General features: G+C 48.1%; 3 protein-coding genes across 7 annotated transcripts; 2 read left to right on the top strand and 1 right to left on the bottom strand.

Annotated features, from left to right (window-relative positions):
• The first annotated feature begins 10275 nt into the window (after positions 1-10275).
• Positions 10276-15616, top strand: LOC137158457 (non-structural maintenance of chromosomes element 3 homolog). The gene is made up of 11 exons (XM_067556218.1): positions 10276-10370; positions 10478-10541; positions 10673-10780; positions 11245-11308; positions 11936-12015; positions 12348-12442; positions 13360-13439; positions 13525-13567; positions 13748-13810; positions 14671-14785; positions 15130-15616. Exons 2-11 carry the CDS (start codon positions 10500-10502, stop codon positions 15268-15270), a joined length of 831 nt encoding a protein of 276 aa, XP_067412319.1. The 5' UTR covers positions 10276-10370; positions 10478-10499; the 3' UTR covers positions 15271-15616.
• Positions 15617-29300: 13684 nt separating this feature from the next.
• On the bottom strand, positions 29301-91426 carry LOC137158508 (zinc finger protein 3-like). Its single transcript, XM_067556295.1, has 6 exons — positions 91335-91426; positions 86305-88830; positions 74487-74575; positions 73781-73907; positions 30698-30805; positions 29301-30346 (listed from the first exon to the last, which is right to left on the bottom strand). Exons 2-6 carry the CDS (start codon positions 86378-86380, stop codon positions 29301-29303), a joined length of 1446 nt encoding a protein of 481 aa, XP_067412396.1. The 5' UTR covers positions 86381-88830; positions 91335-91426.
• A 95-nt stretch (positions 91427-91521) lies between these two features.
• On the top strand, positions 91522-116586 carry LOC137158454 (zinc finger protein 154-like). Of its 5 annotated transcripts, none has more exons than XM_067556215.1 (7): positions 91522-91665; positions 94277-94363; positions 94853-95074; positions 95705-95727; positions 97265-97377; positions 97918-97950; positions 111352-116586. In XM_067556215.1, exons 1-7 carry the CDS (start codon positions 91603-91605, stop codon positions 112188-112190), a joined length of 1380 nt encoding a protein of 459 aa, XP_067412316.1. In that variant the 5' UTR covers positions 91522-91602; the 3' UTR covers positions 112191-116586. The 5 variants fall into 5 exon arrangements, with proteins under 5 accessions (XP_067412316.1, XP_067412312.1, XP_067412314.1 ...); XM_067556211.1 differs by having other exon boundaries at positions 91546-91665; positions 111355-116586; XM_067556213.1 differs by lacking the exon at positions 91522-91665 and adding an exon at positions 92704-92870 and having other exon boundaries at positions 94277-94349.
• The last annotated feature ends 25802 nt before the right edge of the window (positions 116587-142388 follow it).

Raw genomic sequence — 142388 nt, 5'->3', positions numbered from 1 at the left:
TTGCTTACAACACTCCCGCTAATACATCCCAGAATGACGTTTGCTTTATTTTTGCAACAGTGTTACACTGTTGACTCATATTTAGCTTGTGATCAATGATGACCCCCTACATCCCTTTCCACAGTACTCCTTCATAGGCAGTCATTGCCCATTTTGTATGTGTGCAACTGACTGTTCCGTCCTAAGTAGAGTTCTTTGCATTTGTCTTTATTGAATTTCATCCTATTTACTTCAGACCATTTCTCCAGTTTGTTCAGATCATTTTGAGTTTTAATTCTATCCTCCAAAGCACTTGCAATCCATCCCAGATTAGTTTTGTCTACAAACTTTATAAGTGTACTCTCTATGCCATTATCTAAATAATTGATGAAGATATTGAACAGAACCAGACCCAGAACTGATCCCTGTGGAACCCCACTCAATATGCCCTTCCAACTTAACTGTGAACCACTGGTAACTACTCTCTGGGAACAGTTTTCCAGCCAGGTATGCACCCATCTTATAGTAGCTCCATCTAGGTTGTATTTCCCTAGTTTGTTTATATGAGGGTCATGCAAGACAGTATCAAAAGCCTTACTGAAGTCAAGATATACCATATCTACCCCTGCTCCCCTCACCCCCCCACAAGGCTTGTTATCCTGTAAGCTATCAGATTGGTTTAACATGATTTGTTCTTGACAAATCCAGGCTGACTCTTACTTATCACCTTATTATCTTCTAGGTGTTTGCAAATTGCTTGCTTAATTATTTGCTCCATTATCTTTCTGGGTACTGAAGTTAAACTGATTGGTCTGTAATTCCCTGGGTTGTCCTTATTCCCCTTTTTATATATTTGCCCTTTTCCAGCCAGCTGGCATCTCACCCATCTTCCTTTTTGAAGATAATCACTCAGATATCTCCTCAGTCAGCTCCTTGAGTATTCTAGGATGTATTTCATCAGGTTCTGGTGACTTGAAGAAATCTCACTCGTCTAAGTAATTTTAACTTGTTCTTTCCCTATTTTAGCCTCATAGCCTACCTCACTATCACTGGCATTTACTATGTTAGACATCCAATCACTACTAACCTTTTTGGTGAATACTGAAACAAAAAAGTCATTTAGCACTGTCATGCTGGGTAGATGGGGAGAGCATTTGTCATATTGGTTAACATCAGTGTGTCAAAATCATAATAATTCATGTGAGATATGCCATGTCAGGTATTGTTAGAAAGATTATAATATGCTAAGTCAGATGATAATACTTATGTTCATGTGTAATATGTGAAATGGAAGTTATAGATATATTTGAGATATCTGTATTTCAAATTGTGCTGCCTGGGCAACACCCCAGATAGGATGGCGGCAGGACAATAGCCTGCTTAATGGCCCATTAAGACACTCGCGGATGCAAGGGGCCCAGGAAGAGACTAAAGGCCTACCTGAAGAGTTACCAGGATTGGCCCATGTGACTCTGGACTCCATTTTAGTTCTTGTAACATTCCACAAGACAGCATGGCCAAGGCCAGAGGGTATATAAGGTTAAGCCACATAAACCATTTTGTCTTTGTTCCTGTTCAGCTACAGACGCACACCTACCTCTGGATCAATTCATTTTGCAAATGAACTGAAGGACTAAGACCCATCCAGGTACTGGATGTATACCAGAGGAACTGTACAATCCTCCCAGAAACTTGATGTAAAATGGACTTTCAATCATTTGTATGTATCTGATTTGCTTTGACCCTTTAACATTTCTCTCATAGTTTGTTTCTTTCTTCTGCAATAAACCTTTAGTTTTAGTTACTAAAGGATTGGCTGGCAGCATGGTATTTTAGGTAAGATCCAAACTTATACTGATCTGGTGCTGTGGCTGACCCTTTGGGGTCAGAGGGAACCTATGTAGTAAAGAGCATAGAGTTTAAATAACTGGTCTCTTTACTGGACCTAGTACTGATTTGGGAGCCAGAAGTGCAGTTTTGGCTGGCTGGGGAGCCTGACTTCAATGTCACCCACCAGTATTGGGAGAATCTGCTCTCCTTTTACAGCCTGCCCTGACCTTGGCATTATCAGGTGGCTGCCCTGGGCACGGGACGAGTCACAAGCACTTCTGCCATTTCCACATTTTCTGTTATTGTTTCCCCCTCTACCTGTAATGATGTCAACAACTGGCTCTGCAACCTTGACCAGTCTCCCTGTACATGAGAAAGCCTGTTAGTGTAGGGTGCAGGGTCAGCTACCCCATTGCTGTTTTCTCAACTACAGCTCCTCCATGGAAGTCCAAAGATTGAGAGAGCTGCAAAGTTCAAATCACTTGTCATTTTAAATATCTTATTGTTCCTTTTTCTTATTTTTGGTCTTTGTTTTTATAAACTGGGAGACATCCCAGCCTCTCTCTTATATTAGGGTGTGACAGTCTGGCTCAGCACATACATGTGTGTATGAGCACCTATACAATCCATGCAGGGAAGGAGCTAGAAAGAATAATTCCTCAAATCTAAATAGCCCTAAAACTCTGCCTTATGAAATCACTGAATGCGTGCTCCTTGTTCTGTGAAAGCATTCAAAGAAACTATGCTATCAGATATAAACTATTCAGGGAGAGCTGTTATACTGCTGCTTATTTTTAGCAACAGTGTGATATATATCCATGTCGAGAGCCAGAGGGAGAAGTTTAGCCACACACTACTGAAGATGAAGGAGGATGCTTTAATTGACCTTGCGGCTGTTGCTTCAGTGCAGGCTATAGTTTGGTTTCGTTACTGAAATACAAAGCAAGCTCGGTGAGGATTGTATTGTTTAGTGAAGTTCTCTGAGGCCAGGTCTCCGCTTACAGCAGCACAGCTGTACTGATACAGCTGTGCCACTGTAAAATCTCTTGTGTAGCTGTGTTATGCTGATGGGACAAAGCTCTCCCATCAACATAATAAAATCAGCTCAACAAGTGGAAGTAGCTATGTAGGCGGGAGAGGATCTCCTGCCGACAGAGCACTGTGCACACGAGTGCTTATACCAGCAAAATGTATGTCGCTGAATGACAAAAGTTTTGCCAATATAAGTGCTAGTGTAGACATGACCTAATTGGAGTTTTATAACTAAATGGACAGCTGCCTCCTTGGATTCCTGTTTTAGGATTTATAAGGGCTGATTTTTCTGCTGTATTAATCTGGTGATTTGACTAAATTGATTTTGATTCCAATCCAATATCATTGTTAACTCATTGATTTACTGATCTGACCTTAATTTGTTTAAACCTAAGTTATGTTTAGTAGTGTTTATAACAGTTTAGCCTTAGTGAGGTGTAGCCTTGAGTTCTGTTTGTTAGTTCATTTTAATAACATACGGAACATATGAAAAAGAGATATCAATTTAATTTTTTCAGTAAACCACATGGGTCAGAACCATAAAGAATCTGACTGGAGATCAGTTGGCCCAACTCAGCCAAATCGGCTCTCTTTAAATTAACCCTTTGGTTGTCACAGGGGAGCAGCTGGGTGGGGAGGACCCATCTCCCCTCTAGCTGCACCCTGGGTGGTTCACAGCATTACATGTGAGAATCAGCTCCCTCACCCAGGCTTTTGGGAGTAGGGCTGAGTGAGGAGAGGTTGGTGAAGTGGGGTGTTTGTCTCTGAATAGGGACAAGGGGTGGTGTGTGAATGGGAATTGCTCTGCAGTCACTGGCATGGCCAGACCCAGCCTGTGCCCCCTTCTGGGGTTGGGCCTGGTCAGGTCCAACTGAGGTTGGGTGTGTGGTTCAAAGAGAACCAAATGGAAGTGAAGAGCTTATACATTTCAGCAAATGCAGTGTTGGCAAAATAAATGTGTGCATATTAACAGGTTATATTGGAGCATTGTTGAAAGAGGACAGAGTTAAGGTTGTGTGGGGCATTTCCTGGTTTTCAGAAGCTTGAGTTTTGCTGAAGTGAAGCTTTTGCAATGGGATCCAAAAGAATTATAGAAAGGTTGGAAGGGACCTTGAGAGGTCATTAAGTCCAGTGCGCTACACTCAGGACCAAGTAAGCCTAGACTATCCCTGATAGGGGTTTGTCCAACTTTTTTTTTTAAAAACCTCCACTAAGGAAGATTCCACAATCTCCCTTGGAAGCTTATTCTTGCACTGAACTACCCTTAGAGTTCAAAATATTTTCTTAATATCTAACCTACATCTCCCTAGTTGCAGATTAAGCCCATTATGTCTTGTTTACCTCCAGTGGACATGGAAAACAATTGATCACTATCCTCTTTATAACAACCCTTAACATATTTGTTATGAAGTCCCCTCCTCAGCCTTCTTTTCTAAAACATGCCCAGTTTAACCTTTTCTCATAGGTCAGGTTTTCTAAGCCCTCAATCATTTTTATTGCTCTCCTCTAGACTCTCCCCAATTTATCCACATCTTTTCCAAAGTGTGGCACCCAAAACTGGACTCAGTACTCCAGCTGAGGCCTCACCACTGCTGAGTAGAGCGGGACAATTCTCTCTCATGTCTTACATTCAATGCTCCTGTTAACACACATCAGAATATTAGCCTTTTATGCAACTGCATCACAATGTTGACTCATATTCAATTTGTGACCCAGTAGAACTGCTAAATCCTTTTCAGCAGTGAAAAGCCAGCCAGTTATTCCCTATTTTGTAGTTGTGCATTTGATTTTTCTTTCCTACATGAAGTACTTTAATAGATTTCAAGGCCAAAAGGGACCATTGTGATCATCTAGTCCAGGGGTTCTCCAATTTTTTTGCTGGGACCCCCTTTGAAAATATTTCAGGCTGTGATGCCCCACTCCCGCAATGCCATGCCACCCTTACCGGCATGCGTGGGGGCTGACAGCTCGTGACCCCCTCATAATAACATCATGACCCCCCCCTGAGGCGTTACAACCCCCAGGTTGAGAACCCCTGAGCTAGTCTGATCTCCTGTGCCACAGAGGCCAGAGCAGGTTTTTTAGAAAGACATCCGATCTTGAGTTAAAAATTGGCAGTGATGGAAAATCCATCACACCCTTGGTACATTGTTCCAATGGTTAATTACCCCGCACTGTCAAAAACTCATGCCTTATTTCCAGTCTGAATTTGTCTTGCTTCAACTTCCAGCCATTCCATCATGTTATAGCCTGCTCTGCTCGATTGGAGAGCCCATTATTAAATATTTGTTCCCGTGTAGATACTTATAGACTGTGATCAAGTCACCTTTTAACCTTTAACCAGGACTTGGGCAGTCTGACCTAGTTTTCAAAGCAGGAGTCTGAGGACTGAGAGTCAAGCACCAGGAGGCAGGCAGGGTTAAGTTACCAAGAGATCAGAGGCAGGAGACAAACTTGAGAGCAGAACCACAGATCAGTAACCAGAGTCAGGATACCAGGAAGTCAATCCAGAGGGCCAGGATCACATAGTCTAGAGTAGGGTGGATCCCAGTTGTATGAAAAACTTCCTCTTCCCATGCTGGGTTTAAATAGGGACTGTGGCTCAATCAGGGCCCCCGGTGTTCTGCCAATCAGCTCCCAGGACTGGAGCCCTCTATCTGAGTTCAGTTTCTATTCTGACACTAATTAGCAGGTCCTGGGATGGCCAGTTAGATCCTTCTAGTACGGATGAGCTTTAGGGACTAGGGTTCAAGACCTACGGTCCCAGACAATTGAGCGCCTTAAGTCTACCACTATGAGGCATGTTTTCTAATCCTTTAATCATTCTTGTGCTCTTCTCTGAACCCTCCCCAATTTATCAACATTCTTCTTGACTTGTGGGCACCAGAATTGGACACGGTATTCTAGCAGAAGTCACATCAGTGCCTAATAAAGAGGTAAACTAATCTCTCTACTCCTACTCAAGATTCCCCTGTTTATACGGCCTAGGATCACATTAGCTCTTTTGGCCATAGCATCACACTGGGAGCTCGTGTTCAGCTGATTATCTACCACAACTACCAAGTTTTTAGAGTCACTGCTTCCCAGGGTAGAGTCCCCCTGCATTTGAGTATGGCCTATATTCTTTGCTCCTAGATGCAAACATTCACATTTAGCCATATTAAAACACACAGCTAGCCCACTATCCTGTCTTTGGCCAGTGGCCAGTGCTACTATCTTTAGAGTATCTGTTTAAAAACCTACAGAGATACTAGTGGAATGAAAAAAGTGTTATCATCACCATATGGTGAGACTATAACAACGGTTTTTCCCCCAGTACAGAAGAGAAATATTTGTTGAACACTTCTGCCTTTTCTACATTGTTACAGACAATTCTACCATTTCCATCCAGTAATGGATCAATATCATTGTCAGGATTCTTTTTGTTCCTAATATATTTCAAAATTCCTTGTCCTTGTATTTATTGAATTTCATCTTCTTGATTCAAGGTCATTTTGTAGAGTAGAACTGGGATCTGAGGAAGGGGGCAGTCCAGGGATGTGTCCAAGGTGGTGCTGTCCCCCAGCAAAGCCCTGTAGGAGCCACTGAAGCACTGCCTATTGACTTAATTAATTAATAGTTCTCCCATTGGCTTAATTACTACAATCCCCGTGAGTGGCAATAGCTAGGTTGGCGGGCCTTCTCCTACTGACATAGCACCGTCCACACTGGCACTTAAGTCGGCATAAGTTATGTCGCTCAGGGAGGTGGCTAATTCACACCCCTAAGCGACCTAACTTATGTCGACTTAAGCTGCAGTGTAGCTACAGCCTCAGTCACATCCCTCCTGTGAAGATCCTGGCCTTCCTGGAGTTGCATCTGCCAGAGACTATATTAGAAAAGCACTCCTAAAACTGACATACATGAGGAAACTATGGGGATTACACAGTGAAAACATCTTCACCATGTAGGCCTGGCTTGCCATAAGTTACTAGCCTCATTTCTCAGGCTATCACTCCCATAAGCAGGCATAGCTTCATTGGAGTCAATTGGGTCAGATCCCTTCTCTTTCCATTGACAGAATGCAGTGGCTTCCATTTTTATTGGCTCTTTTCTCCGCTCTGCCCATCCTCACTATTTCACACCAGTATTACGGTAGCACCAGAAGGTCTCAATCAGGATCGGTTTTATGTTGCACGAGGTGCTGGATAAACAGACTGAAAGATCCAACATCTGCCTTACAATCTAGAGACAAGTGACCCACAAGGGGTGTGGGTGGGGGGATCCAGCCCAATTGATGCAGACTTTAACTACAGTTGTTGAAACAAGAATAGTTTTGAGTGGGGGAGGAGATGGGATACAAGTGGCTAAGTCAGTGATTCTCAACCTTTCCAGACTACTGTACCCCTTTCAGAAGTCTGATTGTCTTGTGTACCCCAAGTTTCGCCTCACTTAAAAACTACTTGCTTACAAAATCAGACATAAAAATACAAATGTGTCACAACACATTATTACTGAAAATTACTTACTTTCTCATTTTTACCATAGAATTATAAAATACATTGATTGGAATATAAATATTGTCCTTACATTTAGGTGCAGTGGTGTACGTGAGTCTCTGGCAACCAAGGGCCAATGCTTGTATTTGTGCCCCCTACCCCAGGCCTTACACCCCCCCCGCAAAGGGCAGGAGGAGTCCCCAGCTCCCACCAGATGGCACCACCCCCCAGCTGCCCCGGGGGTGTGGATTTGTACCTGCGCTGAGGGCACGCCGCTTTCGTCCTCCTGCACCCAGAGACTTTCTGGCGCTCATGGCGGCAGCTCCCCAACTCTGACCGAGCTCCACCACCGTCCCCTCACACTTACCTGCCATGCAGCACCCACCTCTCCAATTCCAGCCCTGCAGCCCAATCAGATTCGGTGCCAGCTCCCCCTTCTGAGTGGGGCGGCCTCACCCCGCAGCCAGGAGGTAGGAGGGTGGAGGGAGTTCCTTCTCCTGGTCACCCACAGCTCCCCACCCTGGGCTCAAACCTGTCCCTGGGCTCTTTCCAGCCACCCATCAGAGAGCCTCCTGTGCATCTCTCATCTGAAAGGCCTGGCCAGTGGCACTGCCCCTCAGGTTGGCACCCGGGGGCCATGGTCCCCTCCCACCCGTCAGTCCACCACTCTTTAGGTGTATAGCAGCGGTTCTCAACCGGTGGTACGCGGAAGACGGCTGGGTGGTACGCGATCCGAACCTTGCCGCTGAATCCGCCGCCGAAATCCCCCCCGCTGCTGCCGTGAAACCTTTTTTTGCCGCCGATTTCCCCCCCGCCGCCGCGAAACATTTTTGCCGCCGAAATCCCACCCTCCCCGCCACAAGTCCCACCCACCCCCGCGAAACCCTGCCGCCGAAATGGGGGCAAACGGCGGCAGAGTTTCGGCGGAGGGCATTGTTCCCCCATTGCCGCCGAAATTGTTCCCCCCCTTTTATTCCCAGTACTAGTTGGGTCAGGTACAGTTAGGTCAAGTGGTACCTGACCTGACTGTACCTGACCTGACTGGTACTCGGGAAAAAAAGGTTGAGAACCGCTGGTGTATAGTATATAGAGCAGTATAAAAGCCATTGACTTCGCTAATGCTTTTTATGTAGCCTGCTGTAAAACTAGGCAAATATCTAGATGAGTTGATGTGCCCCCTAGAAGACTCTGTGTACCCCTGGGGTAGGACTACCCCTAATTGAGAATCACTGTGCTAGATGACTAAATTGGAATCAGGACTGGTGGGTTCTATCCCCATGTCTAGAAGGGCAGTGGGGTCTAGTGGGTTAGACCAGTGGGGAAGGGTGTCAGGACTCATGGGTTCTAACCTTGGCTTTGAGAGGGAAGTGGGTTCTAGTGGTTAGAGCAGAGAACATGAGGCTCAATTGCGGTTTGGAGCTGAGAAACAAGATTAGGGATCCCGAGTTTCACATCTTCTGCCGTAGTCACAAGACCCCAAAACTTAGCAAGGGGAATAAAAAACATCAGACTCACCTCTCAAAAAAGCAGGTGCCTGCTGCTGGATGGAGATTCCAGGCACAGTAACAGAGAGAAGGAAAACAGCAGCAGCTGTTGTAGCATTGGCATGATGTGTTCCCACAGCTCCACTGAAAAAAATCAATCTCTGAGATCTATTTTTGGATGCACTTTTTAAAGCTTCATGGATTTTGCCCCCCACTCCCACATATCCATGTAGCATTCATGCTGACATAAGCCATGACTGTCCACCTCCTTGAGGCTGGTGGGAGGCCAGGTCTTCACTCTCTGCTCCATAAGATGAAATCAAAACAAAATGTTCAGGAGAGTCCGTGGAAAGAAAATGAGAGGGAGCCTGCAAATAGGCCAACAGAAGCCAGATCCTGGAATCTGAAGAATGGAATAATGTGAGTAGAAAATTAGCTGCCCTTGTGTACCTGGATGGGCTAAGCTTGACAGTCAGAAATCAGTCTGACTCAAGGTTTGCCGATGCGAATAAACTGACTGAGAACCTTTGGTGATTTTATCGAGCTTGATGTCACCCCAGTTAGATCTCGGTGATACATGAGGGTATCTCTTCCCACCATGGGGCTGGAAAGTCATAGACTCCAAGTCCGGATGGGACCGCTGTGATCATCAACCAGTGTTTCTTAATGACCAGTCCATGAACCGGGGCCGGAGCCCTGAGATCGCCCTGACAGTTTAGGAAGGCAGCAAACTTGGCATCAGATAGGTCGAGAAACAATGGAAGTCTGTCCTCCCAGACAGCGCAGGCCAGTGAACGGCCCCCAAACTGAGGAGGGAGGGGGAACCGCACAGGTTGGGTGGCTGGAGGAACGGATTACGGGGCCATGCCTCCCTTGGTGGTGCCAGCTCCCAAGACTGGCTGGCTCGGGGGGGGCAGGGACCGGGACAGGGTAGCTTAGAGCAGAGGGGCGAGGATCCAGGACTCCTGGGTTCTCCCTGGCTCTGGGAGGGCAGTGGGATCCTAGTGCTTAAAGCAGCAGGACGGGGAGCCAGGATTCCTGGGCCGTGCCCTGGGGCATCTCCCGCCCCCCCGTGCTGGGTGCAGGGCTGGGGGCCATGTTGATGGCAGGGGGAGGGGGCGTGTCAGTGGCACGGAAGAGGGGCGCACCCCAGTGGGTACCTGGGACCAACGGCCCCTTTCGCCTCGGGGCGGGGCTTGGACGGGAGGGGCGCAAAAGGGGCTAGGAGGCGACCGCCGTTAGGCGCGCGAGAGCAGTGACGGTAAAGGGGCGGGGTTAGTGGGGGGAGAGGCGCGGGAAGGCGGGTGTGGTGGCGCGTTGTCCTGGCGCATGAGCAGAGGGTGGCTGGTGTGGAGAGGAGCTCGGGGCAGCCGGGTCAGTCTGCGCGGCCGGGAGGCGCGAGCGAGGGGACAGAGAAGCCGCTGCTCGAGCCATCGGCGGGGCGGGGCGTGGGGGGAGCGCCAGCCGGGGGAGTGGGCGGGGCCGGCCGGGACCCTCTGTGCGCTGGGGCCGTGCGGCGGCGCGTGGGGAGAAGGAGGAGCGCGGCCGGCGCGGGCCCTGCCCAGAGGTAGGAGCGCGGGCCCGGCTGGGATCCGCTCCCGCAGGGCCGGGCTGGAGGCAGAGGCGGCGCCAGGTGCCGGCGACCCGCTTGCTCCTGTTCCCTTCTCCGCACAGGCCCAGGCGGCGCGGGGCGGCGATGGCGCAGAAGAGGCGCAGCAGAGGGCCCGGGCCCTCCCAGGTAACTATGGCCCGTGCCTTGGGGATACCCCAGCCTGGGGCCGGCGCCCCCTGGAGGGGAACGGCCACGGCCCCCAGCCCGCTCCCGTAGCCGGCTCTTCGCCCGTTGCGCGCTGACCCCGCTCTCCGCAGGGCGGAGCCGCGGAGGAGGAGGAGGAGGAGGAGTCCGCGCCGAGCCAGCCCGCCAGCCAGGTGCAGCGCAGCTTGCAGAGACTCTCCCCGGCTCAGGTGGAGCAGAAGGTAGGCATGGCGCCGCTGTGGCTCCTGGGGTCCGTTACTCCCCTGGGGTGATGCTGAGTCGCAGCCGTTCCCGGCTGCTGCCCCCCTTCCAGGAGTCTGCTTTGTCTGGAAATCTTTATCCTGTCCGGAAACCCCACTATTCACCTTCCGTGCTAGGAAGGTGTCCCAGGACACACACCGCTGCTGAACACTGGCGACTGTCTCATTGGTACCAGGGAGTTAGACTCAGCCGGTTGGGGTATAATATTGTACAATGTGCTGCTTGCCATCTCCGAGTACGTAGAGCACGAAACACGTCAGTGTCTGTATGACGTGTTCGTTTGTCCTGACTTGGCTAGTGCGCTTCATGTAGCCTGTTGTAAAACTAGGCAAATATCTCGATGAGTTGATGGACCTCCGGGAAGAGCCGTGGCATACCCCTAGTTGAGAACACCTGGGTGATGCACCATGTTCTCTCCTTGCAGGTGAGCGAATTGGTGCAATTCCTCCTGGTCAAGGATCAGAAGAAAATCCCCATCAAACGGGCAGGTGAGAGGCCTGCTATATAGTCATGGAGCTTAGGGTGGGGTCCTGCAGCCCCCTCAAGTTAGCAGAGTGGCTCCCTGAGGCCACTTCTATTCCCCTCTCATTCTGAATCCAGATCTTTGAGGTGGCAGAGCCAGGACTCAGCCATTCAGCAACAGTGCCTTTCACACTGGATGTGCCGCATGCTTTGATTAACCTTTCTGTAGCCACTGTGCTGCGCTCCCCTCTCAGAGCTGGGGATAGAACTCAGGAGTCCTGACTCTCAGCCCTCTCTGCTCTGACCCGCTAGACCCCATTCCCCTCCCAGAGCCAGGAATGGAACCCAGGAGTCCCGACTTCCTAGTCCCCTCAATGTGGGTCACCAGTAAGGTTTGAAACCTTCAGAGACCCAACTTAGATCCCCATGATGCAGACTATGGGATCACTGGAAGGAGGAATCTGATGAAGAGGGGAATATAGCTGGAACAGTCACTAAGAAGTTACAACTCCAGACCCCTGGGTTCTGTTTCTAGTTCTGCCACTGGTCCTGCTGGGTTAAAGGGTTACCTCGGCAGGGGCTGCCCTGCCAGCAGGGGACACAAGGAGCCATGAGAGTGGCTGTAACACGTCTCTTCCTCTTCCCCCTTGTAGATATCCTGAAGAACGTCATCAAGGACTACAAAAGTGTCTACTCTGAGATCATTAACCGAGCCGGCAGGACCCTCAAGCAGGTGGTGCTCCCCTGTGGCAGTTGCAAGGGGGTGCTGTGCTGCAGGGGGCACTTGCCCTTGGCAGTCAGTGCCAGGTGCTAGTGGGCACTGTGCTGCATGAGGGACCATCTTTCACTGAGCGATCTTTAAACATCCTCTAAAGCTGTTGTTTCCTGCGTGCCCTGGGTCGGTATTATCTTGGCTACCTTATGTTGCAGCTCTTTCCTCTTGCCACTCCCCTCCCAGTGTTAGGGACAGAACCCAGGAGTCCTGGCTCCCCGCATGCCCTGCTTTAACCAAAAGACCCCACTTCCCATCTCATGCCTCTCTGAAGTTAAGCTTTCCCCCTACAGGTTTTTGGGCTGCAGTTGGTGGAGATAGACAGCAAGCATCACATCTACATCCTGATCAGCAACCTGCCGCGCCTGGAAGGGGAGAACTTGAAACGGTGAGGGAGGGAGGGAGTGGGCCCGTTGGCTGGCTAGGTTGGAGGGCATGTGACAGATCCCACCCTTCTCCTCCCAATGGGAAGCTTCTAAGCCCTTAAGGCCTAATCTTTGTCATTAGGCTTCACCCACCCACCAAACCCCACTCCCAAAACTGCCATGGCTGATCCATGCATGCCCCTATCCTTGAATTGTGTTCCCCTGCCCCCTAGTGGCTAGAAAGCTGCCTTGTAGCATCCATTGATTGGAGGTCTATCGGCTGTCTCTTACTCCTGGGGGAATTCTGCACCACTGTGCAATGCAGAATTTGCACAGAATTAATGTTCTGTGCAGAATTTCTGTTTTCCCCACAGAAATGGGCTGAAGAGTTGCTGGCCACCAGTGGTGGCCATGGGACCTGGCAGAACCCAGCTCCCTAGCTCACAAATAGAAGACATGGGGGGAGGGGGGAAGCTGGAGGGTTCTCGGCAGCTGCAGTCCTGGCCCAGCATGCAGGAAACCACACAAGTCTGGGACCCAGTATCAGGCTTTCTCTCCCTCTGGATCCCTGGGCTCTGGAGGGGTAGGGAGTGTGAGTGTCTAGGCTGGGGGGAGGGTCCCACGGCTGGGCTCGGAGGGAGGAGGGGGCAGAGAAACAGGAACTGCACTGTAGTAGGGGTTTCTTTAATTCTGTACTCCTGGGGGAATTGTTTTTGTCTGGATTGTTAGAGACATAGTTGCTGACTGGAATTTTGGAAATTTATTTCCAAAACAATTCAAACTGGTGTGATTATATAGTGTTGTTTTGACAAATAAAATATGGAGAATTTTAAAATAGTGTGCAAAATTTTTAGGCACACAATTCCCCCAGGAGTAGTCCCTGGCTCAGGGGCTGGGTGCCAAGTTCCCCGGGTGAGTGATATCCCCTTGTGTGTTGCAGGGATGATAGCATGGCAAAGCTGGGCCTCCTCACCGTCATCCTCAGCTTCATCTTCATGAAGGGCAATGCTGTTAAGGAATGTAAGTCCCACCCCTTCCCTGCAAGGCCCCACCCATTTGCTGCGGGCCCCGCCTCCTGACTGACAATCTCCCTCTGCCCTTTCAGCTGCTGTGTGGGAGATGTTGAGGAGGCTGCGAGTTGACCCTGGGTACGTGTGGCTCTGGGATACCAGGTGTTAACACCCCAGCATCCCTGAGTTGTAGGCTCCTCCCCTGCTGGACACTAGCTAGCCAATGAAGGAGCTTGCAGAGTAGCAGTGGAGCAGCGAGAGGGCTGTGCCCCTTGAGGCCCCCCCCCCTTAACACATTTATATCCACAACCCCTCCAGAGAGAAACACGATGTCTTTGGGGATGTCAAGAAGTTGGTGATTGAGGAGTTTGTCCGGCAAAAGTAAGTTTGGGCTTGCCTGGGAGGGGAGTGGTGTCTAGTGGTTAGAGCAGGGGAGGGCTGGGAGCCAGGACTCCTGGGTTCTATGCATGGCTATGGAAGGGGAGTGGGCCTAATGGGATAGGAGAGATGAAGGGCTGGTGGTGAGTCCTGGCTCCCAGCCCCTTCTCTGACCAGTGGGCCGCGTTCCCCTCCCAGTACCAGGCACAGAACCCAGGAGTCCTGCTCTCACTCAGCTTCCATGCACATCAGTAGATTTGGGCCCTGTCCGAGGGGCCGCAGTGGCTTGGCACCTCGGGTGACTGCTCTGTGAGTCTGGGGGTGGCCAATTTGAATCCTGTGTGGCCGGTGTGTACAGAGCAGCCATGTTGGAGCCCATAGCCTGGCTGTTTATACCACGCCGCAGATGATCTCGTTGCCCCTTCACACAGGTGACCTGGAGGCTGGTGTCCTGTGCTAGTGGGCATCGGACACGCATGAAGCCTAGGCTGGCCCTTTGCCCTTCTCCATGGGCTGGGGCGATCCAGTGATCCATTTTCCCTCTGGGAAGGAGGGCTGGTCCCAGAGGCTCTGGAGAGTGGATAGACTCAAGGGCCATGGGTTTGCAGTGGGGGGTGGAGCCTGGACCCACCAGGGGGCTGAGGGGAAACAGGCACAGGGGAGGACAGGAGTAGCAGGCCAGCTGGAACCCAGCTGTAGTGAGCCCCGTTACTTGGCCATGCTGGGAGCAGGTTATTGGGGTTATATGGCTGCTGTTCAGGAGGAAGTGTGGGGGAGGGCGGGACAAGGGGCAATCCCAGAGGGAGGGTGTGGGTTCAGTGACAGTGGACGGGGGTATGATTTGCAATGTCCCACTCCCCCAGGTACCTGGAGTACAACCGCATGCCCCACACGGACCCACCCGAGTTTGAGTTCCAGTGGGGGGCGCGGGCTGCCAAGGAAACCTCCAAGATGCAGATCTTGCACTTCATCGCCAAGGTACCCGCCTGCTGGGGAAGTGGGGCTCTGGGATGTAGGGAGAGCAGAGCCTGGGCCCCCAAGGGGGCTGAGGCTTGGGTGCTTGGGAGTGGGGGGTCACTAAGAGGAGGCTGTGGGGAAATGAGGGCTAAAACCCTAGGGAGTAGGGCTTGAGGAAATGAGGGGACAGTCCCTGGGCAACCAGGAGGGCTGAGCCTTGGGGGGAGGGGTACCCCAGGATGCCTGGGGATCCCCCACGGGGCAGTAGGCCTGTGCTCCCTGAGGGCTGCTGGTGCCCATGCAGGTCCCAGGGGTTATTGCAGCTCAGTTGTCCCAACTCCCTCCTTTCTGTTTCTCCCCATCAGATCCAGAGCAAGGACCCCAAGGCCTGGATCACCCAGTACAACGAGGCAGCAGCTGAGGTGGTGGCTGTGGGGGGCCCTGTCCCAGGCACTAGTGGAGACGCTGGTGGGGCCAGCCAAGGGGCGCGGAGGAGGAACCAGTGAACCTTCACCTTATGAACCAGCAGCCTGTGATAGCAGGGGGGCAGAGGCTTTGGCACATGCTGAGCCCAGAGTTCAGCACCCAAGGAGCCACTGGGGCAGTTACTGCTGCCCTCCTGGTCCCAGTCCCTTTCTCCACTTTCCCTATTTAGGCACCTCCTCTGGCAGGGAGCATCTCAGGTGCATAGACCCCCCCTCCTCACCTTTCCAGAGGGGAGCACGGGCAGCTTGTGCAACCCCCGTCCTCCTCAGTCACCATGGCATGGGTTTCCAGGTGACCGCTGACCAGTGTGATCCGCCCACATTGTTTTCAAATAAAGTCCCCTTAGCGGAGGGGGCAATTCTGCTACTTGTGGAGTTCTGGACGGAGAGTTTCTGGAGGGCGAGAGCACACTAAGCTCTTGCCTGCTGCCTGTGTGAAAGGGGATGTTTGTAGGAGGGGGCCTAGATTCAGATCTTAGCATCCCTGGGAAGAAGCTCCAGGTCCAAGGCTAGGCTGTTGAGCAGCTTGTTCTGAGAGGACTGCGATACAGCCAGTGGGGTGCCGTAGTAGCTCCCCGAGCAGTGCCGGTGCTAGCGGGGCTGTGGGAGAGAGATGATGAATGGGTATGTTACCTGACAGCTAGGGCCTGCCTGCTACACTGCCCCCAGTAGTAATAACAGCGCCTTGCTGCATGGTGTTGAGCAGTCAGTTCAGGCTCTCTGCAGGCTTAGAGCGTTTCGTTCAGGGTAGCTCTCCGTGCCGAGTGATCAGCTCAGGCTTGCTGTGGGCTAGAAACAAATCGAAAGGCGAACTTGTGCGGCAATCCGTGACTTCAGGAGCTGGGGCCCTAGGCTGCAATCTGACCCCACAAGCTCCCTGAAGAGAATAGCACTGACCCCACAGCTGTGATGAAGGAGAAAACTGCTCATACACATTAAAGCAGGCCAATGGGGGTGGGCACCCTACCTGGGGCCTCCTTGGGCTCCTGCGTCACATTGACATTCTGCAGCAAGACCTTGGAGGCATGGGGTTACATGTGCCTTGCTGGCTGGATTCGAGCCCAATCCCATGTGAATGTTTGGGGGGGGGTCTTGGCCTCAGTTTCCCCCCCCCCCCCCCATTTCGACCATGTTCTCTGGGGCAGGGACTGTCTTTCATTAAGGCTGGGTGATGTCCAGCATGCCAGGAGCCCTGATCTTCAGCAAGGTGTCTGTGATGGACCCTTGATTTCAGATGAGGTGTCAGTTGCACCCCCCCTCCCCTGTTTGTAATCTAGGCCCCCCATGGGATGTTAATGGGGTCAGCACGGGTACAACATGGGTTTTAGTGGCAATGTAGTGGGATGGGAAGTGGGGGGGCAGTGAGGGGGTTTAGGAGCTGGCAGGAAGAGGGCATGGCCTGGATAAGGACAGGGGGGCAAAACTGCTTTACCTGCATCCCAAGCTCTGAGGAAATTGCCAGGCCAGGATCTTTCAAGGGCGGTGATTTGGTGGGCTGTGGCTGGCAGGAGGGCAGTTCTGCCAGTGTCACTAGAGGAGGTGGGAGATCAGTCTAGCCTTGTAGGACAGGTCTGGGGATGAGAAGAGGGGGAGGGGGAGGGGAAGGGGAAGGGAGAGAGGGGCTTCCTCCTGGGGTGGTTGGGGGTTGAAGGGGATGGATCCAGGCCTGGAAGGTGTCAATTTCATATGGTCTTTGTCAGTTTCATGGGAGGGGGCCCTCAGTGAGATCAGGGCTGGGAGACTGCACTGGCAGGGCCCCCAGCTTGGGGGTGGGGGGAGATGCCACTCAGCTCAGGTTACTTCTGGTGTGTGATCATGGCCTCCACATTGTGGAAAAGGGACTCTACTTGGCAACCTGCCAGTACCCCAGAAAGGAGAAGACCCTCTGTTAGAGCAGAGAGATCCCTGTCCCCCCTCTCTCTCCCTCCCCAGCATGGGGGTATAACAGGCTGGTCCCCAAGGGGAGGGGGGTGAATGGATGTGCCACTGGGATGCAAATGGGCAAAGCGGGCCTAGGCCACAGGGAGTGGAGGTGCACTCATCGTCTGCCAGGGGGGTACGTTTGAGCACCGTGCAGTGGGCATTTCAGATAGAGCAGCTCCTCTGGGAGGAGAGAAGAGGGCAGTTAGATGGGGGGGGGAGTGTAGTGGTTAGAGCGGGGAGAGGGCTGGGATGCTTGTGTTCTCACCACATCAATCTCGTTCAGCACCTTCCACTGCACGTCAGGCACATGCAGGGCCTCAGCTGTCCACTTCATATGGCTGGTCCACACTTGACCTCACAGATGTACTGGCTCTCAATAAAGATCCACACAAATTAGTATTTTCTAGTTTTCTTTGCAATCAGTACCACTGGGGCACACCATGCTGTTGGCTCAGAGGTGTTATTGATTATGCCCATCATGGCTGCCACGCTGTAGCTAAGAAGGTTCTAGGTTTTGATCCTTTGATCACATACCCTTTGAATGCAAAGATTGTCTTTGTAAGTGGTTTCTGCAGCTAACTGGCCCATGCAGTTCAGAGTACCTCCAGGGCTAGTCAAGAATATGGCAGGCGATTTCACCTCTGGGAGGGGGTTGAAGGTGGGTGTAAGTCCCTTCTGAGTTGATGTCACATAGATTCTAGGTATGATGGCTCTTGATTGTAATATCAGTCAACTCCCTAACTGCCTTGGTATGGAAAACAGCTGCAAAAATGGCCTTGTTTTGTGCATTGGGTTCAACGTTGGATGCTGTCTGGACATACGTCTGTTGGGCTGTGACTTTTTTCCCCCACATATACATTTAGGCAGAAAGGCTTTGCAGTTTGCTTGGAATTTGTCTCTCTGTCTTTTTTTTAGCACTCATGCTCTGTGAGCAGATGTATCTTCACTGCTAAATTGATCAGTACCCTCCCCCAACACACCTTTCCAGATCTATGGGTCCCACACCTGCCTATCAATGTGGTGTACCTCATCCACTGCACTAAATGCCCCAATAACAATTAAGTGGGTAAATCAGATGCTGTCACAGAAAAATGATAAAAGACAAAAATACACCATATTACCTGCGGGCAAACACTTCTCACAAAATGATCACTCCATATCTGCCCGAACCGTGAACACCACCTTCAACAGATGAGCCTGGGAGCTTAAATTCCTAACTTTGCTGGACACTAAAGATCATGGTCTTAATAAAGACACTGGATTTCTGACTTACTGCATTACTTATAACAAGCTGAACTCACTAACCCCCCTTTGCTAACCTATGACTGCAGAGGTGTTCGTGAACCACTTCACCTGGAATGGACACCTAGAATGTGTGCCAGCTATTTGCACTAAACAATGTGTTACACCTTGTAATTAGCTGTGCCATGCTGTGGGCTTGTCTACACTTACAGCACCACAGCCACTTTAGCACTTAAGCTATGTCTACACCAGTATTTCTCAACCTTTTAAGTAGCAAGTACCCCTTAACGTATGAAAATTCTAATAAGAACCCCAACAATCAATTTTCCACAGGATTTTATATTTACAGACTAATGTGAGCCATATGTTGGAAGAAGGCCTGAGTATATAAGGCTGTGATAGGACAGATGTCAGATCTAGTGTGGGTAAGGTTACCACCTTTACACCTGGGTGCGCAACTCAAGTATGTACCTGGGCTAGAGGTGATGTTGGCCAAAGCTTGGAGGCTTTGAGTGGCATGCCAATGCTGGGGAATATAAAGCACTGCGTCAAATTTTCTGCCATAGATTTGGGAGGAGGAAGGGGTGAGAGAGAGACAGGAAAAGAGGGTAAGTGGTGAAATCGGGGGCTGTCATGGTTGTCAATTTCACTGATGAGCTAGAGCTGTGAAATTGACAAGTTCTTTGAGTGCTTGCTCATGTCTGTTCCACTATAGGTGAGTGCAGGCCTCTGTGCACGGTTCCTGGAACTTTTTTCCCCTTAGCAGATCCCATAGGGCTGGCTCCGGCACCCCCTGGAGCCCCGCGCACGTGCGGTATATGAGGTACTGCTGGCCCTACGCCCCTCTGTTCCTTCTTTCCACCCATGATGGTTGCTGGAACTAGCCTTGCTCTCAGCAAGTTCTATTACCATTCTTTGAACTTGTTTGTTATTCTAAGTAGTTTAGTTAGTTAAAAGAGTAGTTAGAGAGAAGGCAAGTCCCTGCGAGGACTTAGAGTGGCTGGGCTATGCCCCAGTTGCTGGGATTCAAGCCGTGTGCCTCCTGTGGGAAGACTTTCCTGCTCAGCGACCCCCCACGACCGCTGCCTTAAGTGCTTGGTGGAGGCACACAGAAAAGAAAAGTGCAAGATCTACAGGGCTTTTAAACTGAGGACTCAGAAGGACCGAGAAATCCAGTTCAAAGCCCTGCTGATAGAGGCAGTGCTCCACCTCGCAGAGCACACCACTGGCACCGACCTCGACTTGGCACTGCACAACATCACCAGCACCGAGGGGGAAGAAGGCGCACGCGGATGCTCCCCTGCACCGTTGGTACAGGCAGGGTCAAGTGCAGAGATGTACTGGACCTGGCCAATTGAGTCTTCTCGGGTGCCTGCACATCTCGTCAGGGAACCTCCCCTGGGGGCTTTTCAGGTGGCAAGAGCCTTGTTGGCCTTGCCTATGCCACCTCCACCCACCCACCATTGAGGGAAAAGGGGCCCATGTCATGGGGGAAACCCAGGTTTGGTCCCCCTGAAGAGCGGTGGAGATCCCCGGTACAGAGAGGAAGATCTGCTGCTGGACTGCCACCGGGGTAGAGCAGAGACGCTCCCCCAGCAGTTGCTCCAGGTTGGCGGCGTCAAGCCAGCCTCTTTCGACTCAGGACAAGGAGTCTCCCTCTTGGCACCAACATCGATCCCCAGCACCGGAGGCAGCGCATGCCAGGAGGCGCCACCAGTCGAGGTCTGCCAGGTGGCGCTCAGACAGCTCCCATCCCAGTTCCCCGGCACCAAGGAGTTCGCCCGCACCAAGGGAGTGCAGAACCTGGTCGCCATCGGAGGACCTGGCACCGCACAGTCCATGACACGGAACCCGGTTGCCAGAGTCTGGCTTGGCACCAAGGAGCTCGGAGTGGCGCCTACCTTGATCACCGAAAAGGTCCACAGGGCCGCACGGCAAGCGGTACTGGAAGTCATTGGTACCGAGACGACACTCCGGTACCTCTAGCTCTTCGGCGCGCATCTCTGTTCATCGGCACCGTTCGCGGTGACAGAGGCAGTACTTGTTGTCCTCCAGGTCAGAGGCATTGAGAAGGCAGTCCCTGGCACGAAAGGACACCCGGGACCGAAGACATGCACAGTACTGCTGGTCCAGTCACTCGGGATCTCCCACAGGGACAGCCATCGGGAAAGCCAACACCACCACAAACCATCACAGCCTGTGGCGCAGTCAGCCCCGGGTTGGCCCCAGGGTCGATGGCCGCAGCAATGGCCTGATTGGCTCCATGGGGTATCCAGATGGGGCCGGGGCCCCAATCCATCCTATCAGCGGGGGTGCAGACCATACACACCACTCCTCGGACGGGGAGTCAGACCCCATGGAGGGACCCTCAATGGGTGCAACCCTTTTCCAGGAGGGGGGCACATCCTCAGGACACACCTCAGCAGTCCTCTTTCTCCTCACTGGACAAGGCAGTCTCCCGGGAACACTCAGCACCACTGGAGGATTTTAGGGCGCACCAGGTGCTGCTCAAGAGGGTGGAAGAGTTAGAAGAGGCCGAAGATAGCCTTGTTAATGTGCTGGCTGCGGCTGCCCCAGTGAGAGTGGCCCTCCCAGTCCACGAAAGGGTCCTCAGAATTGTGCAGGCCTGTGGCAAACCCCTTCCTCGGTCGCTCCTATGTCAAAGGTGGCCGAGAGAAAGTATTATGTCCCTGCCGAAGGGATTGGGTATCTGTTCACTCACCTGGCCCCGGGAACCCTGGTGGTAGATGCAGCCAACCAGTGGGACAGGCAAGGTCAGCCAGGGTCCACTCCCAAGAACAAAGATGACAACAAAGCTGGATTTGTTTGGGAGAAAGGTTTATTCCACGGCAGCCTGCAGTTCAGGATTGCCAACCATCAGGCCCTCCTGGGTAGATATAATTTTAACTTGTGGGACTCCCTCAGGCGGTTCGCTGAGGCCCTGCCCCAGGACCAGGCCGCAGACTTTAACACCATCCTGGAGGAAGGAACCACGGTTGCTAGGGTAGCGCTCCACATGTCCAGTGACGCTGCTGACTCGGCGGGCAGGGCCATAGCCTCCGCCATCTCCATGAGAAGGTGCTTGTGGCTGCAATCCTCGGGCCTGTCCCAGGAGTGCAGCAGTCCATTCAGGACCCCCCCGTTGATGGGTCGGCCCTATTCTCTGACCAGACTGATGCGAAGCTGCACGCGCTGAAGGACTCCAGGGCCACGCTTCGCTCCCTGGGCCTGTACATGCCCCAGGCTTCCAGGGGGCAGTCACGGATCCAGGCACAGCAGCAGCCGAAGCCTCTGCCTAGGCCTTTTCAATCATATAGGAATAGGGATAGGAATAGGGGGTTTAGAAGGAGAAATCAGCCCTTCAGCAGGGGCCCCCGCAGGGGATCAGGCAACCATAGGAGATAATTTTGATGGTGTGCCCGAGAGTGGGGCTCCGACTGTTCTCCTGGATCCGCCCCGCCCCTTCCTAAACAGGTTAAAGCCCTTCTATCCCGAATGGGCAAAGATCACGTCGGACCGTTGAGTCCTTGGGATAGTCTCAGGGGGGCTATGCCCTACAGTTTACATCCCCAACAACCCTCCCCCTCTGTCCCTCTTCAGGGACCCCTCTCACGAGCAGCTCCTCTTGCAGGAGATGGACACCCTCCTTAATCTGGGAGCGGTGGAAATGGTCCCTCAAAGCAGAAGGGGGCAGGGGTTCTATTCGAGGTACTTCCTCATCCCCTAGGCAAAGGGGGGTCTGAGACCCACATTAGACCTGCGTCGTCTAAACAAATATGTCAAACGACTCAGGTTTCGCATGGTCTCCCTAGCCTCCATAATCCCTTCCCTGGATCCAGGAGACTGGTATGCCACCCTCGACCTCAAGGACGCATACTTTCATGTGTCTATCCTCCCCAGACACAGGCCACAGGCATTTTCACGGTGGCTGGCTCCCACTACCAATTTACAGCCCGGCCCTTTGGTCTGTCTTCGGCTCCACGGGTGTTCACCAAGTGCATGGCGGTAGTGGCTGCTCACCTGAGATGAAAGAATGTGCAAATCTTCCCTTACCTGGACGATTGGCTGATCAGGGCAGGTCCAGGTCTCAAGTGCAGGAGAGCGTGACCCTCACTTGCTCCACGTGCAGCAGGCTGGGACTGCTCATAAACGAGCAGAAGTCCACACTAACCCCAGTGCAGCATATAGAATTCATTGGGGCCACCCTGGACACTTCCCAGGCCAGAGCCTTCCTGCTTCAGCCACGTTTTGAGGCGATGGTCTCCATCATCTCCCAGCTGCACTGATGTCCCATGACAACAGCCAGGCACTGCCTACAGCTGTCAGCCCACATGGCGGCCTGCATGTACATAGTGAGACTAGCTCGCCTGAGGCTCAGACCACTCCAGGCATTGTTGGCCTCAGTATATGTACTGAGCAGACACCCACTGGACCGGGTGGTCACAGTTCCCCTGCCCGTACTAGCCTCCCGAAACTGGTGGCGGATTCCCAGGGCAGTGATGAAGGGCGTCTGTTCAGGGAATTGGTTCCATTGGTCACCCTAATTTCTGACACTTCGGACGTAGGATGGGGAGCCCACATCAGCGCCAACTTAGGGGCTCAGGGCCTCTGGTCAGGGGAGGAGAGGCTCCTGCACATCAACATGAAGGAGCTGAGGGCCATTCACCTAGCGTGCCAGGTGTTCCTCCAATTCCTGACAGGCAGCGTGGTGCAGGTGCTGTTGGACAACACCGCAGCCATGTTTTACATAAACAGGCAGGGGGGGGGGGGGGGGGAGCATGCTCCTCGGGCCTCTGCGAGGAAACTACCCATCTGTGGGACTTTGCCGTGAAGCACGATTTCCATTTAACTGCCTCTCACCTCCCAGGAGTGAGGAATGATGAGGCGGATCACCTCAGCAGGTCGTTTCTACCCCGCCACGACTGGTCGTTGCACCCAGAGGTGGTGGCTATGAGCTTCCAGAACTGGGGTGTTCCCCAACTGGACCTATTCGTGTCAACCTGGAACACGAAGTGCCTGAGGTTCTGTTTGCTCTGCGGTCGCGAGACTGGGTCAATTTCTGACGCGTTCCTTATCAACTGGACGGGGACGCTCATGTACATGTTCCCACCTATTCCGCTCCTGCCGAAGATCTTGCTGAAAATAAAGAGGGACAGGGTGGACATTACACTCATTGCTCCGGCCTGGCCGACACAGCACTGGTTCAGCATGCTGCTGGACTTTTCGATCGCCCCACACCTGGAGTTCCAGAGGCAACACGACCTTCTCTCCCAGGACCATGGTCGCCTGTTGCACCCAGACCTGAACTCCCTGCACCTCATGGCCTGGAGGCTCTGTGGCTGATGGAGGGAGAGAGAGCCTGCTTGGTGCAGGTCCAACGAGGCCTGCTTGGCAGCAGGAAACATTCCACACAAGTCATGTACCGGGCTAAGTGGAAACGGTTTACCTTTTGGGCGGAGTCCTGGGGAATCCCATCCAGTCTTTTGCCTGTACAGGCGATCCTGGAGTACCTGCTTCAGCTAAAGCTCCAGGGTCTGATGCTGGCCTCACTGAAGGTTCACCTGGTGGCCATTTTGGCCTTCCATCACCCGCTAGAGTGGAGATCCCTGTTCTCCCATCCCATGTCGATCAGGTTCCTCAAGGGAGTGGAGAGGCTTTATCTGCAGGGCTGAGATCCAGTGCCTCCCTGGGATCTCAGCCTGGTCCTCTCGAGACTCACGAGGCCCCCCCTTTGAACCCATGGCTTCATGCCCTCTGCTCATGCTTTCATGGAAGATAGCCTTCCTGGTGGCCATTACCTCAGCTAGGAGGGTCTCTGAAATTAGGGCCTTGACTTCGGAGCCCCCTTATCCAATATTCTATAAGGATAAGGTACAACTGAGGCTGCATCCAGCCTTCCTACCCAAGGTGGTTTCTCAATTTCATTGTAATCAAGATATTTTTCTCCCTGTGTTTTTTCCCAAACTGCATGGTTCGGAGGAGGAGAGGAGATGGCATTCGCTGGATGTGAGACAAGCCCTGGCCTTCTACATTGAGTGTACAAAGCCGTTCCAGAAATCGACGCCGGTTTTCGTTGCAGTGGCAAATCAGATGAAAGGCTCACTTGTCTCCACCCAGCGCCTCTCCTCGTGGATCACATCTTGCATCAAGTTCTGCTACGAGCAGGCAAGGGTGCCGCTTCTGGGACCCATCACAGCGCACTCAACCAGAGCTCAAACCTCTTCTACTGCCTTCCTGGAGAGAGTGCCCCTGCAGGACATCTGCAAAGCTGCCACTTGGTCGTTGGTCCACACCTTCACATCCCACTACTTGTCCAGCAGGCAAGAGAGGATGCAGGATTCTGCAGAGCGGTGCTGCTCTGTGCTGCACTGGTAACTCCTACCCACCTCCAGGGTATTGCTTGTTAGTCACCTATAGTGGAATGGACATGAGCAATCACTCAAAGAGGAAAACAGAGTTATTTACCAGTAACTGATGTTCTTCGAGATGTGTTGCCATGTCCATTCCACAACCCACCCTCTGTCCCTGCTGCCGGAGTTGGCAGAAAGAAGGGACTGAGGGGGCATAGCGCTGGCAGTGCCTCATATACCGTGGCATGTGTGCGGGGCCTCCAGGGGGCACTGGAGCCGGCCCTACGGGATCAGCTAAGGGGAAAAAAGTTCCGGGCAATATATCCGAGTTAATATCAGCTCTGCACTAGCCAGGAATCAAACACAGGCCTCTTGAATGGCTGGTGGGACTCCTGCCACTGAAGCACTTCTTCATTGCATGGAATGCTGTAGAAGTTTGTCTTTGGACTCATATTTCCCCAGAGAGGTCTCACCTTGGAGCTGTTTCTTGCTCTACTTTCTGGAGGCAGTGAAATCCCCTGAAACACTCTTGGTCATTTTGCTGTGCCCAGAAGGGCGCTATTGTGTGCCTCTGGGGCAGGGGTGCCCCTCCTTTCATAGCCCTGCTCTACTACTGCTCCCACCCTACCATGGATCCACCCCTGGCCAAGCTTCTCTGGAGCAGGAGCCAGCCTCCTGTCTGCTGTGCAGAGCCGGGGCAAGAGGGCTGATGTCAAGGTGTCCCCCCTCCAACAGCCCATGTCAGTCAGTAACAGAGCCTGTCTGCTGCTGCTGGAAATGCTTCTTTAAAAAAAAAAAAGTGTTAATTTTTGAGTTGATCACATGCATTAACTGTAATTAACTGACAGCCCTAATTCAAAGATTGCAAAACCTTATATGTGTTCGTTTTCTTTTAAGCCCTATTTCCACCAAGTGAACCCTTGTGTAAAGTAGTTATTTACCCCAACATTGGGGCATTCCACTTCTATGAGTTCATTTAGCTCTGGCCCTTCTGCTGTAAGTGTTGGTGGAAAGGTTTGCATCATGAGAACAGGCACCTTTACTCTATTTTCTCCCATTTTAATCTTCCAAAGTAGCAGGAGGTGGATGAGAAGTGATGCGAATATATGAGACACGAGCAAAACTAAGAAATAATAAAAAACCCCTAGGATTCAACATTCATATAGCCTGCAGTCTGAACTCTGTAGGCCGGCACATCCATTCCCTCATTTGTTATCATAACTTGAATAGCATGAAAGTCCTTGTTCAACAAAGCAGACATTAGGATCCATAGGGAAGGAATGTCTTCTGAATGCACCATTTCTTTCTTTGCTTCTTGAAACTTTGGATCTGAATGGTGAAGGACAATTGTTCCCAATCTAACTCTGGCATCCTTTGGTACTGTAATCATGCCACTGCACTAGGAAAGGGTGTTCTAAAAAACAGTTTTACCTGGACCATAGTTTATCATAGCTTCCTTCTTTGGAGTGAAAACTGACACCTAGGTGCCTGCTATTTCTACCTGACTTCTTGCCAAAGCCTTGGCCCTGATCAGGGTAAATTTACACTTCTCTGGAGTGGAATCGTTACCAGAAAGAATTTAAGGAAGCCAATTTGTTATTACTAAGGGAACTTTAGAGTACAGGATTACCCCTAAAAACTACTGGTATGGTAGTTCATGCTATTGGAATTTCCAGGGAGACAATCTTCCCTTGAAAAGACGCAGATACAGCCCTCTGATCAAGATAGAATACACAAGCTGTGATACTTCGAAAGCAGATACCAAGTTTATTTAGAAGTGAAAGGTTATATTAAATAGAAAGAGAAATCAAGCATATATATATATATCTATATTGTTATATGGTTACAAGTTATCAGAAGACAACTAGTAGAAGATATGGTACAGAAAATAGTACTTAGACTACCACAACATATACAAAAAAGACTGTAACTTAACACTGTAATAACTTATCACTATAATACATTAATACATTTTATACATTAATACTTAACACTTTATACATATATTACTACTAAAAATCCTTAACAATCTATCATCCAGCAAGCATTGGACCAAGTGGTCGCTGGATGGGTAGAGAGGGAGAATCTCACTCAGACCACAAGCATCCAACTTTGACATGCAGACTCAGGTGGCCTTTACTTACACAACCTTTAAAACATCCCTCTGTTCGTCACGGAAGGTCCTTCTGTTCGGTCCAAAAATTACTAAGACTCAGACACAGAGCGGGGACTCAATTAGTTGGGTTGCCTGTAAGTCCAGCGGCACCTCTGTGATTTCCTAATGGAAGGATTACCATGGCTTGGACACAGAGCGGGGACTCAGTTAGCCCGGTTGTCCAAAGCCTAAGGCGCACCTTTGCTTCAATGATGCTCACTGCTGTTTAGGTCTTGCTACGAAGTTCCTTTCTTTCACTGCTGGTTCTTTTCGGCTCTTGATCTCTTCAGCTCAGTGAGTTCAGCTTTTCTTCTCCTCAGGTGATCTCAGCTCTCTACAAAGCTTAGAAAATGGCAAAAATGGATAGGGGAAGGGGTAAGAGTCAGAAGGGAGTTAGGAGTGAACAGAGAGGGGAGCTATTTTCTAATTGCCAAAACCAGATTCACTTGCTAATTTTTATCCTAAAGATACTTTTCCTAAAACTTTATATTTTAAATACCACAGAATGTCCAGACCCTGATACCACTCTTTATTTATGTAAATTAGTTATTTTTGTTGTACTTTTAAACCTCTTCTGAGGCTTTTCTGCAACCCCTTTTACCTGACTATTCTGCCTAGCAGATTCAAATAGCTCGAGACAAAAATCTCTGGTTACAGAATCCTTTATCCAACCACCCAAAATCTCAGCAATGTTAGTGACAAATGGCCCAGTTTGTTTCTTTAATGTGTTAGCACAGGTTTAAGTTAGGAACTAGACATTCTGATCCAGGCCTGAATCTAATCTACCAAGGTGAGAGTTTCTATTTGGAAATAGTTATTTTTCTGCAGCTGTATCACATTCAACAGTGAGTTCATTTTATATACATTTGCATTACAAAGGAAAGGGTGAATTCAACAAAAACATCACTTCTATTTCCTCCACGTGTATGTAGTTACAGACAACATTTCCCAAATCATAGGATTAGTTAGGAGATTTTGTAGGCACCAGGTCACAACTGTTTGGGAAAACATAGGTATTTTGCCTCCTTCTAAGTCATTTATTGTGGAATTCTCTCTATGGATATCTGAAACAATATTGACCTAAGCAACTGAACAGCGCTGATCACATGCAGTTACTTCAGTCAGTTACACCCTTTGGAGTGTGCTGCTGTTCACCATTTCATACTAGCGATTTATAAGAATACTACTGTTATCATGTCTAGTGATTTGATGTAGTCTCTCTTGTTGGCTGAACTTCACTTGAACTTTCTCCATGTCATCATGGAGTGGTGGGAAAAAAGCTAAAATGAGAAGTTAATATTTTAGCAGCTGGTCATTTGTCTCAAAGTTCCCAGTAAATCTGAGCTACATTCTGTCAAACAAAACTACTATTCAGTTGTGTGACCAAACGGCCTTCAGGAAAGAGAGAAAAATGCAACTCACATAAAGTGAAATTCCAGAGAAGGTTACATGTGATAACTCAGAATCAGGGTAACAGATTCTCTTGTCACATTCCCCTCTGAGCTGTTCAAACCCACTTCATTCAGTGCTGTTGTCATGAGATGCACCACTCACTGCCAGACTGGTGGCACCTCCTGGTACTCTGGGGATTAGCTCAAGGCTGTGGTTTGCACACCATCACTTTGTCCCTACTATCTGCCTGCAGCTCCTCTCGCAGCCTCAAGTCCTCTTCATGGCTCAGCCCTTTGGCTACGTTACTATCTGTGTTTCCCCTTTCGGGACTGATTTAGTTCCTCAATAGTCTTAGGCAGTCTTCCCACTCACTGCCTCCGTGCCACTTGCCCAGTGGCTGGTAGGGGAACCTAGGCCTGCCCTCTTCTCTGGATTCCAGCCCAGGGTCCCTCAGCTCAGCAGTCTGGGCTTTTTCTCTCTAGCCTCACTGCTCTATCCCTGTGCTTATTCCTATTACTGGTTCCCCTTCTCTTCCTGGGCCTACCAGTTCCCAAAACCTCCTCCCTCTTCCTGATTGCTACCTGCAATCACCACTCATGCCTCCCCTTCTCTTGGAAGTGTCTACCTTTTCCTAGCAACTTCTGCTTTCAGCTCATGGGCTTTATAGGCCCCATCTATTCTTGCCCAGCTGAACCTCCTTAATCAGATGCCTAATGGGTTAATTGGCCCATCTGACCTGCATTAAACCCTGCAGGGTGAGTGTGGGTTAGTCACCCCATCACAGCTGTCTTCTTATTATAGAGTTGTCATAGGACAAAGGAGTTGACAGAAAGGATCACAGGATTCACCTCAAAGAAGACAAGTTTTAAAAGGCAAAAGTGGGCCTCTCAGCTGGGGTGGACCTGAGAGACCACGATGACAAATAGGTTTAAAGGTCACTATGTGGGAATTAGCAAAAGTATTAAAGAAAAAAAGATCTTTTGTCAGACCTAGGCAAACTTTTTATGGTGTTTGTCTCCGTTGTGGATTCTCTGATGATAAATAAGAGCTGAGCTCTGATGAAAGCTTTTCTCACACTTGGAGCATCTATAGGGTCTCTCTCCTGTGTGGATCCTCTGATGTGTAATAAGGTGTGAGCTCCGAGCAAAGTTTTTCCTGCACTCACAGCATTCATAGGGTCTCTCGCCTGTGTGAATTCTCTGATGTCTAATGAGGTGTGCACGTCGCGTGAAGGTTTTCCTGCACTCACAGCATTCATAGGGTCTAGCTTCTGTATGGGTTCGCTGATGTGTGATAAGGTGTGAGCTCTGACTGAAGGTTTTCCCGCATTCACAGCATCCATAGGGTCGCTCTCCTGTGTGGATTCTCTGATGTGTAATAAGGCCTGAGCGGTAACTGAAGGTTTTCCCACACTCACAGCATCCATAGGGCCGCTCTCCTGTGTGGATCCTCTGGTGTCTAATAAGGTGTGAGATCACACTGAAGCTTTTTGTGCACACACAGCATTCATAGGGTCTGTCTTCTGTGTGGATTCTCTGATGTGTAATAAGATGTGATCGCTGACTGAATGTTTTCCCACACTCACAGCATCTATAGGGTCTCTCGCCTGTGTGGATTCTCTGATGTATAATAAGGGTTGAGCTCCGAGTGAAGTTTTTCCCACACGCACAGCATTCATAGGGTCGCTCGCCTGTGTGGATTCTCTGATGTGTAATAAGGCTTGAGTGGCTACTGAAGTTCTTCCCGCACTCAGTGCATGTGTTGTTTTTCTCTCCTGTGGGGATTCCCTGCTGGGCTGTGGCTTCCTTGAAGTTCTTATAAGTTTCCTGACAATGAATGGATTTATCTACTTTTTGTCCTGGTTGGTTGTCCTGCTGCCTCTCTGGTGTGTGCTGCCTCTCACAGGCTTTTCTCTGTTCACAACTCCTGGTCACATTCCCTTTGGATCTTTGCACTAATGCCCCATGTGGTTCCACTTGCTCAGCATTTTCCTGCTGAAGATTCTGCTCCTCATTCTCACTCACCATCCCATCACCTGCTAGGACAGAGAGAGAAACCTCAGAAACAGGAATGCTAAAGGGGAGAGCAAACCAAATAGGACCCGGAGAGACTGAAAACTAAAAATCAGGAACTGAATTCCTCTGCACTCTTTCCCATAGGAATTAGAGGAGTGGATCAATTCTTCCTCCACATCCCAACCAAACATTCAGGGGGAAGGGAGGTCAGGGAGGAAGCTACTGCCAGGAAGCCATGAGCAATATCTGCCCTGAGGATATGACAGCTGGGGACAATCCTGAAATCAGGGCGCTCATAAGGTCTTTGTAGGGAATCCCAGCTGTTTCCTTCAGACACTGAGAATTTCTGAGTTGGTTTAGTGATTCCTCACCTGTACAGGCATGTCTTAGGATTTCCTTTGAGCACTGAAGATCTGGAACCCACGGTTCTTTCCCTAGTTCCAGCTTGGAGATCACATCAGGTTTGGAAACTGGAAACCCTGCTCAGGGGACAGAAAACAAGTGAAATCAGGTGAACTCATAGGACATCTGTCTCCATGAACGTTCCATAAGTGAAATCCCAGCACTTGCTCCCCAGATGCTCAGCAGTGCAGGACACTCTGCTTATAGAAGGGTTTAACTGTCCCCGTCTTTGCTGGGAACACACACAGCCAGAAGTTCATCACCAAAGGGTTTCCTGAAACACAAAGAGGGTAACTCCATGTCTCAAAAGTGAAGACCAAGTCATCCTGGAACTGCCTCTCCCTGAGAGAGAGAGGCCCAGAAACAAAGGGAGATCCCTGGGGAAGCTGGGACCAGTGAGCATGGGCTGGCAGGGTTCAGCCTGGAAAGGAATCGAAAGGAGCGGGGATGTCACTGAATCCAGTATCTCAGGGGTAGTAAATGTCAGGAAAGCATGTTTTGAGGACTTAGGGAATCTAGTGAGTTGGATGTAATTGGTGGGAATACGAAAATCCCCCAGTGTGAGGTGAAGGCTTGGGAATTAGATTCTACATTTGAGGAGCAACAGACTCTAATTCTTCTGGAAAAGGACAATAAGAAAAATAAGACTCAGGTCACATGAACTCAGGAGGGATTAACCCTGAGATCCAAGGAGCCTGCAGGGAAGAGAGATTGTGGCTGCTGCAGATGGGGAGCAGGGAGCGAGACCCTCTATGTCCCCAGAAGTTTGACTACCAATGAATGACATCATCAAGAAAGCACACATTTGTGCCAGGGAAGGGGTTGTCTTGTGGCTGGGAGGAACATAAGGACTCAGACAGTGTGGCTGGTGGCACAATGGGCAGGGAAGTGTTGTGTGTATGGTGGGGAGGTAAGCACTGACCAGTGGAGAGAGAGGAGTGAAAATAATATTTGAAAAAAAGTAATGTAAAATAAAGTGAAACCAGGTTGTAATAAGAATGGAGTGAAGGCTCTAAATCAACATGACTGGGCAGGGATTCATAGCACCACAGGGTTAGAAGGGACCGCAAGGGTCATCTAGTCTATCCCCCTGCCAAGATGCATCCAAGCCAGATGGCTATCCAGCCTCCTTTTGAAAACCTGCAGTGAAGGAACTTCCACAGCCTCCACTGTCCTGCTTCCACAGTTCCACTGTCCTGCTGTTCTTACAGTTAGGAAGTTTTTCCTGAGCTTTAATCTAAATCTGCTCTGCTGTAGGCCAGGCCGAGAGCAATAGTTTGATAATTAAAATCTAAACCACTATCTGAGACCTCCACTATACAGATGGCCTAATACACTGAACTCTAACATGAAAGGGCAACAGTGATAGCTTAACATCCTGATGTTTATTCTGCTGTCACTTAGACATCCTAGCATCCTGGGCTTTTAGGGCTGTAACCGTGTTTACAAATGCATGGGAAACATCCTGCGTTAACATTCTGTAACACCTTGGAGCCTTGTTCCTCAGAACTTACGTATGTTAGTTTGGGAACATCCTGAGGACCATTTGCTATAACAGTGTCTGATGCCTATCAAGAATGCATTTGTTGTGTAAATCAAGGAACAGCCGTTGTAAATAGGTCTCTGATTATGAATGTCAGTGGAACCCATATTGATGGTTAATGCTACCCTGGTATCTGTTTTATTTCTAAGATTGTAGATTGTAGTATTTGGTGGGTGTGTGATCCCAGTTAGTGAATTTGAGAAAGTTAGTTTGTGTGACTGAGGAGCGAATGCAGTTTGTTTGTAGAAAATAAAGAGATGGAGAGGCGGCAACCCTAAATCTCCATGGCAGCAGGAAGGAGGGAAGATGCTTCGTTTAAAAAACCTTTTACAACCCAGATGGCCGAAGAACGTGAACCAAGATAACCCTGGAACACAGAGGGGTTAACACCTAAGAACAGGCACAAGACAAAGTGTGAAACAGGAATGGAAGGATAACAGAAAGCTGTCAAGCATAATTGATAATCACATCAAATACAGAGACAGTGTGACATGGTGAAATCCATAGACCCGAATGGGGAGGGATTACTATAAAAAAGGGGTGAAAAGATGAGGACTTTGGGTTCATTTTGCAACTCCAAGGAGCATCGTGTTGCGACCGACAGAGCCCGACTCCATCCTTGTGCCCAATCCACCTGGCCAGTGGCTCGGCTTGAGCAAGAAAGAGGCTGGTAATTATATTTCCCTTGCAGAACACTGTGTGTGTGTGTGTGTGTGTGTAGGCAATTGCTTTTTCGAATCTCTGTATTCACAATAAACGTGGCGTATTGCCTTACTGCCCCCACCATCAAATAAGATCCTGCTGTTTATATCATTTATAAGTGTAACAATGCTGGAGTTTGAACCCATTGCCTCGTGTCCTGCCCTCTGTGGCAAGAGAGAACAACTTTTCTCTAGCTTATTTATGGCAGCCTTTCAAGTATTTGAAGACTGCTACCATGTCCCCCTTAATCTCTTCTTTTCTAAACTAAGCACACCCAAATTCCTTCAGCCTTTGCGCACATGGCTTGTATTCCATCATCTCTGTCACTCATCTCTGGATCTTTTCCAGTTTCTCTACATCCATTCCACACATTGGTGTCCAAAATTGGACACAGTACTCCAGCTGAGACCTAGCCAGTGCTGACCTCCTGTGACTTGCATACTATGCCTCTGTTAATGCAACCTGCATTTGCTTTTTTTGCACCAGCGTCGCACTGCCGACTCACGTTGAATTTGTGATCCACCACAGCTCCCAGATCCTTCTCCGCAGTGCTGCTGCTGAGCCAGTTTCCCCTCCTCCCCCGCATTCTGTATTTGTGCATTTGTTTTGTCTTCCCTCAGTACAGCACCTTACATTTGTCTTTGTTGAATTTCATTTTTACAGTCTACAGTCTACAGTCCAGTTCTCCAATTTATCAAGATCCCTCTGAATTTTAGCTCTATCCTCCAAAGCATTGGCAACCCTTCCTAACTTTGTGTCATCTGCAGACTTGATCGGTATGCGCTATATTCCTACATCCAGGACGTTAATAAAGATTTTAAACAACATCAGACCCAGAACAGATCCATGTGGAACTCTCCAATCCGACATCATTTTATGAACAGTTATTCTTTGTTTGTGGTTGTTTAACCAATTATGTATCCACTTAATGGTAGCTCTGCCAAGCCTGCATTTCTCCAGCTTACTTATCAGAATGTCATGTAGGACTATGTCAAAAGCCTTGCTGAAATCCAATTATATTATGTCCACCTCATTTCCCCTATCCACCAAATCAGGATTCTGTGTTAACAAGCAGGGATATTGTGTTAACAGGCTGGGATTCCCCATAGCCCCAGATCTCCAAAAGCTCCTCTTCTCTACCTCCCACTATCCCTATTCTCTCCGTTTTGCAGGTGTGCCTTAGTTCTGTTTCTCCAAATTCCCTGGGATGGAGCTGCGCTGTAATACTGATGAATACTGTATGTTGACATGGTTATTGGTATGTTTACTGTATGCAAAATGTGGTTTAGTTTAATATGAGGGATGTAAGGAAAATAAGCAGGAAGAGAAGAAGAATGACTTAAGACAAGCCACCCTTAACAGTTAAGAATTGTTAAGAGACATTGCCCAAACTATTAGCTTTGAATATTCTACCTGCTGGCTTCAGCCAACTTATAGAAGTGGGTTAAATGAACAGGACCAAGGCCTGGAACCCAGATGATCAGAAGGACTACAACCGTTTAAAAAGGGACTTCCTCTCAGGTAGTTGTGATACAGGGACCTCATGAGGGTGTCTGAAGAAGCTGGGCTGACTAAGTGACCATCAAGGGATCATAAGTTCTAAAGTAAGACAGGTTTATGTCAAAACTGTTTGCTATTTTAAAATGTTTTTTCTCCAAGTCTTTTTTCCTACAAACGATAAACATTCCTTTGGCTTGAAGACAGCTGTTTGGCAGGGTACATCACTAACCCCAGGCTGCCGAGGGTGTCTGCACTCAGCCTGCACTGGTGACTAAGCATGGTTGACAGCCAGAGTATGGTAGCCTAGGAAAGGGAAAGGCACGAAGCCTGACACCTGAGGGGAGCGGGGACACTCAAAGTCCAGGAAGGGGACAGAGGTGCAGCTAGCCCTGTCACTCACTAGGATGCCTATGTCCCTGCTGACTGCTCTTAGCCCCCCTCACCTCCCACTGCTTGCAGCCCTCACTACCAGTTTTTCCAAATGTCTTGCGCCCCAACCACTTTCCTTCCCATCCTCCCACTGGTTAAATGTCCCTTGTTCCTAACTTCCAGGAGCTCCTGTCACAAAGCCGCCTCCCACCCAGACCCTCCCCAGCTCTCCACACCCTCCCTCCCACTGAGTGAGCCCTCCCCATTGTTAGTATTTCTATGACTGTAGTGCCAAGGGGGATCCAAGTGTGCTAGACATTTGCCAAACAAAAACTAAAAGACAGTCCTTGCCCCAAAGAGCTGACAGCGTTAGAACTAGCCAGAAGACATGGGTACAGCCAGATGGGAACATACAAGGAAACAATGAGACATGGGTCACCATGATAGGCAGTGGTGTCAGCACACCAGGGGCCTAACCATTTGTTCATGTTTTCCTGAAAAAGGAGAGTTTTAAGGCGGGGTGGGAAGGAGGGTAATGAGGTAGCTTGGTGGAGGGTTATCGTGCAGAAAGAATAGCAAATATGGTAGGCGTCCAGCTTGGCTTAACAAAGATGTCCTTGGCGAACTTAAACGCAAAAAAGAAGCTTACAAGAAGTGGAAGCTTGGCCAGATGACTAGGGAGGATTATAAAAACACTGCTCGAACGTGCAGGAATGAAATCAGGAAGTCCAAAGCGCAATTGGAGTTGCAGCTAGCAAGGGATGTGAAGGGGAACAAGAAGGGTTTCTACAGGCATGTTGCCAACAAGAGAAAGATTAGGGAAAGTGTGGGCCCCTTAGAGAATGAGGGAGGCGACCTAGTGATGGAGGATGTGGAGAAAGCTGAGGTACTCAATGCCTTTTTTGCCTCTGTCTTCACAGACAAGATCAGCTCCCAGACTACTGTACTGGGTGGCACAGAATGGGAAGGAGACGAAAATCCCGCAGTGCTGAAGAAACAGGTCCAAGACTATTCAGAAGGATTAGACATACACAAGTCCATGGGGCCAGATGCAGTGCACCCGAGGGTGCTGAGGGAGTTGGCTGAGGTGATTTCAGAGCCATTGGCTATTATCTTTGAAAGCTTGTGGCAACAGGGGCAGGTCCCTGAGGACTGGAAAAAAGCAAATATAGTGCCCATCTTCAAAAAAGGGAGGAAAGAGGATCCAGGGAACTACAGACCGGTCAGCCTCACTTCAATCCCTGGAAAAATCATGGAGCAGGTCCTTAAGGAATCCATTTTAAAGCACTTGGAAGAGAGGCAGGTGATCGGGAACAGTCAACACGGATTCACCAAGGGAAGTCATGCCTGACCAACCTGATTGCTTTCAATGATGAGGTGACTGGCTCTGTGGATGTAGGGAAGGCGGTGGATGTGATATACCTTGACTTTAGCAAAGCTTTTGATACTGTCTCTCACAGTATCTTATCAGCAAGTTAAAGAAGTATGGGTTGGATGAATGGACTATAAAATGGATAGAGAACTGGCAGATCATTGGGCTCAACGGGTAGTGATCAATGGCTCGATGTCTAGCTGGCAGCTGGTCACAAGTGGAGTGTCCCTGGGATCAGTTCTGGGGCCGGTTTTGTTCAACATCTTAATTAATGATCTGGAGGATGGGGTGGATTGCACGCTCAGCAAGTTTGCGGATGACACTAAGCTGGGGGGAGTGGTAGATACCCTGGAAAGTAGGGGTAGGATACAGAAGGACCTAAACAAACTGGAGGATTGGGCCAAAAGAAATCTAATGAGGTTCAACAAAGAAAAGTGCAGAGTCCTCCACTTAGGAAGGAAGAATCCCATGCACAGCTACAGACTGCGGACCGACGAGCTAGGCAGCAGTTCTGCAGAAAAGGACCTGGGGGTAACAGTGGATAAAAAGCTGGATATGAGTCAGCAGTGTGCCCTGGTTGTCAAGAAGGCTAATAGCATATTGGGTGCATTAGGAGGGGCATTGCCAGCAGGTCACGGGAAGTGATTATTCCCCTCTATTCGGCATTGGTGAGGCCGCATTTAGAATATTGTGTCCAGTTTTGGGCCCCCCACTACAAAAAGGATGTGGACAAGTTGGAGAGAGTACAGCGGAGGGCAACAAAAATGATTAGGGGGCTGGAGCACAGGACTTATGAAGAGAGGCTGAGGGAACTGGGCTTGTTTAGTCTGCAAAAGAGAAGAATGAGGGGGGATTTGATAGCGGCCTTTAACTACCTGAAAGGGGGTTTCAGGGAGGATGGGGCTAGGCTGTTCACGGTGGTGGCAGATGGCAGAACAAGGAGCAACGGTCTCAAGTTGCAGGGCGGGAGGTCTAGGTTGGACATTAGGAAAACGTTTTTCACGAGGAGGGCGGTGAAGCACTGGAATGGGTTACCTAGGGAGGTGGTGGAATCTCCATCCTTAGAGGTTTTTAAGCTGAGGCTTGACAAAACCCTGGATGGGATGATATAGCTGAGGTTAGTCCTGCTTTGAGCAGGGGGTTGGACTAGATGACCTCCTGAGGTCCCTTCCAACTCTAATATTCTATGATTCTATGATCGGGAGCTCCTCCCAAAGCACCAGGAGCAGCACAGGAGAAAGCACAAAAGGGATTGTTTGAAACTTGTAACAAGTGGGTGATAGAGGCTGGCATCGTAGGCTGATCAGCTGTGAAGCTGGCATCCGGATACTGAATGAGATGAGATGTAAGGTGGAGCCAGGGCTTGACAATGATGATAAGAAACTTATGTTTGATGCAGTAGAGATGAGGAGGCCAGTGGGGGCTTAAAGAGAAGGCCATGTCATGGATTGGCAGGGTCTCCGATGCCTTTATGCAATCTCTTGGGACTGCTCCTTTCAGGGTATGTTTACACCACATCAAGGAGCAAGTCCACAGCCTTGTGGTAGTGGGGTTCCTGCAGGCAGGCTAACCAGAGCTGTGCTGACATTGCTCTCAGGCAGGGGTTCAGGCTGTCAAGCTGGGACGGGAGCTCAGCCCATCCCTCAGCATTGGCACAGCTACATTTAGTCAGCTCAAGTCTGTGGAGTTGGGCCAGAAGTCTCACTCTAGAAGTACCATGGACATACCCTTAATGTGGTAGACCCTGGGCTTTTTCCAAGGGCAAGCCACCTGCCTCCACTGCTCTTAGTTAGACCAGGCCTTATGAGGCAGTAGTCTCTTTTCTCATTGTGGCTCTCCAACAAGTCCAAATGATTTCAGACTCCTGGTAGAGACTTTTTAGGCAGGAGGTATTTGCAGCAATGTAAGACAGACTTTTCCAAACAAGCCGGCATTTGTTAGGCAAGTGGAATACAGGATTTAAAGATCCTTAGGTTAGACTGGTAAAGCAACACTTAATTCAAAGTTCATGCTGGCACAGTCATGTGCCCAGCTTTTTCAAAGCCTCCTTGACTTCATTTCTGTCTCTGGTTCCCAGTCTCAGGCTCTCAGACCTAATCCCTTTGTCCCAAGTTGCAGCCCCATTGTGATCCTAGGTTCTGTTTCCCTTGGCTACCAGTCGTTACAAATGAATAAATTCCTTGTCTCTCCAGGGTGCTCCATTCATATATGGACACTTCTTAATAGTGTATCCATGCCAACCTAGACAGACCTGCACTACTTCAGTACTTTCCCTGACCCATAAGAGGAATTAACTCTCCTGCACCAAGTGGGCAGGCAACAAAGCAAAGTGAGAGAGGTTAAGAAATATTAAAACCCCTACAATACTTTCGTGTGTGTGTGTGAGTGTGAGACCAAATACTTTTAAATGTATAAACTAAAGTGTTTTGTAACTATAAAATCTCGTGCTCTGTATCTGTCAAAGTACCTACCTGAGGAGAATTGTGTCCACATGTCCAGAGACAGACCTCTAGAGCCTAACCAAGGATGCCTATTAGTGCAGCTGTGTGTGTTGTAATGAACAAGACGGTGTGATAGACAAGGGTAATTTATAAACCAAATATGTGCTGTGATTGATGAGGGATATTTGTTATTGCAGATGTTTTCTGTGATTGATAAAATAATGACCTATTGAAAGGTGGTTTTAAATGTGCTCCAGGGACCTCTTGGTGCCAACTGGCAGAGAGCACAGGGGGTGCATAGGTGTTTACAGGGATCCCCTGGGTCAGGTATATACACATTAGTTCATCAAAGGGTGGTATGTAAGGTCTCTACTGAGGACAAAGGATTCACTGATTCAGAATGAGCTGGATTGCCTAGTAAACTGCGCAAGCAAATATGCATTTTAATGTGGCTAACTGTACAATCAGGAACAAAGAATGTAGGCCATACTTACAGGATGGGGGACTCTGTCCTGGGAAGCAGACACTCTGCAAAAGATTTGGGGGTTGTGCTGGATAATTAACTGAGCATAAACTTCCAATATGATGCTATGGTCAAAAGAGCTAATGCGATCCTGAGATGCATAAGCAGGGGAATCTTGAGTGGGAGTAAAGCGGTTATTTTACCTTTATATTTGACACTGGGGCAACTGCTGCTGGAATACTGTGGCCTGTTCTGGTGCCCACAAGTCATGAAGGATGTTGATAAATTGGAGAGGATTCAGAGAAGAATCATGATAATAATTAAAGGATCAGAAAACCTGCCTCATAGTGAAAGATTCTCAAGAATCTCAATCTATTTTTGTTAACAAACAGTAGTTTAAGGGATGACTTGATTAGTCTGTAAGTACCTACATGGGGAACTAATATTTAATAATGAGCTCTTCAAGCTAGCAGACAAAGGTATAACATGACCCAGTGACTGGAAGTTGAAGCTAGACAAATACAGACTGGAAATAAGGTATACATTTTTAATGTTGAGAGTAATTAACCATTGGAACAATTTAGTGAGGGTGGTGGTGGATTCTCCATCCCTGACCAATTTTAAATCGAGATTGGATGTTTTTCTTGAGGATCTGCTCTAGGAATTCTTTTGGAAAAGTACTAGGGCCTGTGTTACACAGGAGGTCAGATTAGATGATCACAATGGTTCCTTCTAGCCTTGGAATCTATGAATCATACGTGTCCTTGGTCTGCTTCTCTACTACCTCAATTCTTCCAGCCTTTACCTCCCTCCTCTGACACATCCTCCTTCTTATGGATGGTTCCAGATTCTACAAAGATGGAAAATCATTCACTGCTTCTGGCCCCTACATCCTTCCTCCATCTGACTCGCTTCTTCATCTTTCTTCTTACACACCTCACTCAGCCCAGTCTGCTGAACTTGCTGCTGTGGCATGTGCAAAGGAACACTTCACTTTTTCTACTCTAGAACACTCTGATTCTGGGTGAGTCTGTAAAGTGCTTACAAAATTATTTCTCTTCAGGCACTCTCACCACTTTGTATCTTCTGATGGATCTTCCTTGGTTCATGCATTTCTTCTTTGCTACATCACTTCCCTTGCTTATCCCTTTCCCTCCTTTCCCTTTGCAGGGTTCGCCATAGAACAAAATGGCGCCCCAGGTGAGGTGCATCTTTGGTGCCCACCACACCCACTTGTTAAACTTTTGAATACCTCATTCTTTTATTGCATTTGTATTTATTGTATTTGTATTTATTGCATCAAATCTAACCACACATTAGGAAAAGTGTCCTTCAGCTCTGCATCATGAATGAACTGGAGAACTTGGAGTGGAGAGTGCTTCCTGTGTGGGAAAATGTGACAGATATTGTCCAATTCAACATAGAAGTCTTTAGCATTGATGTCCGAACATTCCCCATGTGTCAGCATCCAGTGAAGGTCTATACAACTGTTCAAGAGTGTTTTCCTCAAGCATTTTTTTGCAGTGTGACTTTGAGAAAAGTCACTTCTGCTCATTTATTGGAAAAGTCATATCCTAGATATTGCCTGGCCCATTCAAAATTGTACGATCAATATCTGCAGAGTTTAGGATCATCGGCCATAAAGCAATATCTGATGTATCAATTTGTGGTGTGCAATTTTTCTCACTGCTGTTTCTGTCATTCTTTATCATTCCTCTCCTTTTCATATGAGCCACATTCTTCTTTATCATCACTCTCTTTTACACTGCCAGGAAAACTGGATGATTCTCCATCACTTTCCTCACATTTCCAATCTTTATCTTCTGGTAAAACTGCTAATTCCTTATTACTAACTTCCTTATACTTATTGCTAATTCCTTATTGCTAACTTCCATCATTTACGCTTTGCTCCTCAATTTCTTCTGCCCTGGGACTATCACTACTGCCTAAAGCCCGGTCTAGGTTGTTCTGTTTCATAGAAAATCATAGAATCATAGAAGATTAGAGTTGGAAGGGAACTCAGGAGATCATTTAGGCCAAACTCCTGCTCAAAACAGGACTAACCTCAGCTAAATCATCCCAGCCAGGGCTTTCTCAAGCCACAGCTTAAAAACCTCTAAAGATGGAGATTCCACCATCTCTCTAGGTAACCCATTCCAGTGCTTCACCACCCTCCTAGGGAAAACGTTTGTTCTAATATCCAACCTAGACCTCCCCCACTGCAACTTGAGACCATTGCTCCTTGTTCTGTCATCTACTACCATTGAGAACAGCCTAGCTCCATCCTCCCTGGAATCCCCTTTCAGGTAGTTAAAGGCTGCTATCAAACTCCTCCTCATTCTTCTCTTCTGCAAACTAAACAAGCCTAGTTCCCTCAGCCTCTCCTCATAAGTCTTGTGCTCCAGCACCCTAATCATTTTTGGTGCCCTCTGCTGGACTCTCTCCAACTTGTCCACGTCCTTTTTGTAGTGGGGGGCCCAAAACTGGACACAATACTCCAAATGTGGCCTCACCAATGCCGAATAGAGGGGAATAATCACTCCGCTCGATCTGCTGGCAATGCTCCTACTAATGCAGCCCAATATGCTGTTAGCCTTCTTGGCAATCAGGGCACACTGCTGACTCATATCCAGTTTCTTATCCACTGTAACCCCAGGTCCTTTTCTGCAGAACTGCTGCCTAGCCCGTCAGTCCCCAGTCTGTAGCTGTGCATGGGATTTTTCTGTCGTAAGTGCAGGACTCTGTACTTCTCCTTGTTGAATCTCATTAGATTTCCTTTGGCCCAATCCTCCAATTTGTCTAGGTCACTCTGTGTCCTATCCCTACCTTCCAGGGTATCTACCACTCCCCCTAGCTTAATGTCATCCGCAAACTTGCTGAGGATGCAATCTACCCCATCCTCCAGATCATTAATTAAGATGTTGAACAAAACCGGCCCCAGAACTGATCCCAGGGACACGCCACTTGTGACCAGCTGCCAGCTAGACATCGAGCCATTGATCACTACCCGTTGAGCCCAATGATCTGCCAGTTCTCTATCCATTTTATAGTCCATTCATCCAACCCATACTTCCTTAACTTGCTGATAAGAATACTGTGGGAGACGGTATCAAAAGCTTTGCTAAAGTCAAGGTATATCACGTCCATCGCTTTCCCCACATCCACAGAGCCAGTCACCTCTTCATAGAAAGCAATCAGGTTTGTCAGGCATGACTTGCCCTTGGTGAATCCATATTGACTGTTCCTGATCACCTTCCTCTCTTCCAAGTGCCTTAAAATGGATTCCTTGAGGACCTGCTCCATTATTTTTCCAGGGATTGAGGTGAGGCTGACTGGTCTGTAGTTCCCTGAATCCTCTTTCTTCCCTTCCTTGAAAATGGGCACTATATTTGCCTTTTTCCTATCATCAGGGACCTCCCCCAATTGCCACGAGCTTTCAAAGATAATAGTCAATGGGTATGAAATCACATCAGCCAACTCCCTCAGCACCCTCAGATGCATTGCATCTGGCCCCATGGACTTGTGTAAGTCCAACCTTTCTAAATAGTCTTGGACCTGTTCCTTCAGCACTGAGGGATGTTCACCTCCTCTCCATTCTGTGCTGCCCAGTGCAGTAGTCTGGGAGCTGACCTTGTCTGTGAAGACAGAAGCAAAAAAGGCATTGAGTACCTCAGCTTTCTCCTCATCCTCTGTCACTACACTGCCTTCCCCATTAAGTAAGGGGCTCACACTTTCCCTAATATTCCTCTTGTTGGTAACATACTTCCTTCTTTTTCCCTTTCACGTTCCTTGCTAGCTGTAACTCCAATTGCACTTTGGCCTTCCGGATTTCATTCCTGCATCATTGAGCAGTATTTTTATAATCCTCCCTAGTCATCTGACGAAGCTTCCACTTCTTGAAAGCTTCTTTTTTGTGTTTAAGCTCACCAAAGATTTCTCTGTTAAGCCCAGCTGGGCACCTATCATATTTGCTATTCTTTCTGCACATCGGGATGGTTTGCTCTTGTGCCCTCAATAAGGTTTCTTTAAAACACAGCTAGCTCTCTTGGATTCCTTTCCCCCTCATATTAGCCTTCCAGGGGATTTTGCCCTGAGGGAGTCAAAGTCAGCTTTTCTGAAGTCCATGGTCCATATCCTGCTGTTCTCCTTTCTTCCTTTTGTCAGGATCCTGAACTCGACCATCTCATGGTCACTGCTGCCTAAGTTGCCACCCACTTCTACTTCCCCTACCAAATCTTCCCTGTTTGTGAGCAGCAGATCAAGAGGAGTTCCAGCACTTGCACCAGGAAATTGTCTGCGACACTCTCCAAAAACTTCCTGGATTGTCTGTGCTCTGCTGTATTGCTCCCCCAGCAGATGTCAGGGTGATCGAAGTCCCCCATAAGAACCAGGTCCTGTGAACTGGAAACTTTCCTCAGTTGTGCCAGGACTTCCAATTCCTCCTGTTTGTTTCCCAGGCTTCTTGCGTTTGTGTGCAGGCACTTGAGATAACTGGCCGATTGCCCTACTTTCTCAGTGCAATTCAGGAGGCCTCCCCTGTTGCACCCTCCTCCTTCTGCTTCCTCTTGGTGTCCCACTTCCCCACTTACCTCCAGGCTTAGTTCCCCATCCCCCATCACACTTAGTTTAAAGCCCTCCTCACTAGGTTAGCCAGCCTGTCTGCAAAGATGCTCTTCCCTCTCTTCATTAGGTGAATCCCGTCTCTTCCTAGTAATCCTTCTTCCTGGAACAACATCCCATGAGCGAAGAATCCAAAGCTCTCCCTCCAACATCACCCGTGTAACCAAGCATTTACTTCCGTAATGTGATGGTCCCTTTTCCTTCAACAAGGAGGATGAACACCACTTGCGCCTCAAACTCCTTTATCCTTCTTCTCAGAGCCATGTAGTTTGCAGTGATCCAATCAAGGTCGTTCTTGGCAGTGTCACTGTTGCCCACGTGGAGAAATAGGAAGAGTAGCGCACTGAGGGCTTGGTAAGTCTTGGCGTCTCTCCATCACAGCCTGAATCCTAGCTCCAGGCAAGCAGCACACTTCTCTAGTTTCCTGGTCCGGACAGCAGATGGATGACTCCATCCCCCTTAGGAGGAAGTCCTTGACTACCAACACCCATCTCTTCCCCTTGGGAGTGGTGGTCATGAAACCCCCATCCCTAGGACAATGCATCCCATGCCTTCTGATCAACAGGGTCTCCTTCTGATCCATTTCCTCAGATGAGTCTTCCAAATCATTCTCCGCCGTAGTACCTGTGCAGAGAGCCTGAAAACAATTTATTACCTCTATTTGCATGGTGGGCATATGGGTTCTCTTTCTTCGGGAGGTCACATGCTGACAATTTTCTTCCCCGTTCTTCAGTCTCCCCTGCACTGTCTTCTCTGATTCTTTCTCATGCTGCACCTGCAGTTTGTCTTTGATTGAGGAAGACTTTGTTTTCTTTAATGCAATGCAGAGTTGATATTTGGGTCTCTAGTCCTTTAACCTTCTCTTCCAGTATGGAAACCAGCCTGCACTTTGTACAGATGAAGTCGGCTCTATCCTGTGGGAGAAAGACACACATAGCACACCCAGTACAGGTGACAACAGATCGCTCACTTTCCATATCTTTCCTCTGAGAGCCTCTTCAGATGCTGTATTTACTGCTCAGCTAAGTCTGAAAGGCAAAAACTGGCTGTGGGCTCTCCCCCGGCGAACTCCTTCTGTTTGCCTCTCCTCTCTTCACAGCTCACTTGGTTCGCAACTGGCTGCTTCTTATACTTTGGGGTATGCACATTTATTAGGGTTACTCTCCGGAAGTGGAAGGTAGGGGAGAATGGTTGTAATTCTATTAATGTACTGCTTGTGTTACTTGTGTTTGTATATGGAGCTTTACTTCTCCCTTCTGCAAATCCCCTCCCAATGGAGCTACCCTGGAGAACTGAAGTTTCCCAGGGCTCCGTTCCTCCATCCCCAGACTCAAATAAACACCAATATAAGCACACACATTCACAGATTAACAGAGCGGACCGGGTTTATCAGCACTCCCAGCTGACCCCTTATATGTCCCTGAACTCTGCAGGTTGGGTTGAATAGCACTTTCCATCTGCCACCCTTATATGCTCCTGGACTCTACAGGCAGGGCAGAGCAGCACTGACAAACTGCCACCCTTATATGCCACAGGTTTAGCACGTCGCTATCCCCACTCTCACTCTACAACTGTGCCAGTCATAACCCCCTTGATGAGCAAACCCCACAGGATTTTTGGGTGCTACAGGGATCTTTAGCTTAGGTAAGAAAAGTGTTGCTGTAGAGCAGGATAGGGAACCCAAGAACACGGAGTAAATGAAGTTTGGAGAGAGTCTGGCAACCAGCTTGATTATAAAAGTTATTTTATTGCCAGGTATATCAAACTTATGATACTACTAGTACAAGGAGAGAAAAACAACCAAACAGTTACAATATTACACGATTTTAATAGGGGTATTGGGGAAATCTAGCCCAAGTTTGATTACAAAAGTCAGGTTTAGAAAGTTATACCTGGAGTAAGAGAGCAAGTGAGAGATCAAATTAGGTCTAAGGGAAACAGCGGGCTTCATCAGAGGAGAGAGAGAGAAAGAGAGAGAGAATTGGGGTCTCACCACTCAGCGCAGCTGGAACTGGAAGAAGGTTCCCAGGACACAGGCTGTTCCGCTTGGGATCCGGCGTGCTTGAGACAGGCACAGCCCCCAACACTATCAGTCAGGAAAAGGTGAAGTCCCAGTGGAGCTGATGCAGCTTTTGGATCCAGGCATCAGAACAGAGGTTTGAACTTGGGTAGGGATTTTGTAGGGTTTATGGGTAAACAATGACTCAAGGGAGTATACCAGAATTGTTTTGTTTATGCTGGACAAAAGGAACTGATTGTTCCTGGCTATGGGCAGTGTTCCTTCCAGGGAGCTCAGTGAAATCAGGCAGATTCAGTGTTTTGGATAGCAGTAAAGGATCTATGACTAGAATTGGTCTGATAACTGCTGAGCTGGGGGTGTGCAGGCATGAGTTCATTAACATCTGGAGCAGAGATCTCCCATCATGCCATGCTTCCCCGCTTTGCTGATCCCAGAGTTCAGTGCGGTCCCTGCCTTGAAGCTTGGTTCTCCATTCAGTGTGCTGATAGAAATGTTTCCTTGTTCCATCGATGTTTTCCATTTCGGTTTTCCATTCGGTGTGCTAATCGAGATGCAACCTTCTTACATCTTCGATTTAGATGAGGTTAGGGGAGTTGCCTTAATCCTGTCACACTTGTTCGGCAGGGTTTAGGTGTGTCTCCCACGGTCTTTTTATTGCTTTTAGTAAATCCGTCTCTGATCAGTTCTGGTTCAAGCAGAGGCTGAAGGGGGAGCGGAGGCAGGGGGTTTCAGGTGAGTCAAACAGTAGGGGTTTTGTGCCCTGGTTTCCCAAGAACACAGAGCTGACAGGTAACAAAACAAGGTTCACAATATCGTGGCTGGGCTCCTATTTCACTTAATTCTTATATCTCACTGACTGAGTGGCAATGCCCCACCCCTTACATACCCATGAGGGCAAGGCTGATAATATTCTAGGAGGTTTGAAGAAAGATCTTGAAGGTTCCACAAGATTCTACAAAGATCCAGAACATTCTAGGAGGTTAATGAAAAACGAATTCACATATAGAATACATGAAACATTTTATTTCAAACATTCGATTTTCCTTTTTGTCACTAAGAATAAAAACAGCAGTCTGAGCCCAGGGCCCCAACCTGCTCCTAATCTAGCTCTGTCCCTTTGTTCTAAAGGTTAAAAGCCATATTAAAAAGGTTCCATTTAATTTTGAAAATTATATAGCTGACTCTCTTGTGAAACCAGGTGCTCCAAGAGGGGAGAAGTGGGCCTTTACACATACAGTTGTGAATGCCTCTGTTTCTACAGTAAATACCTATGTCAGTAGTCAACACCACAGAAACAGTGTCTGATTTGTGAGCACTACAGAAGCAGGATGCAGTGTTATTAGAAGCAATTAAACAGCTGCAAGCATACCTCTTACAGAGTGATTTTATGGGGCTGCTATCCAAGACTAGAAAAGGAAATAAATATATGTTGGTGGTAGCAGACCCATATTCTAAATGGACAGAAGTTTTTCCCATGTAAACTAACATGGCCTCAACTACAGCACATGGACTGGCTGAACAGGTATTCGCCTGGTGGGCTTTACTGGCAAAGTTGGAGTCAGATCAAGAAACTCACTTTATGAGGTAATTCTGACATGACTGTTAACTGGATTTAGGGATAAAACAAAAGTTTCATATTCCTTAGCATCTCAGCGCTTTGGGCAGGTAGAAAGGATAAACAGAACCATTAAACTAATGTTTAAAAAAACCTGTCACTATGAATGGAAAAAACCAGGAGCGTTTCATCTCATTAGTCCTCATGGCAATTAGGGCTACCCCATTTGAAGAAATGAGACTGCCAGAACATCAGTTGTGGGATAAGTAATGCCCATATTGAAGGGATTAAAATGTATGTTTTCAGGAGAAGATTTCAGGAACACCTTACACAAATACACCTGTATGTAGCTAATGAATTAAAAAAGTCAACGCAAAAGGGAAAATGGTTGGAAAGGGGGAGAGCAGGTCCTGCTTTTGTTATACGATGTACTCAGGCATCATCTGTGCCACAGATGGCCTGGGTCCTATGACTTTATGGATAAATTAATCTGCGACTAAAATTCATGTTACTAGAACCAAGAAAAATGTAGATACAATTTATCTTGCCAATCAGCTTAAACTGTCTGAAGGTAAATTCCTTCCCCCTACAGAAACTGCAAACTATGGCTTGTGCTGACATGGGTGTATACCACTTCAGTTGAGGTTGAGGAAAAAGATGAGTTTCTGGTACCAGTAGAAGGAGTTGTGGGAGGCAGTGTTCTCTTACCTGCTACATACAGTGGGGAACGGGACTTCACTTATGTATATTGGAATCAAGAGGATGAACAAAGTAAATAATTGCATTGCTTCCCATGTTCACGCCGGACCAAGCAGTTAAATAATGGAACAAAGTCTCAATGCTTCTCAGGGATTTAAGACTGTAAGATGCAGGACTATATATTGTAACTATAGGCACGACATGGAAAATTAAATTAACAATCTCATGTGGTGATATAGTATCAGCAGATAAAGCAAAACCAGTGTATGGTAATATCACTTGTAGTGTCAAATACCCATCAACTATGTCAGCATCAGAGATTGCCCCCTTTCCTTTACAGTAACCACAGCTGGAACCTGGCCCACCAAGCAGCCTAACTGCTATCTCAATACCAGGGAATGTACTGAATAATGTAAAATGTCTGCATATACCTATTGTTTTAAATCTCTCTCACTGGAATATGGCAGAATGTGGAATGTGTGTACATGTTTCACTGTTTTATGTCTCTTTTTTTGTACATGAAATAGCATCATATCAAAGTTGTGCTAGGAACCTCACTGCAGATCAAAACCTGTCTCGCAATCTGTTCTTTTTTGAACCAGGTGACTCCAAAGCTTAGATGGGTTTGTTGGTTCTATTTCAGGGTTGTTTGGTTTAGAAGTGGAATTAGAAAAAGGGCAAATGTAGAAAATATAAAAATACATTTTAGCTGCTTTGAACACCAGCGAGCTGATACAGTGTTCCACCCTATGGCTTAGGGAATTGATGGGATAGGGTGCAGACATCATTAAGGATAAAGACCTGACTGAGGGTATGTCTACACTGCAGAGTGAAGTCAACTTACTGAAAATTAACTTTCACCTGCCAATTTTTAGAAGTTGCAGGAGTGTATCCACACCACACTCCTTGTGCTGGGCTCGTACGTCCACACTCGCCACGCTTGTGTTGACATTCAAAGAAGTGCACTGTGGGTGGCTATCCCACAGTGCAAATAGCCACAGCAGATGTTGGGAAGAGTTTCATCGTCCCATGATGCAATGCTCCTTCCCCCTCCCTTCTTGCCCCAAACAAACAGGAAACCGATTTTCATGCCGTTTCTTTATGCCACGCGCTTGCCATTGCTGCAGAGACATGGAGCCACCTCAACTCTGCACTATTATTGTGAGCATCACAAATACATCACGTCTTATCCTGGATTATTTTCAAAAGCAAGTGAGAACCTGAAGCACAGACAACAGCGATGTCACCAAGGCTCGCCTGCTACAAGCCATCAAGCAGAACAATTCCCGACTGTTGCAGGCTGTTAGACATCATCTGCAGTCGGTGGAGCACTGGGTCTGGTCCTGGGAAACAAGCACAGACTGGTGGTACCACATCGTTATGCAGCTGTGGGATGATGACCAGTGACTGCAGAACTTTCGTATGCGAAAGGCCACTTTCCTTGAACTTTGCTCAGAGCTGTCCCCATCCCTGAAGCGTGTGAATACTTGCTTGAGACAAGCTCTGATGGTGGAGAAGCGAGTGGCCATTGCTCTGTGGAAGCTGACAACCCCTGACTGTTACCGCTTGGTTGGGAGTCAGTTTGGAGTCGGTAAATCTACAGTGGGAGCTGCCGTGATTCAAGTGTGCAGGGCCATTAATAGACTTCTTCTATGAAGGATAGTGACTTTGGGAAATGTGCAGGACATAGTGGATGGGTTTGCCGCGATGGGGTTCCCAAACTGTGGGGGGGGCGGGGGTGCTATTGATGGCACGCACATCCCTATCTTAGCGCCTGACCACCTTCCAACAGAGTGCATAAACCGCAAGGGGTACTCTTCCTAGAATCATAGAATCATAGAATCATAGAATATTAGAGTTGGAAGGGACCTCAGGAGTTCATCTAGTCCAACCCCCTGCTCAAAGCAGGACTAACCTCAGCTATATCATCCCAACCAGGGCTTTGTCAAGCCTCAGCTTAAAAACCTCTAAGGATGGAGATTCCACCACCTCCCTAGGTAACCCATTCCAATGCTTCACCACCCTCCTAGTGAAAAACTTTTTCCTAATGTCCAACCTAGACCTCCCGCCCTGCAACTTGAGACCGTTGCTCCTTGTTCTGTCATCTGCCACCACCGAGAACAGCCTAGCCCCATCCTCCCTGGAACCCCCTTTCAGGTAGTTAAAAGCTGCTATCAAATCCCCCCTCACTCTTCTCTTTTGCAGACTAAACAAGCCCAGTTCCCTCAGCCTCTCCTCATAAGTCCTGTGCTCCAGCCCCCTAATCATTTTGGTTGCCCTCCGCTGCACTCTCTCCAAATTGTCCACATCTTTTTGTAGTGGGGGGCCCAAAACTGGACACAGTATTCTAAATGCGGCCTCACCAATGCCGAATAGAGGGGAATAATCACTTCCCGTGACCTGCTGGCAATGCTCCTACTAATGCAGCCCAATATGCTATTAGCCTTCTTGACAACCAGGGCACACTGCTGACTCATATCCAGCTTTTTATCCACCGTTACCCCCAGGTCCTTTTCTGCAGAGCTGCTGCCCAGCTCGTCGGTCCCCAGTCTATAGCTGTGCATGGGATTCTTCCTTCCTAAGTGGAGGACTCTGCACTTGTCCTTGTTGAACCTCATTAGATTTCTTTTGGCCCAATCCTCCAGTTTGTTTAGGTCACTCTGTATCCTATCCCTACCCTCCAGGGTATCTACCACTCCCCCCAGCTTAGTGTCGTCCGCAAACTTGCTGAGGGTGCAATCTACCCCATCCTCCAGATCATTAATAAAGATGTTGAACAAAACCGGCCCCAGGACCGACCCCTGGGGAACTCCACTTGTGACCGGTTGCCAGCTAGACATGGAGCCATTGATCACTACACGTTGAGCCCTATGCTCTAGCCAGTTCTCTATCCATTTTATAGTCCATTCATCCAACCCATACTTCTTTAACTTGCTGATAAGAATACTGTGAGAGACAGTATCAAAAGCTTTGCTAAAGTCAAGGTATATCACATCCACCGCCTTCCCTACATCCACAGAGCCAGTCACCTCATCATAGAAAGCAATCAGGTTGGTCAGGCATGACTTTCCCTTGGTGAATCCGTGTTGACTGTTCCTGATCACCTTCCTCTCCTCCAAGTGCCTTAAAATGGATTCCTTAAGGACCTGCTCCATGATTTTTCCAGGGATTGAGGTGAGGCTGACCGGTCTGTAGTTCCCTGGATCCTCTTTCCTCCCTTTTTTGAAGATGGGCACTAGATTTGCTTTTTTCCAGTCCTCAGGGACCTCCCCCTGTTGCCACGAGCTTTCAAAGATAATAGCCAACGGCTCTGAAATCACCTCAGCCAACTCCCTCAGCACCCTCGGGTGCATTGCATCCGGCCCCATGGACTTGTGTATGTCCAATCCTTCTAAATAGTCTTGGACCCGTTCCTTCAGCACTGTGGGATGTTCGTCTCCTTCCCATTCTGTGCCACCCAGTACAGCAGTCTGGGAGCTGATCTTGTCTGTGAAGACAGAGGCAAAAAAGGCATTGAGTACCTCAGCTTTCTCCACATCCTCCGTCACTAGGTCGCCCCCCTCATTCTATAAGGGGCCTACACCTTCCCGAATCTTCCTCTTGTTGGCAACATGCCTGTAGAAACCCTTCTTGTTCCCCTTCACGTCCCTCGCTAGCTGCAACTCCAGTTGCGCTTTGGCCTTCCTGATTTCATTCCTGCACGTTCGAGCAGTGTTTATATAATCCTCCCTAGTCATCTGACCAAGCTTCCACTTCTTGTAAGCTTCTTTTTTGCGTTTAAGTTCGCCAAGGACATCTTTGTTAAGCCAAGCTGGACGCCTACCATATTTGCTATTCTTTCCGCACATCGGGATGGTTTGCTCTTGTGCCCTCAATAAGGTCTCTTTAAAAAACAGCCAGCTCTCTTGGGTTCCTTTCCCCCTCATATTAGCCTCCCAGGGAATCCTGCCCATCAGTTCCCTGAGGGAGTCAAAGTCCGCTTTTCTGAAGTCCATGGTCCGTATCCTGCTGCTCTCCTTCCTTCCTTTCGTCAGGATCCTAAACTCGACCATCTCATGGTCACTGCTGCCTAGGTTGCCACCCACTTCCACTTCCCCTACCAAATCTTCCCTGTTTGTGAGCAGCAGGTCAAGAAAAGCACAGCCCCTAGTTGGTTGCTCCAGCACTTGCACCAGGAAATTGTCTGCAACACTCTCCAAAAACTTCCTGGATTGTTTGTGCTCTGCTGTATTGCTCTCCCAGCAGATGTCAGAGTGATTGAAGTCTCCCATGAGAATCAGGTCCTGTGAACTGGAAACTTTCCCTAGTTGAGCAAAGAAAGCCTCATCCACCTCATCCTCCTGGTCTGGTGGTCTGTAACAGACACCCACCAGGACATCACGCTTATTGTTCTTGCTTCTAAGCTTAACCCAGAGACACTCAACTGACTTATCTCCAGTTTCATACTGGAGCTCAGAGCAGTCATAGTGCTCTCTTACATACAGTGCAACTCCTCCCCCTTTTCGCCCCTGCCTGTCCTTCCTGAACAGTTTATACCCATCCATGACAGCGCTCCAATCGTGAGAGCTATTCCACCAAGTCTCAGTTATTCCAATCATGTCATAGTTTCTTGACTGTGCCAGGACTTCCAGTTCTTCCTGCTTGTTTCCCAGGCTTCTTGCATTTGTGTACAGGCACTTGAGATAAGTAGCCGAGTGGCCTACTTTCACAGTATGAATCGGGAGGCCTCCCCTGCTGCACCCTCCTCCTTCTGCTTTCTTGCGGTGTCCCTCTTCCCCACTAGCCTTCGGGCTTAGGTCCCCGTCCCCCGTCGAAACTAGTTTAAAGCCCTCCTCACTAGGTTAGCCAGCCTGTCTGCGAAGATACTCTTCCCTGTCTTCGTTAGATGAATCCCGTCCCTTCCTAGTAATCCTATTTCCTGGAACAGCATTCCATGATCGAAGAATCCAAAGCCCTCCCTTCGACACCACCTGCGTAACCACGCATTTACTTCCCCAATGCGACTGTCCCTACCTGGGCCTTTTGCCTGAACAGGGAGGATGGACGAGAACACCACTTGCGCTTCAAACTCCTTAATCTCTTTTCCCAGAGCCACGTAGTCTGCAGTGATCCACTCAAGATCGTACTTGGCAGTGTCATTGGTACCCACATGGAGGAGCAGGAAGGGGTAGCGGTCTGAGGACTTGATAAGTTTTGGCAGTCTCTCCGTCACATCCCTGATCCTAGCTCCAGGCAAGCAGCACACTTCTCTATTTTCCCGGTCCGGACGGCAGATGGATGACTCCGTCCCCTTAGGAGGGAGTCCCCGACCACCATCACCCTTCTCTTCCTCTTTGGAATGGTGGTCGTGGAACCCCCATCCCTAGGAGAATGCATCCCTTGCCTTCTGATCAAACGGGTCTCCTGATGATCCATTCCCTCCGAAGGGTCCTCCAAATCATTCTCTGCCGTAGTACTTGTGCAGAGGAGGATGAAATCGATTCCTTACTTCTATCTGCATGGTGGGCACATGGGTTCTCTTTCTTCGGGAGGTCACATGCTGCCAATTTTCTTCCCCGTTCTTGGTTTTCGCCTGCCCGGCCTTCTCTGAATCTTCCTTACGCTCTGCCTGTACCTGATGGAGCACGACATCGTTTCCTGTAATGCACCGCAGGGTTGACATTTGGGTCTCTAGTCCTTTAACTTTCTCTTCCAATAAGGAAACCAGCCTGCACTTGGTACAGATGAAGTCATCTCTGTCCTGTGGGAGGAAGACAAACATAGCACACCCAGTGCAGGTGACAACAACAGATCGCTCCCTCTCCATATCACTGCTCTGAGAGCCTCCTCAGATGTTCACTTTCCTGCTCAGCAACGTCTGTAAGGCAAAAACCTGCAGTGGGCTCTCTCTGCAGGCGAACTCCCAGGCAAACTCCCTCCTTCTCCTTCTGTTAGCCGCCCCTCTGTTCGCTGCTCAGCTGGTTTGCAGCGGCTGCCTTTTATAAGGCTGGGGCAGTTGCCCCGTCCCTGCACTTACCCCTCAAAGCCCCGCCCCCGCAATTAGCCCCACCTGGATCCAATCAAACAGACAAACCCCCAACTGCCAAAATGGTGCCTGTAACTGCACCAGTCACAAGCACCCACAGTCAGCTGTACTTGCACCAGTCACACATCGTGTTGCAGGCCCTTGTGGATCACAGGGGTCGTTTCACCGACATCTATATGGGGTGGTCTTGAAAGGTGCATGACGCGTGCATATTTAGGAACTCAGGGCTGTTCTTGAACATGCAGGTGAGCACTTTCTTCCCAGACTGAAAAATTAACATCAGGGATGTGGAAATGTCAATAGTGATCCTGGGGGATCCTGCTTATTCCTTGCTCCCTTGGCTAATGAAGCCATACACCAGGCACCTCGACAGTGACAAAGCGTGTTTTAATAACAGGCTAAACACTTGCAGAATGGTGGTGGAATGTGCGTTTGGGCACTTAAAGGCTAGATGGAGATGTCTCCTTACTAGGCTGGATATGAGTGAAAAAAACATCCCATCAGTTATATCTGCATGCTGTGTTCTTCATAATGTGTGTGAAACGAAGGGGGAAAGGTTCCCCCAGGGTTGGGCTGTGGATGCAGAAAGACTGGCAGCCAATTTTGAGCAGCCAGATGGCAGCAATACGCTCAGAGCCAACCGTAGAGCACTTCGCCTTCGGAAAGCATTGAAAAACAGGTTCTGCAATGACACGATGCACTAATGTTTTCTGTATGTTTTGTGCCTTTCCTTACCATCACCCCCACCATCGATATCAGTACCCTCCAAATCCCTTCCCAGACAAGCTATGAATTAACAAAGAGATGTATTGAAATGCTGCAAAGTTTTATTTATGAACATTCAGATCGGTGGGGGTGGAGGGCGAGTGTTCATTCACAGTTTCAAGGGGTAGTGTGGTTGCTTGCGTTAAAGTTTTCAGCGGGGCCGCCGTGTCTTTCTGCTTGCCTCCACCGGAGTGGAGTGCACCACGTACTGCAGCCTGGCCAGTCTCTTCCGAGATCACTTGGGGATGGTGGTGGGGAAGGGCAGCAAAGCGATAGGTGGAGGAGCGTTCTGGAGGGGCTGCAGTGAGACTCTGTCCAGCCGCCACTCCTCCTGTAGCTCCATAAGGCGCCTAAGCATGTCAGCCTGATCCCGCATGATTCACAGCATCTCCTGCGGCATACTGCGATCCTGCTCCTGCATTGACCTTCTATTCTCCATGTCCATGTCCATGTCCAGTTTCTGGGACAAGGACAACCTCTACACGCGGAGCTCTGTCTCAGCGGCCGCGGAGGCATTCATGAGCTCGCCAAACATGTCATCCCTCGATTTTTTTCCTCTTTCTGATCTGCGATAGTCTTTCCGCAGCATTTCTGGGGGGGCCCCAAGCCGAGGTGTCTACAGAAAGAAAAGAAATGCACAACGTTGCCATTGTTAGCAGACCCAAACAACTGAAGCAACTGCAACAATGTAAAAAATACTCCCCTTAGTGTGCACAAGACTAAGCCAGACCCGCATTCCATTCCAAGTATCTCAGAAGGGTCGGCTTGCTGTGCCGTTACAGAGATGGTAAGACAGGGGCACTTTATTCTGCTATAGAGAGGCTTAATTATCTTTAAAAAGCTCAGTTCAAAAGTCCTGTATGAGAGGCGTGACTGGGCGCCATGGTTTATTTAAGATGACCGTTTTGGGATGACATGGGCACACTTGATCTGAGGACACCGCGGGTTAATAGTATTGTCAGATACCTTTGGACAATTATTGAACTGACTCAGTATGACAATAGAAAGGGGACTAGAGAAGTACATGGTTGTATAGCTCAGGTACTTTAATCATGTGCCGTCTTCCCTAGGTGACCATGAGCGATATCAGTCTCCTGAGGGTTACGCAGGAGGAAAGTGAAGATTTGCTGCACGCAGCGGGATACCAGCCTGCCCCTTATGCTGCTATGCTGTGTTCCGCCATGATTCTGGCTCCCCTGATTGCAGCGTGGCGTGGTAAAGTATCCTACCGTGGTGGAAGAAACAAGGCTGCCTTCCCCCGAAACCTTGTGCAAAGGGTAACAGACTACCTACAGGAAAGTTTCCTTGAGCTATCAACGGATGATTCTTGGAGCATACCTCTGCACATGGATAACCTGTTCCAGGAGTAAACCTCCAGTGAAGTCCACTAAGACCCTGAAATCCCCTTCTCCCCCCTTAAAAAGGTCATTTCAGACATTGTATCAAGGACATAACTGCTAAGAAGAAAAAAAAAACTCACCAGATGTGCCTTCCCTGGGATCATTATTGCCGTCCTGTGCGTTGCTGGACTACTTTGGGGTTAGGAATAGGTCCTGGCTGCCTGGGAGAATGGACACCCTGCTTTCCTGCACCTTGCTCTCCTCATCCTCTTCCTCCTCCTCCTCATCCACGGAGTCCTCATCATTCTCCCTGGACTGGGATCCAGCGGAGGTATGGATGCTGCTTCTCGTAGAAGCAGCACATTTTGGTCAAAGAGCCAGAACGGCTGTTAGCTTCCCTGGCTTTTTGATATGCCTGCCGTAGCTCCTTGATCTTCACGCAGCACTGGTACGTGTCCCTGTTGTGTCCCTTCTCCAACATGCCCTGGGATATCTTCCCGTAAATGTCCAAATTTCTTTTGCTGGCTTGGAGCTGAGCCATAACAGACTCCTCACCCCACAGACTGCTGAGATCCAAGACCTCTGGTTGACTCCATGCTGGAGCTCATTTGGGCCTTGCAGTCGCCATGATGAATTCAGCTACAAAGCTCTGTCCACGCTGGCTGCACAGGAAATGAAAATTCAAATTTTCCCGGGGCATGAGGGGAGGGGCCATTTTCTGTTTGCATGGCCACGTAACAGCAGAGCGTGAATGTCCAGAGCAGTCACAACAGGACATTATGGGATAGCTCCCAGAGGCCATTAACATCGAATTATGTTACGCTCTGTCTACACTGATGCAAAATCAACCCATGAAATTTGAATTACGTGCTATGCCACTTGCGAAGGTGGTTTTATTAGGTCAACTTTTGCTGCACTTTAAGTCGACAGAACTAATGTGCCAGTGTAGATGCAGGCTTTAGGAGATCAACGTAAGTCGACCTCCGTCGCCAGTGTAGACCAGGCCTAAATGGTATTGCCCCAAGTGTGTAAAGGGAAGTTCTGTGAATTGGCATAATGTCAAAATGTGTATACAAATTCCCTTGATTTGGGAACACCACATTGTAGGAGAGTAAAAAGTTAAAACCTGGACAAATGGTCAGGCCTAAGTTACAGGGAACAAACCTTGTTTCTGTTAATTGGTGTGAATTCTAGTTAAAGTCAGTTATCTCTCTTCTTTTTCTCCCTTCCTGGACATCTGCGCCAGGGATGAGGCTAACAAAATAACTATCGCCACTCCTGCACAAGGCCTTTGGTGGGAAGAAAGCATTATCTTCCTTCTCCCCCGGCATGCCTTTACTTCAAACAATGTTAGTGTAAAATGAATAGGTTTTAAGGTGATGTGCCTGCCCTCTGTATGGCAGTGCTGTAAACAACAAATGGGCGGGTATAATTGTATTCATTATGTAGTTGTTAATATTCATTTTATAGGTGTCAATGTAACCAAATAAGGGTCTATGGGGAGTTGCTGGCAATGCAAACATTTACAGACTGTTATGGATAAAAGAATTGTAAAGTAACCCCCTCGTTGCTCACTCGTGGCGTGGAGGTGGAACGAGCAGGCAATAAAGGGTTCCATCTCCCCAATCCACCCCCGGGACAACCTGTTTGGTTATTTCTAACACACATCCTAATCAAGGCACATGCTACTCTAAATAATCTTGGTTTGTGTCTGATTTGATGTATATTTCATTTACAATACCCTCACCATTATTCAACCCAGACATGACAATATTTAATGAATTAGCTACTGCCCATTCAAAAGGCTACCTAGAAGAAGGAATCTACAAAGAGCGCCTGGATCATACCCATATTCTTCAGTTTAGCAGTGACATGCACAAAGCCAAAGATGTGTTAGAGAATTTAATACATGATGGTGATTTGGATCTTCTTATGTCCAATCAGGCCTTAATTGTTTTACAAGTAGTGTTCAGCTTATTTGTCTTAATCATATATTGTCACTTGTGCCCTTTGTTAAAATAACATAAATCTTGTATAAATTGAACTGTATTGTTGAATAAATGTCTAACCAAATAATTTAGTGCTGCCATAATTAGATAATTTAGGCAGCAAAAGGGGGATTTTTAGCAAATATTAAAACCCTACAATTCTTATATATTAACCAAAATGTTTTGTATCTATAAAATCTAGTGCTCTGTATCTACCAAAGTGAACAGACCTTTGTTCTTTGGCTGAACTATAGGCGGGGGATCAAATGAAGAAATTTATGTAGTCAGACTGGAATGTGTATAATCTTTTACTCTGACTCTCTTGAGGTGTGGAGAACTGTGTCCACGTATCCAGACAGGGCCCTTTGGTGACTAACAAAGGATGCCTGCAACTACAGCTGTGTTACAATGAATAGGATGGTATGATAGCTATGTGGTACTTATAATCCAAATATGTTCTGTGATTGATAAGGGGTATTTGTTCTTGCAGATGTTTGCTGTGATTTGTGAAATAACAACCACTGAAAGATGTTTTTAACTCCTTAGGAATTGCTCATTGCCACAGATGTTCTTAGTAATAGAAATCCCTTTAGTTTATGTGGACGCATGCCCTCACCCTGACAGAGAGGTCTGTTCAACACCAACAAGGTGCACCTGCCAGGCTTGTTCTGCCTGGAGCAGGGGAGCTTAAAAGGGAAAACCTGCCATGGAAAGGGATGGTGAACAGGGAGAAGGCTGCCCTGCCTCAGGCCGCCGAGAGAGGCTCCCTGAGATGGAGACAGCAATAAGCCTCACCACTCCCACAGCACACAACCCAGCCTTCGAGCAGCACGCCCCACAAGGAGGGCTGAAGGGAGACCTCATGTAGACTAAGCTCAAAGAGCTGAGCCAGGAAGACTGCCAGAGTTCCAGGCCACCCTTGTTTCTGTTCAGTTTCCCACAGACTCCCCTCTCCCCTCAGGGAAGAAAGAAGGGAAAGAACTTTTCTTTTTTGTTCGTTTGCTCCAAGAACCCCTTGGCCGTCTGCCAACAGGGGAGAGAAAGACAGTACAAGGATCTGAAGCGAGGTCTGGAGACGGTTTGGGAGGGACCCCGACCCCTCACATTTATCAATGAGATACCATAAAAGAAGTTCCATAAATAATTAGGTAAATAGAGATATTGAAAACAGAACAAACAGTAGGATCACTCATGGGAAAGTAGCTTCTCTTCTCCACAAATGAATTTTCTTTGTCACGTACCACCTAAAAGGGAAGAGTTTTGGGGACTGAAGGTGGAAGTGATCTTGGAGTCATTGTGGATAATTCTCTGAAAACATCCACTCAATGTGCAGCAGCAGTCAAAAGAAGCTAACAAAATGTTGGGAATCATTAGGAAAGGGACAGATAATAAGACAAAAATATCGTATTGCCTCTTTATAAATCCACAGTACACCCACATCTTGAATACTGCGTGCAGATCAGGTCGCCCCAGCTCAAAAAAAAAAAAAAAGAGATATATTCAAATTGGAAAAAGTACAGAAAAGGGCAACAAAAATGATTACGGGTATGGAACAGCTTCCATCTGAGGAGAGATTAATAAGACTGGGACTTTTCAGCTTGGAAAAGACACGACTACTGGGGGATATGATAGAGGTCTATAAAATCATGACTGTTGTGGAGAATGTAAATAAGGAAGTGTTATTTATTCCTTCTCATAACACAAGAACTAGGGGTCACCAAATGAAATTAATAGGCGGCAGGTTTTAAACAAACAAAAGGAAGTATTTCTTCAGACAACACACAGTCAACCTGTAGAACTTCTTGCCCGGGGATGTTGTGAAGGCCAAGACTATAACAGGGTTCAAAAAAGAACTAGATAAGTTAATGGAGGATAGGTCCATCAGTGGCTATTAGCCAGACAGAGAGGGATTGCTGTTTGCCAGAAGCTGGGTGTGATGCTGGCTAGATTAGGGGGACCATTTATGATATTATTTAACATCAATATTTCAAAATTACAATAATTCATATGAGTTATGCCATGTCAAGTACCCTTAGAAAGGTTATAATTTGCTAAATATGATGATATTTTTTGTGTGTTATATTTGTATTGGAAGTTATGGAGGTGTTTGATGTGTCTGTATTTCAACTTGTGCTGTATTTCTGGGCAACACCCCAGACAGGATGGCAGCAGCACTAGCCTGGTTAATGGCCCATCAAGGGAACGCTCAGGTACAATGGGCCCAGGGAGAGAAGCCAGGGATTCACCTGATGAGTCACCAGGACATGTAAGAACATGCCCTATGGACAAGAGATCTCCCTGAGGCCATATGCTGAGGCCTATTGTGTTTGAAACAAGCCCCATGGCAATCCACGATAAAAGGCAGCTGCACCACATCCATAATGTCTTCAGTCCTGCTTCCTACCATCTTGCAACTGAAGCTGTGAAACAAAGGACTGAGACTCATCCAGATACTGGATGTACACCAGAGAGGTTATACAAGCCTGCAAACTCCACAATTCTATTGAAACCTGATATATATGGACTTTCAAATTATTTGTATGTATCTGATTGCTTTAATCATATAACACCTCTCACCATGTTTGTTTCTCTCCTTTTATAATTAACATTTAGTTTAGGATTAGCTGGCAGCATGGTATTTTGGGTGAGATCTGGTAATGTTGCTGACCCTTTGGGGTCAGGAGAACGTTTTGGTAAAAAGCACAAAGTTTTAATAACTTCTCTCTTTACTGGCTCTGGTGACTGATTGGGAGCCAGAGACTGTAATGCAGCAAAGGGGCTGTGCATTTTTTGTTTTAGCTTTTTGATAACCAGTGTGGGGGATCAGAAGCACCGTTTGTGGCTGGTTAGGGAGTCTAACTTCAGTGTTACATACCAGTGCTGGGAGAATCTGCTCTCCTTTTGCAGCCTGCTCTGACCTTGGCATTTTCAGGTGGTCTACCCTAGGCATGGATGGGTCACACTGGGAATGGGTGATGGGATGGATCACTCGATGATTACCTGTTCTGTTCATTCCATCTGAAGTACAGGGCTAGATGGACCATTGGTCTAACCCAGTATGGCTGTTCTTATGTTCTTAAGTGGACACGCTGCTATTGCTTCATCAGTTACAGAAGGTTTGGTAAAGTGTGCTTTTATTTCTGTATACTGCTATATTAATCTTTGACTAATAATCTCTGATTAAACAATTCCAATTGGTCCAATTATCTGATATCTCATGTTATTAATATGATTATTAAAGTCAAACACACAACAGAGGGTAACTGGAGCCATCCATATTTTTCATTAAAAAACACTACAAAAAAGTCCTACATTGTCCTCAGGGAGACATGGTTAAAGTGAAGGGCTAGGATAATGAATCAAAAAAATCACAGAAATAGAGGGCTAGAAAGGACCTCAAGAGATCATCTAGTCCAGCCTCCCACTTATGCAGGACCACGTATGTGAAGACCATCCCCGAGAGGTGCTTCTCTAACCTGTTCTTAAAAACCTCCAATGACAGGGATTCTACCCCCTCTCTCAGTAACCTGTTCCCGTGCGTATCTGTCCTTAAAACTGGAAAGTTTTTCCTGATATTCAACCTAAAACTCCCTTGTTGCAGATCTAGCCAATTACTTCTTGTCCTACTCTGGTAGGGCAATTGATCACTATCCTCTTTATAACAGTCCTTAACATATTTGATGACTGTTAGCAGGTCCGCTCTCAGTCTTCTTTTCTCAAGACTAAACATTTCCAGTTCCTTCAACTTTTTCTCATAGGTTACGTTTGAGAACAATGAGAAAGCTTTGTGGAGAGTTACTCTTGAAAACATGGATGTTTAGTCTCCCCTAGCCAAATTTAAGCAGCTAGGGAAGAGATTAAACTCCAGAACCTCCATGGCAGCATTCTCTGCAATGCTTCCAGTTCCACATGCAGGACCAGTTAGACAGGCAGAACTGCAGGGTCTCAATGTGTGGATGAGACAATGGTGTTAGAAGGAAGAATATAGGTTTATTAGGAACTGGGGAACCTTTTGGGAAAGGCCTATACAGGAAGGATGGACTCTACCTAAACCAAAATAGAGTCACTTGCTGACATATGAAACTAAAGAGGTTACAGAGGAGTTTTTAAATTTAAGAACTTGGGGAAAGCCGAAGTGCAGAGGAGTAAAAAGATCAGACAGAGATATCCCTTTGGGACGGATTTTATTATAGGGAATATTCTATATCCTAGTCAAGAGGAGAGGATATAATTTGATAAAGTATAGGTAGGAACTGAAGAGAAACAGACCAAAACAAAAGAGTCCAATCACATGAAGGCAGACAATTGAATATTGGCAAATTTTATAAGTACTTGTATAAAAATGCTAGAAATACTAAGATTGATGAACTTGAGTGCCTGATATTAAATAAGGATATATTAGACACTGCAGAAACTTGGTGGAACGATGATAATCAATGGAACATGATAATACCAGGGTACAAAATATATAGGAAAGACAGTGCAGGTCCCACTGGTGGACGAGTGGCACCATGTGTGAAAGAAAGCATAGAGTCAAATATAGAAAAATCCTAAATGAATCAAATGGTACCACAGAATCTGTACGGAATTAGAAATTCCATGCTTGAGTAACAACAGTATAATAAATAGTAGGTATATACTACCAACTACCAGACCAGGATGGTGACAGTGATTGTGAAATGCTCATGGAGATTAGAGAGGCTACAAAAACTGAAAACCCTGTAATAATGAGGGATTTCAGCTATCCCCATGTTGACTGGGTACATGTCACCTCAGGTCAGGAGGCAGAGATATAATTTCTAGACACCTTTAATGAATGGTTTTTGGAGCAGCTAGTCCTGGAACACACAAGGGGAGAGGCAATTCTGATTCAAAGTCCTAAATGAAGTACAGGAACTGGTCTAAGAGGTGAATATAGTTGAAACACTCAGTAATAGTCACCATGATGTAATTAATAGGGCTGTCAAATGATTTAAAAAATAATCACAAGATTAAAAAATAATTGCAATTAATTGCAGTTTTAATTACACTGTTAAACAATAATATAATACCATTTATTTAAATATTTGAATGTTTTCTACACATTTTCAAGTATTTTGATTTCAATTACAACACAAAATACAAAGTGTACAGTGCTCACTTTATTATATTTGATGACAAATATTTGCACTGTTAAAAAGATGAACAAAAGAAATAGTCCTTTTCAAGTCACCTCACACACATACTGTAGTGCAATCTTTGTCATGAAAGTGCAACTTACCAATGTAGAATTATGTAATTAAAAATATAAAGTGAGCACTGCACACTTTGTATTCTCAGCTGTAACTGAAATCAATATTTTAAAATATAGAAAAAGATCCAAAATATTTATAATAAATGGGTATTCTATTATTGTTTAACAGTGCAATTAAACCTGTGATTCATTTTTAATAGGGTTAATTTGTTTTGAGTTAATCGCTTGAGTTAACTGCGATTAATTGACAGCCCTAGTAATTAAATTTAACATATTTGGAACATGGATAATTGGAAGTCAAACCCTACAGAGGAAATCAGAAAGGAACATAAAATCTGGCAAGTTAAATGTAAAAGTCGAATTAGGCAGGCCAAAAAAGAATGTGAAGAGCAACTAGCAAAAGGCACAAAAACTAACAGCCATTTTTTTTAAAAACACATTGGAAGCAGGAAGCCTGCCAACCAAACGATCAGTGGGCCCACTGGCCGATTGAGGTTCTAAAAAGCACTCAAGGAAGACACGGCTATTGAGAAGAAGCTAAATGAATTATTTGCATCAGTCTTCACTGCAAAGGGATGTGAGGCAGATTACCACACCTGAGCCATTCTTTTTAGCTGACAAATTTTAGGAACTGTCCTAGATTGAGATGTCAATAGGATGAGGTTTTTGGAACAAATTGAGAAATTAAACAGTAATAAATCACCAGGATCAGATTGTATTCACCAAGAGTTCTAAAGGAACTCAAATATAAAATTGAAGAAATACTAATTGGTATATAACCTATCATTTAAATCAGCTTTTGTACCAGGTGATTGGAGGATAGCTAGTGTGACACCAATTTTTAAAGAAGGCTCCAGAGGCGATCCTGGCAATTAGAGGCCAGTAAACTTAACTTCTGTACCAGGCAGATTGGTTGAAACTACAGTACAGGCAAAATTATCAGACACATAGATGAATACAATTTGTTGGGGGAAAAGTCAACATGGTTTTTGTATAGGGAAATCATGCCTCACCAATCTACTAGAATTCTTTGAAGGGGTCAACAAACTTGTGGACAAGGGTGATCCAGTGGATATAGTGTACTTAGATTTTCAGAAAGCCTTTGACAAAGTCCCTCACCAAAGGCTCTTATGCAAGTAAGCGGTCAAGGGATAAGAGGGACAGTCTTCTCCTGGATCAGTAATTGGTTAAAAGATAGGAAACAAAGGGTAGGAAGAAATGGTCAGTTTTCAGAAGGGAGAGAGATAAATAGTGGGGTCCCACAAAAATCCATAATGGGATCAGTGCTGTTTAACATATGCATAAATGATCTGGAAAAGGGGATACACAGTGATGTGGGAAAGTTTGCAGCAATACAAAATTATGCAAGATAGGTAAGTCCAAAGCTGACTGCACAGAGACCTCACAAAACTGGGTGATTGGGTGACAAAATGGCAGATGAATACAATGTTGATAAGTACGAACTACTGTTCAGCTTACAAAAGAGACAACTAAGGGGGGATATGGTAGAGGTCTATAAAATCATGAATAGTATGTAAAAAGTGACTAAGGAAGTGCGGTTTACCCCTTCACATAACACAAGAACCAGGGGTCACCCATGAAATTAATAGGCAGCAGATTTAAAACAAACAAAAGGAAGTACTTCTTCACACAACACACAGTTGACCTTTGGAACTCATTGCCATGGAACGGCGTGAAGGCCAGAAGTATAACTGAGTTCAGAAAATGATTAGAGAAATTCCTGGAGAATAGGTTCAATCAATGGCTATTAACCAAGATGGCCACGGTTGCAACCCCATGCTTCCTAAGCTTCTGACTGCTAGAAACTGGGAGTAGACGATGGTATGGATCATTTAATAATTGCTCTGTACTGTTAATTCCCTCTGAAGCATTTGGCACAGGCCACTGTCGGCAGACAGGATACTGGGTGTGACGCTAGGCCTGAAAAAGCCAGGCAACTTTAAACTTTGCATGGCCCAACTTTGACCTTTTGAGACACATTATAGGAAAATACAATGGAAGTGAGGGTCATTCCTCATAAGTAGACTAGAACTTTGATATGGAAGTGTTTTCTTGGTAGTTATTTGATGTTGTTTATGTAGGAGAGTAAAGAATCATAGATCATAGAATCATAGAGTTGGAAGGGACCTCAGGAGGTCATCTAGTCCAACCCCCTGCTCAAAGCAGGACTAACCTCAGCTAAATAATCCCAGCGAGGGTTTTGTCAAGCCGCAGCTTAAAAACCTCTAAAGATGGATATTCCACCACCTCCCTAGGTAACCCATTCCAGCGCTTCACCACCCTTCTAGTGTAAAACTTTTTCCTAATGTCCAACCTAAACCTCCCCCCCGGCAACTTGAGACCATTGCTCCTTGTTCTGTCATCTACTACCATTGAGAACAGCCTAGCTCCATCCTCCCTGGAACCCCCTTTCAGATAGTTAAAGGCTGCTATCAAATCCCCCCTCATTATTCTCTTCTGCAGGCTAAACAAGCCTAGTTCCCTCAGCCTCTCCTCATAAGTCTTGTGCTCCAGCCCTCTAATCATTTTTGTTGCCCTCTGCTGGACTCTCTCCAACTTCTCCACATCCTCTTTGTAGTGAGGGGCCCAAAACTGGACACAATACTCCAAATGCGTCCTCACCAATGCCCAATAGAGGGGAATAATCACTTCCCGCGATCTGCTGGCAATGCTCCTACTAATGCAGCCCAATATGCTATTAGCCGTCTTGGCAACCAGGGCACACTGCTGGCTCATATCCAGCTTTTTATCCACTGTTATCCCCAGGTCCTTTTCCGCAGAACTGCTGCCTAGCTCGTTGGTCCCCAGTCTGTAGCCGTGCATGGGATTCTTCCTTCCTAAGTGCAGGACTCTGCACTTGTCCTTGTTGAACCTCATCAGATTTCTTTTGGCGCAATCCTCCAGTTTGTTTAGGTCCTTCTGTATCCTATCCCTACCTTCCAGGGTATCTACCACTCCCCCCAGCTTAGTGTCATCTGAAAACTTGCTGAGGGTGCAATCTACCCCATCTTCCAGATCATTAATGAAGATGTTAAACAAAACCGGCCCCAGGACCGACCCCTGGGGCACTCCACTTGTGACCGGCTGCCAGCTAGACATGGAGCCATTGATCACTACTCGTTGAGCCCTATGCTCTAGCCAGTTCTCGATCCATTTTACAGTCCATTCGTCCAACCCATACTTTTTTAACTTGCTGATAAGAATACTGTGAGAGACCGTATCAAAAGCTTTGCTAAAGTCAAGGTATATCATGTCCACCACTTTCCCCATATCCACAGAGCCAGTCACCTCTTCATAGAAAGCAATCAGGTTGGTCAGGCATGACTTTCCCTTTGTGAATCCATGTTGACTGTTCCTGATCACCTCCCTCTCTTCCAAGTGCCTTAAAATGGATTTCTTGAGGACCTGTTCCATGATTTTTCCAGGGATTGAGGTAAGGCTGACTGGCTTCCCCGGCTCCTCTTTCCTCTCTTCTTAAAGATGGGCACTATATTTGCTTTTTTCCAGTCATCAGGGACCTCCCCCAATTGCCACGAGCTTTCAAAGATAATGGCCAATGGCTCTGAAATCACATCAGCCAACTCCCTCAGCACCCTCGGGTGCATTGCATCCAGCCCCATGGACTTGTGTATGTCCAATCCTTCTAAATAGTCTTGGACCTGTTCCTTCAGCACTGCGGGATGTTCACCTCCTTCCCATACTGTTCACGTACTCCCATACCCAGAGTTAAAAGCTGGACAAGTGGTCAGGCCTAAATTACAGGGAACAGGGTCAAGGCAAGGGCAAACTTTGTTTCTGTTAACTGGTGTGAATTTTAGTTAGAGTGTGTTATCGCTCTTCTTTTCCTCCCTTCTTGGCCATCTGCGCAGGGATAAGTTTATGGCTATTTCTGTGCAAGGCCTTTTGGTGGGAAAAAAGCATTATCTTCCTTCTTCCCCTGGCATGCCTTTACTTCAAAGAATGTCAGTGTAAAATGTACAGGTTTTAAGATGTGCCTGCCCTCTGTATGGTAATCCTGTAAACAGCAAACAGGGGTGGGTATAATTGTATTCATTATGTAGTTATTAATATTCATTGTATAGGTGTCAATGTAACCAAATAAGGGTCTATGGGGAGTTGCTGGCAATGCAAACATTTACATACTGGTATGGATAAAAGGATTGTAAAGTAACCCCCTCATTGCTCACTCGTGGGATCGAGGTGGAACGAGCAGGCAATAAAGGGTTCCATCTCCCCAATCCACCCCCGCGACAACCTGTTTGATTATTTCTAACAGTTTATATATATCTTGTTAGAGGTTAGCAATGTAGATAGAACAACAGTAATAGACAGGAAAGCAGTTTATTTGATTAAGAGGTCAAAAGGGAATAGTAACATCTAGATGGACCTTTGAGGTAACAACATCATTTGCCTGTATTACTCTTTGAGGTTTATGGGCTTGTCTACACTTACCTACGAGATTCGGCGGCAGTCGACTGGAGTTACACAAGCTACACAAAAAATTGCGTAACTCCCGTCGACTTCTCTGCTTCTCTTCTGCGCGCCGTCTTCACTGCACTGCGCCAATGGGAACCACGTTCCCGTCTACACAGTGCTATGCCACTTGAGAAGGTGGTCTTAATACGTCGATTTCTGGATTGACTGAGTGGGTCTGCACTGACCACTCAGTCGATCCAGAGAAATCGATCTGACGGTGGCGACTCTGCCGCTGTCAGTGTAGCCGTATCCTATGTAAATTGCCTGTTAATTGTGCTAATGCTGCGAATTACCTGTGTGTGTCTAGGAGGTGAAGGTTTTACTTCAAAGAACAATGTACATTACTATTCTCCACTCAAGGAAGTGCCTGTGGACTGTCTTGATAGTTTAAACAGCTATTGCCCAAAGCCCATATGAGGGAGTTAACTGCAAGTGCCCACCTTGCTTCAACTATAAAGGAAGCTTCAGGCCTGATCCTTTTTATCTCAGACCTGTCCAAGCTCATCAGGGAAAGTTTGGATCGCAAGACTGAGATCCCAGCACCAGCCTGGAATCACCCTGCTAATTCTCATGAGAGAATTTGAACAAACTCTGTACATAGACTATTCAGTCTTCATTTCTCTGGACTGGATTTCTAACAAAGAAGCTCTAAACAAGGACTGATGATCACCAAGCTGTTTGGGTAATTTCAGAGACTTAGCAATTTAATATCTTTGCAATTCAGTTATCAAATCTACTTTGAAACTGACCTAAGAACTTTATTTTCATCTGTGTATGTATACTGACCTTTTAACCATTACTCTCTCTCTCCTTTTTTTAAAGAAATGTTAGTTTAGTTAATAGGCATTGGCTTTAAGCATGTATTTGGGTAAGATCTGAACTATTCATTGACCTGTTTGGTAATGTGTCTGATCCTTTGGGATTGGTAGAACTTTTTTACATATGATGGATAAAGATGTTAATCAATTCCCATCTTATTTGACTTGGCTGTCTAGGTGCTAGCCAAAGGGCTGGATAGTTTTAAGGGAACTGTGTTTTGTCTACTGAATGACCAGTGAGGTCATCAGAACCTGTTTGTTGCTGGAGTGGTATATCTTGTGGAAGAAAAACCACCAGTATTTAGGGCTTTGCCTGTCCCATTCTTTGCACTTTGCTCTGTTTAAGCTATCTCAGCTCCCCTGGAGGCCAACATCACACTGGGCTAGATGGACCATTGGTTGGAGCCAACATGCCCATTCTTACGTTTTTAATAGATATGAGCAGAGCAAGCCCCCAATTGTCAAAGCCAGAAAAAAGGCTATTACAGTAACAGAGATAGGAGATGAGAGTCTGAACAAGAGTTTTAGCTGTGTGGCTGGATAGGAAGGACCATATCTTCGGGATGCTGTGCAGAAAGAAAATGCAAGATGGAGACAGAGGCTGGATGTAAGGACCTAGAGAGAGGTCTGTGTGGAAGATGATGCCAGCCTACGGGCCGAAATGATAGGCAGTTTGGTGGTGCTGACACAGTGACAGAGTAAGGAGGTGGGGAAATGGCTTGGGGGTTTAATAAAAGTCGCTTTAGCCATATTTAGCTCTAATCATAAGTTGAAGGCTAGATATCTACAAGGGACGAGCCACAGTCTAAGATTTTAGTTTGGATAAAGGGAGACAGGTGTTGAGTGGAGAGGTAGATCTGTGACTCATCAGCATGGAGATGGTAGCTGAATTCATGTTAGTGGAGGAGATTATCCAGAGACAAGGTGTAGAGGAAGAAGAGAAGGGGACCAAGGACAGAGCCCTGTGGAAGCCTCACAGACAGTGGGAGGGGGATGAGGAGGATCCTTCAAAGGACACGCTGAAGGAGTCATTAGAGTCTGACAAAAACAGTAACAGTGGAGTGCCCCAAATTTCTGCCTCCCTGAAACCTTACTTACCCACTCCCACCAGACCCTCCCCACCTCCTACAGCAACCATGCTCCAATCTTTTCCCTGCCCCCTCCCATTACTCCCAGTATTCCCCACTCCCAGGTAACCTACATCTCCTACCCAATTCCTCCCCCACCACCACCACCAATGCAGGCATCTTCACCCCCTTTTCCCATTCCCAGACCTCCCCACTACTAGTTCCCAGGAGCCCCTGTCCCTGACTCCCTCCCTTTTCCCTTCCACTGTACCCAACCCTTCCTGATTCCCTCTAGTCCTAACCCTCCACAGCCCTCCCCTTCCTCCACTGCTCTCAGCCCTCTGCTTTATGATCATATTCCCTTCTCCCCCCCCAACCCCCCCACTCTTCCTTCTCCTAAGGACTCCTGAATAGGAACCTCACACTGCCTCCTATCAACACTGTCACACCCTCCATGCATTTGGGAAGTTATTCGAGCAGAGTGCCAGCTCCATTGTAGTCAAGGTTCATCAGCATTACTCTTTGTTTAAAGATCAACTATTTTAATTGCTCTAAAATCCACATTTATTCACATTCTCTTGAAATTTTCCGCTCATCATAGGGGTGCAGGGCAGGGTTAGTTGTCCAAATATAGGGGGTTTTTTTATCAAGAGGTTCCTGAGATACAGCTCCCCCTAAAAGCAGCTTTTTACAAAATCACCTAGCTCTTTTAAACAGTTCTTTGCACGCACCTGGAGCTCAAACTATGATTCTGATTGTTCACCAACTGATCTCAGTCATTTGGCATTTATCTCAGCTTGTACATGGCACCCACTGACTCTTTGGGGAAGCAAAATTGAAAAAGTTAACTGCAGAATTTGGAATTTCAGATTGGCATAAGCCAAATTGACAAGCCAAAGAGACTGAAATGATTAACAGCTAGAGGGTTTCAAACAAGCTGCTGTCAAGAGTAATTGGCTGGCTTGAGGGGACATGCAGTGGCCATTGAACCTGAACAATATCCAGGCATTGGAATTTGAACTCTACCACGAATAGCTTTCAGGCAATATGTGTTGTGCATTTTACTTGCATTTTGCAGGAGTTCCTTTTGAAAGTTTTGTCCTGATACCAAACTTTCTGGGTTAAGAGCAATATTTTAAAATGCCCTAAAATCTATGTGCAGATTCTGGCCTGGTCTGCACTTAAAAGTTTTGCCAACATACCTCTGTCATTTAGGGAGTGAAAAATCTAGGTGTAGACACAAAAAAGTGACAAAAAAGTCTATTAAAAAAAAAACAAAGAAGGAAATGAAATGCCCATTAGCTACATTACTGCAGAGTTAAGATTGCCCAGTGCTATCTCATGCCGTTCCAGTATGTGCACGGTGGCTAAACTTAAACTTCTGAAAACAGGAAAAGAAGAGTTAAAGTGCATGCCACCCCCACAATGCAACCTTAACTCTGCTCTCATCCCTTACCTCTGGAGCTACCAATAGCACTGGAAATGGTTTAGGTAACAAACTACCAAGGGAAGTGGGGGATTCTCCATCTCTTGAAGTCTTCAAGTCATGAACTTTTCGGAAGATGATTTAATCAAACACCAGATATTCGGCTCCATACAACAGTGTATGGATGAAATTCTATGGCCTATATTATATAGATCAGACTAGATAACCTCATAGCTCCTTCTGGCCTTAAAAATCTATGGTCTACATACAGTAGGTACAAGGAAGGACTAAAAGAACATGCCTTTTTTGGAGTTGTGTTCTACAGAACTGAATTCTGGCATTTATCTGCATGTATTCCAACTGTGTTCACGTGTCAGCTGTCGTTGTAACTGAATAGCAGAGGGATTAGTGGGAGCAGTTTGGCAGAGCTGTGACTGTGAATGAATTTAGGTGAACCTCAAGGGATCCATATGAGAGACCTAGTGTGCCTCCTGTCAGTGCTGAATGTTGTAGGTTGTTTCGAGAAAGGTGCATAAGGGTGTGTTCTTGCCATGTGGATTGTCAGCAAGCTGGTGACACACATGCTAGTGGTCTCCAGGACTTAGTGAGGGGAAGTGAAGGCAATGACTCAGAAGGAATTCTCAGCGCAAGAGGAAAAGGGTGGTAACAGTTCACAGGCTTGCTGCAGGGAGCGGGCTTGGTGTTTGAGTGCAGGCCGGGTGCAGATCATTTCTGTTTGCTATGGACCAAAACCCAAGTTTTGTCCTGTGGAGACTGAATTGCATAGTGGCGTCTGCAGCACCACATGCACTGCCCCCCCCACGTGGATAAAGAGGCAGCCTAGGGAGGGTTGACTCAGCAGCACGAGCCGCATGTACCTGTCTCCTTATAAGGAAATGAAGTGACCCCACCCGCTGGTGCGTGGTCAGCAACTGCCCAGGATAATTGCAATCACCTGGTTGGCTGGTTCATACCTGCCCGGGAAATCAGGAGCACCTGGTTGGCTAAACGCTGAGCCCTGACCTTAGAAGGTCATGCAGCAAATAGCAACCAATGGGGCTTAGCCTCTGCTGACCAGGGGGAAACTATAAAAGTTCAAACCCAGGTGGCAGAAGGCAGAGAGGAATTGAATCCACCTGGCATCCTGCATATCCCCTGGTCTTGTCGGCTCGGCGGGCTGACGCATCTTCACTAGCCCGCTTCACTGTGAACTGATCACTCACAGTGGCTCTCTCCCGTCTGCAGTATCTTAAGCAAACGGCAACTGAATTTGGCCAGCATAGTATACCTGTACATAATGTTTGTGAGTATGGATTAACTGTTTTCTGTTGTGTTTGTCTTGTAACTTCTTTGGGGAACTCCAAAACTGGGCACCCTAGTGTCACATGCTGGCAGCCATGTGGTGATCCAGGAGAGATCACAAAACACTAAAGTTTTGGGTGGCACATTTTGTCTTTTCGTGCATGGAGGTCTCCTGCTCTTTGCTATCACTGTTTGCTGTGTAATTGCTTGCTGTGAAACTGTTTATTATAGAAATAGAACTGTTTTATTATAAGGATAGGATTGTTTATTGTAAAATAAAGGGTTTATTGATTAAGCAAACCCCCAGAATCATCACTGTCTTGCTTAACCCCCTGTATCCCAAACCGAACCTATCAGAGAGTTTTTCTCTCTGTTTCCACATGTCCCAGTAAAGAGATGTTAAGACCTTGTGCTATCCTGCACCTCTGCTCTGTTCCCAGCGTGTTCTGCAGCATGTGAGGGCAGAGTGCTCGTATGTGTGTCGTTGGCATTAGGGATGTAAAATATTGTTTAACAAAACAACCGTTTAAACAATTACAATTTATATCATTTAAATGGTTAACCAATATGATATTTTACATTCCTAGGGGGGCTGCAGGGGCCGCCTGGGAGCTGGATGGGGGCAGCCCAACACACCTCAGCCCCGCCACTGCATGGGGACCTAGCCCCTTCGATCACCCCAGAGTGGGCCCTCCAAAGCCGGGGTATCGCCGTCCCTGGAGCCAGCCACCTCCAGCCCGCAGGAGGGGGCAATGAGGCACCTCTGTGCTCTGCCCATCACCTGAGCCCATCCACCCCCCACAGCCACCCTGTGGAGCCCGACTATTTCCCTGGAATGGGGCTTCCTGGGCTGTCACACCACCACACCTGGCTTGCCCCAAAATGGGCCCTCCAGAGCTGGGGTGCTGTGCCCCCCAGCCCATAGGAGGGGGCAATTGGGCACTTCCACACCCTGCCCACAGCCTGAGCCCATTTGCGCCCCCTCCCCCCCTCGGGTCCTGCCATGCAAACACGTGTCCCAGCCCCCTCCATCATCCCTCCCTGCAACACCACATCCCCACTCACCCCCCAAGTGCACAGCCATCCCCCTCCCCCAATGCAGCGAATGGTTAAACAGTTAATGCAATTTGTAAACGGTAAGACAAATACTTACCAGTTAACTGTTTAACTGCTGGATACTTTACGTCCCTAGCTGGCATGCTGGGGTGATGGTGACACAGAGCAGAGTTGAGGTTGCATTATGGGGGTGATGTGAACCTTAACTCTTCACTTCCCTTTCTACCAGCTACGAGGACAGGAATCCTTACCCAGAGAAGTCACATTTTCATAGTTCTCCTGCATGACGTCTCTGTAGAGGGCTCTCTGAGCAGAGTTCAGCAGAGCCCACTCTTCCCTGGTGAAACACACAGCCACCTCCTTGAAGGTCACCGGTCCCTGAAAGTGCAAGAGTCTCCCGGTTAGCAGCACGGCTTGGAGCAGGGCCAATCAAATGGAAGGCAGAGAGTCAGCAGAGTCCTGTCCCACCCCACCCCGCTCAGAGCAGCCAGGAGACACCAGGGGGAGGGGAGAAAGAGAGAGCCCCTCATGGCTCCCAGCAGATAAGGGAGGGAGGCGGTCTTCATGTCCACCACACGCTTATCAGCCAGAGGCTGAGACAGGAAATGAAGCCCCAGCAGGGGCCAGGGAAAGCCCCCTGGCCGGAATCCCAAACACCCCTCCCATTGCCAGCAGCAGGTGCGAGGGGGCCCCCTTCATATTTCATAGCAGCCTCTAGCCAGTGGGTTCAGGTATCAGCACTGGGAGACTGGCCAGTTTCCCAGCCCTGTCCAGGGGGGTTGTTTCCTGTTCCACAAATTAGGAAACTTCCACCTCCAAAGCTCAGGGGTCTGTTCCTACAATCCAGGCCCCAGAATAAACAAGCCCCAGTAGGCTTGTCACATCGGCCCCTCCCATTCTCTACCCTGTAAACATCCCGCTCCCTCCCACCTCCAGCCACTGCCCGATAATCCCTACCTGAACTGGCTCTACTGAAGCCATTGCACCTCCCTGTCCCATGGGAGGCTGGGATGAGCTGGAGTGAAACATGGACGTTATTCTGCAGCCTGTCAGGGTGAGAAAGGCAATTGTGGGAATTTCAGAGCAGTCTTTAGTTTGTCACTTCACATCCTAGATGCTGCCAGGCTAGGAAAATGCTTGGTTGCTTTTTTACAGTGCACACCCAGCCCCTCTCACCAGAACTAAACCCACCGAGACATTTTTAAACCATCCCTTGAATAAAGTCTCTGAACCAAATGCTTGAAAAGAGCAGAAGCAAAGGAGTCACTCTGAGGGATTCACCCTGACACTGTCCCCGAGGGCAGCATGTGCCCACAGCAGGGAGAATAGGGAGGACCAGGAACTAGCTTTTCCTCTCTCTGCTTATCATCTTGTTAATAGGAAAGTGAATCTGCCCAGCAATGCTGCAGTATGTATGTCTGGGTAGGCTAGAGATCTGGGGACCTCTATCCCCACATACTTCTTCCTCTGCCTCTCTCTCCCTTTCTATCTCCTTTCTCCTCTCCCTCTGGCTGCAATTTCCCATGGCTGGATCAGCTCCCGCAATTGCTAATGAGAGGGGAGAGGACAGATGAAGAGATGCTGTTTGTGCAGAGTCATTTTCATGTCACCCCGGAGGTCTCTCTCCATTACCCGGCGTTCCTCTGGGCCCAGCCAAGTTAAGGACCTTCTCCATCCGGTACTAATCCCTAGGGCAGCCCTAGCCTCAGGAGTTGATGTCAACAGAGCCTAGGGGGCTCATGCCAGATGGAGAAAGCCCTGACCTTGGCTGGGACCCGAGGAGGCTTTAATTACGTTCACTCCCCACCATAGACCTGCTGGAGGAGCAGCAGCTGCTCAGCCCAGGCTTCCAGATCACAATGAAGGCAGCAGCTTAAGTTCTGACCCAGGAATCTCAACCCAAATATCCTGAGCAGAGAGAGAGAGAGAGAGAGAGAGCAGCACCCCTGCCCCATCTTCAGCAACAACTAGAGCTCCCTGGAAACAGCTGCTAATGAAACCAATTCCTCACAGGGACAGTGTTGCTGGTCTTGTTGCCCCCATGTGTTAATCTGCAGTTACTCCTTGTCCTTCCTTGAAGTGACTCTGGATTAACACCAGTCTCAGGGAGGCCAGAAACATGGCTCAGGAAGGATGAGGCCAGAATCCTTTTAAACAGATCATCCCCTCATTCCTCACATCTGGGACAAGGATTTAGAAAAACAGGTTTCCCGCCAGAACTGATGTTCCTGGAGGGAAAAGTGGGAGGGATTGATGGGGCTGTATACGAATGAACTAACAGAAAGTAATGGTAACACCCCCACCCCACACGACATACACTATTCATATGGGCAGCAGGGAGTTGTTTGCGAAGCTGCTTTAAGAGGGCAAGGCACTGGGGTTGGGAGCAGGAAGGATCCCTGGCAGCAGCACAGGAGGGCAGGTGACAAGGAGTTAGTGGCTGGGAGAGTTGCACTGGGCAGATGGGCAATACAGCAGTTGGGATTGGTGAGTCCATTGGGGACACTTGCTCCACCATTCCCCTCCTGTGCCCCTTCCATGCCCTGTGATTTGCAAAGAACGGCCACTCGTCCTCACCCACAAGGCAGTTCTATCTCCTCTCCCCATGGTCTGCCGACTAACCTTCCTCCCATTTGGGGAAACAAGTCAGGACAACAAATTCCCATCTAAAGAAGGACAATTTGTTTGAGATAAAATGGGTGGGAAAATGTGCCAAATCTGAGATTTAAAATTGACATTTGAGAATTAGAGAGAAAATGGGGCAAAATCTGAGGAGGATAATAGATAAAGGGTGGACAATTTATGAGAAAGGGGGGAAATCTACATGGATTTAATATCCAAATTTGATCATTAGGGAGAAAAGGGTAATTGTACGAATATATGATTGGAAAAAGGCAAATCTAGTACCTATCTTCAAAAAAGAAGGATCCAGGGAACTACAGACCGGTCAGCCTCACCTCAGTCCCTGGAAAAATCATGGAGCAGTTCCTCAAGGAATCCATTTTGAGGCTGTTGGAGAAGAGGAAGATGATCAGGCACAGTCAACATGGATTCACTAAGGGCAAGTCATGCCTGACCAACCTGATTGCCTTCTATGAAGAGGTGACTGGCTCTGTGGATGTAGGGAAGGCGGTGGATGTGATATACCTTGACTTTAGCAAAGCTTTTGATACTGTCTCCCACAGTATTCTTATCAGCAAGTTAAGGAAGTATGGGTTGGATGAATGGACTATAAGATGGATAGAGATCTGACTAGATCATCGGGCTCAACGGGTAGTGATCAATGGCTTGATGTCTAGCTGGCAGCCGGTAACAAACGGAATGCCCCAAGGGTCAGTGCTGGTGCCGGTTTTGTTTAACATCTTCATTAATGATCTGAAGGATAGGGTGGATCGCATGCTCAGCAAGTTTGCAGATGACACTAAGCTGGGGGGAGTGGTAGATATCCTGGCGAGTAGGTATAGGATACAGAGTGACCTAGACAAACAGGAGGATTGGGCCAAAAAAAAAAAAAAATCTGATGAGATTCAACCAGGACAAGTGCAGAGTCCTGCATTTAGGATGGAAGAATCCCATGCACTGCTACAGACTGGGGACTGATGGGCTAGGCAGCAGTTCTGCAGAAAAGGACCTGGGGTTACAGTGGACAAGACACTGGATATGAGTCAGCCGTGTGCCCTGGTTGCCAAGAAGGCTGATAGCATATTGGGCTGCATTAGTAAGAGCATTGCCAGCAGGTCGCGGGAAGTGATTATTCCCCTCTATTTGGCATTGGTGAGGCCACATTTGGAGTATTGTGTCCAGTTTCGGGCCCCCCCACTACAAAAAGGATGTCGACAAGTTGGAGAGAGTCCAGCGGAGGGCAACAAAAATGATTAGGGGGTTGGAGCACAAGACCTATGAGGAGAGGCTGAGGGAACTAGGCTTGTTTAGTCTGCAGAAGAGAAGAATGAGAGGGGATTTGATAGCAGCCTTTTAACTATCTGAAAGGGGGTTCCAGGGAGGATGGAGCTAGGCTGTTCTCAGTGGTAGTAGATGACAGAACTAGGAGCAATGGACTCACGTTGCAGTGGGGGAGATTTAGTTTGGATATTAAAAAAAAGTGGAATGGGTTACCTAGGTTTTTAAGGTGCGGCTTGACAAAGCCCTGGCTGGGATGGTTTAGTTGGGGTTGGTCCTGCTTTGAGCAGGGGGTTGGACTAGATACCTCCTGAGGTCCCTTCCAACCCTAATCTTCTTTGATTCTATGAGAGGGAAGTGACAAAATCAGAGAGGATGTTATCATCTCTTCCACACCCACTACCTGGTATTCTGCCTTGGAATTTCCTGATTGCCCAAAGATAGTTCAATCTACACATTTCACACTTTTTTCCCTTTCCTTCTATCTCTGGTTTATTCTTCATCCCTTCCATTCCTGACAATCCCACCTCCAAAAATAACCTATCACTTGTATGCAAACACTTCAGAAAGTGATCATTCTAGATCTGACCTATCACCCTCAAAGGAAACCTGCACTACATGTTCCAAAGCACAGCCTGGGAGCTTACATTCATACCTCTGCTAGACACTAAAAATCACAGACTGAACAGACACTGGATTTACAGTTTATCACAACAATAACCCACTACTCTTCCCCCTTTTTCTTGTCCTATGACTGTAGAGGTGTTAAGAAGCCACCCCTAGAATACGTGCTAACACCATATGCTAACCAACCTGGTCCATCTAGAGTTTAGCTGGGACAGTCTTAGTCTTGTCTCTTGTCTCAATAAAAGATGTTCTCGCCCCCACCTTGTCGCTCTAACCCCACCTCCAGCCAGACAAGGGGAAAGGGGCACCCCTGGGTAGTGGGCACCATTCTCTTTCTGCCCCCTGGAACAGACCCTGGGGCAGAACTGAGAGCAGCCCCTTCGGTCAGTGTAAGTCACTCAGCACCTTAATAACAAGGAAGCCGATTCCCAGGGGCTGCAATACCCGGTGCCCCTGTGCAGAGTCGCTTTCCTGCCCCAGCCCCAGCGCTCTCAATTACCTGGAGCCTCCAGCCCAGGAGTCGATGGCGGCAGAGCTCGGGGCTCCCCTAGAGGCTACTTCAAGCCACCGAAGAAAGACGCAGCGCGGCCGGGCACAGAGGGGCTTTAGTCAGCGTCTCTCCCCGCACAGACCCCGGGAAGCAGCAGCGGAGCGGGCGTGGCTCCCCCCGGCCTCCCAGCTCCCAAGGGAAGCAGCAGCGCGTTACAGGGTTCTCCCCACACCCGTCCCACGGCTGCCCGCCGGATCCGGACTCGGATCCGAATCATCATCTCCTCTCACTCGCTGTCGCTTCTTTGTTCTCCTCCCAGCAGCACGCACGGCTGCGCGGCCCCTTCCTGTACCTCTGTCCCCGGGTGCCCGCCAGATGCGGCCGCAGCGCTCATTGGCAGGGCCGTGCCGGGCAGGGGCTGCTCATCTCGGCCGCGCGCCCACTCGAGTCCTTGCAGCCGCTGCCCGGCGCTGCCCGCTCCTTCCCGCTCCTGCAGGCCCTGCCCGCGGCCCGGAGGCGGAGCTGCGCCTGGCTGGGAACAGGAAGGGACCAAGTCTCCGTCCAGAGGGGAGAGACGCGGGGAAGGGATTGAAAGAGGTAGCAGGAGAATTAACGGGATGACGGGTTCCCAGCTCCTTTCACTGCATCCCCCGGGCAGATTCCCGAGCGCTGGGTCAGTGTCCGCAGCCAGCGCCGAGCTGGTCACAGAGCCCCCGGCCCGGCCCGGCCCCCAAGTGTCTCCTTCACGCCGGGCACCAGCCTCGCGGAGTAACTGCAAAACCGCAGCTCTGCTGCCCCGCCCGAGGCCGCTGCACCTCTGTCCGCTCCTTGGGTCTCAGCCGCTGCCAGGGCAGGCACCGAGTCACTTAGCTGGGTGGGGAGGCGCCAGGACAGCACACGCTCATGGGCACTGTTCAGATAATAACTGAAGCCACCGTTACACTTGTACAGTCGTTGTTGTATCTTAGATTAGCCAGGGCCGGCCGTGGGGAAAACACTGCCCTGGATGAACTTGTATTTTGACACCCCTGGCCCCTGCTGCCTCCCAGCCCCTCCAGCTCCCCGGCACGGCTGCCTCCCTGGGCTCCCCACTCCCCCACCTTCCATGAGCCCCGCTGCCTCCCACCCCGCCTCCACTGCCCTGAGCTCCCTTTTGCGGCCATGCACGCCAGGCCCACCCGCTCCTCGCCTCTTGACCATTGCAGCCCTCTGACCAAGGTGCCCTGGGTGGTTGCCCACCTGCAAGGCCAGCTTTGATATTATCCAACTGATACGAGGGTTCTCCCTCTGGTGAACACAAGATGTTTTGGGCCTTGCAGGTCAGCTTCCCAGTGGCAGAGAAATCAGTGTACAGAGTCTGGATGAATTTTAAGAGTGATTTGATTTATTAACACAAATACAGGAGTCCTGGAACAGAGGCAAACAGCACACGGGCAATCCCCTCCTCAAGAAATCTCAGCATGCACCAGTGCCTGCTTCCCAAGAAGTTACTCTGTGCCAAGAATTGCCTCTGAAAACAGAGAATAAAGCCACAGCTTCTCTCCTAGGACAACTGCATCACTGAACTCAAAACAGGCTCATCTTCCAAAGAGACTGAACATTTGCTGGCATGCTAAGAAAAAGAACTCATCAGCTTGTGTAACTCGCCACTTGGTGCCTTTCACCATAACAATACTTTCAGAGGGAAGAACCAGTAGTTCTTGGAAATGAAGGGATGTTCAGCGTCCAGAGCCTGGTTCGCTTGGGGCTGCCCTACTCAGTCTGTGAAGCATATTGACAGGAAGCGGTGAGAAGGCCAGGCGGGGAATGGTTATTGTTGTTGCTGTTGTTGTTAAGTGCTGAGGAATGTTGTTGCTGCTGCAGCATTCTTACTGTTCTTGGAGCTCCTGTGTCAGCTGCACTAGTAGATGGTGAAGCATGTTAATTCAGCAGACCTCAGTGTTATTCATAAGAAAGACAACAAGCTCAGTTCAGTGGTGAAGGCACTCAGCCAGGTTGATTGCTGACAAAGCACGGTAGTAGCGCCCCGTAAGAATTCCTGGTACACTAACACATGTATGCGGGCGACCATGGTACGAGCTCAATCACAACAACAGGATGCTGTCCCCTCAGCTGGCCAAAGGTGCCCCTTCTAGGACTTCTCCTTGTATACATTGATACAAACAAGGTACGTATCACACTCCAGACGTTGCTAGTCACCACACTTCTCCTTGTACTTGCCAGTTCGAATGAAACATCCATTATCCTGCCATCCCACCCTTAGCTTATGAAGGGTTGGTGTGTTCCTCGACCATCTCTTAGGAATGCGGTTATGTAGTTACTTGAGAACTCTGGATGTTCTTGTATCATTCTCTCCAGTCAGGAATGAGCTTACTTGATTAGCCAATACCTAGTGTGTTGTTATTTTGCCAAGGCCAGGCCTATTCTGGTTCACAGCCTTTGGTTCACACTATTAGTTATGCCTAGGGCTCCAGCAAGGCCTACATTCATGATTTATCAGAGCCTTGTCACTGCACTTAGATTCTCCTCAGACCCCAGAAGAGGGGTACGTCCTAAATATGGTTCCTTCTTCCAAAGCCTCTCAATACTCAAGGACTCAGCTCTGATATTTGTAAGTGTCCTGCCCCCTCCTGTTACCCCAGAATTTGACATTCCTGCATATAACTGAGAACTTGACAATACTGTAGTCAGCCATTTTGTATGTTCAACCACTGCTAGCTGAAAACCAAATACCACATAGCAAGGAATAATCTTAGGCGTTTGTGAGGCAAGGTCAGACAGCTACATACTGGCTATTTGCTGATTAGAATGGGAGACTGGGACAGAAAGTATTGGAAGAGAGTGAGTGAATAGTGACCTTGGTTTTAAGTACCCCTGATATATTGTTGTTATGACTAGAAATACTAGAAATGTTTTGAGATAATGAGTAGTTTGTAGAAATTAGGAGATTTGGTGACCCAGTAGAGGTTATTATGCTGACCCACTAGGAGTCGTTATAGGTTATGTGCTTGTTAGAGTTAACTATAAAAGATTAGGTAAAAGTAAATACCTCGAAGCAATCTGAGGGAGCTTTTCTTCAGGCAAGGAGCTGACATCTAAAATCCCCATCAGCTGGATGGAAAGAGGGTCCCTGGAAGCCGGGCTGGTGATCACTTGAAACCATCTCAGATTGTGGGTAACTATAGCTGGGATGTCTTAAACCTATTGCATATGTGTGTACTTAAAATTTAACAAATAGTAGTTACAGATAAGAGCACGCTTGTTTGTATCAATCATTTATCAAATGGAAGTGCTGAGTTCCCATTGATTTATTCCTGACACCACCTGAAGTGAAACAGTTAAGTTACCACTACTTTGGGTTTTGAGAAACCTCACATAGCAGATCTGGCAAGCCAGTTACCAGGAAAGGAAGGGGACAATTGGTACAAATGGTTCGTTTGTTTGTTTGTTTGTCATACGGGAGGAGGACATGGAGCAAGGTTGCAAAACTGTAATTTTCTGTGTTGTAGTCCCAAACTGATTTACGGATACATTCCGTGACTGATTCAGGGCTCAGGCTAATAAGTCTGGTCGAGGGACAAAATATGTCAGAAGGAAAGAGAATGTCTGGAAAGTTAGAGAGAATGTTGGAAAATAGCTTGATTGATTTTATAGAGGAGCATCGTAATGATTTGTGGAAGCTTGGACTCTTTTCTGACCCCAGAGCGTTCCTGCAGCTCTGTAAGCAATGGGAAACCTGGGTTAGTGTGGGAATATGGATAACAGCAATGATTTTAGCTGAGTTGCCAAAGGAGTCCCCGGATGAGACCCAGGCAGGTCACAGGGAATGTAAGAGACAAAGTTGTGCTCTCAGAGCCATGTTGGGAGAACAAAAGGGAATAGTGGCTGTGATCAGAGGGAGTCATAGCCTAGGAAAGTGGGGCGGGGGGAGTCAGAGGATCTTGATTCATATCCTTTTCATTATGAGTATGAGAGGGATGATCCCCATGAGCTTCTGTTTCCCTTGGGCACTTCCAGCCAGTTCCTGTATCGTCCCTTGCTTGGAACAGTGGAAGACCTGCAGACGTCAATGCCCATCACACCCATGTTGAGGAAGATTGGTCCCCAAGGGAGTAACTAAAGAGGGGAAGAATGGGTAGGGGCTAGAGCAGGGGTGGGCAAACTTCTTGGCCTGCGGGCCACATCTGTGTATAGAAATTGTATGGCAGGCTATACAGAGGGGTGGGGCTATGTGGGGGGAGTGGCCATCACGCAGCACTGCTTGAGGCTGGGAGCAGTGCCAGTCAGGACACCACTGGGTCCACATGGTGGGAGAGGGGCGGAGGAAGATGTGGGGCTGGGAGGGGAAGCAGCCGATGCCACACCAAGCAGCTTGTTCCACAAGATTTCCGAGGACCACCGGTTGAGCTGGAGGCCTGATGAAAAGCTCATATGGGCCATATGTAGCCCGTGGGCTGCAGTTTGCCCACCCTGAGTTAGAGCTGCAAGGAAATTGGCTGGCCTGTTAAAATGGAGCACAGTCTTGGGATGGCTGGCAAGCATTACTGGCACCCCCAGACTCACTCTGGTGGACGTAGCAGCAACTCCTACACTCCTCTTGGAGCCAGGATAGGGGCTAGAGGTGCGGGTTCTCAGATTTTTGGCCCACAGGGCCCCACTTCTAAATTCGTTATTGCTGTCTGTACTTTTCTTGATTTTCCTTTCTTCCTAAGTCATTCTTCACACACTCTCCCCCCTTTCTCCCACCTTCCACTTCTTTTCTTCCCCTTCCCCTTTCTCTCTCTTCCCCCTTTCTCTCTCCCTTCCTTCTTTCCCCTCACTTCCCCCCCACCCCCTGTTTTTTTTCCTCTTGCCTGTTTATGTTTGGAAAATTAAGGGTTAATGCCACCCAATAGTATTTTATTGTCCTTGAAAATATGGTTGCGAAGCAATACGGAATGTTGCTATTGATTCCGCTTGGAAGCAGTTCTGAGGAAAGCAGTAAATTAACAATAGAAGGATCAGGCCCATTTCTGTTTATTTCATGGCCATAATGATCTGTGGCTCTGCATGAAGCAATCTCCTCCTAGATAAGACTTTAAAGGAAGGCAAGGAATAAAGGGGAGAAAAGAAAGAGAAGGGAGACAGACCCTACAAAAGTTGGGGCACGCAGAGCCCCTGATCCCTGGTGGGTGGAAATTTGGAGGTGGGCTCACTAGAACTTATCTCCAGGATACAGCTCAAGACCAAAGCAGCTAGAACTTTTTTAACCCCTGCATGACTAGACTGCGCAGAAACTGAATCCCCAAGTAACATGACCCTGACTGGCCATCAGGAGATGTCCATCTGTTCTATTGGGAGTGGAGAACATTAGATGCTTGGTGTGTGTAGTCTGTTGATTTGTTGAAGGATATTCACTGTGTGAAAGCTTTTTCACTGGGAAAAGGCCTCGCAGACCCGTAGAGCTGTGAGTTCACTGGGAATGGATGTGTGCTCTGAGCCCACAGAGAGGCAGAACCCTGAGTCAATGGAGGAGTAAAGTTGGGTCCCTTATGCCCTGAGTACCCATGAGGAAAGGTAGGGATGGGAGTCTTAAATTGTGCGAGTAACAGTTTTGGTGGAGTGAGGGCACCCTAAGGTCATTTGTACCAAACTGATCGAGTTTCATGCAGTGACTAACAACAGAATACCCATGCTCTTCTGCCAGCCAAGGTTCACAACCTCGTAGCAGAATGACCACCCCAGACATCAACAAAGAGTTCCAGGAGGGGTGAGGGCTAGCTGAGAAGCCGATTTTCCTTGCTAAATGGGTCACGGAATGAGGTCCGTGCCCAAGGGGACAGGATGCCTTCCGGATAAAGTAGGTACTTGAGTCTGCTTGTAAGGGGTTTGAAGTATGCTGTAATGGCATGAAGCTGGAACCAGAGAAAGCTGCCAGAAATCTTTCCAGTTTGGAGTTATTCCAGGAAAGGCAGCTGTGTTGCAGGGATTGTACAGGGTGGCTAAGTCTTTACCAGCAAGCTGAAACACCTTAAGAAATAAATGCAAAAAGTATAAAAAATCAACTCAGTGACATGGTAGAAACACAGAACTCTGAGTGAGAATGGAAAGTTTAAGATCACAAAACCATGTTGCCAGTGAAACTTTAAAAGCTATGGCAGCAAAGAATGATATAATAAAGCTAAGATATGGTAAAATTGATGCAGAAATCCTAGTTACAGGCCCTGATCCCCCACCCCAGAAGCAATATAGGTACCCAAAGGAGGCAGAAGCCAACCTGAAAGAAACAATTGATGGGCTTCTGAGCCAGAGGGTTTTAGTGGGACAGTCAAGCCCCACTAACACTGCCCACCGGCTGGTCTTTAAAAGTGATGGCAGGACTTGGAAGCTGGTAGTAGAGTTTTGACCCCTTAATTGGATGACCCCACTGATGGCCCCCATTGTGGTTAAGTATCAGGAGGTGATGGCCTCCATTGTAAGAGGGGCCCAGTGATTTTCAGTTGGTTTTAGCCAATACTTTCTTTGCTTCTTTATAAATCCATGGTCTGCCCACATTTTGAATACTGCATGCAGACTTGGACGCCCCATCTCAAAAAAGATATTTTGGTATTGGAAAAGGTACAGAAAAGAGCAACAAAGCAACAGGAAAAGAGCAACGGGTATGGAACAGCTTCCATATGAGGAGAGATTAATAAGACTGGGACTTTTCATCTTGGAAAAGAGATGACTAAGGGGGGATATGATAGAGGTCTATAAAATTATGACTGGTGTGGAGAAAGTAAATAAGGAAGTGTTATTTACTGCTTCTCATAACACAAGAACTAGGGGGTCATCAAATGAAATTAATAGGCATCAGATTTAAAATGAACAAAAGGAAGTATTTCTTCATACAACACACAGTCAATCTGTGGAACTCCTTGCCAGAGGATGTTGTGAAGGCCAAGACTATAACAGGGTTCAAAAAAGAATTAGATAAGTTAATGGAGAATAGGTCCATCAATGGCCATTAGCCAGGATGGGCAGGGATACAAAACCATACTCTCAAGTGTCCCTAGCCTCTGTTTGCCAGAAGCTGGGAATAGGCAACAGGGGATGGATCACTTGATGATTACCTGTTCTGTTCATTCTCTCTGAAGCACCTGGCATTGGCCATTTTCAGAAGACAGGATGGACCATTGGTCTCACCCAGTATGGTCATTCTTATCCAAAACTGATGAAGGAATGTGACATCATTTCAGGTGGTGTCCACAGCCAACTGTCTAAACTTGGTGACATAGGAAGAGGGTGTTCCCAGGGTTGCTGGAACTTATGTAAGGTGGTCTCCATTGTGTGAGCTTTATGCAGATTGTCAAAAATGATGGTTGTATTCCGCGAGAGTGGAGGGTTCGTAATTTTTATAGATCTCGGTAATGGAGAGAAACAACCGGACAAGGCAATACCCAAGCAAAGATTTATTTATGGTCAGATAAAGGATTATAAGTCTACACAAATATCACACAAAAGCCAGAGCACTATTACCCAAGCAGCAAAGACCTCGAAAAGTACACTTACTGCTACGAGAAGGGTAGGACAGTCCATCCTAGACCAGAGGACAGTGCCCGCAATTATTCTTGGAGCCTGAGCAGCAACAGCACTTAGCAATTAAGAGAGCAAACAGCACACCCACTAGGAGGATGCTTACTACAATGATTACCTGGGGGGCCATTAGTATTTGGGAGGCAGACCGGGGGGTCTTACACTTACACCCCGGCCTATTCATGCAAGGAGGAAGGTGCTTACCAATACGAAGGCAAAGAGACCCATTCGTTGCCTTATGAAGCGAGTGGCGACCAGGGAACCGACTTGCCCGAGGCATCTGCTAGCGCCTTGATGGATCCACAGAGAGCCTCAGGCAGGGAAGGGCTCCAGGGTCCTATTATACCTCTGCTCGTGAGTGACATGTATCGCAATCCACATGGGGATTGGGCCTTAACCTTGTTTTCCATTAGTCTATTGGTTAATAGCTAGGGGCTTTCTGCAGTAAGGTGACGTTAGTTGTTTATTGCTAAAACTACCATTTTTTGTTGCTGAGATTGCTGAGTTTATTGCTGAAACGACTACTTTTCTGCCAAAGCCGCTAGTTTCTTGCTGACTCTAAGGTCAGCTGACTTCTATATTCATCTCAAGGGTATTTCCAGACCTGGGGATGGTTCCTCTTATCCCTTAGGGGCTTTCCAGACAAGTCTGGTTCTTGAGAGGCCTAACCCTTGCTAAAAGCCTGCGTATTATTCCTAGGGCCTTGCTCTTGCCATCCTAAGCTGACCTCGTGTTACAATATTTTTGCGCACCCTTACAATGGTGAACACTTGCAGGAAAGAATCCCAGTTGGTTAGCACTGGTGGTCCTGCTCTAGAAGTGGAGATGCCCATGTTAGGGCCTCCTGGTGTGTAAGCTAAGTACCAGCCGTACCTTGATCTGGTCTGTGGTGTATTCCTGGGGCTGGAGCATGAACAGGAGTCTGCATTGAGTAATAAACCTGCAAAACTTGCTGTGGGTGCCATCATATCTCTCTGGTAATAAAACTCTGGGGCTGGTTACCCGAGCTGGTGTCTGTTATGTTAAATCCTTGGAAAGTACTTGTATTCAGAGAGAAATCAGCATGGAACACAGAGAGATGCAAACCCATGAAAAGTCTTTATTGAACTACACTAAAACCAGCCAGGACTGGCTGAGCTATCCCCTAATAGTCTAACTCTATTGCTATGGCAACAAACTAAGCTCTGTTGCTACAGCAACGTAGGCAATAAGGCAAGACACAAAATACAGGGAGTAAGTAAAGGGAGACAGGTGAGTATCTGTAGCTATGCCAAGAGCTGCAACATGTTCCCACAGGGAGTAATTTTCTGTTTGCAGATGCTGTACTTGGTCCCTCAGCCTCTGGTTCTCAGCCTGGGGGACAGAGACCTGTTTCTGGAATCCTAGCAGATTCGTGATGGAAGGGACCTCATCTAGTTCAACCCCCTGCTCAAAGCAGGACTAAGCCCAAATAAATCATTCCAGCCAGGGCTTTATCACAGGACTCTCAGGACCCTGGGGCATCGACGAGGTGGGAGGCTCAACAATGTCCATACTCAGTTCAGAGGTTCAGCAACAAATTCTAGAGAAGACCAAGAGTGGTCTGAGCGAACTGTCAGGGCCCATATGTCTGACCCAGCAGTCGAAGCCCAGAGTAGAGTTGAGGTCAAAGCCAGGAGTCATACCAAAGGTCACAACCAGAGTCAGCGGGTCAAACCAGAGTCGGAGCCAGAAGTCACATAACTGGGGTCAGGAAGAGGAAATAGGAATGAGGAGAGGGGATTAGGCAAGGAGGCGGGAACTTGGTCTCTGGGGTCTGGTTAACATCAGGCCTAGTTAGTAGCTGCTCAGGCAAAGGGTGTGAGAGGAACGAGAAACTTTATGACTGAAGGTGACCAATCAGCAGTTGGTTGCCAGTCAGCTGATCCCACTGAGTAAGCAAGTGTAACCTCTGGTTGAGGGGTATCATCTGCCGTTTCCATCAGAAGCCCTGCAGTCTAGTGGCACAAAAAGCAGCCCCTGGGCCTGTGTTGGAGAGCTGTGGTGCCTGACAGTATGCAGCACTTGGTTAAGCTCCTCCTAAAACAAGTGAGATGTGGTTCTGGTGCCTGGTTTTCTGGTACTGGTCCTGAGCTGCTTAATTTTCTCCGTTTACAGGTCTGGGAAATTTCCAATACTGCCGGCTTATTTGCTGGTACACATGGTCATCCCTGGCACTCTTACTAAAATCCACTGTTTTGCTCACACCAGAGATTAACCAAAATCTGGCTGTGCTCCCACGACCATGAAGCAGCACACTCTGCCAAGGACAGCGTCTGGTCGGTCTCCATTACAAACACAGACGGTTCTCCTAAGGTGTGTTCGCAGCTCAGCAGTCAGAAAACTTGTCAAGCTGCTGTAGTACACGCAGGGTTGCTTCTGTTTCCCTGAAGTTGATAGGTGATTCTTGGGACAGAGTAGATGTCACAGGGCCTGTGCCCTGGAACAACTATGGAACAGTCCCTGGGAAGACCCATTCAGTGTGTCAACCTCCTTAGGGTCATGCTCTTTCACTAGGGCAAGCCCCTTGACTTCACCACCTCCTGGGACCTTCAGCACCCCTGCTTCATGCCATGCGCTCCCTGCAGTGAGTCCACCTGAGTCTGACCCCCGAGGGAGACTTGTACGTCGAAAGGGAGCAATGCACCCCCACCTTCCTTAAACTGGAGTGACTCAGCCAGTGTTGTAAAAGCAGAAGGGTTCATTAGATGTCTGGAACACAGTGTAGAAAGTGCTTAGTTACCATAGAGAACAGAAAGCTACAGCATAGCCCATCTGGGTCAGTGTTATACTTATAAAAGAAAAGACTAGCAGGATCTTATTCAGGCGGACAGTGCCATATGCCACGCTTATTGTACATGTAAGAATATTAAAAAGCAGTCACATTCACACACACATTCATAAAGTTCTGCAAACTGGTGTGATATAATTACCAGTCCTTTTATGCGTTGCTCAAGCCATCCTAGTGGCCAACGAGGCTGGCCACGGGCAGGAAGCCAGCCCTCTGTCAGACGTGATGCTCCAAGATGACAATTGCAGAATGAGACCCAAAGTTTCCATGTTTTTACCCATCTTTTATACTTGCTGGCTCTCATGTAAGTCTATGGGCCTTGCAGTGTCATGCTGCCTCTGGGTCCAGTATAGTTGTTAATCACCAGCTAATTGAAAGCAGGACTATTCTCTTATTTCTATACTTTCTTTGTTCCCAGGGTGGATCCTTCTGCACTTTAGGGTCATTGATAGGTATTCTTCGGCCTTCAGGGTTAGGATGGCAGTTGGTGTCTTTACTTCCCTTTCTGTTGTTAGAGCAGTTTAGGTTGGTGTCTTTTTATGCCCTGCACATACATTCCTCAATCACACAAAGAGAATTTATCAAGATATTTTTAGGTTCAATAGTACGAGTTTCAGGAAAGAGCTTACTTCAAAAAACTAACAAGATGAAGTCCACTTATGCCACACTAAGCAGTAACTATACCATTATCATAACCGTAAAGGAAAAATGTCTCTCTACCTCTATCTCACTTATACAATAAAACAAGGAGTCTACATCTGATTTGTTTGCACAGCTCCTGAGGAGGGCTCACATCCGAGCCCAGAGCCCTCTGACCCCTTTATCGTCCCAGTCCAGGACCTTCTTCCCTGCTTCCAGCAGCCCACACTTAACAACCCCACCTGGCCCCTCCTCACTCCTTTGTCCTTGTTCCCAGGCAAAGATTGTCACCTGGTCTCCTCCTTAGCCCTTTATTTTCCAGCTAGTCACACACTGCTGGCTTGCTAGGGGGTGGCCCCCCCATGGCTGTTAATCACCAGGTACCAAATGTCCAGGCAATTGGAGAGGCCACTCTCTTCTTGGAGTCTCCAAAGGCATAGCGCCCCTGGCAGCGAGGCGTCAGCCACACCTGGATCTCTGCAAGGAGTAAACAACCTTTTCCCACCACCTTATGTGCCATGCCCCCCATAGTGGAAACTGAGGCACACACACTACTCAGACAAAATATTATGAAAAATTTCCACATCATCCCACCAGGCTCTTGGGGCTGCTGCGGCCATGGTGCTGGCGGAGGCCAGGATATCGTGTCCTCCTCCCTGCCCCCCGGCCTTTGTTTCTGCTATTCCAGTTGCCTGGAGATTTGGTACCTAGCAACTAACAACCCTGCACCAGCCCTCCACAGGAAGCCAGCACTGCTTGCCCAGCAAGAACAGGAAAAAAGTGAGGAGGAGCCATATTAAGTGTGGGCTGGTGGAAGGAAGGAGATCCCCCTGAACTGGGGAGAAAGATGGTTCTGGTCTCACCAAAGTGGACCATGCTATCTGTAAAAACAACGTGAGTTCTGTAGCACTTTAAAGACTAATAAATTTAATTTCTGCAGGCATAAGCTTTCGTGGGCTGTAACCCACTTCATTAGACCCCAGCTGATGAAGTGGGTTACAGCCCATGAAAGCATATGCCTGCAGAAATTAAATGTGTTAGTCTTTGAGGTGCTACAGGACTCTCGTTGTTTTTGCTGGATACAGACTAATACGGCTCCCCCTCTGGAACTTTTCAGCATGCTTTCTGTGCTAGCCAAGATCTGTCTACGCTGTGCTGCTTTTCCACATTGCCTGAGCATCACTGTGGATGCTGACGGTGGGGATGTATAGCTCCCTTTGTGTGGCCAAGTCTCTCTCAGGAGTGCTGCGCAGGAAGCTCAAGGAGTGAAGCAGCTAGGCTGGCTGCTGCTGAAGGTGCCAAGATTTGGTAGGCTTCGGAGGCGGAAAGCCAAGGGGGTTTCCCTAGTGAAAGGTGGGTCTGGCCCACTGGAAGGGCCCTTCAGTCCCAGAGACTGATCCGGAGCACCACTTGTGGATGTGTGACAGGCTGTTTCAAGGTCCCTCTGAATAGCTTCCCTCCCATTTGCTACCTGAATCCTGCCCCTAGAAGAGACCTGTGCAGGTGCTTCCCTGTAGTTAATGCAGCTCCAACCCCTCCTGCAGGCTCATTAGACCAAGGGAACAGGTCCCAGGGGCTGCAAGATCAGAGGCCCCGGGGCCCATTTGAGCACAGTCACTTTCCTGCCTGGTCCCCAGAGTTTTCCTGAGGCCTCAATCACCTGAGTTTCCAGCTCAGAAGTTGGTCCACAAAGGTGGCAGCAGCAGCAAAAACATCTTATAAGAGTGCTCAGTTTCTGTGCTATGTTCTCCCAGCCGCTCCAGCCCCTTCTCCCCTCCCTGCTTACCAGGCCAGGCTGCAGCCTGTCCCCGAGGGAAGTGGCCATCCCAGCGCAGGGTCTAGGACCCGGTGTCCCGACCCCCCGCACCGCACCGCACCGCGCCTCCCGAGGAGCCAGAGCAGGAGCCCCCGGGTGTCACGAACCCCCTGCAGGGGCCCCACGAGCAGCCGGGCCAATCCGGGCCGGAGCCGCCCCGCCCGGAGCCCGGCGGGGAGGAGCAGGAGGCAGGAGCCCTTTGTGTCGCGGACTGGCAGCCGGAGGCCTGGAGCCGCCCATGGCCGGGGCCGGGAGCGCAGCGCCGAGGCTGCTCCGGCCCCGCTGGCAGCGAGGCAGCGAGGTGGGCCGGGCCGGGCCGGGCCGGGGCTGGAGCCAGCGCGGGGGGGCACTCTCCTGCCGGGCCCGTCCGCTCGGTTGGCTCCGACCGGGGTCCCCGAGCTCCCCGCGGCCGCAGAGGCGCTGCCGGGCCGGGCGAGCGGTGCAGAGGAGCAGCCCCTGCCGCAGCCTGGGTGCGACGGAGCCGGGGCGCGGCTGGGCCGGGAGCTGCAGGAGCCAGAGCCCGAGCCCGGCTCGGCTGCGGAGCTTGGAGCCCGCTGAGCCCCCGGAGCGGAGCCAGGGGGTGGCTGGATCTGGGGGTCAGAGCTGGGCTTGGCGAGAGAGAGCGAGCGAGATCTTGGCTAAGGCGTGTCAGGAGCCGTTAGGAAAGGGACAGAAAATGTCCCAGGGCCTCCATGTAAACCCATGGCGCACCCGGCCCTCGAGCGCTGCCTGCAGCTGCGCTCAGCCCGTGGCAAAGGAGAGAAGGTGCGGAGAAGGGCAATGGTCCTGGTGCGGGATGGGCCAGTTTCCATGTGAGGAGAGACGGCAGGGAGTGGCCAGTCATTCCGCTCAGAAAAGAGCTGGCTGGGGGATGTGATCGAGGTCTGTGCAGTCGTGAGGGGCGCAGTGAATAGGGAAGTGTTGTTTACCTCTGCCCACAGCACAAGAACCAGGGGTCAGGCTGCCAGTTAAGGGGCAGCAGGTTTAAAACAAACACAAGGAAGTTCTTCTTCACGCAGTGCACAGTCAACCCGGACAACTCCTTGCCAGGGGTTGTTGTGAAGGCCAAAGTATAACTGGGTTCAGAAAAGAACTAGGCGAGTTCACGGAGGACAGCGTCATCAATGGCCATTCGCCGAGACAGTGAGGGGCGCGACCCCATGCTCCAGGTGTCCCTATATCTCTGCCCAGAGCTGGGACTGGATGTGATAATTGCCCTATTGTGTTCATTCCCTGTGAAGCATCTGACACCGGCCAGTGCAGAGACAGGACACTGGGCTAGATGGGCCGCTGGTCTGACCCAGTGTGGCCGTTCTCGTGTGGGCAGAGTGGCTGGAGCTGAGGACTAAGAAGAAGCATTTCTGCTATAAGCTGTGACCGCATCAGTTGGAAGTGACAGAGGAGGAGAAGGACCTGGGCGTATTGGTTGATCACAGGATGACTATGAGCTGCAATGTGATGTGGCTGTGAAAAAAGCTAATGCGGTCTTAGGATGCATCAGACGAGGTATTTCCAGTAGAGATAGGGAGGTGTTAGTACCATTATACAAGGCGCTGCTGAGACCTCATCTGGAATACTGTGTGCAGTTCTGGTCCCCCATGTTTAAGAAAGATGAATTCAAACTGGAACAGGTGCAGAGAAGGGCGACTAGGATGATCCACAGAATGGAAAACCTGCCTTATGAGAGAAGACTCAAAGAGCTTGGCTCGTTTAGCCTAACCAAAAGAAGGCTGAGGGGAGATATGATTGCTGTCTATAAATACATCAGAGGGATAAACACCAGGGAGAGAGAGAAATTATTTAAGTTCAGTGCCAATGTGGACACAAGAACTAATGGATATAAACTGGCCATCAGAAAGTTTAGACTTGAAATTAGACGCAGGTTTCTAACCATCAGAGGAGTGAAGTTCTGGAACAGGTTTCCCAGGAGAGCAGTGGGGGCAAAAAACCTAGCTGGCTTCAAAACTGAGCTTGTAAATTTATGGAGGGGATGGTATGATGGGACAGCCTAGTTCGGCAATTGGCTGATCTTTGACTACTGGTGGTAGATATGCCAATGGCCTGTAATGGGATGTTACATGGGGTGGGTTCTGAGTTACTACAGAGAATTCTTTCTCGGCATCTGGCTGGTGAGTCTTGCCCACATGCTCAGGGTTTAACTGATCGCCATAATTGGGGTTGGGAAGGAATTTCCCCCCAGGACAGATTGGCAAAGGCTCTGGGGGTTTTCACTTTCCTCTGTAGCAGGAGGCATGGCTCACTTCCTGGTGGATTCTCTGTACCTTAAAGTCTTTAAACCATGATTTGAGGACTTCAATAATTCAGTCATAGGTTAGAGGTTTATTACAGGAGTGGGTGGGTGAGGTTCTGTGGCCTGCATTGTGCAGGATGTCAGACTGGATGATCATACTGGTCCCTTCGGACCTAGAGTCTGAGTCTGTAGTGGGGCTGCTTGGAGCTGGGTTTTGGGGTGTGGGGGCTCAGAGTTTGACTTTGAGATGTGTTGGTGTGAGGGATCTGTAGAGGTGGGGGAGGTTGAAAGCCAGGGTGTTGGGGTGTGTGCGCTTGGGGGGGTCCATGTTCAGATCCAGCACGTTGGGTTGTTGGGTTGGAGCTGTGGAAGTTGGGGGACGTCTGGAGTTGGCTGTTTGGGATGTGAGTGGTGCTGGAGAATGTTTGGGACTGAGGCGTGGGCTGCGCCCTGTCACTTCACCAGGGCCTCATGTGTCTTCCCTGGAAAACCCAGTCCCTCTGCCACTGCCCCGTGAGATCTTCCTCGCGGAGGTTGGACTGTATCTGGAAAGAAAGTCTAAGTGCGTCCCAGGGCCTGTGCAGGGCAGGATGAGCCTGAAATCTGGGAGGGTGAGACTCTTTGTAGCGGTTTGTAAACCTCCCTCCCCTACTTCTTCCAGGAGGCACCAGGAGAGCATCTGGCCTGTCTGCGAAAAGAGAGAGAAGCAGCCAAAGCCAAGGAGGAGCAGCAAAGTGAGGAGCTGCTGGTGGGTGCCCAGAGCCCCCTGCCCTCAGGTTTGCCTGGGATCCGAGTGCCCTGAGTGACACTACAAACGCAGGCCCACCCTGTCAGCCTGAGCCAGGAAACATCCCCCTGCAGCCCAGGGAGAGCGCGGGGTCAGACGTGTGAGCAGCAGGATGCGTTTAGGGTTCAGGAGGCTGCTGTGCAGGAGAGAGTCAGTCTGTGGCCTGGAGGGCCCCTGCCCAAGGGCTGTTCAGATATTACAGCGACTAGGGGGAGGAGGAGAGGAAATGTGGGTGGCTAGACAAAGAATTTGGCTGAGTGCAATTTGATGAGATTTTGGGAGAAAAGCCCCTCCTGTTAGCCATTGACAGCTGAGCCCTGCCCGTCTTCCTCCATCTTCCCGGCCTAACTGCACTCCCATCACCCACTGCACGAGGCCCTGTGCTCTGGTAAATAACTCCTCCAGCTGCTGGGGGTACATTTCTGATCCGCCCTCTCCCTGTGATTGCAGAAACAGACGGAAGTCGAGAGGCAGAAGATGGTTGCAGCGTGGAAGGAGCTGCGAGGATTTCTGGAGCAGCAGGAGCAGCTCCTGCTGTCCTGGCTGGAAGAGCTGTCCAGAGCCATTGTGAAGAGAAGAGATGAGGGCGTCTCCAGACTGCGCAGGGAGATTTCCCTGCTCAGCGAGAAGGGAGGAGAGAGGGGACAGCAGCCGAGGAGCCGATCCCTGCAGGTCAGACTGTGTTAGTGCAGTGACAATACACAGTGTTTCTAGAGGAACTTCTCAGCCCTCAACCCCAAAGCGGGGCCTCGGGCATCATCCCTATTTTACAGAAGGGAAAGCGAGGCACCGGAAGGGGCACAGTCCTGCCACAGTCACAGCCTGAGTCTGTGGCAGAGCCAGGGATGGGACCTGGGAGTCCTGCATGCTGTAACCCCAAGACCTTCTCTCCTGCCCTGTAAATGTCTATCTGCCTTTGTGCTTTGAGGGTGTAATTCCCGGCTCACCCTCTCCCGCTGCCAAGCAGCAGTCGCATGCCAGGCCCAAGGTCCCATGTCACCCCCGGTTAATGGGTCCAGTGGTGTGAGGGGACTTGGAGGGTTTCAGCAATAGGGGGAATTTCTCTCTCAATGCAGCAAATATTCCCTTCCTGTGAAGCGCCTGGGGAGAGACTAGCAAGGATCCCTGAGGCTGCTGAGAGGGTAGATGTCCCGACTGCAGGGGGTGAGACAGGGCAGCCGCTCTCTGAGTCTGAAATTCCCCAAATAGCCGAGGCTCCAGTGATGACTCCCCTGCAGAGCAGGAGGCCTCCCCAGCCTGGGACACACCCACTGACGGCCTCTTCTTTCTCTCCCTCTGCAGGCGGCTGGAAGCACTGTGAACAGGTACGTCCTGGGCTGCCTTTCCCTCCTTCCGCGCGGTTCCCTTGGAACGCACACTGACTATGGCGCTCGCCCTGCTGTGACATGCTGGCTGAATGCCTGTGATCATGTCTCCCCCTAGTGGCTGCCTCAGGAAGGAGAGGAGCCTGTTACTAGCTAAGAGCCAAGGAGGTCACACACATCTGACAGCTAAGGAGGGCTGGCAAGTATAGGGCCTGTGGGCCGGACCCGAGCTGGCTGCAGTATTTATGTGGCCGCAGCACGTGTTCACAGCATGCAGAATCTCAGCTTTGTCTTTTTAAAATCTATTTCTAGCCCTCCTGGTTGCAAAGAAACTCTCCCAAATGCAAACATAGGCAGAGCTGCCTTCCTGAGGGCTTGTGTACACTTGAAATGCTACAGCTGCAGCTGTGCTGCTGCAGCGTTTCACTGTAGATGCTCCTTATGGCAAAGGGAGGGGTTCTCCCATTGGCACAGGTAATCCACTTCCCCAACAGGCGGTAGCTAGGTTGCTGGAAGACTTCCTCCTACGACCTAGCACTGTCTACAAAGGGACTCAAAGTGGCCTATCTACGCTGATCAGGGGTGTGGAATTTTCACACCCCTGAACGGCGTAGTTAAGACCACCTAATTTGCTAGTGTAGACCAGGCCTGCGTCTGTTGAAACAGCCTGAAACCCTGACTCGGAGAGGTGTGAACTCCCCTGTCCCCTGTGAATCTTACTGGTGTGTCAGCTGAAATGATGATATTTTAGTGTCAACATTGAATGTTCTATTGCTGATCTCTTTAGCAGGTGGAAGGGGGAGGCAATGGGAGTGAAGCCCTTGAGGGGCAGGAATAGGGTTTTGCTGTAGAGAGGGATGAACAGAGGAGAGACACAAAGACAAGGACATGAGAGAGAGATAGAGAGAAGGGAGCGTGGGGAAGGCAGGACAACCGAGGGCAGAAATAGCAGGAGCCCCAGCTGGTCAAGTGAAAAAAAATGGTGACAATGAAGTACTTTATAAATTAGAGCAATGAAAAGTTTTCTATATAAAGGGCAGATTCCCCACCACCTTGATCTTTGTGGGTGGGTGTCCCCAATTTATGCTCTGGCCTGAGGACAATGACAGAAACTGGAATATGGCCCTTTCCACCAAGTGAATTTGACACCCCTGGAGTCGCTGCATTAGCTGAAGTGCTCAGGGCTTTTGGCGTTAAATGGTCCAGGTTCATTCCCTGGCAGAGACCTGTGCACTCTGTCTGTGGCCTCAGGGAGCACATGGGGCACATGCCAACTCTTTGATCTGTGTCTCCTCCCTTTCCATGTAATGCCAGTACCCCTTGTTACTGGAATAACCCCGGGTGGAGCGTGGCTCAGATAAAGCTCCAAAACCTGTCTCCATCACTTGCTCCATTGTCTCCCCACAGCCCATGGAGCACACTGGGCTGAGGGCAGGTGATCATCTCAGACTGCAAAGCTCAGATGCGGGTTTTGTGGAGTTTGGGGGCTGCTGGGATTGGGAGACCCAGGTCTAACCATTCCTGCTTTCCTCTGCAGGGAGGCCGGGTCTTTTCAGAAGCCAGAGCCGGGGTTTGTGGAGCTGGAGAAGAGCCTCCGCGATTTCTCTCTGAAAAGTGCTGTCCTGCAGGAGGTGCTGCTGGGATTCAAAGGTGAATTGGAGTTGGGCAGCAGCGTCCCTTCTTGTTCGAGGGGCGCTCGCCCTGGGGATGAGTCAGGGGCTCTAGTGATGTCGCTGACCTTGGACTCAGTCTCACAGCCCCATGGGAGTAGCCCTGTGGGGCTGGGTCTGCCTGCAGCAGGTGAGGGTATGTCTTTACTGCCGGGGCTGCACAGATCGATGCAGTGGGATCCATTGAGTGGGCTGTGGAGAGCCGCTCAATCGACTCTGAAAGTGCTCTCAGGTCGATCCCATAAATCCCCCCCCGAAAAGAGTACGGCTGCGTCGACCGGAGGGCGTCTCCCGTCAATGCAGCACAGTGGCGACGCCGCGGTACGGCAACGTAAGTAAGTCAACGGGAGGTAGCTTGCGTATCTCCCATTGATCGCCGACGGCAGTGTAGACCAGGCATGAGTTATCAGGTCTGTGTCACCATCTCATAGCTAGCAGCAGTTCTGTTAGTAACCACTAGGAACGTCCCCACGAATGCCGGGGCCTGAATTCTCACCTCTCCCGTCCTCTCCTTCCCCAGAGACTCTGCGACTGGAGCTGGAGAGCAACACAGGTACGTTTCCGTCTCTGCTGGGGAGGTTTCAGTCCAGTAACCACATTAGCGGCAGGGGATCACTGCCTCCAGCCTGAGATGAACCTGAAAACTGTGGAACAGTGTGACGCAGAGTGAGCCCCGGGACCCCCAGTTCACTGCTGCGGTGATGTTGGGTGGGTTCAAAGTGAATCCTGGGCTGACGGGTGCGTTTCCCTTTGAGGAAAGAACAAGAACCTGGCTGGTGTGAAATGGTGAGACAAAGACAAAACATCCATACGCTGGGCAGTCTGGCAGCTTTAATGAGCCACTGAAAATGGCCATGGGGAGGCAGTAGAGTCTCAGGAGTGAGGGGTGGAACCCAGTTGTCCCCTGTATAGACTGGGCTGAATGAGAAATGGGGCTGCTCTACTGTTTGCAGACCAGCTAGGAATGGGAAGAGAGCCCTGTATTGTACATGGGCTCATTTTGAAAGAGGAGGGAGCTTCTCTAGTGAACATCAGCATTTCTCACACTTTTCACGTTGGCAACCCTTTATTTGAGGTAAAGGATTTTTGTACCTTTCTGACATTACTATAAAAGTAAGAACAAAGCTATGGAACAGTGATAAGCCTTTATAGTGTGTGTTTGAAGAGGCTGACCAAGAATACTTCACCTGGAGGGAGAAGAGTGTGCAGGGAGTGGGGGAATGAGATTTTCTTTATTTAGGTCCTAATAAAACTTTCAGTAGTTCCTGGCCCCCATGATTGCTTTTCCTGAGCTCATTGGGGATCATGACCCACCAGTTGAGAAACACTGGACCAGATTTTGTATCCCTATTGGCTCTGAATAGGAAGAGAGCACTATATTGTCTATGGGCCGTGTTTGAATGAGCAGCTAGCTACCATAGCAGATGTAGACTGACCCTGGGAACTATTAATTCCAATAAAACTTACAAGTAATAATCTTTTCTTTACTTCTGTATCCCAGCTGTGAGTTCAGGCAGCTTGCAGCTGTGTGCAGTAACCCTTTCACTGCTGTGACTGTATCACAGCCAGTCAGTGGTTAGCAGAGATGGGGACAAGGCAGAAAGTCTGGAGCCAAAATGGCATATGTTGCTGTTAGCAATTACAGGCAAGTGAAGAAACCCAGGAATAGATGGTGGTCAAGTCTCCCAGGCAGAGGGAGGGAAGAGGGCGAAGGAAATAGAAAGGGAGACAGGAGAGAGACGCTGAAAGAGAAATAAAATGGAAAAAAACTTCATTAATGCAGAACTGAGGTTGCCTGGTGACAGCGCCTGCCCTTCGAGAATGCTGAGTTCCGCAAAACTCAAACTTCTGCAGACCAGGAAATAGAGAGTCAAGGTAAATGTCCACACAGCCGTATCTCTGCCCTCTGACGCTGGCAGTGTGCTCCACAGTTGTCACCTGTACTCAGCTGCTTTCCTGGTGTTAGGAATATCTGTACCGAGTGGTGTAGGAGCTTGGCTGCACTGTGACTGTGCTGTGAGGTCATCTGGGGAGCTGTGGCCCTCGGGGGGTGTCTGTGACCCCTAACCCTGACCTGTGTGATACAAGAAAAGAGGTACAGGTGGACCTGGAGAGATTCAGTGTGCCAGATTTCAGCACTGCTCTGTGTCACTAGCAGGACAGGGACAGTCTCGCCATGGGGTGTCAGCAGTTGGGGGGAGATGTGTGTGGCATGGGTTTAATGAAGTGTAAGCAAAAATCAAGGGGTTGAAGGAGTTGTGTAACTGAGTAACTGTGGGATAGGCTAAGTGACAGGAGCTCCTGGTCAGTACAGGACCAAGGCAGAGTGTGTGATGGGTGCACTGGGCCATCACGCAAAGAGGGCAGAGTTAAGGCTAATGTAGAGTTAATGTGCCGTAATTCTGCATTTCCTGGTTTCACAAGTTTTACTTAGCTCTGACCCTTCCAGAACATCAAGGTCAGCCATCACCAGGCAATCTTACATGACACTGTTAGATACTGGTTATGCCAATGGTGGGGCAATGAGTGCATCAGTAAATTATGCTATGGCAGGGATGTCAAACTCATTTGCTATGGCGGGCCAGATTTGAATTAAATGTACTTCACATGGGCCATACAACCCATAAATCGAAATACTAGGCACAGCCATTTTTATGTAGTATTATATTTTATTTGCTAGATATCAGCGATGTTAAAGACTTCAGTAAATTCACCTCTACAACTACTATTTTACGATTAAAAGAATCGATCAGTGATTAAGCATTATAGTAGTGCGCAATGCCCCAAGACCACACTGTCCCTCTCCCGCCTTTTGGAGCACTGTGTCTCGTGCACACAGCACTCCACGCGCTGCCGCCAGAGCACACAGATCTCATAGCAGCGCCTGATGCCATGAGATCTCACGGCATTGTACTTTCTGGCAGCCGCGCAGGCCAGACCAAAAAGATTGGTGGGCTGTATCCGGCCCATGGGCCGGATGTTTGACACCCCTGTGCTATGATGTGCCCTCTGCCACTTGGTATTGAGGGACTGTCTGGGTCACATCTTACAACGCTGCAGGAGAGTCAGCAGGTCAGAACCTCTTTCCAATACTAGGTATCTGTTACTGTATCTTCTTTCCCCTTAATATGCACAATTTCCATATCATAATTTTGGAGCATCATGATCCACCACAGCCACTTAGAGATGGTGCCATTGCTTCTGGGTATCCAGGTAGGTGGAGACTGATCAGTCAGGACCTTGATTTTTGTGTTGCACATACAGAGACATAGCTGCTTGACTGCCCACACTATGGCATGACGTTCTTTTTCTGTGACAGAATAATCTTGTTCAGTTGAGGTGAGGTTTTTGCCTAAGAAAGCAATGGGGTGTTCTTTCTTTCTTTCTTTCTTTCCCCTGACTGCATCAGTACAGCACCTAAACCAATAGCTCATGCATCTCTATGCACTCGAACATTTTGTCAAAGTCTGGACTCGGAAGAACAGGCTTTTCTGACAGGATTTTCTTTACCTCATCAAAATCCTCTAAGCACACATGGGACCGTATCACTTTGGCTTTGTTTTCTTGCATAAGTCTGTGCTAGCAGACACGATGTCACTGAACCCATGTACAAGGAGGTGGTAATAGTTAATCAAGCCTGTGAATGATGGGACCTGCTGTTTGGTCAGGGGCCCAGGCCAGTTAACAAAAGGTTCTACTTTCAAGGGATCAGGAGAGATTTTTCTACTCCCTACACCTGCTTTCCCAGATAAGGAACTTGAACAGCTCCTGTTTTACATTGAGATGCCTGTAAAGTAAGATGTGCATCTCTGAGTCTTGACAATGTGATCTCCAGGTGTCTCTTGTGGTCTGACCAAGATTGCTAGATATCGCTCTATTGTCTGTGTATGCTCGGGAGAAGTCTTGCAGTCCACTGAACACTTGGGTGAGCAGCCTATGAAAAGTGGCTCCTGCTTTAATTAACCCAGAAGGTAATATTTTGAACTCATACAGCCATATATCAATAATAAAATCAGACTTCTTCTGTGCATCATTTGGGGATGACCAAGACCAGCAAGGGATTCTGTCACCACTTGCTTTGTAACTTTGGGTGCCCTAACACTGTCTGCTATGGCTCAGAGCCGTAACACAAGTTGCAACCTGGCTTCCAGCAGCCTAGTTATTCTTAACAACTTCCTTTGGTCCTGAGTCCCCCCAAATCTGTCTTCCTGAGTTCTTAACTACCAGACACTCACATTTTTCCCCTCTGGTTTGTCATCCCTGTCTCTCTGCTTCAGTGGGTCACAGCTCAGGATACCAGATTCAGGACAAACTGCTGAGAAATGGGGCAGACCAATCCCGAACGGTTGGTTATTCTTCCGTAAGATATACCAAGCCAGTAACTAAAGTAAACTTCTGTCTCACACACTGGTTAACAAGAAGTCAGAAATGCAGTCTCCTCAGATATCCCAGCCCTTGTTTCCACACAGTCACCAGACTTTACAATGAGTGGTTATTGAAAACCAATTTAATCAAAAAAGTGTTCTTTTGGTCCCAGGAGACCAGCCACGCAACCAGATCAATATATAAGTCAGGTCTTAGCCAATAATCACGCTGCTGCCAATTCTTTAGTATCTAATATCTAAAGGTTTATTTCTAATAGAAAAGAAGAAAGAGTTAAAATGGTCAAAGAAATCATATACATACGATCATTGCAAGGTTCTTGGATCAGGTTTGTAGTAGTGATGTTACAGAGTGCTGCTTGTAAAAGTCTCTGGTAACTTCCAAAAGATTGGAAGGTCCATAGTCACCATGCTCCTTTTCATGTAAGTCCATTGTCCAGAGATTAGAACACGAAAAAGGCAAAATGGAGATGCTTTCGGGGCCTTATCTATCTTCTCCCATGTGGAGGGATGCTCTCAGTCTCTTAATTTCTGGAAAATTACGAGCACGAGATGGAGTGCAGGGTCACATGAGCAATCACATGCCCTTGCATGCTTTGAGTCATAGGAGCAGCCATTACCCATATTTTGGTTAAAATGTCCGCAGGAAGGCTCACCAGGTGGGGACAGGCTTCTTCTGTTATGTGAGCTAAGTGTTCTTTAATGGGCCATTAGCTTGCATAGTCCATTCACAATGTGTTGGCTAGACTGGATACAAACTACCTTTTGGGTGTTACCTCAGGAGCAAACATGTGAAATACAGGTATATAGTCAATATTCAAAACTTCAGATACAAAGACGATACAAACATACAAACAGGATAATCATATTTTATAGATTGCAGCTTTTCCATTGATACCTTACATGATGTACTTTGTATAAGATTTGTTGCAATTATATAACAGTGGTAGCAACAATGATATACATGGTCATATTTTAATCATACAACATCACACCCCCGAAGGAGTGAAATCTGTCCAGTTCACTTTGGTACACACACTCCACAGAGTTTACACCCCCAGAGACCTGCTGGAAGTAAAAAGAAACAAAAAGTTTATTTAATAGAAAAATCAGATTCAGAGATGAAATAGTGAGGAAAAGTAAACACATGCGAGTTACACAGAAAATAAAGATGCAATCTCAGCCTTTACACTTACACATTAGCTCCTTGTTCTGTCATCCGCCACCACTGAGAACAGCCTAGCTTCATCCTCCCTGGAATCCCCTTCAGGTAGTTAAAGGCTGCTATCAAATCCCCCCATCACTCTTCTCTTTCTGCAGACTAAACAAGCCTAGTTCCCTCAGCCTCTCCTCATAAATCATGTGCTCTAACCCCCTAATCATTTTCATTGCCCTCCGCTTGACTCTCTCTAATTTGTCCTTTGTCTTTCCTGTAGTGGGGGACCCAAAACTGGACACAGTACTTCAGATGTGGCCTCACCGGTGCTGAATAGAGGGGAATAATCACTACCCTCAATCTGCTGGCAATGCTCCTACTGATGCAGCCCAATATGCTATCAGCCTTCTTGGCAACCAGGGCACACTGCTTACTCATATCCAGCTTCTTATCCACTGTAACCCCCAGGTCCTTTTCTGCAGAACTGCTGCCTAGCCCGTCGGTCCCTAATCTGTAGCTGTGCATGGGATTCTTCTGTCCTAAGTGCAGGACTCTGCACTTATCTTTGTTGAACCTTGTCAGATTTCTTTTGGCCCAATCCTCCAATTTGTCTAGGTCACCCTATCCTATCCCTGCCCTCCAGCGTATCTACCACTCCTCCCAGCTTAGTGTCATCTGCAAACTTGCTGAGGGTGCAATCCATTCCATCCGCCAGATCATTAATGAAGTTGTTGAACAAAACCGGCCCCAGCACCAACCCTGGGGCACTCTGCTTGTTACTGGCTGCCAACTAGACATGGAGCCATTGATCACTACCTGATGAACCAGCTTTCTATCCACCTTACAGTCCATTCATCCAACCCATACGTCTTTAACTTGCTGATAAGAATATTGTGGGAGACCATATCGAAAGCTTTGCTAAAGTCAAGGTATATCATGTCCACCACTTTCCCCACATCCACAGAGCCAGTCACCTCTTCATAGAAGGCAATCAGGTTGGTCAGGCATGACTTTCCCTTGGTGAATCCATGCTGACTGTTCCTGATCACCTTCTTCTCTTCCAACTGCCTCAAAATGGATACTTTGAGGACCTGCTCCATGATTTTTCTCAGGATTGAGGTCAGGCTGATCAATCTGTAGTTCCCCAGATCTTCCTCCTTCCCTTTTTTGAAGATAGGCACTATATTTGCTTTTTTCCAGTCATCTGGGACCTCCCCCAGTCGCCATGAGCTTTCAGAGATAATGGCCCATTGGCTTTGCAATCACTCAGCCAACTCCGTCCGCATCCTTGGATGAATTGCATCCAGCCCCATGGACTTGTGCATGTCCAGCTCTTCTAAATAGTCCTGAACCTGTTCTTTCACCACTGAGGACTGCTCACCTTCTCCCCATTCTGTGTTGTCCACTGCAGTAGTCTGGGAGCTGATCTTGTCTGTGAAGACAAAGTATTTTGCTTTACCCTAACTTGTCATTATTTCTGGCATAGGCTATGCATCAGGACTGTGACAGCATTACATTTTCTAGGATCAACACAAAACCTTATAGTCTTAGCTTTTTTAGGGACCAGCACCACAGGAGAGACCCAGGAGCTGTCAGACTCTTTAATTTCCTATATCCAGCACTTTGTATTTCTTTACAAATTTGTTCTTGTACATTACCAGTGGTTCTGGATGCCCTGTTAGGGGCAGGCTGGGGTCCCACTGTGTCAATCCTGTGAAACATTTTATGAGTCATCCCTGGATGTTGGAGAACACTTGCTTGTGGCTTTGCAGAACAGCCAAGAGTGGTGTTAGCTCTGTACATACCTCAATCCTGCCAAGTGACAGGTCACCCTACCATTCAGCAAACCTCAGACCTTTCTTCCTTACAACACCCCATGTCACAATTGCTTCTTTATTGTGATACATGTTCAGCTTGTTAACATGTAGTAACATGGTGTGTGGGGCAGCATTACTATGGGGGTTTTTTCACACCATATGTGACTTCACATCTTGTTCTACAACTTCATAAGGTCCTCCCAGGAGTTTTGCATTTTGTCTTTTTACAGGAAGTAGCACTAATACTAAATCCCCCCCATCAAAAGAGCATTCACAAGTATAGTTATCATACCGTGCCTTTTGTGTGGTTTGGCTATCAGTTTTCAAGAGGCAGGATGTCCTCATTCCCTTCCTGTGGGCTTTCCATCACCTTGTATGTAAACAGTGTGCTTTGATTCTACCATGCTTAATTTACAGAGGAGACAGGTAGACAGCTGCCTTCTCTCCTGTCTGGGTGGGAATCTGCTGCTTCCTATTTGACCACAGACTGTAAAGTATAATATCATTGAGTATCCATATTTCCTCATATGGTGCTAATACAAACGTTTCACAGAGATATTAATCACCAGTGCCAGCAGCTGTCAGAAAGGACATCACTTGTGCACTTTTACAATACAGTACTACTGCGTACAATTAGCTGATTCCATTGCTTATCACTTTACCTTCAGCCCCCCATCTTTATAGACCAGCAACCCTTTGAAATGAAATTGAAGGTCACCTCTCAAAGGGAAGTTTATTCCAGCTGTGAGGAAGGTGACATGGAGTCTGGTGGTGAATGAAGCTTCATGCTCTTTCCTCCCCTGCTAGTGTTTGCTACGATACAAATTACTCTGTTTCCTGCCATATCCCCACCCCACCCCTGTTAGTTTGATGGCCCTGTTTACTACTTCTGTGTAAATGTACCCTCATTGTCTCTGCCTGGTGGCTGAGCTGGTCAGAGAAGCGAGCACGTTCTCTCTGACATACATGATTTAAATACATTTCAGTCATAACTCCAGTATAGATCCATAACTCTTAATGAAGGTGAAGATTCTGTCATGTATTTTTAATAAAAGTCAGGGAGAGGTCACGGGCAATAAGCAAAAATTCACGGACGCCTCAACCTGTCCCTCCAAATACTCTGGGGAAGGCGGGAAAACAGCTGCCAGGGCTTGCAGCTGCTCCAGCCCCAGTAGGGGACTGATCCGACCCTGGCTGCTGCTCTGGCAGGGCAGATGCTGCTGCTCTGGTGGTCCAGGGCTGGCCACAGGGCAGCTGTTCAAACAGCCTGGAGCTGACTGCTGCTCCAGCCCTGTCCCAGAACAAGTCCTGTGGGTCCTGGAAAGTCATTGAATACACGACCTTCATGACAGAATTGTATCCTTACTCTTAATCCATACTGTGTACATGCATCATGAAGAATATTAATGATCAGCGAGTTATTAGTTTTCAAATGATACCTCACAAGGCATATTTTGTACGAAGTTTACTATAAAATATGTAGGGTGTGAATACAGGGGTGCATTGGGTCAGACACGTGAAACAGCTCCTGGGGCAGTTCTCCTGCACACAATGTCTGTAAGTGTGATTACTAGGAGGGGATCGGTTCTGAGGAGGTGAGTTCTTGGGCTCTTAACCCCACCCTCCCTTTTCCCAGGGGTAAAACTGGGTCCTCTCTTTACCCTTGGCTTCTGCCCCTTTTTCTGTGTCTTGTGCTGACTAGATGCTCTGGCTTATACATAGGAATCAGGCAGATCGACTGCTTCCTGAACAGAACCTAAAGTTTTATCCTAAGTGGCTTCTCTGATTTCATCAGCACATATTCTCAAGAAATGTTCATGTGCAAAAAGGTGGAATAACTGGTCATAATCCTCAACACCTTTCCCCATTTCCTTATCAGATAACACATTTTATAAATATGTTCCCTATGACTCATGTTGACACCTTTTTTTGAGGTTTCTAACTCTGATCCTGTACACTTCAGGGGTAATTTGAAACTTTTGCAATACATCCTTTTTAAAGTCGTATTTCAAAGCCTGTTGAATTGGCATTTCATTAAATACATTTACTGCTTTGCGTGTGAGCTTTGTAACCAGCATAGGAACTTTCTTTTTTCCTGTGACTTTATGCAACTCAGAGTTTTTCAAAAGTAGTAAGGTATTCCTCAATACAGTTTGCAGGACAGAGCTTGTCCATCTGGATGTTCCTTGGGAAGAGAGGGTACCCGTGGGCTTTGAGATTTGGCCATGCTTATCCATTGTGTCCAGGTTATAGTCTGTCTCAGTCCTTTCCTTGGGCTTCTTTCTGGTCAACTTTTTTAGCTTTCTGGTCAACTCCCATCTTTAGTGTTTGGCTCACTGGTCTGTTTCCCATCTTTGGTGTTTACACTCTTTATCTCACTGTTTGATTTCCATTTTTGGTGTCCCCATGCTGTTTTTACAGCTTCCCACGCTTTATCTTTCTGATAATAGAATCAGGGTTACAGGGGACCTCCAGAGTCATCTAGGCTAATCCTTTGCCAAAATGCAGGATTTATTGTGTCTAAGCCATCCAAGACAGATGGCTATCCAGCCTCCTTTTGAAAACCTCTGGTGAAGGAGCTTCTGCAGCCTCCCTAAGCAGTCTGTTCCATTGTCCTACTGTTCTTACCAGTTAGGAAGTTTTTCCTGAGATTTAATCTAAATCTGCTATGCTGTAGTTTGAAACCACTGCCTCTTGTCCCAGCCTCTGTGGCAAGAAAGAACAATTTTTCTCCATCTTTTTTATGGCAGCTTTTCTGAGTTACTACAGATAATCCTTTCTGGGTGTCTGGCTAGTGAGTCTCGCCCATATGCTCAGGGTTTAATGGATCACCATGTTTGGGGTCGGGAAGGAATTTTCCCCCAGGGCAGATTGGCATGGGCCCTGGGGCTTTTTTGCCTACCTCTATAGCGTGGGGCACTGTTCACTTGCTGGTGGATTCTCTGTACCTTGAGCTCTTTAAATCATTATTTGAGGACTTCAGTAACTCAGTCTTAGGTTAGGGGTCTATTACAGGAGTGGATGGGTGAGGTTCTGTGGCCTGCATTGTGCAGGAGGTCAGACTAGGTGATCATAACGGTCCCTTCTGACCTTATAGTCTATGAGTCTAAGTATTTGAAGACTGCTATCGTTTCCCCGCTTAATCTCCTTTTTTCCAAACTAAATATACCCAGTTCCTTCAGCCTTTGTTCACATGGCTTGTGTTCCATCCCTCTGATCATCTTTCTCACTCACCTCTGGATCCTTTCCAGTTTCTCTACATTCTTCATCGGTGACCAAAATTGGACACAGTACTCCAGCTGAGGCCTAACCAGTGCTGAATAGAGCAGTACTATCACTTCCTGTGACATGCTTGATCAGCCTCCAGTCTGGCTAATTCTAATTCCCTGTTTTGTTCTATATCCTCAATTGAAATAAACAAACAGAAAATAAAACTGTAACCTTTTTTGACTGTTCTTAGTCTTCTCACTCTAAATCACTTAAAAATCTAGTTTACCAATGTTCGGTGTGTAAACCTCAGTCAAAGAGCAAGCTGTGTGAAAATCCTGTTCTACTACACCAGTGTGCTGCTTTGGAGGTTCACCCTGGCAAATGGGTGGTTCTGTCACTGCCTGCCCTGGAGCCCTGGATGGTTCTGTGCTGTGCAGCTTTGGCTCACAGCCCGGATACCAGCCACCTGCTCACAGCACAGTGACCTCACCCTGGCTTCCACCAGCCTGGTTACTCCGGGCAGGAGGCACCAACAGCCCATTCAGTCCTCAGCCTCCCCAAACCTGTCTTCCCCGCAGTGTCCTGTCACTCTCACTGCCTGCTCACAGATGTTAGTAAAGTTTGCTGCCTCCAAAGGCCCAGAGCCCACACCAGCGTGGTAGTTCAGCTGATGACTTCACACTTCAGTGTCATACACGGATCTGGCTACAAGTAAAACAAAAGAAAACACACTTTCTAGTGACTAAAACTTAACTTTCTCTAAGCAGGTTTTTCAGCTGGAGTTCCAGCTATCCTTGTTTTTCAGGCCAAAAATATCCACTTTGCATGAGCACAAAGAGCGCTGCTCCCCCTTTGTCCCATAGGTAATGGATGCCAAAATGGCTTTCTGCTTTTGCTTATGTTACCCAAAGTCTGTTGTCTCTGTGTCAAGAGCCAGGAAGGCTTCCTGGGTGTGCAGGCTCCATTCCCCATCAGAAGTGCTAAGTGGTCTCCCCTCCCCCATCGCCCCCGGTCGTTTTAACTTGATGGCTTTATGTTATATATAGATGTACTTTTCATTGTCATCTGAGGAATTACCTGGCTCAGTTTACATTGGAGACACAGGAAGACAGGCAAAACAACATTCCTTTGTCTAAAGCAGTCTGGGCTGATGCACTGCTTATAAAAGGCATTTTAAAACCATATTTTCAGCACACATCTATAATTCTTTACACCCTACCCATATACACATCACACAACAATATTAGTGACTAGCATGTTACCTGTTTGCATGTGAGACCTTGCATGACAACTGTTAGATACTGATTATGACGACAGTGTGGCAGTGTCAGCCTGATGAGAATTATAGTAAGGTGTGCCCTCTGCCAGGTGGCACGGAGGGACTCCCTGGGTTACAAAGGGGAGGGGAGATTCTGAGGATCTGGAGCTCCAGCCCATTAGCACAGATTCTCTGCCCAGCTCCTGTTGCTTTGGAGCCTACACTCCATTTTCTTTAGTCCTGTTTCACTTTCTTTTACATATTTTTTTCAAACATTATTATCTCTTGTCCTCGCTTCACTGCTCACTCCCCCCCGAACATCCCTTCCCTACCCACTGAGCCCACAGCCACTATTCCGGAGTCCTTACACTCCTCCCTCCCCCAGACCCTCACCCTGCACAAATGTGCACTTTGTTGATTATGTTGCAACAGATTCAGAGGATCTCACTTCCCCATCCCCATCTGCAGCAGCCACAATCTCTCCCCTCCCTTCAGGCTCTTTGGATCTTTGAGCCAGTCACTCCTGAGGCCACATGGTCCAATTCTTCTTTCTCACATTCTCCTTTTGCATAGGAAATAGATTAATAGAATCATAGAAGATTAGGATTGGAAGGGACCTCAGGAGATCATCTAGTCCAATCCCCTGCTCAAAGCAGGACCAACCCGAACTAAATCATCCCAGCCAGGGCTTCGTCAAGCCAGGCTTTAAAAACCTCTAAGGATAGAGATTCCACCACCTCCCTAGGTAACCCATTCCAGTGCTTCACCACCCTCCTAGGGAAAACATTTGTCCTAATGTCCAATCTAGACCTCCCCCACTGCAACTTGAGACCATTGCTCCTTGTTCTGTCATCTGCCACCACTGAGAACAGCCTAGCTCCATCCTCCATGGAACCCCCCTTCAGGTATTTAAAGGCTGCTATCAAATCCCCCCTCGTTCTTCTCTTCTGCAGACTAAACAAGCCTTGTTCCCTCAGCCTCTCCTCATAAGTTTTGTGCTCCAGCCCCCTAATCATTTTTGTTGCCCTCCGCTGGACTCTTTCCTGTTTGTCCACATCCATAGAGTCTATTGCTCCTGAATTATATCCTCTAATTTCCAAGCCATGTTACACCCCCTGGGGAATTTTCATACTCCCTCCCTCTGCAGCTGACTCGCTTGTTATCTTGAGTCACCAAAATGTGCTTTCCTGGCATCTGTTACCTCCGAACTGCTGTGTTCATTGACACCCTTGCTCCCTCCATCCCTTATGGTGCTGTAACCCCATTAGCGCATGCTCACTGGTCCCAGTTTCTGTAGGACTCTCTCACTGTCACTGGACCCCTCTGTCAGTGATAATCAAATCCAGGGTGGCTTCCCTTCTAGCTGGAGCTCCCTCATTGTGTGACATAGAAATGTGTTCTCTGTATTGTAGGATCCCCTTTATTAATGAGCATCTGGCTGTGTGTGTTCCTAGCAGAGATGTGGTTAGTTAAATCTCCCCATTAGCTGAGTATCCTGCAGCTTTGAGCACCTGGGGAGCTGGCTCTGGGATTTTACTGCTTTAGAATAAGTTTATGTTAAATAATAGAACATGGTTTGTGAAAAATATCCCATGAATTCACCTGCTCTCACTTATTTTCTTCCCCTGAGGAGAGTTTCCAGTTTCCAAATCTAATATGCTCTCCCAGCTGAAACAAGGGGAAGAGCTGTGGGTGATGGCTCTCCAGGGTTCAGAGCAAGGAGAGATCCTGGGAGGCGACTGCACAGATGGGAATGAGTTAAATTAACTCAAAACTTCTTTTGTCTAATGAAAAGAGCTGGGATTCACTACAAAGACCTTGTGAACTCTTTGAGTCCAGACTTATCTCCAGCATGTGATGCATCCTCAACTTCCTACCCATCTTCACTGACACCTGGTAGTAGCTTCCTCCTGGATGATCCTTTCCCCTGAGTGTTCGCATGGGATGTGGAGGCAGAATTGATCTCGCCCTCTTTCCCATAGGGAAAGTTTTGGGAGGAATCAGCTCCTGATTTTTTCCATCTGTCCAGCAATTATTTTAGTTTGTTTCCCCCTTTCCTAGTCACTCTCTAACATTTTCTTTCTCCCCAGTGCAGGGAATAACTCATGACTGGATTCTCTCTCTGTCGCAGCAGGTGAGGGGACAGTGAGTGAGAATGAGGAGGTGAATCCTCAGCAGGGAGATGCTCAGCATGTGGAACCACCCAGGATGTTATCAGAAAGATCTGAAAAGAATATTTACTGGAGTTATGAGCAGAAAAAAGGTCATAAGAGTCAGCACCAGCCAGAGAAGCAGCAGGGAAAACAGCCAGGGGATTGTCGGGGAGGTGGCAAGGGCCTCAAGGAAACCACAACCCAGCAGAGAATCCCCATAGAAAAGAGAAAAAACGCCTGCACTGAGTGTGGGAAAAATTTCAGTAACTACTCAGCCCTTATTACACATCAGAGAATCCACATGGGCGAGACACCCTATAGATGCTGCGAGTGCGGGAAAAGCTTCATTCGGAACTCACACCTTATTAGACATCGGAGACTCCACACAGGACAGAGACCCTTTAAATGCTCCGAGTGCGGGAAAAGCTTCAGTGTGAGCTCAAACCTTATTGCACATCAGACAATCCACACAGGAAATAGACCCTTTACATGTTCCGAGTGTGGAAAAAGCTTCAATAGGAACTCAAACCTTATAACACATTTTAGAATCCACACAGGAAATAGACCTTTTACATGCTCTGACTGCGGGAAAAGCTTCACTGACAGCTCAAACCTTACTCAACATCAGAGAACCCACATGGGGGAGAGACCCTATAAATGCTTTGAGTGTGGGAAAAGCTTTACTAGGAGCTCAGACCTTATTAGACATGAGACAATCCACACAGGAGACAGACCCTTTAAATGTTCGGCATGTGGGAAAACCTTCAATCAGAACTCACACCTTATTACACATCAGAGGATCCACAAGGGAGAGTGACCTCATAAATGCCTTGACTAGGGCTGGCTGAAGTATTTTTTTGTTTTTAAATGCATTTGCTATTTCCCACATAGTGACTTTTAAAGCTATTTGCACCATTTGCTTCACTGGGCTCCCTCAGCTTCACCAGGTGACTTGTGTGCTTTTGCCGCTCGCCTTTCTTTGGGGTGAAACCCATCATTCTTCCTATCAACTCCTTGATATCCTTTAAGTCATAGGAGTGTGTGCCCCTCCTGCCAGGGACATCCATCAGCCCCAGGTGGGGAGATAAGGGTGACATTGACTAGATACATTGAGGTCAAATCTACCTGGACCCTTGTCTCTCCTAGGATTTTCCATGGAGTTAGCAAGCTTGAGTTAGCTATCGTGATTTCAATACTAAACTATTTTTGCAGTAAAAACATAGCCCTGGTAAAGTGATTGCGGTTAGCTAGCACATTTCTCCCTCACTTTTCCTGGTTCAGACAACCCTAAGCATCGTTTATATTGTTCCCCCATTAGCAGAGTGATTGTCAGGGTCACTGAGTTCACCCTTCATGGACAGATTGTCTCACTACGAGTTGTTCTCCCATTTCTCCAGGTAGTGATCAAACATAATTATTTTAGTACTTTTTTTTTTAATTTAAAATATATTTATAACACAGCAGGAGCAGGGACACAAAAAGGTGTAATTTCAGTCTCTGTGATACACGAAGGAGATGGGGTGAATTGGAGAGATTCCTTCCCCGTCACCAGCATGATACTCCCTCACCACTACGGCTTTAGAATTTATTCTACCCCCTCTAGCTCCCAAAGTGTCATGTGACACACTGTTCTTAGCTCTCTGTGCTTAGGAATCACGTTCTGATTTATTGGATCTTAAATCATACTTGTTAGTGCTGGAGATTAAAGTGTCACAGACCTAGAGGGGAGAATTGAATGGATTCCAAAGACAGTGTGATCATTCTGATCTTAAATCTCAATTTCCATTTATTGGCAAAGTGACTTTTGAGCTTTTTCCTACTGATCAAGTGGAAAGGCTGGCTGTTTTTCCCCATTTCAATTATTCTAAAACTTTTGAAAATAACATGACTGAGTAATAATGAGGTGTACTGAGTGAAGTAGGTTTGAATGGATCATAAGAGAACACAGTTGGATAATTTGTTCTCCTGACTTTTGAATCACCAGATATAATCTGCTGTGGAATTTCATAGTATAGGAAACTGTAATTGTCTTATACCTGTCTGCATTATGGATTTTTCTCCTTCTTGGAGAAGGCAATTTGGTCACATAATTGGATATTTTATTGGCCAGAATGTAGATCAGATTTATTAGGGACTTTGAAACAGATTACCATTTGCTAAAATAATCTTTAGTTTTTTTCCCCACACCTCCACAATGACATAGAGGAAATACTTTGTCACCAGGACAGAATACTCCAATTTATTGGGCATTCTACCAAGGAACTAGTAGTGTATTTTAAATCTCCATACTGAAATGGTGAATAACAATACACTACAAATTGTGCAACTAGCTGAAGTAATTGGGTCTGATCACACTGTTGTTCAATTGGTTAGGTCAGTATTGTTTCAGATGACCTGGGAAGAGAATTCCACAATAAGTGACTTGGAATGAGGCAAAATATTTGGTTCCCAAAGCAGTTGTGGCCCAGGCAGGTCTGGATTAAACAATTTTGTGGTCCTGAGCACTATCGAAATTGGGCCCCCTCCCCAGTTTCCTTAAACTAGACTGAGCATGTGATATACCATATGTAAATATGAGAACTTCTTCATTTGTGATGATGATTTATCGTTTATGATTATTAGATCATTATAACATTTATGATTATTAGAGTTAGAGCTTTCTCAGCAGGAATTATAGAAGCACCATTGACAGTGAAATGATTCTGTATGCTAACATGTACAGTACTATATTTTGAGTATGAGAGAATACACAGAATTTGAATAAAAATTGTAATAGCCCCACTGAGTGAAAAAAAGCATTACAGTGTGCTGTATTGCATGTTTCATGTATTGGAAGAAAATATGTATGTTTTATATATTTTAATGTATTTTGTTTGTTTAGAGGTTTTTGTTAACATTTACAACCACAGTTCTACATTTTTACCTAGTTTTTAGTTCACTTTATCTTTTTTTTTTAACAAATCTAAAAAATATTTTTAAAGAATGCTTCAGAATATAACAGGCACCTGGTGTACTTAACTAAATTGGTTTGTTCAATTCTCAAATAAATTGCTACATCAAAACAATTTTTCAATGATATTTTTATGACCTGGGTTGAGAAAGCATTGCTATTGGGCCTGATCCTCCAGCCTTTACTCTTAGAATTCAAAGGGGTTAGTTGTGTGTGCAAGGACTGTGAGGACCAGACCAACTCTTATTTTGCCACAGATTTAACAGGATTATTTTGTTTAGCTTTTTAAATGTAATCAGTTAGCTGGGCATTGTGCCAAGACTCCAGTGATTATATATGCAACTTTGTGTGTGTGTCTCTCTCTTCCCTCCTCCTCTCCCCCCCCCCCCACCACCCACACACACACATCTGAGAATCCGGGATAGAGCATTGTGCATCACAATCATTTCCATGGAGCATGGATTTGGTTTCTAGGCTGGCAATGGAAGTTTGCCACTCACTGCATATGCATTACGAGTTTGAGCACAGTCCACTGGTACTAAAATGAATGCTTGTGCCAGCCAATCCCAAATAACAGGGTAGGTTTGCAATGAGGTTTGGCTGCTTCGTTTTACTGTTGACAATAAAGCAGCCTTCAGAACCTCAGGTCTCCATAAGATTTATTTTTCTCCTCCTACTTAACTGGACATCCACCTTTCACTGAGAGATCAGATCTGCCCACCAGGAATTTTCCAAAATACCCAGGTGAGATAATTATTCAAAACTGGCAGGGAAAAATCAGAGAAGATTTTTAAAAAATCTAATATGAAATATATTATTATTAATAGATCTGGAATATTTAAATACCCACTTTCCTTTTCTTTGGGAAGTATTTGCTAAATAGGCTAATGGTTTGGGAATCCGCATGTCTTTCCTCCAATGACCAGACGGAAAGGGACAACCAGATTCTCAAGCAGTATCTGTGATGTTATATTAATCATGATCAGGACAATTGGTCCTCACGTCTCCCTTATGCGGAGTTTGCCTACAACAATACAGACCATACATCTGTGGGTCAAAGGCCCTTTTTTACTAATGAGTAAAATTCACCTACAATTACCTGCGCCCTCTCCCAACCCACCTGCCTCAAACCTGGTGCAGCAGATTTGTCAGGCCCAGGAAGAAGTGAAGGATCTCTTGGAAAAAGCAAGAACAGACGATAAACAATACGTGGACCAGCAGCAGTGGCAAGGCCCCACCTATACAGAGGGACAAAAGGTATCAGACAGACCTGGCCTTTTGGTTCTTGGCCCTTTTAAGATCCTGCAATGGTTAATCCAGTCATTTTTTTAATTCCAACTATCCTGTTCTCTGAAGACCCAGTGCTTTACATACAATTTTTGAAAACCTACAAAGAAAACCCTTTCCCCTCATAGGATCCAGCCACCTTCCCTCCTGGTACAGGTACAGGGCTATGAGGAATAGGTGGTTCACGAGATCCTGGATTCTAAATGTAAATATGGCAGTGACGCTCTGTACACCCATGTCCATCCTTATGTATAATTGTGTATTATCTAACGCAACGTATGTCACATTAGATGTCTTTGGAATGCTCATGATGTGTGCTAGTCATTATTGCTCTAGTAGTATGTTGATTGCAGTTTAATGTGTATAGTTAGGAGGCTGCCTTATGTAATATTCCCAGAGATGTGTCCTCATGGCTTAAAACATGTCCAGGCAAAACTTTCCAGGAGTAGAGGGCAGTTCACACCACATCAAGGTATGTATAGGACAAACCCAGCTCAGCCTTCCAGGAACAAAGAGCTGGCCTGGGCATCAAAGGAGGATCAACTGGACTCTCGAGTGAGTTATCTCCCTTCCCTTGGGCAGCTTGGAACCCTGAGGAGGTAATGCTGACTGACTCAGGACATGGCTATGTCCATATAAGGACATTATTTGTCACCTGACCCTAGGGGAAGGGGGCAAAACCCCAGAGGGGAGAAGGAATAAAAAAGGGGAGACCTTTACCATGCTCTGTCCCTTCCACCTCCATCTGCAAACACCACCAAGCAACTGAAGCGCGGACCAGAGGGGAGAGCCTGGCTGAAGGGAACCAGCCAGCATGTGGTAAGAATCACCTATGTTTTTAAGGTTGCTGAAAGTGTTAAGCTTAGCTTAGAATGTGTTTTGCTTTTGTTTCTTTTGACCAAATCTGACTTATTCTGCTTTGACTTATAATTATGTAAAATTCTTCTATAGTTAATAAATCTGTTTGTTTGCTCTACCTAAAGCAGTGCGTTTGTGTTGGAGACTTCATTGGTAATAACAAGGCTGGTGCATATCCATTTCTTTGTTAAATTGGTAAACTTATATGAACGTCACAATGGCAGGCTCTGGTAAAGGGGAGGGGTATGGTCTTGAGGAACATGCCTTTGAAGCTGCTGAAAACGTACACACTCCCGGACTTGTGTGGGCGTTCCATAGGAGCCTGGTCCTACATTGCCCTGACAGCACCCTTGGGAAGGGGGTGATGTCAGGGACTGTGCATCTTGAACACTGGTCCACAGGACTCTCTGGAGCTCGCAAGGCCCAACCTGCCACCCAGTGACCTACTAACAGTTGCTAGATTAGAAGCCGGACCCCCACTGAGGACTCCAGTCCTGGAATTTGATTGGCAGGACTTCTGGAGTTCCTGATTAGTTCACAGCTTCTATATAAACCCAGCACAGGAACAAAGAGTTGTCTATGGAACTGAGCTCTCCCTGCTCAGGACTGCTTCCCCTGCAACACTTGCTGCTGCTACTTGTACTGATCTCTGATAACCTTGCCTTGCGTCCTAACTCCTGGTTTTCCCTCTGGTCTGTCTCGGCCTCTGATCTCTAAAACCTGACCCTGCCTCCTGACACTTGACTCTCGGCTTTGCCTTCTGGCTTGCCTTGGACTCTGATCTCCTGGTATCTGACCTGGCCTGACTCCCAACTCCTGCTGCAACCATGGGTCTGCCTGCCCTTGTCTCAGTGCCAGATGCTTCAGAGGAAGTCAATAGAATAGGGCTAGATGATAGAGTAGCTGATCCGAGACTTGATTAATTAAGAATTAAAGGAAGGTGTATGGGTATCTCCCCCACTTGGCATCCAGTCGGGAGCATGGCCTAGCGGTCACACTGCACTCTGTGACTGGCAGGAGAGTTGTGGGGAGGGGAACTCCAGTTTCTCAGCTTCCCCAGTAGGTAAGGGTGAAGGATGCTATTCCCCATTCTGGGTATTCTGTGGGTAGGGCCTCCCTTCCCTCAGGGAGGTTCCCCTTTTCGAGGCAGCTATGCCAGAGTCCAGGCGTGCTGCTGCTCTGCGTTACTGGAGCTGTGGGCTGCCGGCCTGCCTTATTCCAGCTCTGCTGCCCAAATGAGCCACTCCTCTCTCTTTTAAGTGCTCCATCAGATGGAACATTTGTTGAATGTGTGTTGGGGCAATGCTGGCTGGGCCCAGAATGAGGCTTTAACCCCTGGTTTCCCAGGGTGGGGTTTGTACACCCCATCACAGAAGGTAATGTAATAAGTGCAAATCAACTTGGGTTTATGGAAAACAGATCGTCTCAAACTAACATGATATATTGATTCAGGACATTTTTGAGATTTTTGCTATTTTCAGAGGTGCTGGAAATTTTGGGAGTTAGCGAAGCTTGGGAGATTTTGAGATATTTTATTTTCTGAAATTCTTGTGGTTTTGGGATATTTCGAATTTCTTGAGTTTTTTGTATTTTGGGGATTTTTGTGGGCCCTGGAGCTTTTGGGATTTTTTGAGGCCCCCTTATTTGATGGGAATAGCAGAGGCTCCTGAGCCTTTGTGATTTTTTTGTGATTTCTGGAGGCCCCAGTGTTTTGGGAATTTTCAGAGGCCCTGAGTCTAAGGCCCTGAAGAGCTTCACGAATTTGAGGGATTTTTGTAGTTCCTGGATCTTTGGGAATTTTGGAATTTTGGGGGGGAGGGGAGGGGGCCACAGAGCTTTCGGGGTTTGGGGGATTTTTGGAGGAGCCTGAGCTTTGGGGGTTTTTGGAGGCCCTGGAGTTTGGGGATTTTCTGGATTTTTTGTAAACCCTGGGATTTGGGGGTATTTTCGGAGGCCATGGAGTTTTGGCAATTAAAAAAAATATATTTGTCAAGACCTTAGGACTTTTGGGATTTTGGAGGACACCAAGTTTTGGGAATTTTTTGAAGCCCTTGAATTTTTAGATATTTTTGGATTTTCTGAGGCTCTGGGGTTTTTGGGATTCATGGAGGCCATGGAGTTTTTGATATTTTGCGGAGTTTTTGGAGGATTTTGGTGATTTTCGGAGGAGCTGGAGGTTTTGAGATTTTTTGAAGCCTGTGTGGTTTTTGGATTTTGGGGATTTTCAAAGGCATTGGAGTTTTTGGTATTTGGGGATTTTCCATGGTCCTGCAGGTGCTTGTGGATCACAGGGGTCATTTCGCAGCCATTAGTGTGGGGTGGTCTGGGAAGGTGCATGACGCTTGTATATTTCATAACGTGGGGCTGTTCTGCAAGATGCAGGCAGGCACTTTCTTCCCTGACCAAAAAATTGACATCGGGGGTGTGGAAATGCCTATAGTGATCCTGGGGGATCCTGCTTACCCTTTGCTCCCTTGGCTAATGAAGCCCTACACCGGTCACCTTGACAGTGATGAGGAGTGTTTTAATAAGAGGTTAAGCAGTTGCAGAATGGTTGTAGAATGTGCCTTTGGGCGTTTAAAGGGTAGATGGAGGAGTCTCCTCACTAGGCTGGACATGAATGAGAAGTACCACCTGTGGTACTCCGTGTGTTGGTTACCGATGTTTATCAGAGTAGGCTGTGTGCATGTGTCCCTGTGTAGATGCTGTCCCAGCTCTGCGCAGGAAACTGAGACGGCTCTCACGATCGAATGAGTCGACACGACCACAGATTAGCTGAGTAACGAAGGCGCCCAAGCTGGGTTTATTGCGTGCGGCACAATGAGAAATGACTTACAGAGTATCTCTGGGTCAGTTTCATATTGGCGGTGTTACAATGGTCTCGGCCCAACGGCGGGACTTTCCGTTATCCCCTAGATCGGACACCGGTATTCCCTCGGACACCCTCTTTTATACACTATTACATACACTTTCGGTCTGCCCCCTTTCACGTAGGTAGTTGCCACCCTCCTGACATAGTCTAATACCACCTTTTTCCGTTGATTGGCTGATTTGGGCACCGCCACTCCATGTATCATTTCTACCCATAAAAGTGTCATTTCAGAGAGTTAGTATCTTGGTACCGCTTATACCCACTACATATTTTAGTAATATTTTGGCAGTCTTACAACCTTGCAGAATCAGCACTTTCCTATACCACTCTCAGTTAACTTGAGTGACCCCCTTATACTTCTGTTCACTTGGCTTTTTCCATTTAGGCCTTAGCCTGTTTTACAGGCCTTAAGCTTCTTACTACACCACCCTTCTGTGATATCTGCATGGTGTGTTCTTCATGATGTGTGTGAAGCCAAGGGGGAAAGGTTCCTCCAGGGTTGGGCTGTGGAGGCAGAAAGACTGGCTGCCAATTATGATCAGCCCCATGCCAGCACTATGTAAAGAGCTAACCGCAGAGTGCTTTGCATTAGGGAAGCTTTGAAAACCAGGTTCTGCAATGAGATGCAGGAGTGATTTCTGTTCAAGTATGTTGTTTGTCTTTGATGATCCCCTCCCAATCCCCTTTTGATATCTGTGCCCGATAAATCCCGCCTGATCAATAGCATATATAATAATAATAATAAAAAAAGTTTTTGAATGATGCAAAACTTTATTTTTTAACATTCATGTCATGGAGGAAGAGGGGGTGAGGGTTCATTCACTGTCTCCAGGAGTAGGGTGGTAGCTTGCTGGGGTGGAGGAGAGCACGTACTGCATCCTGGACAATCTCCTCTGAGACCTCATGGTGGCGGGGGAGGTGGAGGGCAGCGGAGCCCTCATTTCAGGATCATTGTGGAGGGGATGCAGTGGGCCTCTGTCCTCCCTCCACTCCTGAAGGCACACAAGATGCTGGAGCATGTCTAACTGGTCCCGCAGGAGTTGCAGCATCTCATGCATGGTACTGTGATCAGTCTCCTGCATTTATGTATGAATGTCTATGACCCACCCCATGCTCTTGGACAAGGTCAGCCTCCACACTCTTTGCTCTCTCTCAGCGGATGTTGAGGCATTCATGAGCTCAGAACACGTCATCTCTGTTTCTTTTTTTCCTTTTTCTAATCTGAGACAGTCTTTCCACAGCATTTCTTAAGAGTCGGTACACTACAGTGAAAGAAAAATAACAAGGGAGCCAGAGTTTGCATAGTGAAGAAAGGGATACAAATGTTTCTGTTTCAATAAGGAGACCATGAGACAATGTAGCCACAAGTAGCAGAGTCAATAAAGTGATAAAAATGTTACTATGTACATAATTAGACCATGATACAATGTAGCTAATTTCCTCTCTCTACTAGTATTTCAAACCCTTCCAGAGATCAGCTGCGTACAGCTTGTATCAGGGAGAGGGGGAAATCTCAGCTCGGATTGCAAACCCTTACAGAGACCAAGTACCGACAGCTTGTTCTGGATGTGTGTGTGTGGGGGGAAATGCTTAAAACAGAAGAAGCCATGATGCTGGCTATCTTGATTGAAGAGAATATTCCTCCTGGGAGTCTAGGGAGGTCCAGTTGTCAGCCCTCGTGGGGGTCACAAGATGATCCATCCAGAGTGGGCTGAGGGACCACTCTATGAACTTGTCTTGATGCCCTCATCCCATTGAACACACTTTCACCCTATACAGAAGGTCCCAGAGGGCCGACTGATACATCATGGGAGTATGTGGGAGTCTCGATTTGAGTCCTCAGGGGGGTCACGAGATGACCCATCGAGAAGTCGGTCAAGTGACCCCTCTATGAACTCGTCTCAATGCCCTCTCCACATTGAACACATTTTTACTCTCCACAGAAACTCACAGAGGGATGACTGACACATCATGGGAGTTTAAGGGGGTCCCATCAGACCTCAGGAGGGGTCACAAGATGACCCATCCAGAAGTGGGTGGAGCGAACACTATAGGAACTGGTCTTGATGCTCTCTCCCCATTGAACACACTTTCACCCTCCACAGAGACTGCCAGAGGGCCGACTGACACATCATGGGAGTCTATGGGGGTCCATTATCAGCCCTCAGGAGGGGTCACGAAATGACTCATCCAGAAGTGGGTCGAGTGACCCCTCTATGAACTCGTCTCGATGCCCACTCCCCATTGAACACACCTTCACCCTCCAGGGAAACTCCCAGAGGACCGACTGACACATCATGGGAGTTTATGGGGGTCCATTATCAGCCCTCAGGAGGGGTCACGAGATGACCCATCCAGAAGTGGGTCGAGTGACCCCTCTATGAACTCATCTCGATGCCCACTCCCCATTGAACACACCTTCACCCTCCAGGGAAACTCCCAGAGGACCGACTGACACATCATGGGAGTCTATGGGGGGTCTCGTTGTCAGCCCTGTGGGGGGGGGGTCATGAGATGACCCATCCAGAAGTGGGTCGAGTTGATGTGCCTAAGTCCCATGTTTTGATAAGGTTATCGAGATTACCAGAAACAAACGGCCTCCTAAATCATGAGAGTGGGTTGAACGGTGCTTTAAGGCACTAAGGCGTTTCGTATATATATCCGCTTTTAAGACAGAGTGTAAGACTTGGAAATATTAACTTAGAAAACTTAGCAAACTTCCCAGAAAAATTTGACAGGCTTAGTCAGATTCTTAACCATTTAATAATCTTTATTTATCAACTTGCTACAACAACTTAAATTGAATCTTTCTTTTACTGATTCATTTGTATATAATTACAAACAACAAAAATTGAATACAATGATTAAATTCTAGACACAACACTTACTGATATAACAACTAGTAACTTAAGCAATTCATTTTACCACAAATCTTGTTCCGTTATTCTCTTACAAACTTTCAAAACACACATAAAACTAACAAAAACCAATTAACAATTACAAAGCAAATACAAAAAACAGATATTCCAACAATTACAATCACACTCACTCCTGGAATACAAATAAGATTATTGCTAATTTCACATTCACATTCACTACTCACCACATACAGAGATGAACTTAGCTGCAGCAAAACAATAAATATTTTATGACCTGGTCTTTTTATTTAGAGCTCTATTTTTTATCCAGGTGGAACCTTTATCGTATTCACACCCAGGTTATTTCATCTAGGTGGAGCTTCTATTGTATTCACACCCGGGTTATCATCTGCAGGACAAGTCCCAATGGTTTATCAGCCCAATTATCTAACTAATATAGAGATCATGGGCCGGAAAGAGGCAGGACGGCTGATCAGACCCCCTTGCAGGCACGATTCTGGTGCACCCTTTGGAGAGGTTCGGTGGTCCTCGTGACAAGGCTCTCCAATTTTTGCTTTGTCTGACAACCCTTTTAGCTCCACTCCAGCCTATATGTCCGCCAAACCAATTATGGGCATTTTCTATGTCAATTTGTCAGTCCCTCCTTGAGGAATTCCGAGGCCAGGAGTTTATCCTTGACCAGGTGTAACTTGCCAATTAAAAGTTGCCAAATCTGGATCTGGAACTCCTGGGTTCACAAGTCCCCCTTATTTCAAGTTTAATCGGTCATTTTTCGGTCAGGCCAGGGTTTTTTGCTGCCTTTGATTTTTCTCCCCCATGTGGCTCATAACTCATACTTTCTTATCTCAAAACTAACAACTTCCCCTTATCTACTACAAAAATAACTAGAAACAACTACAAAAATAATTGGTTACAAAACTGTAGTGTTCGGTATTTTTATCTCGGTGGCGGGATGGAGCACACTGACAAAATGATTTCGAAAGTACTTATTTATTACATGAGGTAGCGTAAGAAAGACAGAAGCGGAAGCCTTTCACCATACAGAAACAGGAGCTCCAGCACAAGTCTCGAGGTAAAAAGTACAATGAGGATACAATCAACCACAAGAATGTAAAGTAGCAACTTACAGATTTGCATGGGCATATTATACTAAAGGGAAGTGCTCATGCTTATGCATTGTTATTATTATCATGAGCTGAGCAACCGCAGCAGCAGCTGCACTTAGTGAACAGAGAAGTGAACCATAAAGCCAGGAAGAGACCCGCCAAGAGGATGCCTAACGCAATATACTCCTGTGGGGCCACTAATATAGTAGGAAGAGACCTATTTAAACGGGTAGAGGGGCGCTTACCAACGCAAGAATGAGGAGACCCATACTTCATCCTGATAAGCGGATGGCGTCTGGGGAACCGTCCTGACCGAGGCATCCACTGTGGCTTCCACGGAGTCTCAGGGAGTCTCACTTTGGGGAGGCTCCCAGGGGACTGATATATCCCTTTTCCCCCCTCACCTTACCCAGTAATACATGACGTATATCTCAATCCCAGTAGGGATTGGGCCGTAACACTTAGTTGCTATTAGTCTATTGGTAGTTAGTTGGGGACTTTCTGGAATAAGGTGATGTTAGTTGTTTACTTCAAAAAGAACTTAGCCATAGCCTTACTTCCCCTTTATTATTACTAAAATAGGAACCTTTTAGCTTATCAAGCATTAACAAATGTCTGCGGTCGTCTCAGGATGCTCCAGACCCCAAGGCACTTCCTCCTCTGACCTAAGGTCGGGCAGAGGGCAGCGTCTGGGTTCTGCTCCTGAGAGGTCTTAACTCTTGCTTTTTTGGCTGCAGAAGCTTAGCATTGCTTTCAGGGCCTTGCTCTTGTCAAGCTATACTGATTTCGCGTTACAAAGTCTTGCGAACCCTAACACTCCACCCCTTGGCAAGGCAAGGCACTAAATGACCATTTCCTCCTCATCGGCCTCAAGTTCAATGGTAACATAGGCAACTACGGGGGAGACAGCAGCAGAGGGAGGAGCTGGAGCATCATGGGGCATGCGTGCACATGACTCATACAGACTAGCATTTTCGGGATCACAGCACAAGCGCTCATAATAGCCAGATTCCATAAATCTTTCAAGCATTTTGCTTAAGCAAAACACGTGCACTATAATGCCCCTCAGCTTGCACCACAGAACGAATGTGATTAATGCCAGGAAAAACAAAGCCACTACCAGTACAACAAGTGGATGCATTATGATGTTGAGGGAGTGTGTAGCCCCGGGGGACCACCCTGTGAAAATGTCCCACCAGTTATGTTGAGCAGCCTGCTTAATGTCATTGGTGACTTGTACCACATCCTGGGCATCGATGGACATTCTGACTGCAACACGGCGAGTAGCGTTGGCTGCTTGGCGGAAGAGGCGGTGTACTTCCTCTCCCATTTTCCTCAACAACGTGGCTCGCGGCAGAATGATGGCAGGGGGTAGATCCAGACTCGGGGCTAGCAACGTATAGGTCTGAGAGGAATGAAGCAACAATGTGAGATCATAACATCAGGATGTAGTGTAGTCGAAAAAGGCAGTGATATTTTGAGCGCACCTGACGCATGGTCCCTGCACCACGGTGCCATCATCCCAGGACCCTAGGCCTGTTGTTACTACACAGGCACTGCTGGGCCCATCCTGATAAACTTTGGTGCCATTTAGCACATAGCGATGCCAGATGCATTCGCCTGCTATGGGGTGCAAACAGGGGTTGGCCTCCCTCCCCTGTAACAAACACACATAGCCCTCCTTCCAATGTTCACAAGTGTTAGGGTTAACAGTGTAATTGTCCTGATCTATCCAAGAATGGGGAATCTGTGGGATCCAAAGGCTTTCGGCGATAAGCTGGGCCAGGACTATGGGCCAGATATGGGTCAAACGGGGTTCGGTGTATTTAAGGTGAGCAGAACAAATTATGCCATCACACCAAAATGAGATGGGCTCAAGCCACATTTGGCTGAAAATATGTAATTCCCCTTTCCACATTGTTGCATTTAATTGTTGCCACTGAGTTTAAAACGTGATATTGTTGATTAGCCTCCAGTTGGGCTAAGCTACAAGCCACATGATTATTAACAACGGCCTGTTGGTGTAGCGTAAGATAGATGTGCCATAAGGACAGATTAGTCCATTGCCAATTCTGCTCCCAAGTTTCAATGTTGCGGAGCATGGTATTTGCCAACAAGGGTCCCCATCGTGCCAATGTGGTGAGGGCTTGGCCACTAGAAAGGCCAACAGTGGACAATTTGTTCCGTAGTACTTCAATATCCCATTCATTCAGGGCTCCCACACCTACAGCCATTCCTGCCCCAATGGCAGCATCACCCAAGCCCCGCCTGTGAAGGCGAGGTCGTGACAGGGGACAGAGGTGTTGTACATGTGGCCAGCAGGCGGGGAACAGTTGGGATATGTTAATGAGAGACATGTCAAAGGTTATGTGCATGTCATGTATGCGCCAAGGTTGGTTGGCTCTGATGCACCGTGGCAATTGTCGACGGTACATAGTGTAGGTAGTAGTATTTAAGTGACTAGTATTCGAGTAACCTATCTGGCCAGAAGCGACATGGCCATGTGCCAGCAAGGCCTGGCGAGCGATGAGAACAGCGGCTGCCCACACTCCATCAGAGGCGGTGTTATTTTTCGCAAACCGATGGAAGGCGGGACGAGTGCCCATCCTAAGAGTATACTGCATTGCAAGGGTGCAACCCAGGCGTAGTGTTCCTGCAATAACAGAAAAGGGTTCCCATTTCCACCAAGGGGAATGCAGATAGGGGTTTTCCCCTGGGTCAAATCCAGAGTGATTAGCAATTAGGGAGCACCCATTTGGCACTGGACCAGTACGAGGAGACAGGCCCAGCGGGACAGGACCCAGGCGCTCTACAGCTTGCAAATCATTATCCAGGCAACAGGCCCGGCAACATTCATACAAGGTAAAGGGCCGATACATTGTCCATTTATACTTAATATCCTTTCCCCATTCCATACCACCAGCCCTTGTTCCCTTGTTTGTTTATACTGAATACATGAAGTATTTATTTCCCGAGTAGCGATAAGACACAGTCCAGTATTGTTCGAATCAGGCATCCAATTTTAACCGACTTGCGCGTTGGAATCATTTACTGTGCCCTGGAGGGTGCGGCAATTCAGTGCAGTGTCCAGGGTGACCATCCATCCCTCACGGCATGGGTTCCATAGCTCCCAGGCGGTCAGGGCATCTGGGTTCGCGAGGACAATCTGGTGTTTGGTACATAAACAGGGTTAATTGCCCCCCGGACCAAAACAAGTGATGTATCACCAGGACCAGCAGTCAGGATTTCCCCAGGCTCTGGTGACTCTCCTGGGGTGTGTAACCACACAGCCTTGCCTGTGCTGCCAAACCCTCCCGTGCCCCTGGCTGTAACTTCTGTTGGTGGCTCGGTCTCAGTGGCCTGTGGGAAGGCAGCTTTCTCACAGATTAGCTGCGCAACCCTATCCCCAGGTTCAAACACAAGAAGGTTAGGCCCATGGTTGTGCAAAAGGACTTTGACCTCACCCTGGTAGTCTGGGTCAATCACTCCCCCCATTACCTGCCCTCCTTTACATGCAATGCTCGAGCGGGCTGCTATGCATCCATACGTACCACGGGGGAGCCTCCAGCCCAAACCCAGGGGAATACAACCTTGTGTTCCAGGTGGGATTTCTGCACGTTCTGGTGTTCTCAAGTCCAGTCCCACACTTTCTTCAGTTGCTCGTAGCGGTAAGAATGCCCTAGGAGTCAGTTTCCAGACTCGAATAGTCATGGGGGTTGCAGTTACGGCTGTGTTTATAATTCTTTCATAAGGGCTGGCCCCACCCAGAGGGCGGGTGTTTAGACTCAACAGGGCTTGATCGAGGACTCTGGTCCAGCCCTTTAGGGAGCCTGTTGGGGTAAGTTTTTGAATTTGCTCTTTCAGGAGCCCATTATACCGTTCGATAAGTCCAGCGGCTTGCGGGTGATACGGTATGTGGGTGGTCCACTGAATGCCAGCATCCTTGGCCCATTGCTGTACCGACTGGCCAACGAAGTGCATCCCTTGGTCACTTTGAATTTCCTCAGGGATGCCGTATGCCAACACCAGGTGATTCAGGCTCTCAAGGGTGGCAGCTTGATCGGCACGACCTGTGGGATAGGCTTGTACAAGTCCAGAGTAAGTATCAACAGCCGTGAGGGCATACTGCTTGCGGCCCTCCCTTGGGAGAGGGCCGATGAAGTCAATCCGCCACACGGTTCCTGGGCCCTCCCCCCTTCGAAGGTGTCCTTGGGGCTTAGAGGTCAATTTCCAGTCCCTTATTTTCAGACATAAGGAACATTGCTCCCCTATTTCCCTTGCAGCATCTTGCGTCAAAGGTATGCCCCTATCATGTGCCCACTGAAGGGTTGCATCCACCCCTCGGTGTCCGGCAGTCTCATGGGCCCATCGACCCAGTGCTAAAATTTCTGGCCTGTTGATTATAAAGAGATGCCAGTCCGATGTTTTGGTGGGCATCCACATGTCTGATGGCAATCTGCTTAGTGGAGGCTAGGGCCCACAGTTCTTCTCACAGGGTTTCTCCACCCCATAGGGGCTGGCCATGGATTTTCCACTCCTTGGCCTGCCATGCCGGGCTCCACAATGTCAGTCCTTTAAATACTGCACAGCTGTCAGTATAGATGTGAATGGTGGGTCCGGGATCTTCCCGGCACACCATAGCTACAGCACGTAGCTCTGGTAGTTGGCTGTACCCTACGGCCCCCCTCCTCCCACAGTACTGTTTCTTTTCTGGTTGAAAGGCCACCGCCCGCCACTGACGTTCACCATTTACATATTTGGCCGATCCGTCAATGAACCAGGCCCTACCTTGTTCCGGTTGCGTCAGGGTTTTGAAAGGCGGTGCCTCTATGAACAGACTGGGTGTTGGGGGGGCCACGTCTTCGGGAACTTCCGCAGGAGGATCATCTACCTGGATTGCTCCCATGAGCGCTAGTTCAGTGGCAGCAGGTTCATCGCTTTTCAGGTTAGCTCGTTTCTGCAGGTACCACTTCCACTTTGTCAAGGTTGGTGTCTAGGCTATGCCAGTTTTGCTTAGTGAGCTCTCATCCCGTATCCACCCCCCAATTGGCAATGGGGGATGAACGGTGATGGGCTGAGGACCCGTGAGGCGCTCAGTTGACAGTAGAGCGTGGTAAACCACGGCAAGAGCAAGCAAGTAAGCTACGAGACAAGGAAGCAAGCTAGGAAGCAAGTAAGCAAGGAAGCTAGGAAGAAAGGAAGCAAGCAAGCAAGAAGGAAGCTAGGAAGCAGGCAAGCAAGCAAGCTAGGAAGCAAGCAAGCAAAATAGGAATCAAGGAAACGAGCAAGGAAGCTAGGAAGCATGCAAAGAAGGAAGCAAGCAAGCTAGGAAGCAAAGAGGCAACCAAAGAAAGCAAGCATGCTGGGAAGCAAGGATGCAAGCAAGGAAGGAAGCAAGGAAGCTATTAAGCAAGCAAGCTAGGAAACTAGGAAGCAAGCAAGGAACAGAGAAAGTAAGAAAGCAATCTAGGAAGAAAGGAAGCAAAGAAGCAAGTTAGGAAGCAAGGAAGCAAGCAAGGAAGTTAGGAAGCAAGCAAGCAAACTAGGAAGCTAGGAAGTAAGCAAGGAAGCTAGGAAGCAAGGAAGCAAGGGATCAAGCAAGCAAGCAAGCTAGGAAGCAGGCAAGAAAGCAAGGAAGCTAGGGAGCAAGGAATCAAGCAAGCAAGCCAGCAAGGTAGGAAGCTAGGAAGCAAGCTAGGAAGGTAGGCAGGAAGAAATCAAGCAAGCAAGCTAGGGAGGAAGGAAGGAAGGAAGCAAGAAATCTAGGTAGCAAGGAAGCAATCAAGGAAGGCAGGAAGCAAGGAAGCAAGCATGGAGGCAAGGAAGCAATCAAGTTTGAATTAAGAAAGCAATGAAACAAGCAAGGAAGCAACAAGCAAGCAGCTAGGAAGCAAGCAAGCAAACAAGCAAGCTACGAAACAAGGAAGCAAGCAAGGAAGCTAGGCAGCAAGGAAGCAAGCAAGGAAGCTAGGAATCAAGGAAGCAAGCAAGGAAGCTAGGAATCAAGGAACCAAGCAAGGAAGCCAGGAACCAAGGAAGCAAGCAGGGAAGCTAGGAAGCAAACAAGAAAGCAAGCAAGGAAGCTGGGAAGCATGCAAAGAAGCAAGCAAGGAAGCAAGCAAGCTAGGAAGCAAAGGATCAACCAAAGAGAGCAAGCACACTAGGAAGCAAGGAAGCAAGTAAGGAAGGAAGCAAGGAAGCTAGTAAACAAGCAAGCAAGCAAGAAAGAAAGAAAGAAGGCAATCTAGGAAGAAAGGAAGCAAAGAAGCAAGCTAGGAAGGAAAGAAGCAAGCAAGCACGCTAGAAAGGAAGGAAGCAAGCAAGATAGGAAGCAAGCAAGCAAGAATGCTAGGAAGCTAGAAAGCAAGCAAGCAATCTAGGAAGTAAGGAAGCAAGCAAGCAAGGAAGGTAGCCAGGAAGCTAGAAAGGAAGGAAGCAAGCAAGCATGCTCTGAAGCAAGCAAACAAGCAAGGTAGGAAGCAAGCAAGCAACCTAGCAACCAACCAATCAAGCAAGCAAGCAAGGAAGGAAGCTAGGAAGCTAGGAAGCAATCAAGGAAGTGAGCAAGTAAGCAAGGAATCAGGCAAGGAAGCAAGGAAGAATAAAAGGATGTGAGCAAGCAGGCAAGCAAGGAAGCATGTAAGCAGGGAAGAATGCAAGCAAGGAAGCATGCAAGCAAGGAAGCAAGCAAGGAAGCATGGAAGTGAGCAAGGAAGGAAGCAAGAGGGAAACCAAAGAACCATGCAAGCAAGGAAGCATGCAAGGAACCATTCAAGCAAGGAAGCATGCAAGGAAGCATGCTAGCAGGGAAGCAAGAAAGCAAGGAAGCCTGCAAATAAGGAAGTGTGTATGGAAATATGCAGGGAAGTATGCAAGGAAGCATTGAAGCAAGGTAGCATGCAATGAAGCATGCAAGCAAGGAAGCAATCAAACAAGGAAGCAAACAAAGAAGCATGCAAGCAAGGAAGCATGGAAGGGAGCATGCAAGCAAGGAAGCAAACAAGGAAGCATGCATGGAAGCATGAAAGCAAGGAAGTGTGGACGCAAGGGAGAAATCAAGCAAGAAAGGAGCATGCGAGCAAGCAACCAAGCAAGCAAGAAAGCAAAGGAGCAAGAAAGCAAGGAAGGAAGGAAGCAATGAAAGAAGCATGCAAGCACGGAAGCATGCAAGGAATAATGGAAGCAAGGAAGGAAGCGAGCAAGGAAGAAAGCAAGCAACCAAAGAAGCCTGAAACCAAGGAAGAATGCAAGCAAGGAAGCATGCAAGGGAGCAAGCAAGCATGCAGGCAAGGAAGTATGCAAGCAAGGAAGCAACCAAAGAAGCAAGCAAGGAGGGAAACATGCAAGCAAAGAAGCATGCAAACAAAGAAGCATACAAGAATGGAAGCATTCAAGAAAGCATGCAAGCAAGGCAGCAAGCAAGCAATAAAGCATACAACAAGGAAGCGAGAAAGGAAGCAAGTAGATAAGCAAGGAAGCATGTAAGCAAGGAAGTATGCAAGCAAGGAAGCATTCACAGAACTAAGCAAGCAAGAAAGGAGCATGCGAGCAAGCATGCAAGCAAGGAAGTATGCAACCAAGGAAGCAACCAAAGAAGCAAGCAAGGAAGGAAGCATGCAAGCAAGAAATCAATCATGCAAGTATTCATGCAAGGAAGCACACAAGCAAGGAAGCATCATACCAAGGAAGCATGCAAGGAAGAATGCAAGCAAGGAAGAATGCAAGCAAGAAATCAATCCTGCAAGGATGCAAGAAAGTAAGCATGCAAGAAAAGAAGCATGCAAGCAAGGAAGGATGCAAGCAAAGAAGCAAGGAAGGATGCAAGCAAAGAAGCAAGCCAGGAAGCAACCAAGGAAGCAATGAAGCAACGAAGCATGAAAGCAAGGAAGGAAGGAAGGAACCAATAAAGCGTGCAAGGAACCAAAGAATCATGCAAGCAAGGAAGCAAGCATGCAAGGAAGCAAGGAGGCATGCAAGGAAGCATGAAAGAAAGGAAGCATGCAAGAAAGTATGGAAGCAAGTTAGCATGTAACCAAGGAAGAAAGCAAGGGAGCATGCAAGCAAAGAAGGAAGGAACCAATAAAGCATGCAAGGAACCAAAGAATCATGCAAGCAAGGAAGCAAGCATGCAAGGAAGCAAGGAGGCATGCAAGGAAGCATGAAAGAAAGGATGCATGCAAGGAAGCATGGAAGCGAGCAAGCAAGGAAGCTTGCAAGCAAGAAAGAATGCAGGGGAAGCATGGGAAGAAGGAAGCAAGGAAGAACGCAAGCAATGAAACAGGCAGGGAAGCATGAAAATAAGAAATCAAGCAAGGAAGCATGAAGGCAAGCATGAAAGAAAGGAAGCAAGCATGCAAGCAAGGAAGCATGCAATCAGGGAAGCATGCAAGGATGCATGCAAGGAATCATGGAAGCAGGTAAGCAAGGAAGAAAGCAAGGAAGCATGCAAGCGAGGAAGGAGGAACCAATAAAGCGAGCAAGCAACCAAAGAAGCATGCAAGTAAGGAGGCATGCAAGGAAGCGTGTAAGAAAGCATGCAAGCAAGGAAGAATGAAAGCAAGGAAAAATGCAACGAAGCATGCAAGAAACTATGCAAAGAAACACGAAATCAAGGAAGCATGCAACCAAGGAAGCATACAAGGAAGCGTGGAAGCAAGCAAGGAAACATGCAAGGAAGCATGCAACAAGCAAGGAAGCATGCAAGCAAGGAAGGAAGGAAGCAAGCATGCAAGGAAGGAAGCAAGGAGGCATGCAAGGAAGCAAGCAAACTAGGAACCAAGCAAGCAAAGAAGAATACAAGGAAGGAAGCATGCAAGGAAGGAATGATGCAGGCAAGAAAGCAAACAAGGAAGCATGCAGTGAAGCATGCAAGCACGGAAGCAAGCAAGCAAGAAAACATGTAAGCAAGGAAGCGTGTAAGCAAGCAAGCAAGGAAGCATGCAAGCAAGGAAGTATGCAAGAAAGGAAACAACCAAAGAAGGAAGCATGGAAGCAAGGAAGCACGCAAGCATGTAAGCAAAGAAGCAAGCCAGGAAGCAACCAAGGATGCAAGGAACCATGGAAGCAAGGAAGTATGTAAGCAAGGAAGGAAGCAAGGAAGCAAGCAGGCAAGGAAGCATGCAAGCAAGCAAGCAAGCATGAAAGCAAGCAAGGAAACATACAAGAAGAAAGCAAGCAAGGAAGCAAGCAAGTAAGAAAGGAAGCATGCAAGGAAGGAAGCATGGAAGCAAAGAAGCAAGCCGGGAAGCAACCAAGGAAGCAAGGAACCATGGAAGTAAGGAAGCATGTAAGCAATGAAGCAAGCAAGGGAGCATGCAAGCAAAGAAACAGGCATGCAAGGGAGGAAGAAGGCATGCAAGCAAGGAAGCAAGGAGGCATGCAAGGAAGTATGCAAGCAAGGAAGTATGCAAGCAAGGAAGGAAGCAAGGAAGCTCGGAAGCAAGGAAGTATGCAGGAAAGCATACAAGGAGAAAGCATGCAAAGAAGAACAAAGCAAGGAAGCATGCAACCAAGGAAGAATGTAAGCAAAGAAGAAAGTCAGGAAGCAACCAAGGACACAAGAAATCATGGAGCAGGAAGCATGTAAGCAAGGAAGAAAACAAGGAAGCATGCAAGTGAGGAAGGAAGGAACCAATAAAGCAAGCAAGCAACCAAAGAAGCATGCAAGCAAGGAAACAGGCATGAAAGGCACCAAGCAAACAAGGAAGCATGGAAGCGTGAAAAAAAGGAAGCAACCAAACAAGAAAGCAAGGAAGCATGCAAAAAAGGAACTATGCAAGCAAGCGAGAAAGGAAGCAAGGAAGCATGCAAGCATGGAAGCGTGAAAGAAAGGAAGCAAGAATGAAGCAAGAAAGCACAAAAGCAAGGAAGCAAGGAGGCATGGATTCCTATGGGTAGGGGACTTGGAGCTAGGGTTAGGGTTTCTATGTTTATAGGACTTGGAAATAGGGTTAGGGTTCGTTTGGGTAGGGGATGTATCTATAGGGTTACGGTTCGTATGGGTAGCGGTGCTCACCCAAGATTTAGGGTTCCTATGGGTAGGGGACTTGGAGCTAGGGTTATGGTTCCTATGAATAGGGGACTTGGAGCTAGCGTTAGGGGTTCTATGGGTAAGAGACTTGGAGCTATGGTTATGGTTCCTACGGGTAGGGGACTTGGAGCTGGGGTTAGGGTTCCTATGGGGAGGGTCCCTGTAGCTAGGGTTAGGGTTGCTATGGGGAGGGGACTTAGAGCTAGGGTCATGGTTCCTATGGGGAGGGGTCTTGGAGCTATTGTTATGGTTCAATGGATAGGAGACTTGGAGTTAGGGTTCCTATGAGGAGGGGACGTGGAGCTAGGATGAGAGTTCCTATGGGTACGGGACTTGGAGCTAGGGTTTGGGTTCTAATGCGGAGGTGACTTGGGTTAGGGTTCCTATGGGTAGGCGTCCCCACCCTAGGTTCAGGATTCCAATGTGTAGGGGATTTGGAGCTAGGATTACGGTTCCTACGGGTAGAGGACTTGGAGGTGTGGTTAGGGTTCCTATTCGTATGGTCATTGGAGCTGGGTTAATTTTACTATTGGTAGGGACTTGGAGCCAGGGTTAGGGTTCCTATGGGAAAGGGTCTTGGAGTTAGGTTTCCTATGGGGAGGGGACTTGCAGCTAGGGTTAGGGTTCCTATGCATAGGGGTCTTGGAGCTAGGGTAAGGGTTGCAATGGGTACTGGATTTGAAGAAAGGGTTAGGAATCCTATGGGAAGGGGATTGGTTGTTAGGGTTAAAGTTCCTATAGGCAGGGGGTCCTCTCTATAGGGTTAGGGTTTATATGGATTGGGGAATTGGTGTTAGGGTTAGAGTTCCTATGTTCGGGGACTTAGAGCAAACATTAGGTTTTGTATGGGCACGGGTCCCTGCCCTAGGGTTAGTGTTCCTATGTGCAGGGGACTTGGAGATAGTGTTACAGTTCCTATCGGTATGGGGACTTAGAGCTAGGGTTAAGGTTGCTATGGGTAGGGGCCTTTCAGCTATGGTTAGGGTTTTTATGGGTAGGGGACTTACAGCTAGGGTTACGGTCCCTTTGAGTAGCTGTTCCTGCCCAATGGTTAGGGTTCCTATGTGTAGGGGACTTGGAGCTAGGGTTATGGTTGCTATTGGGTAGGGGACTTGGAACTAGGGTTCAGGTTCCTTTGGGTAGGGGACTTGGAGTTAAGGTTCTTATGGATAGGGGACTTGGCGCTAGGGTTATGGTTTTTATGGGTAGGGCACTTACAGCTAGGGTTACGGTCCGTATGGGTAGAGGTTCCCCCTTCCTCCCCCGATTGTTAGGTTTCCTTTGTCTTGGGGACTTGGAGTTAGTGTTAGGATTTCTGTGGGTAGGGGACTTGGAGCTAGGGTTAGGGTTCTAATGCGGAGGTGACTTGGAGTTAGCATTAGGGTTCCTAGGGATAGGGGATCCGCACCTTAGGTTTAGAATTCCTATGTGTAGGAGACTTGGAGCTAGGGTTAGGGTTCCTATGTGCAGGAGACTTGAAGCTAGGGTTTCTATGGTTAGGAGACTTGGAGTTAGGGTTAGGGTTTCTATGGGGAGGGAACTTGGAGATAGGGTTCTTATATCTAGGGCACTTGGCGCGAGGTTTAGTGTTTTTTTGGGTTGTGGACTTAGAGCTAGGGTTACGGTCCCTTTGAGTAGCTGTTCCCGCCCATTGGTTAGGGTTCCTATGTGTAGGGGATTTGGAGCTAGGGATAGGGTTGCTTTGAGTAGGGGCCTTGCAGCTACGGTTAGTATTTTTATGGGTAGTGGACTTAGAGCTAGGATTACGGCTCCTATGGGTAGCAGTACCCGCCAAAGTTTATCGTTCCTATGGGTAGGGGACTTGGAGCTAGGGTTACAGTTCCTATGGGTAGGGGACTTGGAGCTAGGGTTAGGGTTTGTATGGGTAGGGGACTTGGAGCTAAGGTTACGGTCACTATGGGTAGCTGTTCCCGTCCAATGGTTACGGTTCCTGTGTGAAGGGGACTTGGAGCTAGGGTTAGGTTTCGTATGGGCAGGGGACTTGGAGTTAAGGTTCTTATGGGTAGGGGACTTGGCGCTAGGATTACGGTTCCTATGGGTAGCGGTACCCGCCGGAGGGTTAGGGTTTCTATGGGTAGGGGACTCGGAGGTAGGGTTTGGGTTCCTATAGGTTGAGGACTTGGAACTAGGGTTAGGGTTTCTATGTGTAGGGGAGTTGAAGAGCGGCTCAGGGTTCCTGCGAGTAGGTTCCCCCCTACCTAGAGGTAGCGTTCCTGTGTGTAGGGACTTGGAGCTAGGGTTAGGGTTCCAATGAGTACTGGATTGGAGCTAGGGTTATGGTTCATATCTGGAGGGGACCTCGAGGTGGGGTTATGGTTCCTATGTGGAAGGCACATGGAGCAAGGGTTAGGTTTCCGATGCCTAGGGAACTTGGAGCTAGGGTTAGGGTTCGTATGGGTAGGGAACTTGGAGATAGAGTAAGGATTCCTATGTGTAGGGGTCCTCACCTGAGGATTAGAGTTCCTATGTTTAGAAGAATTGTAGTTAGTGTTAGGTTTCCTATCGGTAGGTCAAGGTTTAGGTTTCCTATGGTTTCGGGACCAGGATCTAGGGTTAAGTTTCCTATGGATAGGAGATTTGTAGCTAGGGTTATGGGTAGGGGACTTGGAGCTAGGGATAGAGTTCCTATTCTTGTTTCCGCTTCTTCTTTTCATTTCTCCTTTTTTCTTGTCTATTGTCTTTTTTTCTGGCTTATTGTCGTTCGTGGTCTTATGTCTTTTTTCCACATCTTCTGGTCCAGTGTCCTTTCTTTTTTATTGTTCTTTTTTATTGTCTAATTATGTTGTTTCCCCGTCTTCTGTTCGCTTGTCCTTGTTTCTGGTCTATTGTCCTTTTTTCCTGATCTATTCTCCTTCTTATTGGTCTATTCTCCTTCCTGTTGGTCTTTTGTCTTGTTTCTGGTCTACTGTCTTTCTTTGTGGTATATTTTGTCCTTCTTATGGGTATATGCTCCTTTTTTCTGGTCTATTCTCCATGGTTTCTGGGTGGGGGACTTGGGGCTAGGGTTGGGGGGGGTGGTCCAATAAGTGGAGAGGTGGGTCTAGGTTAGGGTTCCTATCGGTAGAAGACTTGGAACTGCGATTATCGGTCTATTAGTAGGGGACTTGGAGCTGGGGATAGTATGTCTATGGGTGGGGGACTTGGAGCTATGGTTAGTCTACCTATGCGTTGGGGACTTGGATCTACGGTTAGGATTTCTATGGCTAGGGTACTTGGAGCTATGATTAGTCTACCTATGCATCGGGGACTTGGATCTACGGTTAGGGTTTCTATGGCTAGGGTACTTGGAGCTACGGTTAGTCTACCTATTCGTTGGGGACTTGGACCTAGGCTTAGTGGTCCTTTGGGTAGGGGTCCCCAACGTAATGTTATGGTACCTGAGGGTAGAGGTGTTGGAGCTAGGCATAGGAGCTAGGCATAGGGTAGGCGAGTTGGAGCTAGGCTTAGTCTTCCTATGATTAGCGGTGGCCAATGTAAACTTAGTGTTCCTCTGGCTATTGTTCTTGGCGCTAGGGTAAGACTTCCGATCGGTAGTGGACTTGGAGCGGCTGTCTATTGTACTTCTTTTTGGTCTATTTGTCTAATTTTTCGCGTCTTCTGGTCTATGTTCTTTCTTTCTCGTCCATTTTTCTTCTTCTGGTCTATTGTCCTTTTTCTGGTCTATTGACAGTCTCTCTGTTTTTTTTGTCCCTGTTTCTGGTATGTTGTGCTAGCTCTTGACTATTGTCCGTGGTTGTGGTCTATTGTCATTGTTTCCACAGCTTCTGGTCTAGTATCCTTGTTTTTTGGAATATTATGTTTGTTTCCATGTCTTAGAGTCTGTTGCCCATGTTTCTGTTCTACTCTTCTTCTTTTTCATCTATTGTTATTCTTTTTGGACTTTTGTCCTTTTTTTTGGTCTATTTGCCTTGATTTTGCAATGTCTGCTCTATTTGCTTGGAGTGTGCTCTATTCCCTGTCTTTTCGTGATTTCTGGTCTAGTTGATTTGTTCTTGGCCTATTCGCTTTGTTTTCGCTTTTGCTGGGCTATATGCCCTCTTTTCGGTCTATTCATCTTGTTTCAACTAGTTCTGCTCTATTAGCTTTGTTTTTCATGTTTTCGCCTTCTCTTCGTCTCTGCCCCTTGTTTTCGTATTTACTTGTCATTTTGCCTTTTTCTTGGTCTACTCGCCTTGTTTTCGCATCCTCTCATCTATTTGCCTTGTTTTGGGGCTATTTGCCTTGTTTTTGCATTTCCTTGTACTTTGGCTTTTTTTTTAGTCTATTCGCCTTGTCATCATGTTTTCTAGTCTCATTTCTTTGTTGTATATCTATTTACCTTTTTATTGCATTTACTGGTCTATTTTCTTTGAATTTGTTCTATTCCCCTTGTTTTCGCTATTTCTGCTCTTTTTGCTGGATTTTTCATGTTTTCGTTGTCTTTGTGTATTCACCTTTTTTTTTTAAACGTCTATTCTATTTGCCCTCTTTGTGTATTTGCCTTTTTTCACGTTTACTTTTCTATTTGCTGTTCCAATTGCTTTAATTCCGTCTATTGCCTTATTATCCTTGTTCTTCGTCTCTTCGCCTACTTCTAGGGTACCTTCGGCTTTTTTTTGAGCTATTCGCCTTGTCTTCGTTTTTTGCTTGTCTATTTTCCTTCTTTATCTACTATTGTCCTTGTTTTCACGTATTGGGGTCTATTCGCCTTGTTTTTCATCTATAGCCAATTGTTCCTATTGTTCTATTGTTCCTATGTGTACGGGACATGCAGTTAGAGATAGAGTTCGTATGGGCAGGGGACTTGAAACTAGGGTAAGGGTTTCTATGGGTAGAGGACTTGGAGCGAGGGTTATGGTTCTTAAGGATAGGGGACTTGGAACGAGTGTTACGTTTCTATGTGTGGGGGATTTGAAGGTAGGGTTAGGTTTCCTATAGGTAGAAGTCCCCGACGTAGCGTGAGGGTTCCTGTGGGTAGAGGAGTTTGATCTCAGGTTAGGGTTCCTCTCGATAGAGGAGATTGAATCACGGTTAGAATTCCTATTGGTAGGGTAGTAGGAGTTACGATAAGGATTGCTATGGAGAAGATACTTGGAGCTAAGGTTAGAGTTGATAATGGTACGGGCCTTGGAGCTAAAGTCAGGGTTCCTATGCGTAGAGGACTTGCAGCTACTGTTATGGTACCTATGTGTCGGTAACATGAAGCTAGGATTAGGATTCCTATGGGTAAGAGAGTTAGGGCTGGGGTTAGGTTTCATATCAGTAGACAACTTGGACTATGGTTAGCGGTCCTATTGTCAGGGGACTTTTAGCTAGGGTTAGGATTCCTATGGGGAGGGGTCCTGGATCAAGGTTTAAGATTACTATTTGTGGCAAACCTGGATCTAGGTTTAGAATTCCTAAGGGTGGGGATTTGGAACTAAGGTTAGGTTCCTATGGGCAGGGGAGTTGTTGCTATGTTTATGGTTCCAATTTATAGGGGTCTTGTAGCTAGGATTAGTGTTGCTCTGGGTCGCTCGGGAGCACAACTCTTGGCAGCCGTCCTTTTAGACACCGCATCTGACTAACTCGCTCGGGGACTAGATACGCATGGGGCCACAGCCAAGTAAGCAGAAACCAGATCGGACACCCTGCCTCGATGGAGAGCAGAACATAACTGTCGGATTCGCAGCCACTGTATCTGCCTCTCTGCCTCTCTCAGAGTCACAGGACGTGGCAGCCGGACTGGCAGACAGTGGATCGTCCTCCCTGCATCACTCAGAACATAAGGACGTGGTAGCCATTCCGCGGTCATCATACCTCCCTCCCTGCGTCTCTCCAGGACCCAGGATGTGGCAGCCGGTCTCGGGGACATACTAGCTGCATCTCTGCATCGCTTGGAATCACCAGATTCGCAGAAAACGGATCGGACTCCCTTCCTCGCTGGACAGCAGAACTTAACCGTCGGTCTCACAGCCACTGTAGCTTCCTCTCTGCCTCTCTCGGAGTCACACAACTTGGCAGCCGTCCTCGCAGACACTGAAACAGCCTCCCTGCCTCCCTCAGGACTTAAGGAAGTGATAGCCGTCCCGCGGCAACTGTATCTCCCTCCCTGCCTTGCTCGTACCGAGGAGACATTGCCTCCGGCCTCGCAGACACTGGATCGGCCTCCCTGCATCGCTCAGGACTTAAGGAAGTGATATCCTTCCGTATCTCCCTCCCTGTCTCGCTCGGGGCCAGGAGACGTGGCAGCCGAACTCAGAGACACTAGATCGGCCTCCCTACATCACTCAGGACCTAGGGACATGGCAGCCAGCCTCGCAGAGATTGGACTCTGCCTCTCTCGGAGTCACAGGACTTGGCAGCCGGACTCGCAGACACTGGCTCGGCCTCCCAGCATCTCTCAGGGCCCCAGGATGTGGAAGCCGGCCTCGCGGACATAGTAACTGTATCTCTACATCGCTCGGAATCAAAAGCAGACGCCAGATCAGCCTTCAGGCCTCGCTTGGGCTAACGGGATGTACTGCCGGCCTCATAGACACCAGATTTGCCTCCCTGCCTTCCTCGAGGTGAGGGGACATAGTAGACATCCTGGCAGCCACTGGATCATGCTCCCTGCCTTCCTCACGTCCTAGAGAGGTGGTAGCCATCCCGCGGCCACCGTATCTCCCTCCCTGCCTCGCTCGGGGCCAGGAGATGTGGCAGCCGGCCTCGCAGACACTGGATTGGCCTCCCTGCCTCCCCCAGGTACTAGGGTGGTGGTTGCAGTCCCGCGGTCACTGTATCTCTATTGCTGCCTCGCTCGTGCCGAGGAGACGTGGCAGCCGGCCTCGAAGACATTGGATCCGCCTCCATGCATCACTCAGGACGTCGGGATTTGATTGCCAGCCCGCGGCCACCGAACCTCCCTCCCTGCCTCGCTCGGGGCCAGGAGATGTGGCAGCCGGCCTCGCAGACACTGGATCGGCCTTCCTGCCTCCCTCAGGTCCTAGGGAGTTGGTAGCCATCCCGCGGCCACCGTATCTCCCTCCCTTTCTAGCCCGGGACCAGGAGAAGTGGCAGCCGGCCTCGAAGACACTGGATCGGCCTCCATGCATCGCTCAGGAAGTCGGGACGTGATAGCCAGCGCGCGGCCACCGTATCTCCCTCCCTGCCTCGCTCGTGGCAAGGAGAAGAGGCAGCCTACCTCGCAGACACTGGATCAGCCTCCATGCATCACTCAGGACGTCCTGACGTAATAGCCAGCCTGCAGCCACCGTATCTCCCTCCCTGCCTCGCTTGGGGCCAGGAGACGTGGCAGCCGGCCTCGCAGACACTGGATCGGCCTCCATGCATCACTCAGGATGTCCTGACGTGATAGCCAGCCCGCGGCCACCGAATCTCCTTCCCTGCCTCGCTCGGGGCCAGGAGAAGTAGCAGCCGACCTCGCAGATACTGGATCGGCCTCCATTCATCACTCAGGAAGTCGGGACGTGTTAGCCCCAGCCCAGCTCCAGCCCCAGCCCAGCCCATCTCCGGCCCAGCCCCAGCCCATCCACAGCCCAGCCCCGCTCCAGCTCCGCTCTAGGGCCAGCCCAGCCCAGCTCCAGCCCATCTCCAGCCCCAGCACAGCTCCAGCCCAGCCCGAGCCCAGCCCCAGCCCCGCTCCAGCCCAGCCGAGCCCCAGCCCAGCCCTAGCCCAAACCCGCTCAAGCCCAGCTCCAGCTCCAGCCTAGCCCCAGCGTAGCTGGAGCTGGGGCTGGATCTGTGCTGGGCTGGCGCTGGGCTGGAGCTGGGTTTGGAGGTGGGATGGGCTGGAGCTGGGGCTGGAGCTGTGCTGGGCTGGAGCTGGGCTGGAGCTGGGCCGGGGCTGGGTTTGAAGGTGGGATGGACTGGAGCTGGGGCTGGAGCTGTGCTGGAGGTGGGCTGGGGCTAGGCTGGAGCTGGGATGAGCTGGGGCTGGGCTGGAGCTCGGCCGGGGCTAAGCTGGAGATGGGCTGGAGCTGGGCAGGGGCTGGACTGGAGCGGGTCTGGAGCTGGGGCTGGAGCCCAGCTCCAGCCCAGCTCCAGCACACCACAGCTCCAGCCCGAGCTCCAGCCCATCCCACCTCCAAACCCACCACCAGCCCGAGCTCCAGCCCATCCCACCTCCAAACCCACCTCCAGCTCCAGCTCCATCCACGCTCCAGCCGCAGCACAGCCCAGCTCCAGCCAAGCTTCAGCCCCTCTCCAGCTCCAGGCTAGATCCAGCCCAGCTCCAGCCCAGCCCCAGCTCCAGCCCCTCTCCAGCTCCAGCCCAGCTCCAGCCCCATCTCCAGCCTCAGCTCCTGACCTGCTCCAGCCTAGGCCCAGCCCAGCCCCAGCTCCAGCCCAGCTCCAGCACAACACAGCTCCAGCCCGAGCTCCAGCCCATCCCACCTCCAAACCCACCACCAGCCCGAGCTCCAGCCCATCCCACCTCCAAACCCACCTCCAGCTCCAGCTCCATCCACGCTCCAGCCGCAGCACAGCCCAGCTCCAGCCAAGCTTCAGCCCCTCTCCAGCTCCAGGCTAGATCCAGCCCAGCTCCAGCCCAGCCCCAGCTCCAGCCCCTCTCCAGCTCCAGCCCCAGCGCAGCCCCGCTCCAGCCCCGCCCAGCCAAGCCCCAGCCCAACTCCAGCCCCGCTCCAGCCCAGCTCCAGCCCCAGTTCCAGCGCAGCCCCACCTCCACTCCATTCCCGCTCCTGCCAAGCTCCAGCCCAGCCCAGCGCCAGGGAAGCCCCAGCCCATCCCAGCTCCAGCCCCAGCTCCAGCCCAGCCCCAGCCCAGCTCCTGCTCCGCTCCAGCCCATCTCCAGTCACGCTACATACCAGCCCCCGCCCAGCTCTAGCCCAGCAACAGCCCAGCCCAGCTCCAGCCCAGCCACAGCCCAGCACAGCTCCAGCCCAGCCCATCCTATCCCCAGCCCAGCTCCAGCCCCACTTCCAGCCCAGCCCCAGCTCCGCTCTGTGGAATCAAAGAAATAAGCATTACATTTATTAATAGAATGCTTGGCCTGAAACTGGTCATGGAAGGCCTGTCCTGAAGTTGTAGCCT

This window comes from Emydura macquarii, unplaced genomic scaffold (assembly GCF_026122565.2).
Source record: "Emydura macquarii macquarii isolate MOO-44397 ecotype Brisbane River unplaced genomic scaffold, CSIRO-AGI_Emac_v2 contig_1692, whole genome shotgun sequence".
Taxonomy (NCBI): Eukaryota; Metazoa; Chordata; order Testudines; family Chelidae; genus Emydura; species Emydura macquarii.
This window is presented reverse-complemented; position numbering and strand designations above follow the sequence as displayed.

What these genes read in the sequence shown, in the direction of transcription:
- LOC137158457 (XM_067556218.1), top strand. Translation starts at nt 10,500, where the DNA reads ATGGCGCAGAAGAGGCGCAGCAGAGGGCCCGGGCCCTCCCAG. An exon ending in AATCCCCATCAAACGGGCAG is followed by an intron (nt 11,309 to 11,935) that starts GTGAGAGGCCTG and finishes TCCCCCTTGTAG; the next exon opens with ATATCCTGAAGAACGTCATC. An exon ending in CCGGCAGGACCCTCAAGCAG is followed by an intron (nt 12,016 to 12,347) that starts GTGGTGCTCCCC and finishes TTCCCCCTACAG; the next exon opens with GTTTTTGGGCTGCAGTTGGT.
- LOC137158508 (XM_067556295.1), bottom strand. Translation starts at nt 86,380, where the DNA reads ATGCCTCGGGCAAGTCGGTTCCCTGGTCGCCACTCGCTTCATAAGGCA. An exon ending in CTTCAGTAGAGCCAGTTCAG is followed by an intron (nt 73,908 to 74,486) that starts GTAGGGATTATC and finishes TTGCACTTTCAG; the next exon opens with GGACCGGTGACCTTCAAGGA. An exon ending in TGAAAATGTGACTTCTCTGG is followed by an intron (nt 30,806 to 73,780) that starts GTAAGGATTCCT and finishes TCCCCTGAGCAG; the next exon opens with GGTTTCCAGTTTCCAAACCT.
- LOC137158454 (XM_067556215.1), top strand. Translation starts at nt 91,603, where the DNA reads ATGGCCGGGGCCGGGAGCGCAGCGCCGAGGCTGCTCCGGCCCCGCTGG. An exon ending in GGTGCTGCTGGGATTCAAAG is followed by an intron (nt 97,378 to 97,917) that starts GTGAATTGGAGT and finishes CTCCTTCCCCAG; the next exon opens with AGACTCTGCGACTGGAGCTG. An exon ending in GGAGCTGGAGAGCAACACAG is followed by an intron (nt 97,951 to 111,351) that starts GTACGTTTCCGT and finishes TCTCTGTCGCAG; the next exon opens with CAGGTGAGGGGACAGTGAGT.